The sequence below is a fragment of the Dama dama genome, chromosome 29 (genome assembly GCF_033118175.1).
Source record: "Dama dama isolate Ldn47 chromosome 29, ASM3311817v1, whole genome shotgun sequence".
NCBI lineage: Eukaryota > Metazoa > Chordata > Mammalia > Artiodactyla > Cervidae > Dama > Dama dama.
The window spans coordinates 32,014,923-32,134,182 of record NC_083709.1 but is presented as its reverse complement, the minus strand read 5'-3'; the positions used below and the strand labels follow the sequence as shown (position 1 = coordinate 32,134,182).

Genomic DNA, 119,260 nt, shown 5'->3' with positions numbered 1-119,260 from the left:
ATGTAGAGTGGAGGCTGATTATTGTCAGTCCATGTACTCCTCCCACACTTCTCTTCCTTCTAGAACACATTGCTGCAGATCCCTGCCCTTCAGGGAACCACGAGGGCAAGTCTATTACAGACATCACCCTTTCTTTCCACCATTTTCTCACTGGGGAACAGTCGTCCTCCACAGACTGGGCCAGCACCCCCACCAGAATCCTGGTTCTTCTCAGGGAACATGGGAGAGGAGACTCTCATTCCAGGATAATTGTATTTCCCCAGCAGCACCTCACTCACAAGGGAGAGATCACATGGAGCCACAGCCTGTCCTCGGGAGTGACAGAGTCCCTTGATCACATGCTGGGCTCTTTCCCTGAGGGCAGGCTCACGACATCCTGTGGACAAGAATCTCCTTTCTGTGGAGGGCTTATTTATTTGTTGGGAAAATAAATTGTCTTCCTAAAAGCCCACCCTCTCCCCTGGAGTGGTTGTGTGAAGGACCCTAGTTCTCCGTGGTGACCTTCGTTTCTCCTGACCTGTTTCCCCAGGTGTCCAAAGTGTCAGCAGTGCTCAGAAGCTGAGAGCAAAAGTGTGCTTGTGCAAGTGATGGAGGAGTTTCCAACTGCAATTATTTTACTTGTAGTAGATAAATAATATTTACTTTGCCAGGTATAGTTGTTATTATTCAGCTCTTACTTAAACTCTTCAACACTTGTTCTTCTCAGAGTTTCTGAGCTGGAGGAAAGAGATTCAGTGATGCTGTTGTCTCTCACTGGAAGCTTCTGTCACAGAACCTAACGAGTTTCAGCCATTTCTTCGGACAGTTGATTCTACCGGGCATCTCTGTTCCTCTGTTTCCTTCTCCTCTGAGATTGCAGGGCAGTGAGACCCAGGTTACTAGATCAGGAGAAATAGCCTTCTTTCCTTTACTTGCGTGTAATTTTTCATTTAAACTTTTTCTATACACTTAGTGACTAATTGGACAATGTTGGCATTCCTGCTCCTGCTCTGGTTCTATTTCATGATGAGACAAGAACAATAAAGGGAAGTAAAGAAAGCCAGAGGGACCGCATCTCTATCACTTTCAAGGCGTTAGATTTTTTTGTTTCTCTTTGCAACTTTCCTCGAAAGTAAAATTCCACAGTTGTTTTTGTGGGCAACTAGAAAACAAGGGTCCGTCTCAATGTCGTGAATATGGAAGAAGGGAAGTGGTTTTCCCCTGGCGTAATGAGGTATTCTGAGTTAGCAAACTGCAGTGCGGCACGCCTGGGGAGTAGGCTGTGGCAGAGGGGGAGGATGAGGCCAATATGAACAACAGAAAGCCTGGGACAGGGCTGCTTCTTACAGAAGCTCAATGAAGGCCAAGTCCTGAGTCAGTTGACTGCTTTGGAAGACCAGCTAGCTGATTTTCCTTTCCTTTAATCCACATGTGATCAGTATAAGGGGAGAAGGAAGAGAGACGGGCAATCAGAACCCCACTTGCTAAAACACAAACCCTCTCTGGCAGGGTTTAGGAGACCAGTCTTGCCTAGCTTCTGTGTAGTTGATAAATCCACCTGGGCAATGAGAAGATGCTTTGAAAAAACTAGAATGAAAGGGAATGAAATGATTCCAAAAGATACTGATCTTAATGTGGGTGACAGTAAACTTATGATATTAAAAGTAAGAGCTGCATTTTATTGATTGCTAACCCTAATGATCTCCCTAATATTCCAGTTTGGGATATGATGACATTGATGGGTTGGGTTTCTGCAGGTGTTTTAAGAATTTTAAAAATATTTATTTTATGTGTTAATTTGGCTGGGCCAGGTCGTAGTTGAAGCATGCTGGGTCTTGCATCTTCCTTGCTTCATGCAGGATCTTTACTTGGGCCATGGGAAGTCTTGCTTGCCATATGCAGGATCTAGTTTCCTGACCAGAGATTCAACTCAGGCTCCCTGCTTTGGGAGCATGGGTCCTGGCCACTGGAGCATCAGGGAAGTCTCGAGGGGTAGGGTTTCAATATATGAATTTGGGGAACACACACACATTCAGTCTGTAACATGGTAATGAGGAGATACCAAGGTATTGTGTTTATGGCAAGGATTCGTTAGGATATATTTCATTCTTGGTATTTATTTGAGGAGAAAGAACACATTCCTTGATGCTGCCCTCACTTTTTATGGCACATCCATCCCAAATTGATTACTAATTAAATGTTCCAAGACTACTGTGACCCTGATTACCAAGGACCTACCAGGCTTCCCTGGTGGCTCAGACGGTAAAGAATCTGCCTTCAATGCAGGAGACCAAGGTTCAATCCCTGAGTCGGGAAGATCCGCTGGAGAAGGAAATGGTAACCCACTGCAGGATTCTTGCTTGGAGAATTCCATGGGCAGAGGAGCCTGATGAGCTACAGTTCATGGGGTTGCAAAGAGTTGGACATGACTGAGCAACTGACACTTCCGCCAGACAAATCCCACAGACTCTCAGTGTTCATCATAAATGACAGTGACAACAACTCCAAATTACTTAGCCTCTGTAAGGGACTCACTTAGTCCCTCCGACATAGTTGAAACTGAGTTAATATTCTCCTTCCCAAGAGCCCCCTGCTAAGACTTTATTTGAAGAAAATAATCTAAGAATGAATTCGCACATCTGGATTTCAAAACCTAATATGTCAGGTTCCAAACTCCCTATCCACATCATAAACACCTGAGCACACTGCATGTACTAACTCTCACTTATTCCCTCCTTTAATTCTAGCACAAGATGTTCCTCTGTTGTTTCATATCTCGATGTTACAAATCTCTTATTTCCATTAGTTAACTTCTATCTCCAAATTCTAGATAAGCTGAGCGATTTACAAAGTATCCTGATTATTTTGTACAGTAAACAAAATTAAATGATCAAGTGGTAGTTATTACTGAGAGTCTAAATGTGATTGACAAAACTAATAATTATAAAACAATCATATTTAACTGCAAGATGACTCATATAGATTGTTAAGTGATCCTCACCATAAAATTGAGATACGTGATGGACAAGATCCTTGAGAGTTCTGAACCCCTGCATGAGATTGGATTAGAAACATTTCAGTGAATCCTGTATAGAAAACCCCAAGCTGACGGTACTTGTGGATATAGGTAAAGCATACTTAATGCTACCAAATTACATGAATGAGGGAAACGACTGGAAGAATACAAGACGACGCATGCTAACGGGTGAATCGTGAGGGATGGAGCAGAGCATCCCCATGGCCATCAGCAGGGAAACCAGGACCCAGAAAGTCAGCACTTGCCCTGGGCCTCAGGGAAACAGCTCAGGTCCTGCCCTGAGCTAAGCCGCCCTCCAAGCTCCTTTCGCTGCGCCCCAACGGCCGGGAGGGGGCGCCCGATCTCTCAGGAACTGACACACCGGCGCCGCAAACCCAGCTGGACCCGCCTCCAGGTACAGAGCGGCCAACTCGGGCGGCGGATCCACGGGGAGAACTCGGGGGTCGCCCTCGGAGGGAGCCGCCGGAGCCCAGGGAGCGCCTGGGGCCGCGCGAGCAGAGAGGAAAGTTCTTTTTCGGGCCCGACTGCCCAGGGCAGCTTTGCCGCTGCTTCTGTCAGAGCCTTTGATGTCTGCACCTGCCCTTGTATCCACCCTCCCCTTCCTGGGAGGAGATTTTACCCAGAGCGATTTACACCGGTGACCGTTTATGCTGCGATTGATGGCTGGAAATCAGAGCATGTTGTGGTATGTTTTCAGATTTAGGACTGTTTCTGAGGGAAAGGACTAATTCGGGGATAATGGGAAAGGCATCTCCAGTCCGGACAGAAATCTACTGGATATTGGGACCCTCCAGTGGGAAGACCTGGGGACAAGATTGAAAATTAAAGGAGCCCCAGGGAAAAGAGAAAATTATTTCATTCAATATTAATATAAATGTGAATATAAAAGGTTAATTTCTGCTGTACTGTTGTTTGAAAACTCTTTTAAAATGTATGTCTTAAAGTCACATCAAGTTGAAATATTTTCCTTATGCCACAACAGTAGTTTTCAGTTCCTGCATTTAAGGGAAGCAAAATCATCAGTAATCTTTGCAAATTGCTACTTTGTATATATCTTCTCTCTCTTCAACTGAGCAAATGCCATATTTGACAAACTTCAGTTCAGTCCAGTTCAGTTGCTCAGTCCCGTCTGACTCTTTGTGACCCCATGGACTGCGGCAAACCAGGCCTCCCTGTCTATCACCAGCTCCCAGAGTTTACTCAAACTCATGCCCATTGAGTCAGTGATGCCATCCAACCATCTCATGCTCTGTCGTATCCTTCTCCTCCTGCCTTTAATCTTTCCCAGCATCAGGGTCTTTTCAAATGAGTCAGTTCTTCGTATCAGGTGGCCAAAGTATTGTGCTTTCAGCTTCAGCATCAGTCCTTCCAGGGAATATTCAGGACTGATTTCCTTTAGGATGGACTGGTTGGATCTCCTTGCAGTCCAAGAGAATCTTGAGAGTCTTCTCTAACAACACAGTTCAAAAGCATCAATTCTTTGGCGCTCAGCTTTCCTTGTAGTCCAACTCTCGCATGCATACATGACCACTGGAAAAAGCATAGCCTTGACTAGATGGACCTTCGTTGGCAAAGTAATGTCTCTGCTTCTTAATATGCTGTCTAGGTTGGTCATAACTTTTCATCCAAGGAGTAAGCATCTTTTAATTTCATGGCTGCACTCACCGTCTGCAGTGATTTGGGAGCCCCAAAAATAAAGTCTGACACTGTTTCCACTGTTTCTCCATCTATTTGCCATGAAGTGATGGGACTGGATGCCATGATCTTTGTTTTCTGAATGTTGAGTTTTAAGCCAACTTTTTCACTCTCCTCTTTCACTTTCATGCAGAGGCTCTTTAGTTCTTCTTCACTTTCTGCCACAAGGGTGGTATCATCTGCATATCCGAGGTTAGATCTGCTGGATATATCTCCCAGCAATCTGGATTCCAGCTTGTGCTTCATCCAGCCCAGCATTTCTTAGGATGTACTCTGCATATAAGTTAAATAAGCAGTGAGAGTATATAGCCTTGACTTACTCCTTTTCTATTTGGAACCAGTCTGTTGTTCCAGGTCCACTTCTAACTGTTGCTTCCTGACCTGCATACAGATTTCTCAGGAGGCAGGTCAGGTGGTCTGGTATTCCCATCTCTTTCAGAATTTTCCACAGTTTATTGTGATCCACACAGTCAAAGGCTTTGGCACAGTCAATAAAGCAGAAATAGATGTTTCTCTGGAACTCTCTTGCTTTTTCGATGATCCAGCAGATGTTGGCAATTTGACAAACTTATGACCCAGTAACTACCTTACATAACCAATCTCAATTTTTAAAATCCTTTTTTCCTCTCATTTCTTTGAACCAACGGTCATCTATTAAACATTCATGTTTTTGTGTAGTCAGTTTTTCATTGGAGAATTTCATCAACTTTTTCAAAACGTCAGGTCATGTGGATAAGTTGCTTAGAAACCTGCAATCTAAATGCTTTTGATTTCAGCATCATGTGTGCTCAGCAGGTACCAACTGTGAAATAGGCAGTTGGGTATATGATTCCAGCATGCATCTTTGGAAGATCTCAGCATCAAGACATAGTTTTAAAGCCCTGATAATTAGAGTAGGTCATGGCCTACTTTATGAGTTTGAATGGAAAACAGTTCTGAGCCTTGAACACAGGGAAACCACAAGTGGCTTTGTCACAAGTGAAACTCAGACTGGATACCAGCCAGATGGCAGGAGGGCAGTGTGAGTGTGGAGCCTGGGATCCAGTGGAGGACCTTGAAATCTGTGTGTCTTCTAGCTGGAGATCACGGAGTTTGCACAGAAATGAATAATGAACTTCTTTACATGAGTCAAGTGACAATGGAAGAGCAATGGGTGCATTGTGTATGGATCAGAAATTCACAGAAGAAACCTGCATTTCCCGTGAATATGATGGGGAAAGGCTGTCACCTATTCTAGCGTACTGGTCTTAAAACTAAAGTCTCAACTCCACAGCTCTTCTCAACTCTACACTGCGATGCTGGGGCTCCAGTTCCTACCAGCACATTTCTCCTTTGCCTGCAGATTGTTTTTCTTTCAGAGTTCTCCCGAACCAATTGCAAGAGGTGGACCAGAAGGCTGGAGTATGACTGATGACAACCACCATCAATTAGGAAAAGGAGAATTAATGGTTGCTGCTAGATGCTCTGTGTCACCAGTCAGATTGGCAAAACCTAAAAAGGATGATAAGATCCCGTTTTGGTCAATGTGTGAGCACATAGAAGGACTTAAATGGTCTTGAATATAGATTAATGTAGCCATTATTCTCATGAACAGTTGGCAATATGCATGTGCAAGGTTTATGTATTTTGACCAATCAAATTGACTTCATGGCCCCTTGTTCAGAGAAAGACTCCCACTTGCGTATAAGACACCTGCATACACTTCTAGCAGTCTCTCCTCTAAAGGCATAATTTCTGAGAAGGACTGACTCTCGGGGGTGACACTGCCAGCACTTAGAGACTGAAGTTTTGATGGAACATTGAGCACAGGAGAGTTCACACACTGAATATACTGTGAAACTAGCACCCAAGTTGAATATTTTTACCGAAGACCTAGCGTCTTTCTAGTGTTGCCTTTCAGTCACTGCCTCAGGCCAGCTGTCCTGTCTCGTCCCCGTGGGCAGCTACTCTGGGACTCTCACTGTCCTGATTATTTCTGCCAGGCACACTTTTATCCTTCTTGGAATATGGACTCATTGATCCAAACAGTAGTCCTCTGAAAAACTACTGTTATTTTCCCCATACTTGAGAAGAAGATCAAGACAGCATGCATGCCTGCGTGCATGCTAAGTTGGTTCAGTCGTGACTGACTCTCGTGACCCACGGACTGTAGCCCACGAAGCTCCTCTGTCCATGGGATTTTCAAGAAAGAATACTGGAGTGGGTTGCCATGTCCTTCTCCTTAGTGTTTGTGATATTTTTCAGGGTCACCCTGCTGTGAAATAGCAGAGCTGCAATTCCAAGGTTTTGAAACTTGGAGAACTCTCCCTTCACTTGTGCTGTCTTCCAGTGATTTCCACTGAGAGAAACGTTGAAGGTAGAAAGCATCACAGAACACAGGTCCTGTGTTGGAGGCAGTGAAGATATTGCGTAAGGGAGTGGATTGTCCAGTAAAGCAGGGCTGAGGAGGAGGTGGGAGGAAGAGTAACAGGTGTCAGGATCAGCCTCTCGGCACCTCATGTTGGCAACTTCCCTGGAGGGGATGAGTCCTCCCCCCACATACTGACACCAACCGTTCTTTGCTGACTGGGTATAAACTAGTTATACTTGTGACTTCAGGACTAATCATTTACCACAGTTTCAGAGACTCCTTTCTACCTGTTTTTTTTTGGGGGGTGGAGGCCGGGCTGCACTCCACAGCTTGCAGAATCTTAGTTCCCTGACCAGGTATCCATGGTACCTGAGCTTCTCACAGTGGAAGCACGGAGTCCTAACCACTGCACTGCCAGGGAATTCCAGGAATTTCATCTTTTGAGAATCATTTCCTGAAAAGTGGTAGGACTATTCTGTAGTATAAATGGACAAATGCTATTCCACAAGAGGTATAGACGAAATAAGTATTTAGGTTTTCATTATGAAAAAATAGACAAAATAAGTATGTAGGTTTTCAGAATGAAAAAACAAATTTACGTTCATAAGAATTTAATAAATAAAAGAAATTACAATATTAAGGAAATGAACATATTTTCTAAATTTCATTACAATGTAGACAACCATTTTTATATGAAAATGTAAATATGATCAGATAAAAGAATAAATAAAATAAATACATAAATAAAGACAAATAACATCAGGGCAGTCATGACTTATGGACTGATTCCCATGCAGCTGAATACTTTTTATATCTACTTGCTTATTGCTACTAGACAGTACTATTGATTGAATTCGAGAAACACTGTGGCTAAAGCAGAAATCAGAGTCTTCTGAAATGAACACAGGTGAGTGTGCAAGGCGGATGTGGCATCTTAGTCAGTGAGAGTCATGTCAAGGTGAGTTCTGGTCTCCATCCATCACTCTTAACCTTTCTTGCAAGCTGGTTGATGAAGAGAAGGATCTCATGATTTCCAGTCTGACGATTTCCCAGGCACAGGCGCTGTATTCCTTCTCTCGCAGGTAGACATGGATGCCCTGGAAGTACCTCTTCACGGCCAGCGTGGGGCCCGTCCTTCCCAGGGCAGAGTCTTCCTCTCCCATCACCTGCCCCAGGCAGGCATCCAGGTCGTCCAGCTGCTGATGGAGTCCTGTGCGGAGCTGCTCCAGGAGGGTGGTGTCCCAGGCAGCAGAGGAGCGCTCTGTGTGGAAGAGGTTGAAGCTCTGCTGGAGCATCTCGTGGAGCACAGAGATGGCCTGGGCCTCCTGCAGCTGGCCGCCCTCCACCATCTCCTGGGGGAAAGCGAAGTCCACTCTGTCCTGCAGACAGAAGCGAGGGGAGAGTCTCCTCATTTGGCCCAGGAGCCAGAGGGTCTTCCTGCCAACCAGCGCGTGGTTCTGAGACAGGTCACAGCCCAGGGATCCTCCTGGGCCGTAGCTGACCAGCACCAGGGCCATCAGTAGAGAGAGCACGAAGGCCATGGGGAAGATGAGGCTGCTGCTGCTGGCCTGACTGCGATGGTGTCTGGTGGAACCTTGAGGTAGGTTCTCTGATGCCATGCTTTCTAAGCAAGGCCATTAAATAGGGAACATGGTAGTTTTCATTTTCTAATTGTTTCTGTACACTTTTACTTCCTTTTTTGGTTTTCTGTTATGTATTTTCAATACAGTCAAAGGAATGTTTTCTATCTAGACTATTAATTTTGTCTTCTCCTAGTAACTTCAGATGTGCCCATCCAAATGGATATTTCTCAATCAAATTAGAAAGGTCTTTGTCTTAAGTGAGAATCGATGTGCATTTGAATTTACACATGTTATTGCCTTGTCTCTCATGCATAAATGTTGCTCTCCTGTCTTCCATGAACATATTTTTGGCTTGATCTTAGGCTCCATTTTTTCTGTCCTACTTTACATAGGAAGCCAGGCTCTGTCAGCTCTATGGTTTTCACATTTATAAGGGATTCTACCAGATCGCTCTGGTAGTTAAGCTCTTTAAAACAAAGGATGGGTTTTCTTTAGTGTTTGATGTAGAGTGGAGGCTGATTATTGTCAGTCCATGTACTCCTCCCACACTTCTCTTCCTTCTAGAACACATTGCTGCAGATCCCTGCCCTTCAGGGAACCACGAGGGCAGGTCTATTACAGACATCATCCTTTCTTTTCACCATTTTCTCACTGGAGAACAGTCGTCCTCCACAGACTGGGCCAGCACCCCCACCAGAATCCTGGTTCTTCTCAGGGAACATGGGAGAGGAGACTCTCATTCCAGGATAATTGTATTTCCCCAGCAGCACCTCACTCACAAGGGAGAGATCACATGGAGCCACAGCCTGTCCTCGGGAGTGACAGAGTCCCTTGATCACATGCTGGGCTCTTTCCCTGAGGGCAGGCTCACGACATCCTGTGGACAAGAATCTCCTTTCTGTGGAGGGCTTATTTATTTGTTGGGAAAATAAATTGTCTTCCTAAAAGCCCACCCTCTCCCCTGGAGTGGTTGTGTGAAGGACCCTAGTTCTCCGTGGTGACCTTCGTTTCTCCTGACCTGTTTCCCCAGGTGTCCAAAGTGTCAGCAGTGCTCAGAAGCTGAGAGCAAAAGTGTGATTGTGCAAGTGATGGAGGAGTTTCCAACTGCAATTATTTTACTTGTAGTAGATAAATAATATTTACTTTGCCAGGTATAGTTGCTATTATTCAGCTCTTACTTAAACTCTTCAACACTTGTTCTTCTCAGGGTTTCTGAGCTGGAGGAAAGAGATTCAGTGATGCTGTTGTCTCTCACTGGAAGCTTCTGTCACAGAACCTAACGAGTTTCAGCCATTTCTTCGGGCAGTTGATTCTACCGGGCATCTCTGTTCCTCTGTTTCCTTCTCCTCTGAGATTGCAGGGCAGTGAGACCCAGGTTACTAGATCAGGAGAAATAGCCTTCTTTCCTTTACTTGCGTGTAATTTTTCATTTAAACTTTTTCTATACACTTAGTGACTAATTGGACAATGTTGGTATTCCTGCTCCTGCTCTGGTTCTATTTCATGATGAGACAAGAACAATAAAGGGAAGTAAAGAAAGCCAGAGGGACCGCATCTCTATCACTTTCAAGGCGTTAGATTTTTTTGTTTCTCTTTGCAACTTTCCTCGAAAGTAAAATTCCACAGTTGTTTTTGTGGGCAACTAGAAAACAAGGGTCCGTCTCAATGTCGTGAATATGGAAGAAGGGAAGTGGTTTTCCCCTGGCGTAATGAGGTATTCTGAGTTAGCAAACTGCAGTGCGGCACGCCTGGGGAGTAGGCTGTGGCAGAGGGGGAGGATGAGGCCAATATGAACAACAGAAAGCCTGGGACAGGGCTGCTTCTTACAGAAGCTCAATGAAGGCCAAGTCCTGAGTCAGTTGACTGCTTTGGAAGACCAGCTAGCTGATTTTCCTTTCCTTTAATCCACATGTGATCAGTATAAGGGGAGAAGGAAGAGAGACGGGCAATCAGAACCCCACTTGCTAAAACACAAACCCTCTCTGGCAGGGTTTAGGAGACCAGTCTTGCCTAGCTTCTGTGTAGTTGATAAATCCACCTGGGCAATGAGAAGATGCTTTGAAAAAACTAGAATGAAAGGGAATGAAATGATTCCAAAAGATACTGATCTTAATGTGGGTGACAGTAAACTTATGATATTAAAAGTAAGAGCTGCATTTTATTGATTGCTAACCCTAATGATCTCCCTAATATTCCAGTTTGGGATACGATGACATTGATGGGTTGGGTTTCTGCAGGTGTTTTAAGAATTTTAAAAATATTTATTTTATGTGTTAATTTGGCTGGGCCAGGTCGTAGTTGAAGCATGCTGGGTCTTGCATCTTCCTTGCTTCATGCAGGATCTTTACTTGGGCCATGGGAAGTCTTGCTTGCCATATGCAGGATCTAGTTTCCTGATCAGAGATTCAACTCAGGCTCCCTGCTTTGGGAGCATGGGTCCTGGCCACTGGAGCATCAGGGAAGTCTCGAGGGGTAGGGTTTCAATATATGAATTTGGGGAACACACACACATTCAGTCTGTAACATGGTAATGAGGAGATACCAAGGTATTGTGTTTATGGCAAGGATTCGTTAGGATATATTTCATTCTTGGTATTTATTTGAGGAGAAAGAACACATTCCTTGATGCTGCCCTCACTTCTTATGGCACATCCATCCCAAATTGATTACTAATTAAATGTTCCAAGACTACTGTGACCCTAATTACCAAGGACCTACCAGGCTTCCCTGGTGGCTCAGACGGTAAAGAATCTGCCTTCAATGCAGGAGACCAAGGTTCAATCCCTGAGTCGGGAAGATCCGCTGGAGAAGGAAATGGTAACCCACTGCAGGATTCTTGCTTGGAGAATTCCATGGGCAGAGGAGCCTGATGAGCTACAGTTCATGGGGTTGCAAAGAGTTGGACATGACTGAGCAACTGACACTTCCGCCAGACAAATCCCACAGACTCTCAGTGTTCATCAAAAATGACAGTGACAACAACTCCAAATTACTTAGCCTCTGTAAGGGACTCACTTAGTCCCTCCGACATAGTTGAAACTGAGTTAATATTCTCCTTCCCAAGAGCCCCCTGCTAAGACTTTATTTGAAGAAAATAATCTAAGAATGAATTCGCACATCTGGATTTCAAAACCTAATATGTCAGGTTCCAAACTCCCTATCCACATCATAAACACCTGAGCACACTGCATGTACTAACTCTCACTTATTTCCCTACTTTACTTCTAACACAAGATGTTCCTCTGTTGTTTCATATCTCGATGTTACAAATCTCTTATTTCCATTAGTTAACTTCTATCTCCAAATTCTAGATAAGCTGAGCGATTTACAAAGTATCCTGATTATTTTGTACAGTAAACAAAATTAAATGATCAAGTGGTAGTTATTACTGAGAGTCTAAATGTGATTGACAAAACTAATAATTATAAAACAATCATATTTAACTGCAAGATGACTCATATAGATTGTTAAGTGATCCTCACCATAAAATTGAGATACGTGATGGACAAGATCCTTGAGAGTTATGACCCCCTGCATGAGATTGGATTAGAAACATTTCAGATAATCCTGTATAGAAAACCCCAAGCTGACGGTACTTGTGGATATAGGTAAAGCATACTTAATGCTACCAAATTACATGAATGAGGGAAACGACTGGAAGAATACAAGACGACGCATGCTAACGGGTGAATCGTGAGGGATGGAGCAGAGCATCCCCATGGCCATCAGCAGGGAAACCAGGACCCAGAAAGTCAGCACTTGCCCTGGGCCTCAGGGAAACAGCTCAGGTCCTGCCCTGAGCTAAGCCGCCCTCCAAGCTCCTTTCGCTGCGCCCCAACGGCCGGGAGGGGGCGCCCGATCTCTCAGGAACTGACACACCGGCGCCGCAAACCCAGCTGGACCCGCCTCCAGGTACAGAGCGGCGGATCCACGGGGAGAACTCGGGGGTCGCCCTCGGAGGGAGCCGCCGGAGCCCAGGGAGCGCCTGGGGCCGCGCGAGCAGAGAGGAAAGTTCTTTTTCGGGCCCGACTGCCCAGGGCAGCTTTGCCGCTGCTTCTGTCAGAGCCTTTGATGTCTGCACCTGCCCCTGTATCCACCCTCCCCTTCCTGGGAGAAGATTTTACCCAGAGCGATTTACACCGGTGACCGTTTATGCTGCGATTGATGGCTGGAAATCAGAGCATGTTGTGGTATGTTTTCAGATTTAGGACTGTTTCTGAGGGAAAGGACTAATTCGGGGATAATGGGAAAGGCATCTCCAGTCCGGACAGAAATCTACTGGATATTGGGACCCTCCAGTGGGAAGACCTGGGGACAAGATTGAAAATTAAAGGAGCCCCAGGGAAAAGAGAAAATTATTTCATTCAATATTAATATAAATGTGAATATAAAAGGTTAATTTCTGCTGTACTGTTGTTTGAAAACTCTTTTAAAATGTATGTCTTAAAGTCACATCAAGTTGAAATATTTTCCTTATGCCACAACAGTACTTTTCAGTTCCTGCATTTAAGGGAAGCAAAATCATCAGTAATCTTTGCAAATTGCTACTTTGTATATATCTTCTCTCTCTTCAACTGAGCAAATGCCATATTTGACAAACCTCAGTTCAGTCCAGTTCAGTTGCTCAGTCCCGTCTGACTCTTTGCGACCCCATGGACTGCGGCAAACCAGGCCTCCCTGTCTATCACCAGCTCCCAGAGTTTACTCAAACTCATGCCCATTGAGTCAGTGATGCCATCCAACCATCTCATGCTCTGTCGTATCCTTCTCCTCCTGCCTTTAATCTTTCCCAGCATCAGGGTCTTTTCAAATGAGTCAGTTCTTCGTATCAGGTGGCCAAAGTATTGTGCTTTCAGCTTCAGCATCAGTCCTTCCAGGGAATATTCAGGACTGATTTCCTTTAGGATGGACTGGTTGGATCTCCTTGCAGTCCAAGAGAATCTTGAGAGTCTTCTCCAACAACACAGTTCAAAAGCATCAATTCTTTGGCGCTCAGCTTTCCTTGTAGTCCAACTCTCGCATGCATACATGACCACTGGAAAAAGCATAGCCTTGACTAGATGGACCTTCGTTGGCAAAGTAATGTCTCTGCTTCTTAATATGCTGTCTAGGTTGGTCATAACTTTTCATCCAAGGAGTAAGCATCTTTTAATTTCATGGCTGCACTCACCGTCTGCAGTGATTTGGGAGCCCCAAAAATAAAGTCTGACACTGTTTCCACTGTTTCTCCATCTATTTGCCATGAAGTGATGGGACTGGATGCCATGATCTTTGTTTTCTGAATGTTGAGTTTTAAGCCAACTTTTTCACTCTCCTCTTTCACTTTCATGCAGAGGCTCTTTAGTTCTTCTTCACTTTCTGCCACAAGGGTGGTATCATCTGCATATCCGAGGTTAGATCTGCTGGATATATCTCCCAGCAATCTGGATTCCAGCTTGTGCTTCATCCAGCCCAGCATTTCTTAGGATGTACTCTGCATATAAGTTAAATAAGCAGTGAGAGTATATAGCCTTGACTTACTCCTTTTCTATTTGGAACCAGTCTGTTGTTCCAGGTCCACTTCTAACTGTTGCTTCCTGACCTGCATACAGATTTCTCAGGAGGCAGGTCAGGTGGTCTGGTATTCCCATCTCTTTCAGAATTTTCCACAGTTTATTGTGATCCACACAGTCAAAGGCTTTGGCACAGTCAATAAAGCAGAAATAGATGTTTCTCTGGAACTCTCTTGCTTTTTCGATGATCCAGCAGATGTTGGCAATTTGACAAACTTATGACCCAGTAACTACCTTACATAACCAATCTCAATTTTTAAAATCCTTTTTTCCTCTCATTTCTTTGAACCAACGGTCATCTATTAAACATTCATGTTTTTGTGTAGTCAGTTTTTCATTGGAGAATTTCATCAACTTTTTCAAAACGTCAGGTCATGTGGATAAGTTGCTTAGAAACCTGCAATCTAAATGCTTTTGATTTCAGCATCATGTGTGCTCAGCAGGTACCAACTGTGAAATAGGCAGTTGGGTATATGATTCCAGCATGCATCTTTGGAAGATCTCAGCATCAAGACATAGTTTTAAAGCCCTGATAATTAGAGTAGGTCATGGCCTACTTTATGAGTTTGAATGGAAAACAGTTCTGAGCCTTGAACACAGGGAAACCACAAGTGGCTTTGTCACAAGTGAAACTCAGACTGGATACCAGCCAGATGGCAGGAGGGCAGTGTGAGTGTGGAGCCTGGGATCCAGTGGAGGACCTTGAAATCTGTGTGTCTTCTAGCTGGAGATCACGGAGTTTGCACACAAATGAATAATGAACTTCTTTACATGAGTCAAGTGACAATGGAAGAGCAATGGGTGCATTGTGTATGGATCAGAAATTCACAGAAGAAACCTGCATTTCCCGTGAATATGATGGGGAAAGGCTGTCACCTATTCTAGCGTACTGGTCTTAAAACTAAAGTCTCAACTCCACAGCTCTTCTCAACTCTACACTGCGATGCTGGGGCTCCAGTTCCTACCAGCACATTTCTCCTTTGCCTGCAGATTGTTTTTCTTTCAGAGTTCTCCCGAACCAATTGCAAGAGGTGGACCAGAAGGCTGGAGTATGACTGATGACAACCACCATCAATTAGGAAAAGGAGAATTAATGGTTGCTGCTAGATGCTCTGTGTCACCAGTCAGATTGGCAAAACCTAAAAAGGATGATAAGATCCCGTTTTGGTCAATGTGTGAGCACATAGAAGGACTTAAATGGTCTTGAATATAGATTAATGTAGCCATTATTCTCGTGAACAGTTGGCAATATGCATGTGCAAGGTTTATGTATTTTGACCAATCAAATTGACTTCATGGCCCCTTGTTCAGAGAAAGACTCTCACTTGCGTATAAGACACCTGCATACACTTCTAGCAGTCTCTCCTCTAAAGGCATAATTTCTGAGAAGGACTGACTCTCGGGGGTGACACTGCCAGCACTTAGAGACTGAAGTTTTGATGGAACATTGAGCACAGGAGAGTTCACACACTGAATATACTGTGAAACTAGCACCCAAGTTAAATATTTTTACCGAAGACCTAGCGTCTTTCTAGTGTTGCCTTTCAGTCACTGCCTCAGGCCAGCTGTCCTGTCTCGTCCCCGTGGGCAGCTACTCTGGGACTCTCACTGTCCTGATTATTTCTGCCAGGCACACTTTTACCCTTCTTGGAATATGGACTCATTGATCCAAACAGTAGTCCTCTGAAAAACTACTGTTATTTTCCCCATACTTGAGAAGAAGATCAAGACAGCATGCATGCCTGCGTGCATGCTAAGTTGGTTCAGTCGTGACTGACTCTCGTGACCCACGGACTGTAGCCCACGAAGCTCCTCTGTCCATGGGATTTTCAAGAAAGAATACTGGAGTGGGTTGCCATGTCCTTCTCCTTAGTGTTTGTGATATTTTTCAGGGTCACCCTGCTATGAAATAGCAGAGCTGCAATTCCAAGGTTTTGAAACTTGGAGAACTCTCCCTTCACTTGTGCTGTCTTCCAGTGATTTCCACTGAGAGAAACGTTGAAGCTAGAAAGCATCACAGAACACAGGTCCTGTGTTGGAGGCAGTGAAGATATTGTGTAAGGGAGTGGATTGTCCAGTAAAGCAGGGCTGAGGAGGAGGTGGGAGGAAGAGTAACAGGTGTCAGGATCAGCCTCTCGGCACCTCATGTTGGCAACTTCCCTGGAGGGGATGAGTCCTCCCCCCACATACTGACACCAACCGTTCTTTGCTGACTGGGTATAAACTAGTTATACTTGTGACTTCAGGACTAATCATTTACCACAGTTTCAGAGACTCCTTTCTACCTGTTTTTTTTTGGGGGGTGGAGGCCGGGCTGCACTCCACAGCTTGCAGAATCTTAGTTCCCTGACCAGGTATCCATGGTACCTGAGCTTCTCACAGTGGAAGCACGGAGTCCTAACCACTGCACTGCCAGGGAATTCCAGGAATTTCATCTTTTGAGAATCATTTCCTGAAAAGTGGTAGGACTATTCTGTAGTATAAATGGACAAATGCTATTCCACAAGAGGTATAGACGAAATAAGTATTTAGGTTTTCATTATGAAAAAATAGACAAAATAAGTATGTAGGTTTTCAGAATGAAAAAACAAATTTACGTTCATAAGAATTTAATAAATAAAAGAAATTACAATATTAAGGAAATGAACATATTTTCTAAATTTCATTACAATGTAGACAACCATTTTTATATGAAAATGTAAATATGATCAGATAAAAGAATAAATAAAATAAATACATAAATAAAGACAAATAACATCAGGGCAGTCATGACTTATGGACTGATTCCCATGCAGCTGAATACTTTTTATATCTACTTGCTTATTGCTACTAGACAGTACTATTGATTGAATTCGAGAAACACTGTGGCTAAAGCAGAAATCAGAGTCTTCTGAAATGAACACAGGTGAGTGTGCAAGGCGGATGTGGCATCTTAGTCAGTGAGAGTCATGTCAAGGTGAGTTCTGGTCTCCATCCATCACTCTTAACCTTTCTTGCAAGCTGGTTGATGAAGAGAAGGATCTCATGATTTCCAGTCTGACGATTTCCCAGGCACAGGCGCTGTATTCCTTCTCTCGCAGGTAGACATGGATGCCCTGGAAGTACCTCTTCACGGCCAGCGTGGGGCCCGTCCTTCCCAGGGCAGAGTCTTCCTCTCCCATCACCTGCCCCAGGCAGGCATCCAGGTCGTCCAGCTGCTGATGGAGTCCCGTGCGGAGCTGCTCCAGGAGGGTGGTGTCCCAGGCAGCAGAGGAGCGCTCTGTGTGGAAGAGGCTGAAGCTCTGCTGGAGCATCTCGTGGAGCACAGAGATGGCCTGGGCCTCCTGCAGCTGGCCGCCCTCCACCATCTCCTGGGGGAAAGCGAAGTCCATTCTGTCCTGCAGACAGAAGCGAGGGGAGAGTCTCCTCATTTGGCCCAGGAGCCAGAGGGTCTTCCTGCCAACCAGCGCGTGGTTCTGAGACAGGTCACAGCCCAGGGATCCTCCTGGGCCGTAGCTGACCAGCACCAGGGCCATCAGTAGAGAGAGCACGAAGGCCATGGGGAAGATGAGGCTGCTGCTGCTGGCCTGACTGCGATGGTTTCTGGTGGAACCTTGAGGTAGGTTCTCTGATGCCATGCTTTCTAAGCAAGGCCATTAAATAGGGAACATGGTAGTTTTCATTTTCTAATTGTTTCTGTACACTTTTACTTCCTTTTTTGGTTTTCTGTTATGTATTTTCAATACAGTCAAAGGAATGTTTTCTATCTAGACTATTAATTTTGTCTTCTCCTAGTAACTTCAGATGTGCCCATCCAAATGGATATTTCTCAATCAAATTAGAAAGGTCTTTGTCTTAAGTGAGAATCGATGTGCATTTGAATTTACACATGTTATTGCCTTGTCTCTCATGCATAAATGTTGCTCTCCTGTCTTCCATGAACATATTTTTGGCTTGATCTTAGGCTCCATTTTTTCTGTCCTACTTTACATAGGAAGCCAGGCTCTGTCAGCTCTATGGTTTTCACATTTATAAGGGATTCTACCAGATCGCTCTGGTAGTTAAGCTCTTTAAAAGAAAGGATGGGTTTTCTTTAGTGTTTGATGTAGAGAGGAGGCTGATTATTGTCAGTCCATGTACTCCTCCCACACTTCTCTTCCTTCTAGAACACATTGCTGCAGATCCCTGCCCTTCAGGGAACCACGAGGGCAGGTCTATTACAGACGTCACCCTTTCTTTCCACCATTTTCTCACTGGAGAACAGTCGTCCTCCACAGACTGGGCCAGCACCCCCACCAGAATCCTGGTTCTTCTCAGGGAACATGGGAGAGGAGACTCTCATTCCAGGATAATTGTATTTCCCCAGCAGCACCTCACTCACAAGGGAGAGATCACATGGAGCCACAGCCTGTCCTCGGGAGTGACAGAGTCCCTTGATCACATGCTGGGCTCTTTCCCTGAGGGCAGGCTCATGACATCCTGTGGACAAGAATCTCCTTTCTGTGGAGGGCTTATTTATTTGTTGGGAAAATAAATTGTCTTCCTAAAAGCCCACCCTCTCCCCTGGAGTGGTTGTGTGAAGGACCCTAGTTCTCCGTGGTGACCTTCGTTTCTCCTGACCTGTTTCCCCAGGTGTCCAAAGTGTCAGCAGTGCTCAGAAGCTGAGAGCAAAAGTGTGCTTGTGCAAGTGATGGAGGAGTTTCCAACTGCAATTATTTTACTTGTAGTAGATAAATAATATTTACTTTGCCAGGTATAGTTGCTATTATTCAGCTCTTACTTAAACTCTTCAACACTTGTTCTTCTCAGAGTTTCTGAGCTGGAGGAAAGAGATTCAGTGATGCTGTTGTCTCTCACTGGAAGCTTCTGTCACAGAACCTAAGGAGTTTCAGCCATTTCTTCGGGCAGTTGATTCTACCAGGCATCTCTGTTCCTCTGTTTCCTTCTCCTCTGAGATTGCAGGGCAGTGAGACCCAGGTTACTAGATCAGGAGAAATAGCCTTCTTTCCTTTACTTGCGTGTAATTTTTCATTTAAACTTTTTCTATACACTTAGTGACTAATTGGACAATGTTGGTATTCCTGCTCCTGCTCTGGTTCTATTTCATGATGAGACAAGAACAATAAAGGGAAGTAAAGAAAGCCAGAGGGACCGCATCTCTATCACTTTCAAGGCGTTAGATTACTTTGTTTCTCTTTGCAACTTTCCTCGAAAGTAAAATTCCACAGTTGTTTTTGTGGGCAACTAGAAAACAAGGGTCCGTCTCAATGTCGTGAATATGGAAGAAGGGAAGTGGTTTTCCCCTGGCGTAATGAGGTATTCTGAGTTAGCAAACTGCAGTGCGGCACGCCTGGGGAGTAGGCTGTGGCAGAGGGGGAGGATGAGGCCAATATGAACAACAGAAAGCCTGGGACAGGGCTGCTTCTTACAGAAGCTCACTGAAGGCCAAGTCCTGAGTCAGTTGACTGCCTTCAGCTTTGGAAGACCAGCTAGCTGATTTTCCTTTCCTTTAATCCACATGTGATCAGTATAAGGGGAGAAGGAAGAGAGACGGGCAATCAGAACCCCACTTGCTAAAACACAAACCCTCTCTGGCAGGGTTTAGGAGACCAGTCTTGCCTAGCTTCTGTGTAGTTGATAAATCCACCTGGGCAATGAGAAGATGCTTTGAAAAAACTAGAATGAAAGGGAATGAAATGATTCCAAAAGATACTGATCTTAATGTGGGTGACAGTAAACTTATGATATTAAAAGTAAGAGCTGCATTTTATTGATTGCTAACCCTAATGATCTCCCTAATATTCCAGTTTGGGATACGATGACATTGATGGGTTGGGTTTCTGCAGGTGTTTTAAGAATTTTAAAAATATTTATTTTATGTGTTAATTTGGCTGGGCCAGGTCGTAGTTGAAGCATGCTGGGTCTTGCATCTTCCTTGCTTCATGCAGGATCTTTACTTGGGCCATGGGAAGTCTTGCTTGCCATATGCAGGATCTAGTTTCCTGACCAGAGATTCAACTCAGGCTCCCTGCTTTGGGAGCATGGGTCCTGGCCACTGGAGCATCAGGGAAGTCTCGAGGGGTAGGGTTTCAATATATGAATTTGGGGAACACACACACATTCAGTCTGTAACATGGTAATGAGGAGATACCAAGGTATTGTGTTTATGGCAAGGATTCATTAGGATATATTTCATTCTTGGTATTTATTTGAGGAGAAAGAACACATTCCTTGATGCTGCCCTCACTTTTTATGGCACATCCATCCCAAATTGATTACTAATTAAATGTTCCAAGACTACTGTGACCCTAATTACCAAGGACCTACCAGGCTTCCCTGGTGGCTCAGATGGTAAAGAATCTGCCTTCAATGCAGGAGACCAAGGTTCAATCCCTGAGTCGGGAAGATCCGCTGGAGAAGGAAATGGTAACCCACTGCAGGATTCTTGCTTGGAGAATTCCATGGGCAGAGGAGCCTGATGAGCTACAGTTCATGGGGTTGCAAAGAGTTGGACATGACTGAGCAACTGACACTTCCGCCAGACAAATCCCACAGACTCTCAGTGTTCATCAAAAATGACAGTGACAACAACTCCAAATTACTTAGCCTCTGTAAGGGACTCACTTAGTCCCTCCGACATAGTTGAAACTGAGTTAATATTCTCCTTCCCAAGAGCCCCTGCTAAGACTTTATTTGAAGAAAATAATCTAAGAATGAATTCGCACATCTGGATTTCAAAACCTAATATGTCAGGTTCCAAACTCCCTATCCACATCATAAACACCTGAGCACACTGCATGTACTAACTCTCACTTATTTCCCTACTTTACTTCTAACACAAGATGTTCCTCTGTTGTTTCATATCTCGATGTTACAAATCTCTTATTTCCATTAGTTAACTTCTATCTCCAAATTCTAGATAAGCTGAGCGATTTACAAAGTATCCTGATTATTTTGTACAGTAAACAAAATTAAATGTTCAAGTGGTAGTTATTACTGAGAGTCTAAATGTGATTGACAAAACTAATAATTATAAAACAATCATATTTAACTGCAAGATGACTCATATAGATTGTTAAGTGATCCTCACCATAAAATTGAGATACGTGATGGACAAGATCCTTGAGAGTTATGACCCCCTGCATGAGATTGGATTAGAAACATTTCAGTGAATCCTGTATAGAAAACCCCAAGCTGACGGTACTTGTGGATATAGGTAAAGCATACTTAATGCTACCAAATTACATGAATGAGGGAAACGACTGGAAGAATACAAGACGACGCATGCTAACGGGTGAATTGTGAGGGATGGAGCAGAGCATCCCCTTGGCCATCAGCAGGGAAACCAGGAGTCCAGAAAGTCAGCACTTGCCCTGGGCCTCAGGGAAACAGCTCAGGTCCTGCCCTGAGCTAAGCCGCCCTCCAAGCTCCTTTCGCTGCGCCCCAACGGCCGCGAGGGGGCGCCCGATCTCTCAGGAACTGACAGACCGGCGCCGCAAACCCAGCTGGACCCGCCTCCAGGTACAGAGCGGCCAACTCGGGCGGCGGATCCACGGGGAGAACTCGGGGGTCGCCCTCGGAGGGAGCCGCCGGAGCCCAGGGAGCGCCTGGGGCCGCGCGAGCAGAGAGGAAAGTTCTTTTTCGGGCCCGACTGCCCAGGGCAGCTTTGCCGCTGCTTCTGTCAGAGCCTTTGATGTCTGCACCTGCCCTTGTATCCACCCTCCCCTTCCTGGGAGAAGATTTTACCCAGAGCGATTTACACCGGTGACCGTTTATGCTGCGATTGATGGCTGGAAATCAGAGCATGTTGTGGTATGTTTTCAGATTTAGGACTGTTTCTGAGGGAAAGGACTAATTCGGGGATAATGGGAAAGGCATCTCCAGTCCGGACAGAAATCTACTGGATATTGGGACCCTCCAGTGGGAAGACCTGGGGACAAGATTGAAAATTAAAGGAGCCCCAGGGAAAAGAGAAAATTATTTCATTCAATATTAATATAAATGTGAATATAAAAGGTTAATTTCTGCTGTACTGTTGTTTGAAAACTCTTTTAAAATGTATGTCTTAAAGTCCCATCAAGTTGAAATATTTTCCTTATGCCACAACAGTACTTTTCAGTTCCTGCATTTAAGGGAAGCAAAATCATCAGTAATCTTTGCAAATTGCTACTTTGTATATATCTTCTCTCTCTTCAACTGAGCAAATGCCATATTTGACAAACTTCAGTTCAGTCCAGTTCAGTTGCTCAGTCCCGTCTGACTCTTTGCGACCCCATGGACTGCGGCAAACCAGGCCTCCCTGTCTATCACCAGCTCCCAGAGTTTACTCAAACTCATGCCCATTGAGTCAGTGATGCCATCCAACCATCTCATGCTCTGTCGTATCCTTCTCCTCCTGCCTTTCATCTTTCCCAGCATCAGGGTCTTTTCAAATGAGTCAGTTCTTCGTATCAGGTGGCCAAAGTATTGTGCTTTCAGCTTCAGCATCAGTCCTTCCAGGGAATATTCAGGACTGATTTCCTTTAGGATGGACTGATTGGATCTCCTTGCAGTCCAAGAGAATCTTGAGAGTCTTCTCCAACAACACAGTTCAAAAGCATCAATTCTTTGGCGCTCAGCTTTCCTTGTAGTCCAACTCTCGCATGCATACATGACCACTGGAAAAAGCATAGCCTTGACTAGATGGACCTTCGTTGGCAAAGGAATGTCTCTGCTTCTTAATATGCTGTCTAGGTTGGTCATAACTTTTCATCCAAGGAGTAAGCATCTTTTAATTTCATGGCTGCACTCACCGTCTGCAGTGATTTTGGAGCCCCAAAAATAAAGTCTGACACTGTTTCCACTGTTTCTCCATCTATTTGCCATGAAGTGATGGGACTGGATGCCATGATCTTTGTTTTCTGAATGTTGAGTTTTAAGCCAACTTTTTCACTCTCCTCTTTCACTTTCATGCAGAGGCTCTTTAGTTCTTCTTCACTTTCTGCCACAAGGGTGGTATCATCTGCATATCCGAGGTTAGATCTGCTGGATATATCTCCCAGCAATCTGGATTCCAGCTTGTGCTTCATCCAGCCCAGCATTTCTTAGGATGTACTCTGCATATAAGTTAAATAAGCAGTGAGAGTATATAGCCTTGACTTACTCCTTTTCTATTTGGAACCAGTCTGTTGTTCCAGGTCCACTTCTAACTGTTGCTTCCTGACCTGCATACAGATTTCTCAGGAGGCAGGTCAGGTGGTCTGGTATTCCCATCTCTTTCAGAATTTTCCACAGTTTATTGTGATCCACACAGTCAAAGGCTTTGGCACAGTCAATAAAGCAGAAATAGATGTTTCTCTGGAACTCTCTTGCTTTTTCGATGATCCAGCAGATGTTGGCAATTTGACAAACTTATGACCCAGTAACTACCTTACATAACCAATCTCAATTTATAAAATCCTTTTTTCTTCTCATTTCTTTGAACCAACGGTTATCTATTAAACATTCACGTTTTTGTGTAGTCAGTTTTTCATTGGAGAATTTCATCAACTTTTTCAAAACGTCAGGTCATGTGGATAAGTTGCTTAGAAACCTGCAATCTAAATGCTTTTGATTTCAGCATCATGTGTGCTCAGTAGGTACCAACTGTGAAATAGGCAGTTGGGTATATGATTCCAGCATGCATCTTTGGAAGATCTCAGCATCAAGACATATTTTTAAAGCCCTGATAATTAGAGTAGGTCATGGCCTACTTTATGAGTTTGAATGGAAAACAGTTCTGAGCCTTGAACACAGGGAAACCACAAGTGGCTTTGTCACAAGTGAAACTCAGACTGGATACCAGCCAGATGGCAGGAGGGCAGTGTGAGTGTGGAGCCTGGGATCCAGTGGAGGACCTTGAAATCTGTGTGTCTTCTAGCTGGAGATCACGGAGTTTGCACAGAAATGAATAATGAACTTCTTTACATGAGTCAAGTGACAATGGAAGAGCAATGGGTGCATTGTGTATGGATCAGAAATTCACAGAAGAAACCTGCATTTCCCATGAATATGATGGGGAAAGGCTGTCACCTATTCTAGCGTACTGGTCTTAAAACTAAAGTCTCAACTCCACAGCTCTTCTCAACTCTACACTGTGATGCTGGGGCTCCAGTTCCTTCCAGCACATTTCTCCTTTGCCTGCAGATTGTTTTTCTTTCAGAGTTCTCCCGAACCAATTGCAAGAGGTGGACCAGAAGGCTGGAGTATGACTGATGACAACCACCATCAATTAGGAAAAGGAAAATTAATGGTTGCTTCTAGATGCTCTGTGTCACCAGTCAGATTGGCAAAACCTAAAAAGGATGATAAGATCCCGTTTTGGTCAATGTGTGAGCACATAGAAGGACTTAAATGGTCTTGAATATAGATTAATGTAGCCATTATTCTCGTGAACAGTTGGCAATATGCATGTGCAAGGTTTATGTATTTTGACCAATCAAATTGACTTCATGGCCCCTTGTTCAGAGAAAGACTCTCACTTGCGTATAAGACACCTGCATACACTTCTAGCAGTCTCTCCTCTAAAGGCATATTTTCTGAGAAGGACTGACTCTCGGGGGTGACACTGCCAGCACTTAGAGACTGAAGTTTTGATGGAACATTGAGCACAGGAGAGTTCACACACTAAATATACTGTGAAACTAGCACCCAAGTTAAATATTTTTACCGAAGACCTAGCGTCTTTCTAGTGTTGCCTTTCAGTCACTGCCTCAGGCCAGCTGTCCTGTCTCGTCCCCGTGGGCAGCTACTCTGGACTCTCACTGTCCTGATTATTTCTGCCAGGCACACTTTTATCCTTCTTGGAATATGGACTCATTGATCCAAACAGTAGTCCTCTGAAAAACTACTGTTATTTTCCCCATACTTGAGAAGAAGATCAAGACAGCATGCATGCCTGCGTGCATGCTAAGTTGGTTCAGTCGTGACTGACTCTTGTGACCCATGGACTGTAGCCCACGAAGCTCCTCTGTCCATGGGATTTTCAAGAAAGAATACTGGAGTTGATTGCCATGTCCTTCTCCTTGGTGTTTGTGATATTTTTCAGGGTCACCCTGCTGTGAAATAGCAGAGCTGCAATTCCAAGGTTTTGAAACTTGGAGAACTCTCCCTTCACTTGTGCTATATTCCAGTGATTTCCACTGAGAGAAACGTTGAAGCTAGAAAGCATCACAGAACACAGGTTCTGTGTTGGAGGCAGTGAAGATATTGTGTAAGGGAGTGGATTGTCCAGTAAAGCAGGGCTGAGGAGGAGGTGGGAGGGAGAGTAACAGGTGTCAGGATCAGCCTCTCGGCACCTCATGTTGGCAACTTCCCTGGAGGGGAGGAGTCCTCCCCCCACATACTGACACCAACCTTTCTTTGCTGACTGGGTATAAACTAGTTATACTTGTGACTTCAGGACTAATCATTTACCACAGTTTCAGAGACTCCTTTCTACCTGTTTTCTTTGGGGGATGGAGGCGGGGCTGCACTCCACAGCTTGCAGAATCTTAGTTCCCTGACCAGGTATCCATGGTACCTGAGCTTCTCACAGTGGAAGCACGGAGTCCTAACCACTGCACTGCCAGGGAATTCCAGGAATTCCATCTTTTGAGAATCATTTCCTGAAAAGTGGTAGGACTATTCTGTAGTATAAATGGACAAATGCTATTCCACAAGAGGTATAGACGAAAGAAGTATTTAGGTTTTCATCATGAAACAATAGACAAAATAAGTATGTAGGTTTTCAGAATGAAAAAACAAATTTACGTTCATAAGAATTTAATAAATAAAAGAAATTACAATATTAAGGAAATGAACATATTTTCTAAATTTCATTACAATGTAGACAACCATTTTTATATGAAAATGTAAATATGATCAGATAAAAGAATAAATAAAATAAATACATAAATAAAGACAAATAACATCAGGGCAGTCATGACTTATGGACTGATTCCCATGCAGCTGAATACTTTTTATATCTACTTGCTTATTGCTACTAGACAGTACTATTGATTGAATTCAAGAAACACTGTGGCTAAAGCAGAAATCAGAGTCTTCTGAAATGAACACAGGTGAGCGTGCAAGGCGGATGTGGCATCTTAGTCAGTGAGAGTCATGTCAAGGTGAGTTCTGGTCTCCATCCATCACTCTTAACCTTTCTTGCAAGCTGGTTGATGAAGAGAAGGCTCTCATGATTTCCAGTCTGACGATTTCCCAGGCACAGGCGCTGTATTCCTTCTCTTGCAGGTAGACATGGATGCCCTGGAAGTACCTCTTCACGGCCAGCGTGGGGCCCGTCCTTCCCAGGGCAGAGTCTTCCTCTCCCATCACCTGCCCCAGGCAGGCATCCAGGTCGTCCAGCTGCTGATGGAGTCCCGTGCGGAGCTGCTCCAGGAGGGTGGTGTCCCAGGCAGCAGAGGAGCGCTCTGTGTGGAAGAGGTTGAAGCTCTGCTGGAGCATCTCGTGGAGCACAGAGATGGCCTGGGCCTCCTGCAGCTGGCCGCCCTCCACCATCTCCTGGGGGAAAGTGAAGTCCATTCTGTCCTGCAGACAGAAGCGAGGGGAGAGTCTCCTCATTTGGCCCAGGAGCCTGAGGGTCTTCCTGCCAACCAGCGCGTGGTTCTGAGACAGGTCACAGCCCAGGGATCCTCCTGGGCCGTAGCTGACCAGCACCAGGGCCATCAGTAGAGAGAGCACGAAGGCCATGGCGAGGATGAGGCTGCTGCTGCTGGCCTGACTGCGATGGTGTCTGGTGGAACCTTGAGGTAGGTTCTCTGATGCCATGCTTTCTAAGCAAGGCCATTAAATAGGGAACATGGTAGTTTTCATTTTCTAGTCATTTCTATACACTTTTACTTCCTTTTTTGATTTTCATTTATGTATTCACAGTATGATCAAAGAAAATGTCATCGATTTAAACTATTAATTTTATCTATTTTCCAATAGGTTCAAATGTACCCGTCAAATGGATATTCGTCAATAAAATGAGAATGTTTTTATTATTAAGCACTCTTGCTTAAGCTGTTCAACACTTTTTTCCTCAGAGTTTCTGAGCTGGATGAAGGAGATTTAGTGATGGTGTTGTCTCTCACTGGAAGTTTATGTCACACAGTCTAGTGAATTTCAGTCATTCATTCGGGCAGTTGATTCCACTGGGCATTGCTGTTCCTCTGTGTATTCTTCCCTCTGAGAATTCAGATGCTGGGAGCCAGCCCACTCGATCAGGGGGAAATAGCATTCTTTCCTTTACTTGAGTGTAGTTTTTCACTTAGAGTTTCTGCAGTCATTTAGGGACTTGTTGGTCAGGATTCGTCTTGCTGCCCCTGCCCCGGTTCTAATTCAAGCTGAGGTAAGAACAATAAAGCGAAGTAAAGAAGGCAGAGGGGCTGTCTCTCTATCATTTTTAAGACTTTAGTTTTTTTGTTGTTGTTTCCCTTTGCCACTTTCCTGCAAAGTAAATTTCCTGGAAAGTAAAACAGTTGTTTTGTGGCCAAAAGCAAACTAATCTAAGTCTGAACGTCTAAACATGAACGAAGGGAAGTGGTTTTCCCCGACACAATGATGTATTCTGAGTTAGCAAACTTCAGTGCAGCACAGTTGGGGATGAGGCTGTGGCAGATGGGAAGCATGAGGCCAGTGTGAACAGCAGAAAGGCTGGGACATTGCTGCTTCTGACACAAGCTCAACGAAGGTTAAGTCCCGGGTCAAGCGACTGTCCTTTACTTTGCAAGATCAGCTACTTCATTTTTCTTTCAATTAATCCATGTAGGATTAGTTTCAAGAGAGAAGGAAGAAATCAAATCCACCACCTAACAAGAGATGGACAACTAGAATGCCAATTGCTGAAATACTAACCCTCTCTGGCAGTGTCTTGGAGACCAGCCTTGCTGAGCATCTGTCTAGGCAATAAATCCACTCATGCAATGAGAAGTTGCTTTGAAAAAAAACTGGATAGAAATGGAATTAAATGATTCCAAAACATCTTGATCTTAATCTAGGTAATAGTAATGATGATATTAAAAACGATACCTGAATTTTATTTCCTGCTACTAATGGACTAGCCGCTTTTCAAGTTCTTTAGAATTTTAACTGAATCCTCTCGTTAACTCTTAGGGTCACAGTTACTTATACTCCTGGAGAAAAATATAAATCTAGACAAATGAACTATTCCAATCATAGCAAAGATCAAGAACAAACCTTGGGGGCTTTGATATATCTGAACGATCCCACTGAAAAAAAAAAAAGAAGAGTGCAAATGAACATGACATTAAGGAGCCAATGAAATAAGTGATAGGATGAGAATGAGATGACAAAGACCCCTTGAATGAAGTCGCTCAGTCATGTCCGACTCTTTGCAATACTATGGACTGTAGCCTATCAGGCTCCTCTGTCCATGGGATTTTCCAGGCAAGAGTGCTGGAGTGGATTGCCATTTCCTTCTCCAGGGGATCGTCCCGACCCAGGGATCGAACCTGGGTCTTCTGCATTGCAGGCAGACACTTTACCATCTGAGCCAGCAGCAAAGCCCCAAAGACCCCTTGACCCATTTCAAATGCCAAAGGGTCACTATCTATTGTTTTGTAGGGCCAGAGGGTGTGGTCTGAAGTCAGCAGAACTAAGATCTAATCATAAATAGATAAAAATCACTATTAAGTAGTTGGAAGGGAATAGATTGTTCTGCCAGCTAAAAGAAAAGCAGGAGTTTGCTATTGTCTAGTGGTTAGGATCCAGCACTTTCACTGCTATGACCTGATTTCAACCCCCATTTGTGGAAGTCTGATCACACAAACCTCGCAGAAGGAAGTCTAATTTTTTATGAGTGGTTTCTTTAATGAAATATAGTAAAATAGTTATATTAACCCTATGAGAGGTGAGCCCTACTTTCTATGTATTTAACCTCTTGACCTTTCTTGTGAGCTTAAGAACAAAGAAAAAGCATCCAACAGTTTCTCGCCACATGAGCTCTGATGTTCCTCCTTCAGAATGACAATGAAAACATCTTTCAGGATCAGGTTCTGCAGAATGAAGTCACTACCCACTGCAGTCCCTGACCTCCAACACGCCCTGATAGGAGTTCAGGATGGAGATCAGGAACGAGGCACTCTGTGCTCTGGGGAAACTGACACAGCAGGTCAGCAGAGTTAGATAATTTCCAGAGGAAATTTATTTACCAAATTTTTACAACATCTCATGGGTAGAAATGCTCTGAAATCTTTCAGAGAGACATCTGTTCCTCCTGATTCTCAGCCACTTTCTCCCAAGATGTGAGTTTATCTGCACGTCACCCCTTCACCACAATCACATGCATACTGACCTTCCCTACATCAGTGGGGCAGTTTCTCAGAGCTGAGGAGAGGCTGTCCTCCAGCTTGTAGTCCTCAGCAAGTCCTCCCAATAAAATGAACTCTTGGGAGTCATGTTTTGGGGTTTCTGGGGTTTGTTTGTTTTATTTTTGGTTGACAAGGACCCCTTCCAGGAGACCTCCTCAGGTAACCCGCTGTTCTCACCTGCATTTCTCACCTCCAGTCCAGACGGCTCATCCTGCTGTCTCCTGATGGAGTCCACTGAGGAACCTCTACTCTATTTTCCAAATTCTGGTCAAGATGTGGGTGTTGAGGAGGCCTGTGTGAGACCAAGATGGAGGAACACGTGTGCTTCCTAGACAGAAACAGTGAAAAATGTTTTCCTTAGCAGGGAGAGACTGGCTTGAATTGTGAAATAAGCCCCAAAGTCTTGTAGAGTTATCTTTTTTTAAAAATTTCTAGCTCAACCTATCAAACATTATTAAGTAATACTATAGAATTGACATGAAAAGGTTATTTAGAAAATAATTTGTCAATGAAATGATATTTTTAGCAGTAATATCAGCATGTTTTTTACTTGTTTAGCACCCTAATCCTCAAGAAGGTTTCCAAACCTCTCAATGTACTTTACATGTTCTCTGAGGGGCTTCCATGGGGGCTCAGTGGTAGGTAGTCCACCTGCCAATCGGACCACATGTGGTCCTAGAGGAAGCCACGGGCTGCAGACCAGCTGAGCCCGGGTGCCGCAACTACTGAGCCTGGGCTCTAGACCCCGGACCACCAGTGCCAAAGCCAAGTGCACGAGAGCCTGTGCTCCCCAACTAGAGAAGCTACCAGAGTGAGGAGCCTGTGCACCCCAACTAGAGAGGACCCAGCTTTGCCACAACTAGAGAAAAGGCCGTGCGGCAATGAAGACCCAGCACAGAGAATAATGAATAAATAAATAAAATTATTTTAAAAATCCCTGTGACTTTACATATAGCTACTGACTGCTATATGTCCCAACTGGAAAGAAGAGAAAGATGATTGATCCATCAATGTCCTGAAGATTGCCTACATTAAATACATGAATTTCCACAAAGATCTTTGTTTCTTTGAGAAATTGTATTCTTCCAGTGTGCACGTTACTAACATATGTCCTGCGAAGAAAGCTCTGTCCCACTGTTGCTAAATGTATTAAAAGTCCTGCCTGTGTTCCTTCTATTCAGTCTTGTTTGATTTTGTCTCTCAAAGATGCAAAGACACCATGATGGAATTTAAGAACTTCCTTGGATTGCACTGTCCCCAGGCAACTCTTGCCCTGCTCTGTGATAACTTGCTGGGTCCTAGGGAAGAAGCAATCTGCATGAGGGAGTGACCCTCGTGCCTTCCAGGACTCTGCAGGCTGCTGTGGTGTGAACCTCACCCGTGCTGGGGACACAGCTAGAGGCCAGGCATTCGTGCTCTGTCTCCGTGCCCTCAGCATCCACTTCAGTCTTCTCATTCTCTGAAAAGGAGTGTTGTGGAGAAACACTTGCCTCAGTGTGTTTCATCTGTGTTGTTCCGTGTCCTGAGGACCCGCTGCTGCTCCAGCGAACAATTAAACATCTTTGTTCTCCTTCCAAGTTCTCAAGCTGCTGCTGACTTTCAACTCCAAGTTTCCGGTGCTTTGGGCTTTTTGAGCAACTGAGATTCCTGAACGAGGTGAGTTCCTCCTAGTGCAATCAGCAAGGGCGAGAGCCCAGGTAGACGCCCAGAGGAGCCCCTGGAGTCTCCACCATTGTTCACTGGGGGGCGGGGTTCCCTCTATGTACTGTGTTTCTCTGGGAGCCTGGACAGTCTGGACCTGCAGTGCTTGGCAGGCAGAGCAGGTGAAGTCATAGGAGAGTCTCTGACAGATCTAGAACTTTCTCTCAGGTTCTGCGTTTAGTTGGTGGTTTGCAGTCTTAAGAGGAAATTGACACCCAGAAACCGTAATGGAGAAGGACACAGCTGTCTGAATGGAGAGGACACCTTCATGCAGAGTGAATGAGGAGAGAAATAGGGATTTCTACACTGGGAGGAAGTGAATGATTGTGATATTTGAGTGTGAGGATAAGATATTCACCTGACCTCTCGCCAACTGAATACCACGTCTTCAAGCATCTTTACAACTTTTTCCAGGGACAGAATACCAGAACCAACAAGAGGCAGAAAACCCTTCCCAAGAATTCATCAAATTCTGAAGAAAGAAATTTTTTTTTTTTTAGATCGTTAGTTTTAGGTTACTTTTTTTGAAAAAAATCAGAGTTATAAAAAGTATTGGAGTAGTTATGTTCCCTTCAAGGTCCTCAGAGCAACAAACAACATAGCTAGATCTAGAATATTTTTACGTCTAAAGTCCAAATCCTAAAGAGGGCTCAAGGAATTGTAAAATGCATTTTTTAATCAAGTTGTCATTCAGGATTGGTGTTTCTGTTTTAACAAAAAAAACAAAGGACGTTTTTCACAGTAAGAATTTAATAAAGGAAGAAAACTCATAAGCTGACTAAATACAAAATATCCATTTTCCCATAAGTATACTTACATAATATTATATCAACAAAATAATGTAAATATTTATAAATAGTTAAATAAATATTAAAATAAATAAATGTACAGGTAGTTAAATATGTAGATAGATCAGCTTCCGCATCTGTGAGGAACCAGTGTCTATAGAGTAGAATATGATGTTACTTAATGTTTCAGAAAACATTTGACAAATTGATTCATTTCAGGGCTCAATGACAATAGAAATAAGAGCCCTTGACGCCGCCGCGCAGGAGGCATGTGGTCTTGTTGGTCTGTGAGAATCATTTCCGTGTTGAACCAGGTGTGTGTCAGTCCTTCCTCCGGAATCTCTCCTGCAAGTTTGTTGAGGAAGAGAAGGCTCTCATGACTTCTGCTCTGACAACCTCCCAGGCACAAGGGCTGTGTCCCTTCTCTTGCAGATAGAGAGTGACTCTGTGGAAGTATTTCCTCAGAGCCAGGCTGGAGTCCCCCTTGAGCAGGGGAGCCCCTTGCAGCCCCTGCTCCTGCCTCAGACAGGCTTGCAGGTCAGTGAGCCGCTGATCCAGTGCAGTGCGGAGCTTGTCCAGGAGGCTCTGGTCCCACGCAGCGGCCGAGCCCTCAGTGCTGAAGAGCTGGAAGGTGTGCTGGGTCACCTCGTGGAGCACAGAGATGGCTTGAGCCCTCTGCAGCTGGCTGCCACCCAGCGCCTCCTGGGGGAACGCGAAGTCATTCCTGTCCTGCAGGCAGGAGGAAGGGGAGACCCTCCTCAGTTGTCGCAGGAGCGTCAGGACCCTCCTGTTGGCCAGGCTGTGGGTGTGAGGCAGGTGGCAGCCCAGAGAGCAGATGGAGTTGCCGCTGAGCAGCAGCAGGGCCAGGAGTAAGGACCAGGCTGGGGCCATCGGGGACCTTGCAGATGCTGCTGGCCTGGGGAGGTGGGTGATTCTGTGAACCTGCTCTCTAGGTTCGCTGAAGACCTTCCTTCAGGCCTGTGTCTGCAATAGGAGCCCATGGTTTCCATTTTCTGAAAGTTCCCTCTTTCTACTCTTGTTTTTGCTTTTCAATTTGCACTCTCCAGTGTGTTAGGGCAGCACTTCTCAATCTTTTTTGTTTTTTTTTCATGTTGCCCTTCTTTCTTTTGCCCACAGAGCCTTTTTAGATATTTTTTCTTAGTTGCCCCGCACTGTGAAATTTTGATAACACAGATATACTGTGTATGTATTTATGTACTCTACAGGTATCTTTTCTCTGTATATAGAAAAAGAAAGTGTAAATATTACTCTTTGTATTCAGTGTAGAATTAAGAATTACATAAAATTTTAAGCTATAATTTAAGTGTGAAAGCTAATGAATTTTATTTTAACTTTATTAACTAAGTTTTCAGAGTGACTTTTAATGTCATATATTTACTTATATAAGTGGGTATGTATCCAATTACATATTGAAATAAAATTTACATAAATAACTTTATAATAATACCAAGGTATAGGCATACTTAAAAGTCATTCAAAGTTGCTCAAATCATTGAATAACTTAAAAATATTTCTTTAATATTTAAGTATTTATCATTGAATTTTTTTCATATCAGAAAGTAATTTTTAGTTTTAGTGCCAGCTAGATATTCATCTGGATATTATCAACATTTTTTCTCTCTAATACTTGGATATGTTGAACAACTGTAGTAGTATTATGTAAGAAAATATAATATTTTTTTATTTTATTTACAAATATAATTTTCCACGTTTATTTAATTTCTGTAGCCCAAATCACATTGAGATTCAAACATAAACAACATGCACGAAAACAGACATTTCTCCAAAGAAGACATACAGATGGCTAACAAACACATGAAAAGATGCTCCACATCACTCATTATCAGAGAAATGCAAATCAAAACCACAATGAGGTACCATTACACGCCAGTCAGGATGGCTGCTATCCAAAAGTCTACAAGCAATAAATGCTGGAGAGGGTGTGGAGAAAAGGGAACCCTCTTACACTGTTGGTGGGAATGCAAACTAGTACAGCCGCCATGGAAAACAGTGTGGAGATTTCTTAAAAAACTGGAAATAGAACTGCCATATGACCCAGCAACCCCACTTCTGGGCATACACACTGAGGAAACCAGATCTGAAAGAGACACGTGCACCCCAATGTTCATCGCAGCACTGTTTATAATAGCCAGGACATGGAAGCAACCTAGATGTCCATCAGCAGATGAATGGATAAGGAAGCTGTGGTACATATACACCATGGAATATTACTCAGCCGTTAAAAAGAATTCATTTGAACCAGTCCTAATGAGATGGATGAAACTGGAGCCCCTTATACAGAGTGAAGTAAGCCAGAAAGATAAAGAACATTACAGCATACTAACACATATATATGGAATTTAGAAAGATGGTAACGATAACCCCATATGCAAAACAGAAAAAGAGGCACAGAAATACAGAACAGACTTTTGAACTCTGTGGGAGAATGTGAGGGTGGGATATTTCAAAAGAACAGCATGTATACTATCTATGGTGAAACAGATCACCAGCCCAGGTGGGATGCATGAGACAAGTGCTCCGGCCTGGTGCACTGGGAAGACCCAGAGGAATCGGGTGGAGAGGGAGGTGGGAGGGGGGATCGGGATTGGGAATACATGTAAATCCATGGCTGATTCATATCAATGTATGACAAAACCCACTGGGAAAAAAAAAAAAAAAAAAACATGCACGAGACAGACAATGTTTGCTCATTAGTACATAAAGGCCACTTCTCACCATATGACTTTGAGATCAAGCAAATGTTGGAGAGAAAGTCCTCCAGTGAACCATCTAGTCACCTTAGGTTGTACCACTGATCCTGTATACAGTTTGTTTATATTCCATAAACTCAATCTCAGTGCTTCTCCAAATCTCTTCTTCATGCATTTTTCTAAAATGCATGAAAACCTGAACTTTGTAAGAATCATTTTGCCACTGTTTTGTGAAAGCTTAGTTCCTTTCTTTTTTTCCCCTTAATTTTACAAGTTTGTTAATGAAGATGAAGTATCTGTTGATTTCCACTGCATTAATTTCTTAAAAATGGAGGCCTGTATCCTTCATTCCTTGAAAGTAGATCTTCACAACCAGTTTTAAATCCTCACTTCTAGCAAATTCTCTTCTAAATTGCTCTCTTGTCTCAAACACATCTCCAGCTGTTCCAGCTACTAATGATGTCCAATGTGGAATTTCTCCAAGAAGGTCTCATCCCAAACATCCTGGGCCCTCTGTATTGAAGATGCTGTGGAGACATCTCAGGAAAGACAGCAGTGTGTGGGCTTTCCTGAAACTGCCCAGCATCCCTGGATCCCAGACATCAGCCAGGCCTGTTTTCCAGAAATTACAGATGCAAAGCACTTGTTTTTTTGTTGGAGAAACTTTAAGATGTGCCTCCTGTCTTTAATATGATGTGTGACACCTCACAACTCAGGCAAAATTGGGGGCTGTTTTTGTGTAGACTTGTGGGCTGTGTTGGTGTTGCACCTGCCTGTATTTACTGCATTTCCATGTGTTGCAGGATTTCAGGAGCATCTTGGTCTCTGCAGAAGGGGGCATGGCATATGGGGAGGGTTGAGTTGTGTCCATGTTCCTAATCTCACACCTGCAGCCAACTGCCTCTCCCTGACAGTGCCCCGTGATCCCCCACAAAAGCTCATGGTCACCCTAGCTGCGACCCTGTCTTCCTTCATCCTTTCCGCGTTTGACCACGTGTGTCTTGAGCTGCTGAAGTCCTGAGCCCGGGCAGGACCTGTGCACAGCTGGCTGGCAGCTCAGCACAGGCAGCAGCTCAGTCACCCCTAGTTCTGCTTTAACAACCCAGCTTCTGGCTTCTCCAATAATTTGGAACCTATGAGTTAATAACATCTGACCATTAAACAGAGGTTTTAGGGCAAGGTGACAGTACTAAACTAACTGGGAGAAGTTTTTCACATTAAATAGAATTTAAAATTTAAATTTAAAAAAGAGAAATATATGTATATATATGTGCATACCAACCAGCCAAATGGGTGGGTCATTTGTGAGGTATGTATGACTCTTTTAAATCTAAGACTGAATTTCTGCCATCATTTCTTAAATTTGAATTTATGGGATCACTAAACTCTCTTGCTCTCTGTTCTTTTTTTTTCTGGCTAATATTATAACTTTCTCGTATATTACTTAATAAAAGTTCTTAGCCTTAGGTTTTGGGAGAAAGATTCTTTGATTCCATTTCTTTCTTTCACTTTTATTGAATGTCTCTTCTTTGTTATAACTAGCCATTTCAGTTCAGTTCAGTCGGTCAGTCATGTCCTGACTCTTTGTGACCCCATGGACGCCAGGTTTCCCTGTCCATCACCAACTCCCAGAGCTTACTCAAACTCATGTCCATTGAGTCGGTGATGCCATCCAACCAGCTCATCCTCTGTTGTTCTCTTCTCCTCCTGCCTTCAATCTTCCCCAGCATTAGGGTCTTTTCAAATGAGTCAGTTCTTCACATCAGGTGGCCAAAGTATTGGAGTTTCAGCTCCAGCATCAGTCCTTCCAATGAATATTCAGGACTGATTTCCTTTAGTATGGACTGGTTGGATCTTCTTGCAGTCCAAGGGACTCTCAAGAACCTTCTCCAACATCACAGTTCAAAAGCATCGATTCTTTGGCGCTCAGCTTTCTTCTGGCACTCAGCTTTCAGCACTCAATTAGCCGTTTGGGTATCCACAGATGTTTGTGATTCTCATTAAGCCAATGTCCTTAACCTTAGAACAATTCTAAAACTAATCAGGAAATAATGCAAGCCATAATATTTAAAAACAGAAAGGAATATTTGACTTTGACTTCCTCAGTCAGAAACATTAAATGAGTTTTAAAGTAGCTGTAGTAAAATAGTGTAGCAATGAGTAAAGTTCAGTAACCATATTAATAAAGCAAAAAAAAAAATCTCAAAAATTGCCATATTATCAGAATTAATTAGATGTTAATTAGTTAGCTAAAGATTTATGCAAAAGATATACCTCTTTTTAATGAGGAAAGAAATGATATTTCAATAAAATATTTTAGGAAACTTGCCTGGCACTTGAACAGAAAGCAATTTAGATTCTCATATCATAGATCAAAAAAGGAAAAAAAATGCTAATAAAATACTGAATTTAATGTAAAAACAGATGAACAAGAAAGGACACCAAATACATACCAATTCAAAAGAGGAATGAATGTGACTAGGGAGAGGCTTGATTCTACGTCCTAAACAGCGCTTGGCAAAATATACAAGAGACTGCCTAGCTCTGTGTACACAGGAGAAATGAAAAACACATATCCATCAAAAGAATGTGGCTATAACATAGAGAAAATGTATATGTCAATGATTAGAGATTATAAAATGATAAATAATGTAATTTACCAATTTACTAAAGTAAAGGAAGTAGCAGATAAAATGAAGCTTGGTTGTAAACTTGACTGAGCAAAGAACTTAAATTAGCAAGCAAATAGGTTACTGTTGAAATTCACACAAAGTGATTAATTAGAACAATGCTAAATTAATTTTTAGCCAAAAAACAATGTGTCAATTCAAGTATCTAAATAAGCAATTAGTTAAATGAAATAAGTCATACATTTAAAATGTTTTCTGGCAATTCATCCATCCTTTGAAAATTATCCTTAGAAAACATGGGAGAAATGTACACAGGTGTATTAACCCATAATCTCCTCAATGTGCCGTCTTGTTTCACTGCTCCACTTCACAAACAAAATTTAATTTTCTATACAGTGTCCCTAATTCTCATTCTTGTGTTTCCTTTTCAACCTACTCCCGTCTGGTTTCTGCCCTGTTAATTCTACTAAACCAGATCCTGCTAAGGTCACCAGTGGCATATATGTCAGGTTCGCTGGGACAGTTCAGCCCTCACCCACCCTGCAGACACCACTGCGTCTTTGAAACACACTCCTTCCCTTCAGTAGTCTCTCCCCTGATCATCCTTATGTCCTTCTCACTGCACTGCCCCCTGCCTCAGTGCCTGTTGCAGACTCTCCTCTGCCTGGCCCTTAGTACTGAGGGTATGAAGGATTAGGTTTAGGTCCTCTTCTCATTGTCCATTCTATTTATAAGTGACCACATCCATCCCCATGCCCTCATTACCAGACACACAGTAAACAATTTAAAACTAATACCTCCTCTTCGCCACTTAAAAAAAATTTCCAACTGCCAATGACTCTGAATATTATATGTCTTCCAGGCAACTTAGAAAGAATATATAATATTATTTTTCCTTTCCAGCATCATTTGTACCTAAAACTTTCAGTGTGAGAACATTCTTTTCCTTCACTTCTCTTTGCAGTCTTTAATATAATTGAAATGAAATAAACAGTAATACCGTTGTAATGTCCTCTTTGTAAGACTGAGAGTTTCAATGCAATAGGGACTGCATTTGCTTTATTCACTTGTATTTCTTGGTGGCAATTACACAGTCGGTCACTAGGGTACTCAATTTATATGTATAATCTGAAAGGAATGAATGAATAAATAAGTGTTACCACCCATTCTTTAATAAAATTTTTACAATGAGTGTTTGGATTTTAATTTTTGAGTAAAGAAACTCAAATTTTCTTTGATAAGAATTGAATAAATAGAACAAAGTGCAAATTTAATAACATGAAATGGTAAACATGTTTTAGAAATTTTAATATGTACAGATGAAATGTAATTTTATTAATAATTTCTGAATATTATAAATATGATAGATGCAAGAAGGAAACATAAATAAATAATACATAACTTCAGGGCAGGCATCACTTATGGACTGATGCCCCTGCAGATGAATGATTTTATATCTACTTCCTTATTACTACTGACAAAATATTGGCTGAAGTATATCAATAAATTTGATGGCTAAAGCAGAAATGAGTCTAATGAAATGAACACAGGTGAGTGTACAAGGGTGATGTGGCATCTTAGGCACTAGAGTCATCTCAAGGTGACTTCTGGTCTCCATCCATCACTCTTAACCTTTCTTGCAAGCTGGTTGATGAAGACAAGGCTCTCATGATTTCCAGTCTGACGATTTCCCAGGCACAGGCGCTGTATCCCTTCTCTTGCAGGTAGACATGGATGCCCTGGAAGTACCTCTTCACGGCCAGTGTGGGGCCCATCCTTCCCAGGGCAGAGTCTTCCTCTCCCATCACCTGCCCCAGGCAGGCATCCAGGTCGTCCAGCTGCTGATGGAGTCCCGTGCGGAGCTGCTCCAGGAGGGTGGTGTCCCAGGCAGCAGAGGAGCGCTCTGTGTGGAAGAGGTTGAAGCTCTGCTGGAGCATCTCGTGGAGCACAGAGAAGGCCTGGGCCTCCTGGAGCTGGCTGCCCTCCACCATCTCCTAGGGGAAAGCAAAGTCTTTTCTGTCCTGCAGACAGAAGCGAGGGGAGAGTCTCCTCATTTGGCCCAGAAGGACAGACAGAAGCGAGGGGACAGCCTCCTCATTTGGCCCAGGAGCCTGAAGTTTTTCCTGCCAACCAGCATGTGGTTCTGAGACAGGTCACAGCCCAGGGATCCTCCAGGGCCGTAGCTGACCAGCACCAGGGCCATCAGTAGACAGCACGAAGGCCTTGGGGAAGATGAGGCTGCTGCTGGGCTGGCGGAGATGGTGTCTGGTGGAACCTTGAGGTAGGTTCTCTGATGCCATGCTTTCTAAGCCAGGCTTTTAAATAGGGAAGACAGTACTCACTGTCTGAAAATTTCTCTCCCACTTCCACTTTGTGTTTTCATACAGAGATAATCTACTTGACCTAGAAAATGTAATCAATCTGTACTTTTAATTTTTACAATAGAATTTTAATTTTCCCAATAAACTTTGGATTTGTCAATCCAAATGGATATCACATGAGAAACTATTTAAAGGCTGAAGTTATATAGGCATATAAAACTTATAGACATTTACATACTTATGTACATATTTTAAGATATATATGAACATTCCTTTTCTTTGTGTCAGGACCAAAATTTTTCCCTGATTCTGAACTACATTTTTTCTCTTTACCTTATACATAGGAAGTCAGTGTCCCTCAGGCCCTATAGGTTTCTTTCTTTCTTTATTTATTTTCTGTTTTAATCAGAGCAGAGGCTTGTAAGTATTAGTGCATGAGCTACTCAGGTGTTTCTGTTCTTTTGAGGACATTCATTCAGGTTCCTGAGGTTACGTTTCACTGGGACCACAATGTCATGAGGAATGGAGTGTTTCCTGTCATATCAGTAAACCAGGATGACACAGTCATTAGAGTTTCCAGCCCTCCAGGGTGCTCAAGAAGGAGATATATACCTGTGGTCTAAGAGCTGTCAGATTCTAGCCACTCCCTAAGGTGAGCCCAAGGGAACTCAAGATATGAAAAAATGCAAGATGCATGGCCCCAAGATAGCTGAGATGCATGAAAGGAATGATCTGAGTGAACCCAGTCTGAGCCTGCCTCTACCTAGACATAGAAAAATGCTAAATTCCTTACCTTGAGATAGCTGGTTTTCTTTAATTCATAAAATTACTTTTGATGTTCAGACTACCTGCCCTTTCTAGCAAACTTCTATATAACCTGACTACTCCCCTCATCTCCTTGGAGCAGTTCTCTCAGGGTGACTTTCTCCTGAATTCCCATCAAATAAAACATAACTCAACTTTTAGGTTGTGACTGTTTCTTTAAGCTGACACTCAGGAATAATATATATTATGAAAATATATTATGAGATATATATTATATATATATATCTAATATATTATGAGAATAATATATCACTGTTTCTTTCCACCAATTTTTTTTAATGGTAGATCTATATTCATCTACAGGTTGTACCAATATCCCCACCAGGAATCCTGATTCTTTTCTGGTGCATGTAGGTGTGAAGATTCTAATTCCAACATAATTATGTTTCCAGCACCACCTCACTCACAAGATAGTTATCACCTCTAGTGGCACTTTTTCTCAGAAATTAGAGAGTGTCCTCAACCCAAACTCTCTGGGGCTCACTTGTGAGGGCAGGCTTACCCCATCCTGAGAACTTCAGAATTCTACTGTGGAGGGGCTTGTCTCTTTCGTTTGCAAAACCATTCCATCTTCCAGAATCCCCACACTCTCCCTGGAGTGTTTCTGTGAAGGACCAGAGTTCTAAGTGATGACCTCCTGCTCTCCTCACCTGTGGCCCCAGGTATCAAGGGTCAGCAGCCCTCAGATGCTGACAGCTAAAGTGTGGAGAGCTAAGTAGGTGGAGGCATTATCCAACTGCAATTGTTACACCTTTGGTAGACAATTTTTATTTTTCCACTACAGCTTTTGTCGCTCAACTCTTTTACTTAAAGTGTTGAACATTTATTTTGCTCAGAATTTCTGAGTTGGCCATAGGGAATTCCGTGATGGTGTTATGTATTAGTAAAAGCTATGTCACAGAAGTCGGTGACCCTCAGTTGTTCATTCAGTCTACATCCTTCTGTTGGGCTGACCTGTCGCTCCATTTCTGTCTCCCGCTCGGAATGCAGAGCAGTGAGGCCCAAGCTCTGTCAGGGAGAAAGAGCCTTGTCTCTTTACTTACCCATGATGTTTTCTTTTAAATATAAATAACAACAACAAAGAAAACTTAGGAACTTATTTTTTCATAGTGAAATACCGACTGAAGTTTGTCTCTCTCCCTTTGCTTTACTTTCCGTTTCATTTTAGGGTAAATACAAAAGGAAGTAAAAGAATGGCAGAGGGGCTTCACCTTATTTTCTCTCATTTCCAAGACTTCGGGTTTTTTGTTTTTCATTTCAGCTTTCCTGGAAAGCAAATCTTCATAGTTGTTTGTGGACAAAAATAAAACAAATGTAATTTTGAACATCATAAAAATGAAAAAAGAGAAGTGTCTTTTCTCCTGACAAAATGGCAAAGTGCAAGTTATTCTAAAAAAGTGCACTCAAACAATGGAAGAAATTATAATATTTGAAATACCTTAAACAGTCACAAAGACAGCCATATATGCATGTTAAGTCGCTTCAGGCGTGTCCAACTCTCAGCGATCCTAAGGACACGCTCCTTTACCCGCATGATTCTCCAGGCAAGAATGCTGGAGTGGGTTGCCATTTCCTCCTCCAAAGGATCTTCCCAACCCAGGATGGAGCCCTGGTCTCTTATGTCTCCTTCCATTGGCAGGCAGGTTCTTTACCACTAATGCCACCCTAGAAGCCCCCACAAAGACAGCCAGATGACTCAAAAAATTGTCCATGTTGTCTAGTCCCCAGAATAGGCCCCACAGTGATGAAGAAAGAAGAAAAGGAACAAAACTTATTTAACATACGAATTAGACAGCCCTCTCATCTGTCAGTTGGAGAGAAGCAATCTAAAGATGAAGACTGTAACCTGAGGCAGAGATTTGATAGATCTAGGTTAAATTGAAGCCCTTCCCCACTCTCTGAGCAAACACACACACACACACATGCACATACACATCCTGGTTAATTCCTGAATTACAACTGGCTACTTTAATAGATCTGAATTCTACCCAAATAGACACACCCCAGGCTATTGGTTGGCAACAGTTGTGTTCTCTGAAATCCCTTTATGTGTGGCTGTGTTCTGTGTTACTACTGAGTCAAAGTGGAAAGGATGCAAGTGCAGTTATTATTCAGAAGGAATAATAAGTCTAAAGCAAAGCTTTAAATAGGGAAGACAGTACTCATTGTCAGAAATTTTCTCTCTCACATCCATTTTGTGTTTTCATTTAGACATTTTCTATTTGACCCAGAAAATGTAATCAATCTATACTTATAGTTTTAACAATAAGTGCTTTGTTTTCCCAATAAATTTTGGATTTGTCACTCTAAGTGGACATCAAATTAATGAGAAACTAATTAAAGGCTGATGTAATGCAAGGATATAAAGACTTATAGACATGTACATACTTATGTACACATTTTAATATACATATAAAGATTCATTTTCTTTGTGTCAGGAACAAAATTTTTCCTTGACTCTGAACTGCATTTTTTCTCTCCTTACCTTATACATAGGAGGTCAGAGTCCCTCAGACCCTATAGGTTTCCATGTTTTGTTTTCTGTTTTAATCAGAGCAGAGGCTTGTAATTATTAGTGCATGAGCTAATCAGTTGTTTCTGCTCTTTTGAGAACATTCATTCAAGTTCCTGAGGTTACATTTCACTGGGACCGCAGGTCATGAGGAATGGAGTATTTGGTACCATATCAGTAAACCAGGATAACACAGTCATCAGAGTTTCCAGCCCTCCAGGCTGCTCAGGAAGGAAGAATATAGCCCTGGTTTGACAGCTATCAGATTGCAGCCACTCCCTAAGGTGAGCCCAAGGGAATTCAGGATGTGAAAAAATGCAAGGCACATGGCCCCAGGATAGCTGAGATGCTTGAAAAGAATGATTTCAGTGAGCCCATACTCTTGCATCTTCCCATACATAGCAAAGTGCTAAATTCCTTAACTTGAGATATCTGGTTTTCTCTACTTCACAAAAATCCTTTGAGGTTCAGACTACCTGCCCGTACTTGCAAACTTCTATATAACCTGGCTCCTCCCCCAACCTCCTTGGAGCACTTCTCTCAGGGTGACTTGAAATACTATCTCCTGAATTTCCACCAAATAAAACATAGCTCTCAACTTTTAGGTTGTGACTTTTTTCTTGAAGTCCACAGTCAGGAATGATAGACATTACCGTTTCTTTCCACCGTTTTTTTTACAGTAGATCTATAGTCCTCTACAGGCTGTGCCAATACCCCCACCAGGAATCCAGGATCTTTCTGGTGCACTTAAGTTTGAAAATTCTAAACCAAGATAATTAATTGTATTTCCAACATTGCCTCACTCACAAGGTAGTTTTCACCTCTAACAGCACTTTTCCTCTGGAATGACAGTGTCCTCAGCCCAAACTCTCTGGTATTCACTCGTGAGGGCAGGCTTAGTACATCCTGAGGACTTCAGAATTCCACTGTGGGGGGCGGGGGGGTTGTCTCTTTGTTTGCAAAATCATTGATCTTCTAGGACCCCCCCCCCCCCTTTCCCTGGAGTCTTTCTGTGAAGGACCGGAGTTCTCAGTGATGACCTCCTCTTCTAACCTGTGTCCCGGGGTATTAAGGGTCAGCAACCCTAAGATGCTGAGAGCTAAAGTCTGTTTTTGTATGTAGGCAGCGGCATTATCCATTTGCAACTGTTACAACTTTAGTAGTAACTTTTATTTTGCCACTACTGCTTTTAATGTTCAAATCTTTTACTTAATCTGTTGAACGTTTGTTTTGCTCAGAATTTCTGAGTTGGGTATAGGAAATTCAGTGGTGCTGTTATATATTACTAGAAGCTTATATCACAGAAATCAGTGACCTTTAGTTGTTCATGCAGTACATCCTTCTTTTGGGCTGACTTGTCTATCCATCTCTGTCTCGAGCTCAGAATGCAGAGCCATGAGGCCAGGCTGTGTCAGAGAGAAATAACCTTGTTTCTTTACTTATGTATGGTGTTTCATTTTAAATTTAAATAACAATAAAAGATTTAGGAACTTATATTTTACATAGTCATTTGCTGGTCAAAGTTTGTCTCTATCCTCCTGGATTATGTTCCATTTCATCGTAGGGTTAATACAAAGGGAAATAAAAGAATGGAAGAGGGGTTTCACCTCATTTCTTTAATTTTCAAGACTTGAGGTATTTTGCTTCTCATTTCAACTTTCCCAGAAAAACGATAGTTGTTTGTGGGCAAAAATAAAATCTGTATATCTGAACATCATGAAAGTGAAGAAGGGTAAGTGACTTTTCTGCTGACAAAATGGCAAAGTGTAAGTTAAATATAAAAAGAGCTCAGTCAAACGGTGGAAAAATCATAATATTTGAAGGATGTTAAACAGTCACAAAGACAGGCATGAGTGCATGCTAAGTCGCTTCTATCACGTCTGACTCTTTGGGACCCAATGGACAGGCTCTCCTGTCCATGGGATTCTCCCTGCAATAACACTGGAGTGGGTTGCCATTTCCTCCTCCAGGGGATCTTCCCAACCCAGGGATCAAACCCAGGTCTCTTATGTCTCCTGCAGTGGCAGGTGGGTTCTTTAGCACCAGTGCTACCTGGGAAGCCCCCACAAAGACAGCCAGATATGTCCAAAAATTATCCATGTAGTCTTGCCCCCAAAAATGTCCCCAAAGTGTTGACGGAAGAAAGAAAAAAACCCAAAACTTACTTAACATACAGAAGAAGGAAATGACAACCCAGTCCAGTATTCTTGCCTGGAGAATTCCATGGACCGAGGAACCTGGTGGGTAGAGTACAGTTCAGTCAGTAGCTCAGTTGTGTCTGACTTTGTGACCCCATGGACCGCAGCACACCAGACCTCTCTCTCCATCACCAACTTCTGGAGTTTACTCAAACTCATGTCCATTGAGTCAGTGAATCCATCCAGCCATCTCATCCTCGGTTGTCCCCTTCTCCTCATGCTTTCAATCTTGCCCAGCTTTAGGGTCTTTTCCAAGGAGTCAGGTCTTTGCATCAGGTGGTCAAAGTATTGGAGTTTCAGCTTCAACATCAGTCTTTCCAATGAATATTCAGGACTGATTTCTTTTAGGATGGACTGATTGGATCTCCTTGCAGTCCAAGGGACTCTCAAGAGTCTTCTTTAACACCACAGTTCAAAGCATCATTCTTCGGCACTCAGCTTTCTTCATATTCCAACTCTCACATCCATACGTGACCACTGGGAAAACCATACCTTGACTAGATAGAACTTTGTTGGCAAAGTAACGCCTCTGCTTTTTAATATGCTCTCTAGGTTGGTCGTAAGTGACAAATGTGGTCCACTGAAGAGGGGAATGGCAAACCACTTCAGTATTCTTGCCTTGAGAACCCCATGAACAGTGTGAAAAGTGTACAGTCCACGGAGTTGCAAACGAGTCATACTCAACTGAGAAACTAACATGTATTTAACCTACAAATTAGAGATCTCTGAGAGTGTCAGTTTCTAGGTAGATTGATAAGAAGTCTAGGATCCCCAAGGTCTAGAGAAGGGTCTGGCACTCTCCAGGAGGATGTAGGGTTCTGGAGTTCTCAAAGAGGAGAAAAGAACAACCTTTTTTCCTACATTGCTTTGTCTTAGTCAATAGAACAATGTTTCTTGTTCGAGGACATGTTTCTCCTTAACAAGAAGCTGCTGACTTATCTTAACATGTACATTATTGTAGTGGGTTGAGTAAGATCTTTCTATTCTTAGTTCTAATCCCATTATCTTAAAATGTATATTGTAGAAGTGGGTCTAGTAAGATCTGTAAATCATAAGACATTCTTTTGATTTATTGTAATAACCAATTTAAAAAGTATATAGCTCCCTTTAAGGCTAGCAAATGGGGCACTCTCCATCCCCCTTCTGATGTCTATATCAGAAGATTTCTCTGTCCCTTTTTATACTTTAATAAAACTCTGCTATACAAAAGCTCTGAGTGATCAAGCCTGGTGCCTGGTTCCGGAGCTAAATCGTCTTCTTCCGAGATCACAAATCCAACATTATTAATCAAAAACCATCAGTCCTCTCATCCATTCATTGGAGAGAAGCAATCTAAAGATGGAGTCTGTAATGTGAAGCAGAGATTTGAGAGATCTAATCTATATGGAAGCCCTTCCCTGCTACTTAATCAGTATAGATAGACAGACACACACACACATACTTTCTCTCTCTCTCTCTCTTCCTGGTTAACTTCCTCAATTGCAGTATCCCATTACCTTACCAGTTCTCAATTCTACCCAAGTAGGTACACCCCAGATTATTGGTTGGCAACAATTGTATTCTCTGAAATCCCCTTATTTGTGTCTGTGTTCTCTCTTACTACTGAGTCAAAGAGGAAGGGATGCAACGCACTTATTATTCAAAGGGACATTGAGAATTTTCTCCTGAAGTCAAGCAACGAACAACGTACTCTTCAGGAAAAAGTTAATGCACCTTCAAACAGGAGCTATTTCCTCTGATTCCCTTTGCTTTTCCTTATCCAGAATGCCATGGTCAAGGCTCCAAGGGTGTTAAAGTATGTAAAGCAAGTGATAAATCTGTAACCTTGGCCAGAGAGCAGCCTGGAAGCGAGAAACACATCCTGACCATTCTCTCTACACAGCTACCTTAGCCCAAGACATGTCCTGCCTGAAGCTGGGAGGATTTTCCCTCTCTGAAATACAAAAGCTAAGGAGGTAGGCTTTTTCAAGTTATTGGTGTCAGTTCTTTCCAGGAAAGATCCTCCTTGAGCTCTGAAGAAAATGCTAATTGAAGAAGACAGACTTCTGCCTAGAAGAGCAAGAAGCCTGTTCTAGACTTGATCAATGTCCTAGTCCATCGTGGCCAGTAGGTGGCACACTTCCTCTGTAATTATTTTAATAGCCTCCAGAGGAAAAGGGATCCTGCTTTCTAGTTCATTTTGGCCAAGGCTGTTGTTAATAGTATTATAACAAGGACATTCTCTCATTCCCAAAAGTATTCATCACAAGAAAAACAATAACCTCTTACATAAGAGTTTCTGAAAAGCCTAGAACTTTGACTCAATCATTTAACTGGTGGCTTTGCACTCTTAGAGCTTCCCTTGTGGCTCGGACAGTAAAGAATCTGCCTCCAAAGTGGGAGACCCAGGTTTGATCCCTGGGTGGGGAAGATCCCCTGGAGAAGGAAATGGCAATCCACTCCAGTATTCTGCCTGGAGAATCCCATAGACAAAGGAGCCTGGTGAGCTATGGTTCATGGGTGGCAAAGAGTTGGCACGACTGAGTGACTACACTTTTCACTCACCGCAAAGAAACAGGAAAGAGTTGTATGAATGGCTGGAGCAGGGGAAGGAGGAGTGAATCTGGAAAGCATACTGGGAATTGCTACATTGTGAGGAAGTACAGGCATACTTTGTTTTATCCCATTTCATAGATAATTGGATTTCTTACAAATTGAAGTTCTGCAAGGACCCCGTGTCAAACAAGTCTATCAATGCCATTTTCAATAGCCCTTGCACACTCCGTGTCTTTGTGCCACACTGCAGTAATTCTCAGGATAGGTTAAACTTTCACCGGCAAAAAAATTGGAAGGTCCAGATGATCACTGGTGATTTTTAGCAATAAAGTATTTTTTAAATTAAGGTATATAAGTATGGTCAGGCCACTCAGGATGGCTGTTCTCTTACTCTCTGTACATCCCCTGCCCCACCAGTACGCCCTATACACGACTGGCTTTTCTATGTACTTGTCCGAGGCCCCAGATTTAATCTTTTTCTCAAAGGGGTGGTGAGGGGCATGTCCCTCTACCATTTTCCATGATAATTAATGAGCCCCCCTGATCTCACTCCCCCTAGGACTAGCAATCTCCTCCCCCACCCGCCTCTCCCTCCTTCCCATTCCCCACTTCCCCACCCTCTACTCCCTACCCCTCCATTGCTCTCAGAATGAAGCCTGTCACCATCTATTAACACTTCCCACCACCAGTTCACCACACATGGTGGGGTGTTTCTCCAGGACCTTGCTTCAGACACATAAGTGCCTCCCATCCATTAAACCATCCATGCCTCTGTTCTTGACGGCAGATTCTCTCTTTGGTCTCGAAGCTGGGCAAACATAGGTCTTGTAAGCCTGCAGGGTACAACCCAACAATTGGTGGCAGCCAGGAGGTGGCAGAAACTCCTGTGAGTGCCAAGATACAGGAGGGGGAATGGAAAGTTTTTGGGGGCATCCACTAGCATGTGGGGCCCAAAAGTTGCTGGGTGATCCTGAGGTGGCTGTCCGCTAACCCAAGGGGCCCAAAAGTTGCTGGCTGTAATCCCAAAACTGTAGGATATTCCTGAAGTGGCCATCCGCTACCATACGGTGCCCAAGAATTTCAGGGGGAATCCCAGAAGCAACAGGGAAATCTCTGGGTGGCTGTCCACTAGTACATGGGGCCTTTGGGTGGCTGTCCTTGATGAATGGGGGCTGCCCAGAGATCTGGAGAACAATGGCTTCTGCTAGCTCTGCTACTGTATCCAAGTGAGGATTTTGTATTTGGTTAAGCCAGCTTGCTGGAAGGAATTGGTATTTCTCTTGTGCCTTTGCCATGTAAGTGATCTACCTGGTTCTCTGGAACTTTAATGGTCTCTGATCTCTAAGAGTAAGGAGAAAAAAGTGCTTTTAGGTAAATTCTACGGAAATCATCATGTTTAGGTAATGTTTATCTAAAATAGTCTCCCCAGATTTTGGTAACTTGAAACTAAGTTAAGAGAATTCATTGACTTTCTGTGCTGTGTGATTAGTAATGTTGCACTCTTTGGGACCCAATGGGCTGCAGCCCTCCAGCCTCCTCTGTCCATGGGATTCTTTAGACAACAATACTGGAGTGGGTTGCCTAACCCTCCTCCTGGGATCTTCCCAACCCAGGTCTCCTGCATTGCAAGCAGTTTCTTTACCAACTGAACCACCAGGGAAGCCCAAGAATACTGCAGTGGGTACGTAGCCTATCCCTTCTCCAGGTGATCTTCCTGACCCAGGAATTGAACAGGGGTCTTCAGCTCTGCAGGCGCATTCTTTACCAGCTGAGCTACCAGGGAAGCCCTACAGGTAGCTTAGAAAGGATATATAATATTATTTGTCTTTCCAGCATCATTTGGACCTAAAGCTTCCCGTGTGAGGACATTCTTTTCCTTTACTTCTCTTTGCAGTCTTTGGTATAATTGAAATAAAATAATACTATTTTTATGTCCTCTTCTCTGTAAGACTGAGAGTTTCCATGCAGTAGGAACTACATTTGCTTTATTCACTTGTATTCCTTGGTGACAATTACACAGTCTGTTACGTAGGTACTCAATATATATGTATAATATGAATGGAACGAATGAATAAATAAATGTAAACACCCATTCTATAATAAAGTTTTAAAATGGGGGTGTGGATTTTCATTTTTGAGTAGAGAAACTCATTTTCTTTGACTTAATAAATAAAACAAAGTACAAATTTATTAACACAAAATTGTAAACATGTTTTAGAAATTTTAATATGATGTACAGACGACATGTAACTTTACAAATTTCCTAATATTTTATGTATGTTAGATGCAAGAAGGAATAAATAAATCAACAACAGATAACATCAGGGCAGGCATCACTTAAGGACTCATGCCCCTACAGCTGAATACTTTTATATCTACTTGCTTATTCCTGCTGACAAAGTATCGGCTAAAGTAATTCAATGCATTTGGTGGCTAAAGCAGAAATCAGAGTCTTCTGAAATGAACACAGGTGAGTGTATGAGGGTGATGTGGCATCTTAGTCAGTGAGAGTCATCTCAAGGTGAGTTCAGATTTCCACCCATCTTTCTTAACCTTTTTTGCAACCTGGATATTGAAGAGAGAGCTCTCATCATCTCCACTTGGACGATTTCCCAGGCGCAGTCGCTATATTCCTTCTCTTGCAGGTAGACATGGATTCTCTGGAAGTACTTCTTCACGGTCAGAGTGGGGCCCATCCTTCCCAGGTCAGAGTCTTCCTTTCCCATCACCTGCCCCAGGCAGGCATCCAGGTCGTCCAGCTGCTGATGGAGTCCCGTGCGGAGCTGCTCCAGGAGGGTGGTGTCCCAGGCAGCAGAGGAGCGCTCTGTGTGGAAGAGGTTGAAGCTCTGCTGGAGCATCTCGTGGAGCACAGAGACAGCCTGGTCCTTCTGAAGCTGGCCGCCCTCCACCATCTCCTGGGGAAGACCGAAGTCTTTTCTGTCCTGCAGACAGGAGTGAGGGGAGAGTCTCGTCATTTGGCCCAGGAGCTTGAGGTTCTTCCTGCCAAGCAGCACGTGGTTCTGAGACAGGTCACAGCCCAGGGACCCTCCAGGGCCGTAGCTGACCAGCACCAGGGCCATCAGTAGAGAGAGCACGAAGGCCATGGGGAAGATGAGGCTGCTGCTGGGCTGGCGGAGACAGCGTCTGGTGGGACCTTCAGGTACGGGGTCTGATGACAATCATTCTAAGCTAGGCTTTTAAATAGGGAAGTTGGTACTCGTCCGAAAATTTCTCTCCCACTTCCTCTTTGTGGTTTTATTTAGATATTTTCTATTTGACCTGGAGTATGTAGTTGATCTAAACTCTTAATTTTTACAGTAGAAGTTTAATTTTCCCAATAAAATTTGGATTTGTCAATGTAAATGTGTATCAGTTAAATGAGAAACTATATAAAGGCTGAAGTTATGTAAGTATGTAAAGACTTATAGATGTGTACATAGTTATTATGTACCAATTTAAGTGTAATATATATAAGATTGCTTTTGTTTATATTATGTCAAAAACATAATTTTCCCTTGATTCTTAACTGCATTTTTCCATCCTTATCTTACACATAGGAATTCAGAGTCACTCAGGCCATATTGGTTTCTGTATTTGTCTTCTGTTTCACAGAGCAGAGGCTTGTAATCGAGAGTGAATGAGCTACTCAGCTGTTTCTGTTCTTTAGAAAACATTCATTCAGGTTCCTGAGATTACATTTCACTGGGGCCACAAGGTCTTGAGGCGTGGAGTGTTTCCTGCCATATCAGTAAACCAGGATGATAAACAGTCAAGAGTCTCCAAGCCCTCCAGGGCCCTCAGGAAGGGGAAATACACCTGTGGGCTAACAGCTACCAAATTGCAGCTACTCCCTAAGGTTAGCCCAAGGCAACTCAGGATGTGAAAAAATGCAAGATGCAAGAAAACGCAAGGGAAAATGCCCCAGGAGAGCTGAGATGCATGAAAGGAATGTTTTCAGTGAGCCCAGACACTTGGCTCTTCACATACATAGGAAAAGTGCTAAATTCCTTAACTTGAGATAGCTGGTTTTCTTTAATTCTCAAAAATACTTTGATGTTCACACTACATACGCTTTCTTGAAAATTCCTATATAACCTGACTCTTCCCCTCAGTTCCTTGGAGCGATCTCTCAGGGTGAATTGATATACTGCCTCCCAAATTCCCACCAAATAAAGCATAACTCTCAACTTTTAGGTTGTCACTATGTCTCTCTTTTTTTTAAATTAACTTATTTATTTTAATTGGAGGCTAATTACTTTACAGTATTGTAGTGGTTTTTGCCACACATTGACATGAATCACCCATGGGTTTACATGTGTCCCCCATCCTGAACCCGCCTCGTGCCTTCTTCCCTGTCCCATCCCTCAGTATGGTCCCAGCACACCAGCCCTGAGCGCCCTGTCCCATTCAATGAACCTGGACTGGCGATCTGCTTCACATACGGTAATATACATATTTCAATGCTATTCTCTCAAATTATCCCACCCTCACCTTCTTGCATGGAATCCAAAATTCTGTTCTTTACATCTGTGTCTCTTTTGCTGTTTTTCTTTCTAACTTACTTCCCTGTGTATAATAGGCTCCAGATCAACAGTCAGGAACAATATATGAGAGATCATGGTTTCTTTCAATCAGCTTTTTATGGTAGATCTATAGTCTTCCACAGGCTGTGCCAATATCCGCACCAGAAATCCTGCTGCTTTTCAAAAGGTGCATGTATGTCTTAAGATTCTCATTCCAAGATAATTAATTGTCTTTCCAGCACCACCTCACTCACAAGGTGGTTAGCACCTCTGGTAGCACTTTCCCTCTGGAATGACAGTGTCCTCAACAAAACTCTCTGGGCCTCACCCATGAGGGCAGGCTAACCATATCCTGAGAACTTCAGAATTCTACTGTGGAGGGGCTTGTCTCATTGTTTGCAAAGCCATTCATCTTCCAACATCCCCACCCTCTCCCGGTCAGTCTTTGTGTGAAGGGGGGAGTTCTCAGTAATGACCTCCTTTCCTCCTGATCCAGGTCCCCAGGTATCAAGTGTCAGCAGCCTTCAGATGCTGAGAGCTAAAGTGTGGAGAGCTAAATAGGTGGAGGCATTATCCAATTGCAATTGTTACACCTTTGGTAGACAGTTTTTATTTTGCCACTACAGCTTTCATCGCTCAACTCTTTTACTTAAATTGTTGAAGATTGCTTTTGCTCAGAATTTCTGAGTTGGCCATAGGGAACTCCGTGATGGTGTTATGCATTAGTAAAAGCTTATGTCACAGAAATCTGTGACCCTCAGTTGTTTATTCAGCCTACAACCTTCTGTTGGGCTGACTTGTCGCTCCATCTCTGTCTTGTGATCAGAATGCAGAGCAGTGAGGCCCAGGCTGTGCCAGGGAGAAATAGCCTTGTCTCTTTACTTACTGTTGATGTTTTGTTTTAAATTTAAAGAACAGCAAAAAAACATTTAAGAACTTATTTTTTGCATATTGATTTACTGGCCAGTTTGTCTCTCCTACTGCGTTCCTTTACATTTCATCCTAGGGTTAATACAAAAGGAAGGGAAAGAATGGCAGAGGGGCATCCCCATGTTTTCTGTGATTTTCAAGATGACAGATTTTTTTGTTTCTCATGTCAACTTTCCTGAAAGGCAAAACTTGATAATTGTTTGTGAATAAAAATAGAACAAATATAATTTTGAAGGTCATGAAAGAGAATATAGACAAATATATTTTTTGCTGACAGTGTGGCAAATGGTAAGTTAAATCTAAAGAAAGGTGAACCAAAAAATGGAAGGAATCATAATATTTGAAAGTTGTCAGACAGTCTCAAAGATAGCCATGTGCACGTGCTAGGTTGCTTCAGTCATGTCTGACTCTTTGTGACCCTGTGGACAGGCTCCCCTGTCCATGGGATTCTCCAGGCAAGAATACTGGAGTGGGTTGCTGTTTGCTCCTCCAGGGAATCTTCCTGACCCAGGGATTAAACCCTGGTCTCTTATGTCTCCTGGATTGGCAGGCAGGTTCTTTTCCACGGGTGTCTCCTGGGAAGCCTCCACAAAGACGGGCAGGTGAGACCAAAAATTTTACATGTACTCTTGCTGCCAAAAGGGGCCCCAAAGTGTTGAAGGAAGCAAGAAAAGGAACAAAATTTATTTAGCATACGAATTAGAGAGTCCTCTCATTTGTCAGTTGGAGAGAAGCAATCTAAAGACAAGTCCTGTAGCAATCTAAAGACAAGTCCTGTAGCAATCTAAAGACAAGCAATCTAAAGACAAGTCCTGTAGCAATCTAAAGACAATCTGTAACCTGAGGCAGTTTGAGAAATCTCGGCTAAATTGAAGCCTTTCCCCACTATCTGAGCAGTACACACAAATACACGCACGTGCACATGCCCATACACATCCTGGTTAATTCCTGAGTTACAGTTGGATTACCTTAATAGTTCTCAATTCTACTCAAATAGATAAACCCCAGCCTAATGGTTGGCAACAGTTGTATTCTCTGAAATCTCTTTATTTGTGCCTGTGTTCTCTCTTACTATTGAGTCAAAGTGGAAGGGAAGCAAGTGCAGTTATTATTCAAAGGGACATTGAGAATTTTCTCCTAATTATAAATTCAAGCAACAGTATCTCACACTGGGAATGGAATTTAAAGACTGACAATATACTCTTAAGAAAGATTTAATGCACCTTCCATCACAATCTTTTTCCTCTGATTTATCTTGCATTTTCAGACCAGAATGCCAGGCTCTAAGCCTCCAAGGGTCTTAAAGTATGTGAAGCGAATGAGAAATCTGGTACCCTTGCCAGATGAGTAGCCTGGAAGGAAGAAGCACATCCTGATCTTTCAGGCTGCTCATCTGGCAAAGGTTCCTTAGTCCAAAGACATGTCCTGCCTGAAGCTGGGAGTATTTTCCCTCTCTAATATGAAAACCAAGGAAGCAGGTCTATTCAAATTACTGGCATCAGTTCTTTCCAGGAAAGACCCTCTTTTAGCTCTGAAGAAAATGTTAATGGAAGAAGACAGACTTCTGCCTAGAGGAGCAAGATGCCTGTTCCACAGACTTGGTCAATGTCCTAGTCCATCTTGGCCAGTAGATGGCACTCTTCCTTTATAATTATTTTAATGGCCTCCAGAGGAAAATGGATCCTGCTTTCTAGTTCTTTTTTGCCACAGGTGTTGTTACAGTATTTTAACAAGGACATTCTCTCATTCCCAAAAGTATTCATCACAAGAAAAACAGTAACCTCTTATATAAGCATTTCTGAAAAACCTAGAACTTCATTCAAACCTTTATTGATGGCTTTGCACTCTTAAGGGGAAATTATTAACCAGAACCACAAAGAAACAGGACACAGCCGTGTGAATGGCTAGGGCATGTGAAGACAGAGTGAATGAGGAGAGCTTACTGGGAATTTCTACATTAGAGGGAAAGTACAGGCATACTTTGCTTTACCTCACTTCACAAATAATTCCAATTTTAACAAATTGAAAGTTTGTGACAACCCCGTGTCAAGCAAGTCTATTGATGCCATTTTCCAACAACCCTTGCACACTCCCTGTCTCTGTATCACACTACAGTAATTCTCAGGATAGTTCAAACCTTCACAAGCAAAAAAATCTGAAGGCCCAGGTGATCATTGGTGATTTTTAGCAATAAAGTATTTTTTAAATTAAGGTTTGTATATATGGTCAGGCCACTCAAGTTGTCTGTTCTCTTACTCTCTGTACATCCCCTGCCCCACCCCACCCCCCAGCACACCTATGCATATGAATGGCCTTTCTCTGTACTTGTCTGAGGTCCCAGCTGGTGATCTTTCTTATCAAAGGAGTGGTTAGGGGCATGCCCCTCTACTGCTTTCCCTGTTAAGTAGAGCAGGGAAATGAACTCCCCTATAACTGGCAAAATCCCCCCAACCCCCACTTCCCCATCCCCTAGTCCCCAGTCCCCCCATCCCTCCCAGGATGAAGCCTGCCACCATGTACTTCCTGCCACCAGCGCACCACACATGGGGTAGTGTCACTCCAGGACCTTGCTTCAGACGTGTAAGTGCCCCCATCCATGAAGCTAGTGATGCCTCTGTTGCTGACACCAGTTTCTTTCTTTGTCTTGAAGCTGGGCAGACATCGGCCTTGAGCCTGCAGGGTCCAGCCTAACAATTGGGGGCAGCAGCCAGGAGGCCACAGAAACTCTTGTGAGCGTCAAGACATCAGGGATACAGGATGGGGGATGGAAAGTTGTGGGGGCATCCACTAGCATGTGAGACCCAAAAGTTGAAGGTATTATATAGAAGTTTACAACAAAGGCTACCTAAACAAAGGTAGCCTGAACATCAAGAGATTATTGTTAATTAAAGAACACCAGATATCCCAAATAAAGGAATTTAGCACTTTTCCATGTATGGGAAAATGGAAGAGTCTGGGCTCACTGAAATCATTCCTTTCATGTATCCCGGCTATCTCGTGGTCACTACCCTGTGTTTTTCACATCCTGAGTTCCTCAGGGCTCACCACAGGGAGTGGCTGCAGCCTGATGGCAACCAGAAAACAGATATTCTCCTTTCTGAGTGCCCTTAAGGCTCAGGAATTCACATCTCGAAGGCTGGAATTGCTGATGACTGTGATATCCTTGCTTTACTGATATGGCAGGAAATACTCCAGTTCTTAATAGCAATTTGGGAAACTACCCCTATGCTAGAATTAAAACATTTTTCATTTCTTTCTGTCTTTTCTCTCCAGAAATTGAGGACTCGAATTCCAAGCAGCCTAACCAGGTGAATGGGAAAGCCTGTCTGCTGGCATGTGCAAGAATCTCAGTATTTGGGGGACCAAGAAATCCACTGAGGAAGAGCTGCCTCACCACACCTGCCTGGTGGCTCAGACAGTAAAGAATCTGCCTGCATTGCGGGAGATGAAGGTTTGATCCCTGGTGGGGAAGATCACCTGGAGAAGGAAATGGCAACCCACTCCAGTGTTCTTGCCTGGAAAATCCCATGGATGGAGGAGCCTGGAAGGCCACTATCCATGGGGTCGCAAAGAGTTGGACATGACTGAGTGACTTCACTTTCACTTTACCATATTTAAGCTCTAACTCTGTGGAAAACAACCTATGAAGTGTTTTTAAATGTTCGTTTGTACGATAATTCTTAGAACATTTTCACCGTATTGTACATTTGTGAAACCTGAAGCTCAGAGAAGTTAGGTGAATTTCTAGGATCACATGTAATTGCTGGCAGAATCACAATTCTATACAGTACCCTATGTTGCTTGTTATAAGCAATTTAAAAAGTTTCATTTTAGAATTCTGTTAAGTTTTAAAATAAGCTTTGATCCCAAAATTAAATAAATGTCTTGTTTCCTTGTCTTCTTTTTATTGGTGCATACTATTACATATATATATATAATATATTAAATATATAATATATATTTATATATAATATATATTAATACATATTATATATATACAAATATTTATATATTGTATATATATTGCTGTTTTCGCCTATTCTTTACTTTAGGTATTGTAAAAGAGAACTTCCTTGATCCAGTTTTACTTCTCTATCTTATGAAGGAATCGTCCCAGACTATTATAATCATTGCCATTTGGTTATCTGTGCATACACAGGAGCTTGTGATTTTCATAAAATTGATGCCCCACACTAAGGATGAAATATAAACTTAATCAGGAAGAATGCAAATAATGTTAAGAATAGAAGAATTCTTGGCATACCTATCTTTTCTAGAAAATGAAATGAGATTTAGTAGTAATACTAAAAACAGTGTGATAAAGGGAAAATTAGATGAACAAATGATTAAATTTCAATTCTGAAATTGAAATATCTGTATTAATTAGATTTAAGATAAATCCAATTTAAGATAAAATATATATCTTATAATAACATGACGGAAAAAAGTTTCAGTAGATGGTTCAAGAAGAATAGTTAGTAATCCAGAAATTGAGTGTGTGTGTTAGTCACTCAGTCGTGTCTGACTTTTGCGACCCCATGGACTATAGCTCGCCAGGCTCCTCCATCCATGAAATACTCCAGGCAAGAATACTGGAGTGGGTAGCCATACCCTTCTCCAGGAGATCTTCCCAACCCAGGGATTGAATCCAGGTCTACTGCATTGCAGGCAGATTCTTGACCATCTGACCTACCCTTCTCATCTCATATATCAGTTCAGTGGCTCAGTCGTGTCCAACTCTTTGTGACTCTATGGACTGCAGCATGCCAGGCTTCCTTGTCCAGCACCAACTCCCGGAGCTTGCTCAAACTCAAGTCCATCAAGTCAGTGATGCCATCCATGTCATCCTCTGTTGTTCCCATCTCCTCCTGCCTTCAGTCTTTCCCAGTATCAGTGTCTTTTTCCTAGGAGTCAGTTCTTCACCTCTGGTGGCCAAAGTATTAGAGTTTCAGCATCAGTCCTTCCAGTGAATATTCAGGACTGATTTCCTTTAGGATAGACTGGTTTGATCTCCTTGCAGTCCAAGAGACTTTCAAGAGTCTTCTACAGCACCACAGTTCAAAAGTATCAATTCTTCGGCACTCAGGTTTCTTTATGGTCCAACTCTCACATCCTTACATGACCACTGGAAAAACCATAGTTTTGACTAGATGGACCTTTTTTGGTAAAGTCATGTCTCTGCTTTTTAATATGCTGTCTAGGTTGTCATAACTTTTTATCCAAGGAGCAAGCATGTTTTAATTTCATGGTTGCAGTCACCATCTGCAGAGATTTTGGAACCCAAGAAAATAAAGTCTGTCACTGTTTCCATTTTTTCCCATCTATTTGCCATGAAGTGATGGGACCAGATGCCATGATCGTAGTTTTCTGAATGTTGAGCCTTAAGCCAACTTTTTCACTCTCCTCTTTTACTTTCATCAAGAGGCTCTTCAGTTTCTCTTCACTTTCTGCCATAAGGGTGGTGTCACCCGCATATCTGAGTTTACTGATATTTCTCCCTGTGATCTTGATTCCAGCTTGTGCTTCATCCGGCCTGGCATTTTGCATGATGTACTCTGCATATAAGAGTACATATCATATATGATAGTAAAATCTTGATGGAATGGAGAATTGGCATTGAGATTAGGTTTAAAAATGAGAGAGGGAATAAAGGGTAACATTGTAACCATGAGAAATAGCTAACCAAAAAAATTAAAAGTTGGCTTTTTAAAATATATATATAAATTTTTAACTTCAAATGATAAAGGACATGGCTATAGAGACTTAGCTGGCAAGTTGACTGAATGAAGCCAGATCTCAGAATTTCCTCACCCAAAACCAATAAAATAAGGAAAATTAAGTAAAACATACAAAATACATAAGCATACATCAAAGAAAGGAGAGGAATAATATTTGAAAAGTATTAGGTCTTAAATTAGGGAAGAACAGTGTAATAGTTCATTTTATGTCAACTTGGCTAGGCCACAGTACCAAGACACTTAGTCAAACATTATTCTAGATGTTTCTGGAAAGTAGGTTTTACGAGATTATGGGAATTTGGCATTTAAATCAGTAGACTTTGAGTAATGCATATTACCCTCCATATTATGGGTGGGCCTCATCCAATCAGTTGAAGACCTTAATAGAAAAAGAGTGACCCTCCCAGGAACAAGAAGAAATTCCTCCAGAAATGCCTTTGGACTCAAGCAGCAGCTCTTCCCTGGGTTTCCAGCCTGCGGCCTTCCCTGCAGATTTTGAACTTGCCAGGTCCATAGTCACCTAAGCAAATTCCTTAAATTACTCTCTCTCTCTGGTCCCTGCTGGTTCTGTTTCTGGAAAACCCTGACCAAAACAGTCTGGGAAGCCAAATGTTTTCAAATCTTCTCCATCTACTAAATGTTCCCATCCTCCCTTCCTCCAGAGGGGCGAGCAAGACAGCAAAAGACAGAAGCTTGTTGAAATTTTACTCAGTGGCTGGCCAACTCCAAGCTGGACAGCAGCAAATCCAGATGCTGAGTGAGTGACCTCAGGAAAAGATTGGAGACAACCCCTCAGCTGCCCCCACGACACACACAGCCACCCAGTTACAGTCCTTGCTACCTTAGCAATTCATACACACTTCCCAGTGAAACACCTCATTGAAAACACTGATTACAGAAACTCCTCTTAGCTTATGCCATAATTGATACATTTGAATTAAGAAAATGTCACTAAGTTCCCAGGTAAAACTGATACTGTTAATTCACAAGCCTTAGCTTATATCACACTTCTGTCTTTTGCTACCTGGGCAGAATTTTTACTACTGGGTAAAACAGATGTCAAGATTGTTATTCATCTTGACTCCAAGTCAGAAAATTATGATTGTGTTTTCCTATATGTTTTCCCCTAGTTTGTCATTTGGATGGGCAAATGATGAAGCACTGATTGAATTTATAGTTTAACTATAATACCTATATTACTTCCCTGGTGGCTCAGAAGGTAAAGCATCTGCCTACAATGTGGGAAAACTGGGTTTGATGCCTGGGTCAGGAAGATCCCCTGGAGAAGGAAATGGCAACCCACTCCAGTACTCTTGCCTGGAAAATCCCATGGACAGAGGAACCTGGTAGGCTATAGTCCATGGGGTTGCAAAAAGTTGGACATGACTGAGCGTCTTCACTTTCACTTTCATGCCTATAAAAAACACTCCAAAATGCTCAGAGGAAGCAGAATTGTTGCAAGTGTGTATGCTGACTCATGGAGAGATATTAATATGATATATTCATATTTAATGGAGCTGGCTCAGGCATAAATCTGTCTTCTCATGGGAGTTTTTGTTTTTTTTTTTAAAGATTGTTATTCAAAGTAGCAATAAGAGCATTTTTCTATTTAATGATAGTTGAAGTCTGATATGAGTGATGAATTTCCAGATGTTCAAGCTGGTTTTAGGAAAGGCAGAGGAACCACAGATCAAATTGCCAACATCGAAAAAGCAAGAGAGTTCCAGAAAAACATCTATTTCCGCTTTCTTGACTAGGCCAAAGCCTTTGACTGTATGGATCACAATAAATTGTGGAAACTTCTGAAAGAGACAGGCATACCAGACCACCTGACCTGTCTCTTGAGAAACCTATATGCAGGTCAGGAAGTAGCAGTTAGAACTCTACATGGAACAATAGACTGGTTCCAAATAGGAAAAGGAGTACGTCAAGGCTGTATATTGTCACCTTGCTTATTTAACTTCTATGCAGGGTACATCATGAGAAACGCTGGGCTGAAGGAAGCAAAAGCTGGAATCAAGGTTGCTGGGAGTAATATCAATAACCTCAGATATGCAGATGACACCACCCTTATGGCAGAAAGTGAAGAGGAACTAAAAAGCCTCTTGATGAAAGTGAAAGAGGAGAGTGCAAAAGTTGGCTTAAAGCTCAACATTCAGAAAACTAAGATCATGGCATCTGGTCCCATCACTTCATGGGAAATAGATGGGGAAACAGTGGAAACAGTGTCAGACTTTATTTTTTGGGCTCCAAAATCACTGCAGAGGTGATTGCAGCCATGAAATTAGAAGTTTGCTTACTCCTTGGAAGGAAAGTTATGACCAACCTAGCATATTAAAAAGCAGAGACATTACTTTGTCAACAAAGGTCCGTCTAGTAAAGGCTATGGTTTTTCCAGTGGTCATGTATGGATATGAGAGTTGGACTGTGAAGGAAGCTGAGCATTGAAGAATTGATGCTTTTGAAGTGTGTTGTTGGAGAAGACTCTTGAGAGTCCCTTGGATTGCAAGGAGATCCAACCAGTCCATCCTAAAGGAGATCAGTCCTGGGTGTTTATTGAAAGGACTGATGCTGAAGCTGAAAGTCCAATACTTTGGCCACCTCATGCAAAGAGTTGACTCATTTGAAAAGACTCTGATGCTGAGAGGGATTGGGAGCAGGAGGAGAAGGGGACGACAGAGAATAGATGGCTGGATGGCATCACCGACTTGCTGCACATGAGTTTGGGTAGACTGGGAGTTTGTGATGGACAGGGAGGCCTGGTGTGCTGCGATTCATAGGGTCACAAAGAGTCAGACACGACTGAGTGACTGAACTGAAATGAACTGAAGTCTGACATTTGGAATAAATCTTGAAACTAAAATTTTACTGTTGAGAATTGTTTAATGCACTGTAAATCTGAGGAGTTCTTGGTTCTTATTGAACTCCATATCCTGGTTGGCAGCTCTGCCTGTTGTGCAGTACAGGGAAGGGGTGATTCAAAGGGAGCCTCTGGTCTGCAGAGTAGTTTATAGACCATGGACACATCTTTGTCCCTTTGACAGCTCCATCCCAAAGAGTCCGTTTCCTGTCTGAAGCCAGAGACTCTGGAGACGCTTTCTGGTATTAACGGACAAAGAATAAAGAAACAACTTATGACAGCATCAAAATCTATTGGTGCCAAGAAAGCCTTTTTGTACCATGAAGGGACATCCTCAGAAAGCGGTAGGATTTCTGCATAGCTCAGAAACTTGTTCTCTGGCCTTGGTCGCTGCTCTTGTTGCACTTGCCAGAGGGCTGTCTCCCCTGAAAGGACTTTCCTCTTATACCCAAAAGCTGGGTCCTACTTTGTGTGCCTTTAGCTACAGCTACAGTGTAGGAGGGGCCTTCCCAGGCAGCACTAGTGGTAAAGAATTTGCCTGCCAGTGCAAGAGATGTAGAGACATGGGTTCGATCCCTGCATCAGGAAGATTCCCCGAAGAGGGCATGGCAACCCACTCCAGTATTCCTGCCTAGAGAATCCCTTGGACAGAGGAACCTTGCAGGCTACAGTCCATGGGGTCGCAAAGAGTCAGACATGACTGAGCGACTTTCACTCATTCATCATTCACTATTATATCATACTCAACAGAAACTGAGGAAAGCCTCTCTTGCAGTTGTTTCTACAAAACCTAGACATTTTATTTAACATTTGCTTTCTACTTGTGTTCTGCTTTTCAGGGAAAACTTTAACTGTAAACCAAACAAAGCAAAAAGCAATTATGTGAACGGTGGAGAGGTAAAAAGTGAAGGAGAAGGGTCGTGTGGGGATTTCTACCTTGGAGGGGAAGGCAATGATGTAAAATGGGGATGTATCCTGGAATGCTGAGAAGAGAATGCACCAGGCGCCAGACCATTAAATAGATAACATGTTCTTTTCTGCCCTTTATCTAAATATTTGTTCCCCTATCTCTAATATTAATATAAGCCACCATTTCACCTCTGAATGTAAATGACACACTTCTTTGAAATTAGGGGAAAAAACGACATTTTTTCAGCCTTCTGTAGAATTCATTACAGAATTCTTTGTTAGGCTGACTCCTTTGGAGGCAGTTACTGAAAAGTAGGTCACGGTTCCTGAGAATTTTATAGAGACAAATAATATTTACTTATATATCTGTCTGAAGGAAAACAAGAAAATACCTACCATATTTTAATTCCTTACTCTAATATATGATGCCCAGTTCACTTCAGTCACTCAGTCGTGTCCGACTCTTTGTGACCCCATGAACTGCAGCATGCCAGGCCCCCCTGTCCATCACCAACTCCCTCAGTTTACTCAAACTCATGTCCATGGAGTCGGTGATGCCATCCAACTATCTCATCCTCTGTCGTCCCCTTCTCCCCCTGCGCTCAATCTTTCCTAGCATCAAGGTCTTTTCAAAGGAGTCAGCTCTTCGCATGAGGTGGCCAAAGTATTGGAGTTTCAGCTTCAACATCAGTCCTACCAAGGAACACCCAGGACTGATCTCCTTTAGGATGCACTGGTTGGATCTCCTTGCAGTCCAAGGGACTGTCAAGAGTCTTCTCCAACACCACAGTTCAAAAGCATCAATTCTCCGGCGCTCAGGTTTCTTTATAGTCCAACTCTCACATCCATACATGACCACTGGAAATAGCCTTTACTAGACGGGCCTTTGTTGACAAAAAATTGTCTCTGCTTTTCAACATGCTGTCTAGGTTAGTCATAACTTTCCTTCCAAGGAGTAAGCGTCTTTTAATTTCATGGCTGAAATCACCACCTGCAGTGATTTTGGATCCCAGAGAAATAAAGTCAGCCACTGTTTCCACTGTTTCCCCACATATTTGCCGTGAAGTGATGGGACCAGATGCCATGTTTGTAGTTTTCTGAATGTTGAGCCTTAAGCCAACTTTTTCACTCTCCTTTTTCATTTTCATCAAGAGGCTCTTTAGTTCTTCTTCACTTTCTGCCATAAGGGTGGTGTCATCTGCATATCTGAGGTTATTGATATTTCTCCCAGCAATCTTGATTCCAGCTTCTGCTTCCTCCAGCCCAGAGTTTCTCATGATGTACTCTGCATATAAGTTAAATAAGCAGGGTGACACTATACAGCCTTGACGTACTCCTTTTCCTATTTGGAACCAGTCTGTTGTTCCATGTAGAGTTCTACCTGTTGCTTCCTGACCTGCACACAGGTTTCTCAAGGGGCAGGTCAGGTGGTCTGGTATGCCCAGCTCTTTCAGAATTTTCCACAGTTTACTGTGATCCACACAGTCAAAGGCTTTGGCATAGTCAAGAAAGCAGAAATAGATGTTTTTCTGGAACTCTCTTGCTTTTTCAATGATCCAGCGGATGTTGACAATTTGATCTGTGGTTCCTCTGCCTTTTCTAAAACCAGCTTGAACATCTGGAAGTTCACGGTTCACCTATTGCTGAAGCCTGGCTTGGAGAATTTTGAGCATTACTTTACTAGCGTGTGAGATGAGTGCAATTGTGTGGTAGTCTGAGCATTCTTTGGGATTACCTTTTTTTGGGATTGGAATGAAAACCGACCTTTTCCAGTCCTGTGGCCACTGCTGAGTTTTCCACATTTGCTGGCATATTGAGTGCAGCACTTTCACAGCATCATCTTCCAGAATTTGAAATAGCTGAACTAGAATTCCATCACCTCCACTAGCATTATTCATAGTGATGCTTCCTAAGGCCCACTTGACTTCACATTCCAGGATGTCTGGCTCTAGGTGAGTGATCACACCATTGTGATTATCGGGGTCATGAAGATCTTTTTTGTACAGTTCTTCTGTGTATTCTTGCCATCTCTTCTTAATATTTTCTGCTTCTGTTAGGTCCATACCATTTCTGTCCTTAATTGTGCCCATCTTTGCATTAAATGCTCCATTGGTATCTCTAATTATCTTGAAGAGATCTCTAGTCTTTTCCATTCTATTGTTTTCCTCTATTTCTTTGCATTGATCACTGAGAAAGGCTTTCTTATCTCTCCTTGCTATTCTTTGGATCTCTGCATTCAAATGGGAATATCTTTCCTTTTCTCCTTTGCTTTTCACTTCCCTTCTTTTCACAGCTATTTGTAAGGCCTCCTCAGACAGCCATTTTGCTTTTTTGTATTTCTTTCTCCTGGGGGTGGTCTTGCTTCCTGTCTCCTGTACAATGTCACGAACCTCCATCCATAGTTCATCAGGCACTCTGTCTGTCAGATCTAGTCCCTTAAATCTATTTCTTACTTCCACTGTATAGTCATTAGGGAATTGATTTAGGTCATACCTGGATGGTGTAGTGGTTTTTTCCACTTTCTTCAATTTCAACCTGAATTTGGCCTAAGTTTATTTAATATTCACAAAAACTCTATAAATATTTTGAACCTGTTTTATTTATGGAAAAGCTGAGGCTTAGATTAAGTGGGTTTCTCAACATCACACATGTGTCCAAACAGAATGGAATTTCAATGAAAAATTCCTTATAGTGAGTTATGGGTGAGTCTGTGAGCTTTGTATTCTAGATTTCTGTTCCGATTGTTAAATCTGTTTTTACTCCTGAATTAAATACAACACTCTCTTGCTCTACAGATTTTGATGGTTCATGTTATTTTTGAGCTGATTTTGACCATTTTCTTTTCCTTTACCTTACGTTTTGAGAAAGAGGTTGCCTGATCCAGTTTCCCACTTTCCTTTTTGAAGAAAGTCTCAGTCTTTATATTCAGTGTAATTTTTGTTATTTCAGAATCCATCATATCCTTTTAAATTACAAACTCACACATCCAGCTTGCAAATGACATTTGTATATGAATGTCTACCAGTCAACCAGAGAGGATATCTACTGCTTATGCTTTTATTTCCTGACATTCTCCACTCTTGCTCTTAGTGAGAGAATTCATTTGTTTTTCCTTCTTCTTATTATTGCATTCATTGTTATTATTTTTGTTTAGTTGCTAAGTCATGTGAGACTTTTTTGCAACCCTGTGGACTATAGCCCACCAGGTTCCTCTGTCCATGTGATTTTCCAGGCAAGAATGCTGAAATGGGTTGTCATTTCCTACTCCAGGGCATCTTCCTGACCCAAGGATCAAGCCTGCATCTCCCGCATTACCAGGCAGATTCTTTACCACTGAGCCACCTGGGAAGCCCATTATTGCATTAAATATGATTGTTATTTTTAAATTTCCTTTTCTTCAAAAATAAAAAATATAAGTTTTCTATAATAAAAATTTAATAAACAGAAGAACAATTAGCTAATTATGGACACTTTATTATACAGTGTAAAGGTACAAAAATATATTTTAAAAGTACTTAAAATTTTTTAAATAGTCAAATAAATATTTTTTAAAGATAAATATTTAAGTAGATAAATAAATAAAAAGACTGTCTTGGGCATGTTTGAGGGACTAGTGCCTGTAGAGTAGAACATGATGTCGCTTAATATACCTGAAATCTTTTGACAAATTGAATCGATTCAGGGCTCAATGACAGCAGAAATGAGAGTCCTCCACGTGGCCGCGCAGGAGGCATGTGGTCTTGTTGGTCTGTGAGGATCATTTCCGTGTTGAACCAGGTGTGTGTCAGTCCTTCCTCCGGAATCTCTCCTGCAAGTTTGTTGAGGAAGAGAAGGCTCTCATGACTTCTGCTCTGACAACCTCCCAGGCACAAGGGCTGTGTCCCTTCTCTTGCAGATAGAGAGTGACTCTGTGGAAGTATTTCCTCAGAGCCAGGCTGGAGTCCCCCTTGAGCAGGGGAGCCCCTTGCAGCCCCTGCTCCTGCCTCAGACAGGCTTGCAGGTCAGTGAGCTGCTGATCCAGTGCAGTGCGGAGCTTGTCCAGGAGGCTCTGGTCCCACGCAGCGGCCGAGCCCTCAGTGCTGAAGAGCTGGAAGGTGTGCTGGGTCACCTTGTGGAGCACAGAGATGGCTTGAGCCTTCTGCAGCTGGCTGCCACCCAGCGCCTCCTGGGGGAATGCGAAGTCATTTCTGTCCTGCAGGCAGGAGGAAGGGGAGACCCTCCTCAGTTGTCGCAGGAGCGTCAGGACCCTCCTGTTGGCCAGGCTGTGGGTATGAGGCAGGTGGCAGCCCAGAGAGCAGATGGAGTTGCCGCTGAGCAGCAGCAGGGCCAGGAGTAAGGACCAGGCTGGGGCCATCGGGGACCTTGCGGATGCTTCTGGCCTGGGGAGGTGGGTGATTCTGTGAACCTGCTCTCTAGGTTCTCTGAAGACCTTCCTTCAGGCCTGTGTCTTAAATAGGAGCCCATGGTTTCCATTTTCTGAAAGTTCCCTCTTACTTTCCACTTCTCTTTTTGCTTTTCATTTTGTAATCTCCAAATTGGTTATAGCAATGTTTCCCAATGACTTTTTTCCATTATTACCTCTTCCCCTGCCCACAGAGCCTTTTAGATATTTTTTTTCTAATTGCCCACCTCATAAAATTTTGTTAACACAGATATACTGTGTATGTATTTATGTACTCTGTGGATATCTCTATTCTGTACATAGAAACAGAAAGTGCAAAGTTTATTCTTTTTATTCAATACAGGATTAAGAATGACTAAATTAAAATGTTAAGCAACAAGTTAAAAACTATCGACACAACTTTATAACTAAATTTGTTGAGTGATACAAATTTCTTTACTTATATAAATTGTAATATCAGTTCATTTCAGTCTCTCAGTCGTGTCCGACTCTTTGCAACCCCATGAATCACAGCACACCAGGCCTCCCTGTCCATCACCAGCTCCCAGAGTCCACCCAAACTCATGTCCATCGAGTCGGTGGTGCCATCCAACCATCTCATCCTCTGTTGTCCCCTTCTCCTCCTACCCCCAATCCCTCCCAGCATCAGGGTCTTTTCTAATGAGTCAACTCTTTGCATGAGGTGGCCAAAGTATTGGACTTTCAGCTTCAGCATCAGTCCTTCCAATGAATATTCAGGACTGATCTCCTTTAGGATGGACTGGTTGGATCTCCTTGCAGTCCAAGGGACTCTCAAGAGTCTTCTCCAAGACCACAGTTCAAAAGCATCGATTCTTCGGCACTCAGCTTTCTTCACAGTCCAACTCTCACATCCATACATGACCACTGGAAAAACCATAGCCTTGACTAGAAGGACCTTTGCTCGTAAAATAATGTCTCTGCTTTTTAATATGCTATCCAGGTTGGTCATGACTTTCCTTCCAAGGAGTAAACATCTTTTAATTTAGAAAATTATATATGCAAACTAGCAGTTTTAAAAATGCTTAATAATTTTAATGTAATACAATTATAAGTTATATATTATAAATTAAATAATTTAAATAATTATAAATTATTTAAAACTGCTAAAAGCAACTGAAAATTATATTCCTATTTATTTCAGTGCTTAACTTTTAATTTTGCCTCACATGAGAAAATAATTTTGAACTTCACCAGTTGTTAGATATTCATCAAAATATTGTCAACAATTTTTGTTTATTTAGTACTAGACATAATGATGAGTTGGATACCTTTAGTAGAATTAAATCATAAAATAGAAATGAACTGTATTTCAGCCCCAAGGCTCGCATCACACTCAGGTGTGCTGAGATTTAAACATAAGCAACGTCCACAAGACAGCCAACATCTGCAGGATACCTAACAGACGAAAGGATGGAAAAACAGTCCTCCATTCACAGCCATCTGTTACAAAATCAGGTTCGCAACCCTGATCTTGCATACATTTTGTGTGTCTCCTGTGAATTCAGTGTCAATGCTTCTCATGTGTTACACACACAAAAAAAAACCACTGAGAGAATAAATACTAAAATAAGGTGTTTTTTTTGTTGTTCTTAGACAAGATTGAACTTTGGAACTCCATGAACCATTGTAATGTCTAAGATGTGTTCATAACCCAAAGAACTTGGAAGCAGTTATTAACAAATGTACCATCTGGTGGGGAATGTTGATAATGGGGGTGACTCTGTATATATAGGAGCAGAGACTACACGGGAAATCTCTATACCTTCTCTCAACTTTGCTGTGAACTTAATTGCCTTTAAAAAAAGAAGTACATTAAAAAAATTGTCACTTACATATGGAATTTAGAAAAATGGTGTAAATGAACATATTTATAGAACAGAAATAGAGTCACAGATGTAAAAAAAAAACAACCTTATGTTTACCAAAGGGGAAAGGGTGGGGGAGAAATAAATTGGGAGATTGGGATTGACATATATACATACTACTATATATAATAAAATAGATAGTTAATAAGAACCTACTATAGCACCAGAAACTCAATATTCTGTAATGACCTATACAGGGAAAAAATATAAAAATGAGGGGATATTGTTGTTCAGTCGCTATGGCTCAATTGTTTCCAACTCTTTGTGACCCCATGGACAGCAACACGCCAGGCTTCCCTGTCCTTCACTATGTCCTGTAGCTTGCTCAAACACACGTCCATTGAGTCAATGATGCCATCCAATCATCTCATCCTCTGTTGTCCCCTTCTCCTCCTGTATGTATGTATGTATATATATGTAACTGATTTACTTTGTTGTGCAGCACAAACACAACATTGTAAATCAACTATACGCCAATAAAAATTACTTTTTAAAAAGATCCGTTATCAAAAACAATATTTAAAACCTAAGGAAGTAGCCTTCCTAAACTATTAGAGATAGTTCTTTCCAAGAAAACACCTTTTTAACTGTGAAGAAAAATCTGCTAGAGGACAAGACTTTTGCCTAGAACAGAAACCAGGTTTTCACATCCATCAATGTCATTATCCATCTTGGCCAACAGGTGGCATTCCTCCCTTATAAATATTCTAAGTGAAAGGGATGCTGCTTTCTATTTCCCTTTCGCTAAAGCTACCGTTACATCATTGTAACAGTCATTCACTCATTTCCAAAAATATTCACCAAGAGAAAAAGAAAAGAAAAATGCCTGTCATGTGAGAGTTTCTGAGAAACCTAGAACTTTCACACAATTTTTTATTTGAATTGGAGATTTTCTGCTCAAGTAAAATAGACAGCGGGCTTCCCTGATAGTTCAGTTGGTGAAGAATCCCCCTGCAATGCAGGAGTTGTTGTTAGTCACTCAGCCGTGTCTGACTCTTTGCAACTTCATGGACTGTAGCCTGCCAGGCTCTTCTGTCCATGGGTTTCTCCAGACAAGAATACTGGAGTGGGTTGCCATTTCCTTCTCCAGCAATGCAGGAGACCCCAGTTCAATTCCTGGGTTGTGGAAGATCTGCTGGAGAAGAAATAGGCTACCCACTCCAGTAGCCTTGGGCATCCCTTGTGGGTCAGCTGGTAAAGAATCCGCCTGCAATGTGGGAGACCAGGGTTCGATCCCGAGGTTGGGAAGATCCCCTGGAGAAGGAACAGGCTACCCACTCCAGTATTCTGGCCTGGAGAATTCTATGGACTGTATAGTCCATAGGATCTCCAAAGAGTTGGACATGACTGAGCGACTTTCACTTTCGAAACAGACAGCAAGAAACCACAAGGGAATAGGAAACAGCTGTGTGAATGGATATTACAGGTTACTGCAGAGTGAGTGAGGAGAGCCACACAGGGCATTTCTTCACCACGAGGAAGGAAGTGATTATGAAATGGAGGAAAGAATGGGATCCAGGAAAGCAGAGAGGAAAAGGGGAAGTAAGGCAGGTATCAGAATTATTTAATGCAAATAGATATATATTTTTAATATGTTCTATACAGTAATACATGCCATCAAACATTGTATGCTATATATATATATTTTTTCAACTTTCCTTTAGGAGGCTCGTCTCTGTACCAGTGCTTGAAGCCCAAGATAGAATCAAGATTGCCAGGAGAAATATTAAAAACCTCAGATACACAGATGACACCACCCTTATGGCAGAGATAAAGAGGAACTAAAGAGCCTCTTGATGAAAGTGAAAGAGGAGAGTGAAAAGCTGCCTTAAAACTCAACATTCAAAAAACTAAGATCATGGCATTCGGTCCCATCACTTTATGGCAAATAGATGGGGAAACAGTGGAAACAGTGACAGACTATTTTCTTGGGCTTCAAGATCACTGAAGATGGTGACTGCAGCCATGAAATTAAAAGACACTTGCTCCTTGGAAGAAAAACTATGACCAACCTAGACAGTATATTAAAAAACAGAGACATTACTTTGCTGACAAACATTCGTCTAGACAAAGCTGTGGTTTTTCCAGTAGTCATGTATGGATGTGAGAGTTGGACTATAAAGAAAGCTGAGCACTGAAGACTTGATGCTTTTGAACTGTGGTGCTGTAGAAGACTCTTGAGAGTCTCTTGGACTAGAGGAGATCAAACCAGTCAATCCTAAAGGAAATCAGTCCTGAATATTCACCAGAAGGACTGGTGCTGAAGCTGAAGCTCCAATACTTCGGTCACCTAATGCGAAGAACTAACTCCTTGGAAAAAACCCTGATGCTGAGAAAGATTGAAGGCAGGAGGAGAAGGGCATGACAGAGGATGAAATGGTTGGATGTCATCACCAACTCAATGGACATGAGTTTGAGCAAGGGTTGGTGATGGACGGGGAAGCCTGGTATGCTGTAGTCCATGGGGTCACAGAGTCAGACACGATTGAGCGACTGAACTGAACTGATAGAGAAAACTAAAATTGAGACAAAAGAGAACAACTATTAAGCCAATGGAGATAAAAGAGAAAATAGAATCATTCTTAAGGTCAATTAATTCAAGAGTGGGGGCTTCCCTGGTGGCTCAGACAGTAAAGAATCTGCCTGCGATGAGGGAGAATCAGGTTCGATCCCTGGGTTGGGAAGATGCCCTAGTGAAGGGAACAGCTATTCCAGTATCCTTGCCTGGAGAATTCCATGGACAGGGGAGCCTGGTAAGCTACAGTCCATGGGGTCACAAAGAGTTAGACACGACTGAGGAGCTAACACACACAGACACAGACACAGACACACACACACACAACACACACACAATCCCAGAGAAGGCAGGAAATTAAGAAAAAAACAAAGTCACAGTAACAATTAAACATAAAATAAATATAGGGAGAATGGCAAAGGTCAAGGAAATAGGTAATCTATAAAGAAAATAAGAAAAAGCAAAAATTTGTTTAAAGAAAATGTTTAATAAATTATAGAACTCTACCCAGACTGATCTAGCTAAAAAGAGGAAAAATTTTACCACACTACTATTATTCATCCCTCAATCTACACCAGTCTGGTTTCTGCCCTACTTTTCTGCCAAACCAGATCTTACTAAAGTCACCAAAGGCATCTGTGCTTCCAGAGCCACTGGATAGTTCAGCCCTGTGTGAAAGTGGTGGTTGCTCAGTTGTGTCTGACTCTTTACGACCCCATCTATAGCCCGTCAGGCTCCTCTATCCATGGGGATTCTCCAGGCAAGAATACGGGATTGGGTTGCCATGCCCTCCTCCAGGGGATCTTCCCAACCCAGGAATCAAACCAGGGTCTCCTGCATTGTAGGCATATTCTTTACCAGCTGGCCCACCAGGGAACCCCCTATATATATATATATATATGTGCCCCAATGTAATTTTTTAAAAAATAATAAAAAATAGAAGTTTTCTGTACCCAAAAATTTAATGAACATGGAAAATAATAAATTGACTAAATACAAAGAATGTATTTTTTCTCTGAAACCACTGTGTAAAGATTCACATATTATTATATGAACAAGGTTATTTAAATCTTTATAAATAGGTAAATAAATAAATAAATGATAGATAAATAGATCAGCTTGGGCATCTGTGAGGGCCTAGTGCCTGTAGAATAGAACATGATATAGCTTAAATTCTTGAAAATATTTGACAACCTGATTCATTTCAGGGCTCAATGACAGCAGAAATGAGAGTCCTCCACGTGGCCGGGCAGGAGGCATGTGCTCTTGTTGGTCTGTGAGGATCATTTCCGTGTTGAACCAGGTGTGTGTCAGTCCCTCCTCCGGAATCTCTCCTGCAAGTTTGTTGAGGAAGAGAAGGCTCTCATGACTTCTGCTCTGACAACCTCCCAGGCACAAAGGCTGTGTCCCTTCTCTTGCAGATAGAGAGTGACTCTGTGGAAGTAATTCCTCAGAGCCAGGCTGGAGTCCCCCTTGAGCAGGGGAGCCCCTTGCAGCCCCTGCTCCTGCCTCAGACAGGCTTGCAGGTCAGTGAGCTGCTGATCCAGTGCAGTGCGGAGCTTGTCCAGGAGGCTCTGGTCCCACGCAGTGGCCGAGCCCTTGGTGCTGAAGAGCTGGAAGGTGTGCTGGGTCACCTCGTGGAGCACAGAGATGGCTTGAGCCCTCTGCAACTGGCTGCCACCCAGCGCCTCCTGGGGGAATGCAAAGTCATTTCTGCCCTGCAGGCAGGAGGAAGGGGAGACCCTCCTCAGTTGTCGCAGGAGCGTCAGGACCCTCCTGTTGGCCAGGCTGTGGGTGTGAGGCAGGTGGCAGCCCAGAGAACAGATGGCGTTGCCGCTGAGCAGCAGCAGGGCCAGGAGTAAGGACCAGGCTGGGGCCATCGGGGACCTTGCAGATGCTGCTGGCCTGGGGAGGTGGGTGACTCTGTGAACCTGCTCTCTAGGTTCTCTGAAGACCTTCCTTCAGGCCTGTGTCTTAAATAGGAGCCCATGGTTTCCATTTTCTGAGAGTCCCCTCTTACTTTCTACTTCTCTCTTTGCTTTTCATTTTGTACTGTCCAAATGGGTACGGGCAGAATTTCTCAATCACTTTTTTTTTCATTATTGCTCTTCTTTCTTCTTCCTACAGAGCCTTTCTAGATATTTTTTTTCTAATTCCTCCCCACCTCATGAAATTTTGATAACACTGATATATTGTGTATGTATTTATGTGACCTATGGATGTCTCTACTCTGTACATAGAAAAAGAGTGCAAATCTTACTCTTTAAATTCAGTGCAGAGTTAAATTTCAGCTTTAATTTAAATCTGAGAGTTATTGAATTTTAATTTAACTTTAAAACTAAGTTTTCAGAGTGACTTTTAAAGTAACATATTTACTTATATAAGTCAATTCAGTTCAGTCACTCAGTCGTGTCTGACTCTTTGCGACCCCATGAACTGCAGCATGCCAGGCCTCCCTGTCCATCACCAACTCCCAGAGTCCACCCAAACCCATGTCCCTCAAGTCGGTGATGCCATCCAACCACCTCATGCTCTGTTGTCCCCTTCTTCTGCCCTCAATCTCTCCCAGCATCAGGGTCTTTTCCAATGAGTCAGCTCTTCGCATCAGGTGGCCAAAGTATTGGAGTTTCAGCTTCAATATCAGTCCTACAAGGAACACCCAGGACTGATCTCCTTTAGGATGGACTGGTTGGATCCTCTTACAATCCAAGGAACTCTCAAGAGTCTTCTCCAACACCACAGTTCAAAATCATCAATTCTTTAGTGCTCAGCTTTCTTTATAGTTCAACTCTCACATCCATACATGACCACTGGAAAAACCATAGCCTTTAGGAGACAAACCTTTGTTGGCAAAGTAATGTCTCTGCTTTTTAATACGCTGTCTAGGTTGGTCATAACTTTCCTTCCAAAGAATAAGCGTCTTTTAATTTCATTGCTTCAGTCACCATCTGCAGTGATTTTGCAGCCCAGGAAAATAAAGTTAGCCACTGTTTCCCCATCTATCTGCCATGAAGTGATGGGACCAGATGCCATGATCTTAGTTTTCTGAATGTTGGGCTTTAATCCAACTTTTTCACTCTCCTCTTTCACTTTCATCAAGAGGCTCTTTAGTTCTTCACTTTCTTCCATAAGGGTGGTGTCATCTGCATATATGAAGTTATCGCTATTTCTCCCAGCAATCTTGATTCCAGCTTGTGCTTCCTCCAGCCCAGTGTTTCTTATGATGTACTCTGCATATAAATTAAATAAGCAGGGTGACAATATACTCCTTTTCCCATTTGGAACCAGTCTGTTGTTCCATGTCCAGTCCTAACTGTTGCTTCCTGACCTGCATACATATAAGTAGGAATTTTCAAATACAGTATTCAAATTATCAAATTACATATTCAAGTAAAATTTAGATAAATATTTTATAATAATACCAAAGTATAGACATACATAAAAGTAATTCAAAGCTGCTCAAAATCATTGAAAAACTATTTCTTTCATATTTATTTTAGGGACATAACATTTAATTTTGCTTCATATCAAAAAACAATTGTTACTTCACTGCCTGCTAGATATTCATCTGGATATTGTTACCATTTTTTTCTGTTTACCACTCACCACAATCATGAATATGTTGAACAACTCTAGAAGAATTACATAATAAAATGTAATTTTTTATTTTATTTACAAATAAAAATTTCTATTTGTATTTAGTTTCCAGAGTCCAAATCACACTGAAACTCAAACACAAACAACCTCCACAAGATAGCCAATGGTTGCTCCTAAGTATGGGAAGGCTACCTCTCACAATATGACTTTGAGATCATGCAACTGATGGAGAGAAGGTTCTCCAATGAACCATCAAGTCACCTTAGGTTGTACCACCATTGGTGTACATCATTTGTTTTTCTTCCTTGAACTCAATCTCAATGCTTCCCTTGTGCATAATATATTAGAAAGCCCAAATACAGAAATAAATACTAAGGAGTAAGATTTTGTTATATCTGGTTTAGCTTTGAAGTACCACAAATCATTGTAATGACAGGATTTGCTCATATTCCAAAAAACAAATGTCCGCAAACATGGAAACATATCATCTCCGGTAGAAAGCATGATTTAGGAATCACCATCCATTTGAATCTTTCTCTGTATTGTTGCATTAAATTTCAGATTTCGCAAGGGACATTCAAGGTTCCAATCCAAGTCTGTTCTTTTTAGACAAAAGGAAACCACCTTTGTGATTTATTCAGAACTGGATAAATATTGATGTTTTTCATGGGAAGAATTAGCTTTCAGTTCTGCTTCAGTGAATTTTCTGTTGCCTCAGCATCTATGTTCCAAACTTCAGGCAATAGGTTGTGACCATCTTTGACTCCGTCTTATTGTCTGTGGTCTCTTTGGCACCAGTCCCAGTATAATCGAGCAACAAGTAGTTTTCACTAGAGCAGTTTCTCAGATTTCCTCCTGCCACTGGAAGGTATTTACAGATGACCAAGCTATTTTGCTTCCTTTTGAACATATGTGCTAGGATTGTAATAGACAGTGGCTAATATTTTTACTCTACTCCTACTGGTATCAGTAATGCCTACTAGGGTCTTCCGTAGTGACTCAATGGTAAAGCATCTGCCTGAAATGCGGGAGACACCAGTCGAATCCCTGACCTGAGAAGATCCCAGGTGCTGCAGAGCAACTGAGTCCATGAGCCACAACTATCGAGCATGTGCTCTAGGGCTGGGGAACTGCAACCACTGAAGCCAAAGAGCTCTAGACCTGTGCTCTGTAACAAGAGAAGACACCGCATTGAGAAGCCCGCACACTGCACCCGGAGAATAGCCCCGACTCACTGCAACTAGAGAAAAGCCCCAGCAGCAAGGAAGACCAGCACGGCCATGAATAAGTAAATCAATAAATTTATTTAAAAAAAATAATGCCTACTATGTTTATTGACAAAACCACTAGGATTCTCTTTCCTTGAAGGTGCATACAGCTTTAGGGATTCAAATGGCAAGAGCAGCACAATTTTCAGCTTTTGCCTGGGCTTTCCAGGTGGTGCTAGTTGTAATGAACCTGCCTGCCAATGCATAAAATTCATGGGTTCAATCCCTGGGTCGGGAAGATCCCCTGGAGGAGGGCATGGGAAACCACCCCAGTACTCTTGCCTGGAGAATCCCATGAAGAGAGGCGCCAGGCAGGTTACAGTCCATGGGGTCACTAAGGGTCAGACACCTCTGAAGCAACTTAACACACATACATATTAAACTCAGGAGGAGGCCTTGTCTCTAGTTTGTCCTCTACTAGGTCATGATAGAAAAGAACAGCCTGGTGTCATCTACAGAGCCATGTATCTGAACTCCAGCTCTCCGTGATTCACAGTGAACAGCAACCAGACAATTTGCCACGTTACTGTTTGGTGTATCTTTACTGATACGGCAATTACTACTTGTATCCTGATAGTCTTTGGAGATTCCTCACAAAGAATGAGGGATGGCCATTTTCATCCTGTATCTTCATTCCCCTCCATGGGATGGTGGGCTCCATTCCAGTCTGGTTTCCAAAATTTGACATATGAGAATTAAACTCTTACTTCAGGTTCAAAAGCAGAGTTTGTATTCTGAGTCCTTTGCCTGCTCCTTTGGCAGAAACTGAGAAATGAGAAACTGCTCGTTCTCCTTTATTTACTCAGCATGACTGTCCTCTCTTCCAGATGTCGAGTATGTAGCCTTCAGTGACCTTTCTGGTCTCAAAGTTTCAGTCCCCACAAAATTCTTATCTTGAAGCCCTAATCCCCAGAGTGATGGTATCAGGTGACGAACCCTTAGGGATGTGATTAGGGCATGAGTATGGAGGTCTCAAGAATGGAATTACTGCCCTTATAAAAGATGTGGCTATAAAACCCTCACTCTCCGGTCCTGTGATTATACAAGAAAGAACTCTACAGTGTGAGACCTGAAGCAGGCTCTCACCAGAACTGGGCCAAGCTGACACCCAGATCTTAGAATTCCAGACTCTAGAACTGTGAGCAATACATTTGCTGTTTACAAACTACCCAGTCTATGCTATTTTGTTGAAGAAGCCCGAATAGTGAGACCTGGCCTGATCTATTGTATCCTCAGAATACCTCTCAGGAGTCTGTAAAATAGCTAAAGGGAGAGGCACATCCAACTCAACCCCATTTCCTAGACATCTAGTCTGAGCCCTATCATTGCTTGAGCTCAATCCATATTTATGTAACATTAATTCACAATGATGGCAGTGATAGGAGAAAGGGTAACACCAACATCTATTAGATAGATAGGATGTGAGAAGATAAAAATCTAAAAATACTTTAAGATTCTTCACGGTTCTACAAGGGAAGTTATAGTGGAATATTCTGAGAGACATTTTTCTACAGATCATTTTTGGAATATTTTATTCAAGTTCATGTTTTCAATATTTGGAAGGTGTGGTGAGTGGAAGACCCACTGTCAACTTTTAGTTCAGTGATTCTCAAGTACTTGCAAGGAGCTGCCTGATCATTCTTTTGTTGTCTCCCTCAGGTAATAAGGAAACACTTTGTCTACACTTGTAGATGTTTTCCTCATTAGCCTATGTCTTTGGGAGTCAACCTGAATGCTTCTTTCAAATAGTCTATGATGCTGTGAACTCTGAGTGACAGCTCTGTCATCTTCCCAAGCTGAAACTGTGAAGAACATTGGCTTTCCCCTTGCAACCCCACCCAGAGCTCCATTAGGACAAATAGTGCAAAAATGAAAAAATGGTCTTGTGCACAGAATTTGTCTTCTCCTCTCTTAATCATCCAATTATTTCCCAACTTCCTTGCAATAAGACTCTCATGAGGATAAGTCCAGGCCGTGTAATGTGAGAAGTGCTATTACTCCATCTAGCCCTGGTCCTTGGAAGCATCCCATGTGATCCACCAGACTTTTCTCTTTGCCTTCAAGGAGAATAGACTCAAGTGCTACAGAGAAATTCGGAGTCACATGTTGATGATGGAAAAAATGCAAATCAAGTGGATCCATATCTTCAACTCACACTTTGGAGGAGAGCAAGCTAGAAAATTCACCTGATCAAGAAGGCCTGCATTGTGCTCTTCAAAAAGGAAAGAAAAGTGTCCATTAGAATAAAATTCCTGACATTTTGCTTTTACCTGTTACAGAGGCTAAGCATTAGGTTAAATGACAAATACCTTTAACAACATACTCTCTTAAAAACTTTTCCATAAAAAAAATAAATTTCATATGTTGAAAATAGCAAATACCCTCAAAACACAAAAAAATATCTTTTCCATTATGTTATATAATTGCTTATTAAAGAAAAGAGATTGTGTTATTCTGTCTAAATATTTTTGTAAAATTGTGATTTTCATTTCAGACATTTTTCAGCTTGTAAGCGAACAGATGATCACTTTAGAGGCTTAAGCAAACAACAGTCTGATTGAATGGGGAGTTGTCACAAGCATAATCTTCATTTTATCTGTTGACTTTTCTTGAAGATTCTTACATGAGGGAAAGGCACTTTTCAATTTCCACTCTGACAACCTCCCAGGCACAGGAGGTTGTCCTTCAAGTAGAGATGGATTCCTTGGAAATACTTCCGGACAGCAATTCCCAAATCGGGACAATCCAGAGTCACTTCTTCCAGCCATTCCAAGCTCTGACCCAGGCTGGAGTGGTTTTTAAGGAGGGCGCTGTTCCAAGCAGCTCAGCTGCTCTCCCTGGTGAAGAGGCTGAAGATCTGCTGGAGCATCAGTTGGTGATAACAGGTGCCTTGAGTCATCTGGATTGGGGTGATATTCTCTCTTCTCCAAGGAAACCTGAAGTCGTGTCTGTGCTCTAGGCATGACTGAGAGGGGATCGTTTTCCTCTGTCTCAAATGTATGAAGATTTCTTTGTTGTCAAGAGGACAAGCAGGGATGGAGCAGAGCATGACTCCTGCCACTAGCAAACAGATCTTCCCCATACAGAGTTTCCACAATTTATTGGAAAACTGTTTATTTATAAACTGTGGAAAATTCTGAAAGAGATGGGAATACCAGACCACCTGACCTGCCTCTTGAGAAATCTATATGCAGGTCAGGAAGCAATAGTTAAACCTGGAGATGGAACAACAGACTGGTTCCAAATAGGAAAAGGAGTATGTAAAGGCTGCAGAGTACATCATGAGAAACGCTGGGCTGGATGAAGCACAAGCTGCAATCAAGATTGCCGGGAGAAATATCAATAACCTCAGATATGCAGATGATACCATCCTTATGGCAGAAAGAGAAGAACTAAAGAGCCTTTTGATGAAAGTGAAAGAAGAGAGTGAAAAAGTTGACTCAAACCTCAACATTCAGAAAACTAAGATCATGGCATCCAATCCCATCACTTCATGGGAAATAGATGGGGAAACAGTGGGAACAGTGGCTGACTATTTTGGGGGGCTCCAAAATCACTGCAGATGGTGACTGCAAGCCATGAAATTAAAAAACACTTACTCCTTGGAAGGAAAGTTATAAGCAAACTACACAGCATATAAAAAGCAGAGACATTAAAAAAAAAAAAAGCAGAGACATTACTTCGCCAACAAAGATTCATCTAGTCAAGGCTATGGTTTTTCCAGTAGTCATGTAAGGATGTGAGTCAGACTATAAAGAAAGCTGAGTGCCAAAGAATTGATGCTTTTGAACTGTGGTGTTGGAGAAGACTCTTGAGAGTCCCTTGGATTGCAAGAAGATCCAACCAGTCCATCCTAAAGGAGATCAGTCCTGGCTGTTCACTGGAAGGACTGACGTTGAAGCTGAAACTCCAATACTTTGGCCACCTGATGGGAAGAGCTGACTCCTTTGAAAAGACCCTGATGCTGGGAAAGATTGAGGGCAGGAGGAGAAGGCGACGAGAGAATGAGATGGTTGGATGACATCACCAATTCAATGGACATGAGTTTGGGTAAACTCTGGGAGCTGGTGAAGGACAGGGAGGCCTGGCGTGCTGCGGTTCATGGAGTCGCAAAGAGTTGGACACGACTGAGGGACTGGACTGAACTGAACTGAACTGGATAGTTTCCTTGATTCACTGGAAGGCCAACAGGGGGCGCGCGGACACCACTAATCAATAAGCGAATTCTTATTCTTCGCCCGGTCCTGGGGGAGCGCCTCTCTAGGAGGCCACAAGAGGGCGGAGGATGTCGTCTTATCGGTTTTATTCGGGAGTTTGCGAGTTCTGAGACTTCGTTTCAGCGGGTTTGGCAGCCAGAGGGGAAAGGCGTCGCTGCTCAGAGACCAGGTTGGTGCTTCTTTAATAGTGCATTTAGAAATCTTCAGTCTGAGCCCTCGCCAGAGACATTTTGTGTGAAGGCCACCCCGGAACGTTGCATTTCTGGGCTTCCCCTGAGTGTTGTGCTTTCTTTTCGCACAGAAACTTGAGCGAGGCCATTTTTACAAAGAAAATGCGTGTACACTGGCGTTTGAAGCGGAGACTCAGAGCGAGTTGGGGCCGATTTTTCAGATTCGGGCTCCTTTCTGGCGCGATGAAGAGACAGCTCAGGGAATGGGGAACTTGGCGGCGGCGATGGGACGACGGGACGGTGTTGGGGACGCCATGGGGGTGAGTCGGAGCGCGGTCCCCACCCGAGGACGGGGGAGCTGTGTGCCCCTGGAGATGCTCTGGGACTTTCAGGCTGTCGTTCAAGGAATTGGCCTTGAAGTGGGGGAGTAAGTATTGAACAACTGAAAAGTAGGAATATTCAAAAACTAACAGGAATGTATGCCTTTAAATTTCTACTTAATTATATTTGTCTCATTAAATGTTTAAAATTTTTATTTTTGAAATATTTTTATGAAAACATTTTAAATATTAGATATGTGATATTAAGGTATGCATATTAAAATATGTATTAATATTTATTAGTATTTTATTAAATTCTATTTAAGCTATGGTTTATTTATACTGAAACAAGAATTTAATATGATTTTACTTTCCTGGCTTTAATGGAAGCAAACTCAATATATTCAAGATCACTTCTATATTTGTTTGACAATTTCTTGTCACTCTGTGACAGTCTTAATTTTTATTTAACCCGAGTTTCTGAAACACCGCTGCCAGCACCCCACCTTGAGTGTAGTGTAGAAAAAAGAATTAGTGCAGATGTCCCTGGTTCAATGATTAAGGCTGAGCTTTCAAGGCAAGAGGTGTGAATGTGATGTCTGGTCTGGGTACTAAGATCCACATGCAGTGCTGTGCAGTAAAAAGAAAGGAAAGAAGGATGGAACAGAGAGACAGAGAGGAACCAAAGAAAGAAGAGGCAGTGTCCTGTACAAAGCGTTGAGGGCATTTACCAGGTCTGATCTTTTCATTTTCTTTGGGAAGAATTTTATAGGTGAAATGAAAATTGCCCAGATTTTGTTGGCAATGTGAAGCCTTCCTTTGTGAGACACACATGGTCTTGCAAATGAAAGGGCATTTCTTGTCTTTCTTGAAAATTTTGATGTTTTGTTCAGCGTGTATATTTTGGCACTTTCATTTTTTAATATTGAGTTACAGTATTATTTATCTTGGTGTCTTAGACTTGGTGCCTTTTTACATGTCATACTTAAGAGAAGTCCTTTCTTACTTTGCCCCAATACTAGCCCAAGAAATAGCTTTAGAAATACTGTTGCCACCTTCCCTGGATGAAAGTATAGGAATGTCCCATTTCTTATCATCCTCTCCTGTTTCATTGTATAACCGATTTCCTGGTCTCTTTAACCATTAAAAAAAAAAAACTTTGTCTTAAAATAATATCACCAAAGGTGGTCTGAGACTAACTGAGCATGATGTAAGGGACTGTTTACCTCATTTATACTCTTCACAGAGCAGCCATTATTTTGTCAGACAATTTTTCAAGATGCTGGTTCTCTGCAAAAGGATTCAAGTGCTGTAAGATTTCTTTCCATAATGTTCTAGGACTGCCGTAAGCCTGGACTCTTGGGATCTGCTCCTTCAGAGACTTTTGGGCAGCCCCCCTCTCCTAGACTTTGATTTTGGGGGGCCTCAAAACACAGCATTTTAGCCATTTTCCTTCTCTCCAAATCTTTTTTTTTTTTAATATCTTTTTTTTTCTATTAAGAAAAATAATTACCTTTAGACTGCCTTCATCTGATTTCCTCTTCAGCCACCCCTTAGCTTTTGGTAACTACAAATCTGGTTTCTTTTTCTCTCAGTGTGATTTTGAAGTACAACATAATCTGTGTCTGAAAAAGTAGCATCAGAGGTGGTCTAACTGAAACTGAGGTTGAGGAAAGGGACTGCTTATCTCATTTATTAACAGAGCTGTTGCTGCTGCTAAGTCGCTTCAGCCGTGTCCGACTCTGTGCGACCCCATAGATGGCAGCCCACCAGGCTCCTCCATCCATGGGATTTTCCAAGCAAGAGTACTGCAGTGGGTTGCCATCGCCTTTTCTGTATTAACAGAGCTGTTGTGTTTCATTAGACAACTTTCCTAGAATCTGTTTGTCTGCAAAGAACTTCAAGTGCTGTGGGATTTCTCTCCATAATGTACCAGGCACTGATCAAAAGGGAGGAAACTTGGGCTCCTGGGCTCCTTCTGAGTCCTGCAGGCAGTCCCTCTCCTAGAATGAACTCTTGGGGCCGCAATATGCAGACCTTTGACAGAGTTAAGGGGCTTGCAGGCAGAGCTTCTCTTGGTTGGACTGAGGGTGGAGGAAACAGGTGACTCTTGGTTCTATTGATATGAAAGACTGCTGTCATTCACTAAGTTCCACATGCTCAGCCGGTAGTTTGCAAACTTTATGTTATTTGAACTATACGATGTCCTTTATGATGGTACTAAAGTTGTCTTCATCTTTTAGAAGAGGAAGTGAAAGTCTGGTGTGGCTACACTCAGGAGCCCCAGATTGTGTGAGAGTAGACCTTCCTGCTGCTCCCAGTCCTTCCTCTTCATCAGCTCTGAGAACTGGCCCTCAGCTGCTCTGAGCTCCTGCTGCCTCCTTCCTCCTCATCCTCCCTCCAGTGTCCTCTGTCCTACTCCCAGGAGGGCAGACACCATCACTGCCTGAGTCTTCTGGAATCCATATCTCCAAGCACATTGTCACATGTCTGTGCAGTCAGCACACATTGGTACAGAATGAAGAGAACTGTATGAATTAACCCATGTTCAGTATTATGCCACTATTATCTGTAGACCATCAGAAAATGAGAGCTATGGTCCTGTAAATAACTGTGGAAGGAGTAAAACCTTATGTATTAGACCTTAAAAAGAAAATGCAGAGAGTTGTGGCTAGATTTATTTTGGTACAATCTAAAAACTGTCAGAAGAGTCTGCAGAGTCACACCTCTAAGTTCTCTTTTAGACTAAAGAAGAGAGATTGAGCTTCAGGTTTTCCTTTCAAGCTGAGTTGACTCTTATAGATGAATATCTCCTTTTGGAGTGAGACTTTTCCATGAGTATATTTCATTTCCAGTGTAATAACACAAAAGAAGCATCAAAGCTGTGACATTCTCTGATGCCCAGAATAGAAGGGAAAAGTTTTTCAGTGGAAACAAAATTGAGAAAATTGCAGAAAGTGACAATACTGACCTATTTAAAGATCTTATTTGCGGGAAGGTGCTGGGAACAGCTGGATAAAGGCTGACACAGCCCGACGTCTGCAGCATCACCAAGCTCACCAGATTCCAACCCCTTCCCTGCTGACAAGGAGAGTGATGTTCTCCAGCCCTGGAGAATGGTGATCATCACCATTGCCATCCTCTGAGAGACCAGGAATCCCCCAAATTCAGCACTTCTGTGAAACTGAGTCCCAGGGCTACAGCTCAACAAGGTGCTCACAGTTGCCTTCCCTGCGCCCCAGCTGCCGGGAGGGCACCGCAGAACCCCCTGTGACAGAGCCACTGGCCCTGCCGCCCAGCGGGAACCGACTCCCGTTCCAGTGCCTCGAACTCAGGCACCCGGTCAACCGGGGAGAACCCAGGAGTCCCCGTAGGCAGGAGCCCCAGGCCGGGCCAGGTGAGGTGCCGCCAGGGCCCAGGGAACTTGTGGGGCCTCTGGAGCAGAGAGAAAACTTCCTTTTCTGGCCGACTGCCCAGGGGAGCTTTTCTGCCGCTTCGCTCAGAGCCTTTGATTTCTGCACCTGCCCTTGTATCCACCCTCCCCTTCCTGGGAGGAGATTTTAGGCAGAGCGGTTTATACTGGTGCCGTTTATGCTATCGTTGATGGCTGAAAATCAGAGCATGTTGTGCTGTGTTTTCAGATTCAGGACTGTTTCTGGGGGAAAAGTCAAATTCTGGGGAAAGGGGGAAAGCATCTACAATCTGGACAGGTATCTGCTAGATATTGGGACCCTCCAGTGGGAGGGCTTGAGGGAAAGACTGAGACTTACAGGAGCCCCAGGGTAAAGGGAAATGGTTTCATTTAATATAAATGGTTAATTTCTCCTGCAGTATTCAAGTAGTTGAAAAATATTTTAAAATGTGTGAGTAAGTCTTAAACTCACACCAAGTTTAAATAGTTTCCTTATGCCAAAACAAGACTTTAAGTTCCTGGCTTCAGTGAAATCAAAATCATCTGTAATGTTTTCAAAATTACTTCTTCGTTCATCTCAGTTCAATTTAGCGAAAGCCATATTTGACAAACTGATGACGCAGTACCTGCCTTAAATAATGAATCTCAATTTTCAAAATCTTTTTACCTTCTCATTTCTTTTAACCAAGGACCTTATGTTAAGCTTTCAAATTTATACATAGTTTTTCATTGGAAAGTTTTACTGACATTTTTAAAATGTCATTTCATACAGATAAGTTGCTTTAAAATTAATAATCAAGATGTTTTTGATTGGAACATAATGTAGGATTACACTTACTATACCATTTGCTACTTGGTAAGTATCTTATATGCCAGTGCACTGATGGCCTGTTGATGCCACGCCCACTAAATAGCTTAGTGTGCTATGACATCATTTCATTTGCTAGTAAAATTTTAAAATGTGTAGATATGCTTAGTACAATACTAGAAAAGATTAACCTATTCAAATTTGCAGAGGTAGAATTTTTGCATTAACAATTCGAGTTGAACAAGACACAGATGTGGCATAATCATCTTTAGAGCAGGCATGAAATGATGGCAAAAGCTTTGTATACATCTGGAACAGTAAGCACTCTCACAGCTGTTTAATGTGTCCCTGATGCTATGTATAATCTACTAATTTATGATAATTTTGTAAGTTGTTAAATTAACATCATATAGAGGACATCACATGAGATGGTATGGTGAGTGGAGCACAGTATCCCCATTGTCCCCATTCAGTTTTAATTGGAGAAAAATTGCTTTACACTGTTGTCCTGGTTTCTGCTGTACAGCAGCGTAAACCAGCTCTAACTGCACATCTACCCACTCCCATATCCCTGTTTGAAAGCTGAGAAACTGTAGTATAGGACAGGAAAACCAACTGGACTGAATGATGCAGGAAGCTGAAGGAAGAATAAAGAGATGCTCAAATAAATATACTGAGAAGACAGGAGTAACCCACAAAAGACAAAAAAACAGCAAGATTGTCATTTTCAGTTTAACTGGTAAAACTATTTTAAACTTATCATCCTAATTATTAGTATCATTATTACATTTACACTTTTATTGACACCCCGAGGACCAGCAGTATCCTACCATTGTGCAGGATGCTGGGTGGGAATAAGAAATGGAGACTTGCTCCAGCTCTGGGGAGTCAGTTCCTCCCCATTTAAGGGACTCTCAGCTATAAAGTCCTGATGGAGGATGTGTGTGGGGAAAGGGTGTTTAAAACTAAAAAGAAAGACCTTGATCTTGAAAAGTACAGACTATAGGAAATTCTTAAAATAATAAACATTGAAATATGGTGAATGAAATGTATTAATTGGTGGGATCTTTTTTGATCAATTTTTATAAATGAACTCTGACTTGTTACTACAGGAACTTGGATATGCCTCAGTAATGATATTTTCTGTGCAGCATATTGATATATTGATTTTTAAAATCTTTCTTAGAAAATCATACTATTTGAAGACAGACAACATACCTATTTCCAGTAATTAACCCCCTGTTCAAATCTCTTAGGTCCATGGTGCTGAATTAAAGACATGGTGGGTGTGCATGAGATGCTTCAACATATTTCAAATGATCAAATATCAAAGTTTTGCCTTAGTTTCTGGTTTAAGATGGCAGAGTAGAAGGACATGCACTCATCTCCTCCTGTGAGAACACCAAAATCACAACTAGCTATTGAAAACCATCCACAGGAGGACTCTGGAGCCCACCCAAAAAAGATTCCCCACGTCCAAAGTTCTCTTTTCAACAAGATGGTTGGAGGCACTCAAATACAAAATAAATCCCATACCCGCCAGGTGGGAAACCAACAAACTGGAAAACAATACTACCAAAAAGTTCTCCCACTGTTGTAAAGGTTCTGAGCCTCCTGTCAACCTTCCCAGCCTGCGGATCTGGCAAGGAGACTGGAAATCCCCAGGGAATCTGACTTTACTTCCACAGGACTGTGGGGGGAAAAAGACTCCGTACTCAAAGGAGACAAACAAAATCTTGCGTGCACCATGACCCAGGGGATAGGAGCAGTGACCCCACAGGAGACAGAACCAGATCTCCCTGCTAAAGTTGGAGTCTCCTGTGGAGGTATGGGTCAGCAGTGGCTTGCCTTGGGGACGGGGCACTAGCAGCAGCAGCAATCCTGGAAGGTGTCCCTCGGCGTGAGTCTCCTTAGAGGTTGCAGAAAAGCAAACACTTCATTCATTAATAATGGTTCTTACTTTTTTAGTATAAGAAGGGCAAAAATTGGCTTCTAAACACTTTGTTGGGTTTTCGTTTTTCAGTAGCAATACAGAGGCTCCAGGAGGTGACATTACCAGCAAGTATGGACAAGGGACTTTATGGAAAAGAGAACTAGGATCCAACCCGGGACAGCCCAGGACTGGAGGGCAGAACCATGCACTTCACAGCGCCTGCTTTTTGCTTCCTGCCTCTGCATGTGTTTGATTATCTGCATTGATATGAGGTCTCTATTCTGTCCCTATTATTTGTGTTTGTATTAGATCAAAGCATTTTCTACTAATCCTTCTTTCTCAAAGAGTTTCTTACGAACTCATAGGAATGCTTTTAGAAGTGTGAAACCCAGAAATTGGAATGCTCTTCAGCATACAGCAAAGGAAAGCTCTCACACTGAAAGCACTTTGGAACTAGCGCCCAAGTTGAAAAGAAAATACCTCTGCCAGGGGCCCAGCACCTTTCCCGTGTTGCCTTCCGGTCACTGTCTCAGGCCAGCTCTCCTGTCTCCTCCCTGAGGGCAGGCACTCTGTGATCCTCACAGTCCTGATGATATCTGCCAGGAGCACTTGATGCCTCTTGTGTGATATGCACTCATTGAATCCAAACAGTAATTCTGTGAAACTACTCTTATTTCCCATATTAAAGATGAAGAAACTGATCTATAGTGTTTGTGATATTTTTCAGGGTCTCACTGCTGGTAATTAGCAGATCTGGGATTCAGAGGTTTTGAAATTTCTAGAACTCTCCTTAGACTTGGGCTCTCTTCCTGTGGCTTCCACTCTGACTACACCGCGCAGCTAGAAGAAACCAGCACAGAACGGAGCTCCTGAGATGGAGGCAGTGAAGGCGCTGTGTGAGGGGGTGACCTGCTCAGTCCTGAGGAGGCAGGGCTGAGGAGAAGGTGGGAGACAGAGTAATAGGAGTCAGGAGCGGCCATCAACACCGCATGTCGTCAGCTTTCCTGCAGGAGGGGACTGCTTCCCTCAGACATTTATATCAACCATTCTTTAATGAGTAGGTATACAATAGTTACGCCTATGGCATCAAAACTAACCATTTTCTAGAATTTCAAAATCTCCTTTATATCTTTTTTCTTTTTAGCACCCTCGACAGCTTAGAGGATCTTAGTTACCCAACCAAAGCTCCCTAGAGGGAAAACTCAGAGTCCTAACAACTGCACCCATAGAAAATTCCCAGAATTCCATCTTTTGACAGACATTTGCTAGAAAGTGATAGAACTGTTCCACACTATAAAATGAACAAATACTATTTTGCCATAGGTATATATAGACAAAATAAGCATTTAGGTGTTCAAAAAAAAAAAACCTCAGGAAGTTTACCTTGATAAGTATTGAATAAATAAAACAAATTACAATATTAATAGAATATATTTTCTAAATTTTAATACAATGCAAACATATACATCTTTTATATGAAAATATAAATATGAGATAAAACATTAACTAAATAAATAATAAATAAATAAATAACACCGAGGCAGTCATCGCTTATGGACTGATACCCCTGCAGCTGAATAATTTCTATCTACTATCTTCTCACTACTGACAATGTATTGGTTGAAGTAATCCAATAAATTTTGTGGCTGAGACAGAAATCAGAGTCTTCTGAAATGACCACAGGTAACTGTACAAGGGTGATGTGGCATCTTAGTCAGTGAGAGTCCTGTCAAGGTGAGATCAGGTCTCCATCCATCATTCTTAACCTTTCTTGCAAGCTGGTTGATGAAGACAAGGCTCTCATGATTTCCAGTCTGACGATTTCCCAGGCGCAGTCGCTGTATCCCTTCTCTCGCAGGTAGACCTGGATGCCCTGGAAGTACCTCTTCACGGCCAGCGTGGGGCCCGTCCTTCCCAGGGCAGAGTCTTCCTCTCCCATCACCTGCCCCAGGCAGGCATCCAGGTCGTCCAGCTGCTGATGGAGTCCAGTGCGGAGCTGCTCCAGGAGGGTGGTGTCCCAGGCAGCAGAGGAGAGCTCTGTGTGGAAGAGGTTGAAGCTCTGCTGGAGCATCTCGTGGAGCACAGAGATGGCCTGGGCCTCCTGCAGCTGGCCGCCCTCCACCATCTCCTGGGGGAAAGCAAAGTCTTTTCTGTCCTGCAGACAGAAGCGAGGGGAGAGTCTCCTCATTTGGCCCAGGAGAGTGAGGGTCTTCCTGCCAACCAGCACGTGGTTCTGAGACAGGTCACAGCCCAGGGATCCTCCAGGGCCATAGCTGACCAGCACCAGGGCCATCAGTAGAGAGAGCATGAAGGCCATGGGGAAGATGAGGCTGCTGCTGGGCTGGTGGAGACGGCGTCTGCTGGAACCTTGAGGTAGGTTCTCTGATGCCATGCTTTCTAAGCAAGGCCATTAAATAGGGAACATGGTAGTTTTCATTTTCTAATCATTTCTATACACTTTTACTTCCTATTTTGGTTTTCTGTTATGTATTCTGAATATGGTCAAAGAACTTGTCTTCAATCTAAACTATTAATTTTACCTTTTTCCAGTAACTTCTGATGTGCTTATCCAAATGGATATTCATCATCTAATGAGAAAGGTCTTCGTTTTAAGTAAGAATTGAAGTACATTTGTAATGACACACATTATTGCCTCCTTTCTCTCATGCATAAATGTTCCTGTCCTCTTTTCCAGGAACACATTTGTAGCCCTCATCTTAGGCTCCATTTTCCCCTCTCACTTTACCTAGGAAGCCAGACTCCCTCAGCTATGGTTTCCATATTTATTTAGGGTTTTACCAGATCACTGTGGCAGTTGAGCTCTTTGAAACAAAGGGTCGGTTTTCTTTAGTGTTTGATTTAGAGAAGAAGCTGATTATTATGAGTCCATGAGCTTCTCCCACATTTCTCTTCCTTCTAGAACACATTCCTGCAGGTCCATGTGGTTGTGTTTAGGGAACCAAGAGGGCAGGACTATGACAGACATCACCCTTTCTTTCCACCATTTTCTTACTGGAGACCTCTTGTCCTCCACAGACTGGGCCAAAACACCCACCAGAATCCTGGTTCTTCTCAGGGAACATGGGTGAGGAGACTCTCATTCCAGGATAATTGTATTTCCCCAGCAGCACCTCACTCACAATGGAGAGATCACATGGAGCCACAGCCTGTCCTCGGGAGTGACAGAGTCCCTTCCTCACCTGCTGGACTCCCTCCCTGAGGACAGTCTCACCACATCCTGTGGATTTGAAAATCTCCTTTCTGTGGAGGGATTGTATATTTGTTGGGGAAATAAATCATCTTCCTAAACCCCACCCTCTCCCCTGGAGTGTTTCTGTGAAGGACCCTAGGTCTTGGTGGCGACCTCCTCTTCTCCTGACCAATTTCCCCAGGTGTCCAAAGTGTTAGCAGTGCTCAGATGCTGAGAGCAAAAGTGTGTTTGTGTAAGTTGGTAGACGAATTTCCAACTAAAATAATTTTGCTTTTAGTAGATAAATAATATCTACTTTCCCAAGTATAGTTTTTATTATTCAATTCTTTTACGTAAACTCTTCAACACTTGTTCTGCTCAGAGTTTCTGAGCTGGAGGAAGGAGATTCAGTGCTGGTGTTGTTTCTTGTTGGAAGCTTATGTCATAGAATCTAGTGAGTTACAGTCGTTTATTCAAGCAGTTGATTCCACCGGGCATCTCTGTTTCTCTCTTTCTCTCTCCTCTGAGAATGCAGGGCATTGAGACCCAGTCTATTAGATCAGGAGAAATAGCCTTTTTTCCTTTAGTGTAATTTTTCATTTAAACTTTTTATATTCACTTAGTGACGTATTGGACAAGATTTGTTTCACTGCTCCTTCTCTGGTTGTAATTCATGATGAGGTGAGAACAGTAAAGGGAAGTAAAGAAAACCCGAGGGTCTGCATCACTTTCAAGAGGTTAGGTTTTTTTTGTTTCTCTTTGCAATTTTGCTAGAAAGTAAAATTCCACAGTTGTTTTGTGGGCAACAAGAAAACAAGGGTAACTCTCATTGTCATGAATATGAAATAAGGGAAGTGGTTTTCCCCTGACACAGTGATGTATTCTGGGTTAACAAACTTCAGGGCAGCATAGCTGGGGCCTAGGCTGTGGCAGAAGGGAAGGATCAGGCCAATATGAACAACAGAAAGGCTGGGACATGGCTGCTTCTGATAAAAGCTCAAGGAAGGCCAAGTCCTGGTCTGTGGACTGCCATCAGCCTTGTAAGACCAGTCACCTGATTTTTCTTTCCTTTAATCCATATGTGGTCAGTATAAGGGGAGAAGGAAGAAGTCACATGCACCAGCTCATGGGAGAAGGGCAATCAGAAGCCCAGTTGCTCGAACACTAACCCTCTCTCACAGGGTCAAGGAGACCAGCCTTGCTGTGCATCTGTGACAAATCCACCTGGACAATGAGAAGTTGCATTGAAAAAAATTAGAATGAAAGGGAATGAAATGATTCCAAGGGATCCTGATCTTAGTCTGGGTAACAATAATTATAATATTAAAAATGAAAACTGAATTTTATTGATTGCTAACCCTAATCTCCCTAATATCCCACCTTGTGATATGATCCCATTGATGGGTTGTTTTTCTTTGGGTTTTTAAGAATTTTAAAATATTTATTTTATGCATTTATTTGGCTGTGCCAGGTCTTAGTTGCGGCATGCTGGATCTTCGATATTCCTTGCCTCCGATGGGATCTTTACTTGTGGCATGGGAAGTCTTTGTTGTGGCCTGTAGGATCTAGTTCCCTAGCCAGGAACAAAACATCAAAATTCCAGGAGAGTAGACAACTTTCCTAGAATCTCTTTCTCAGCAAAGAACTGTAGGATTTCTCTCCAGTATGTATAAGGCACTGCTCAAAAGGGAGGAAACTTGGGCTCCTGGGCTTGTCACAGTCCTGAAGGCATTCCATCTCCTAGAATGAACTAGGAATTCAACATGCAGACCCTTGACTGTGTTAAGGAACTTGCAGGCAACGCTTCTCTTGGTTGAACTGTGGGTGGAAGAAAGAGGTTACTGATTTGCAAACTGTGTATTATTTGAGGTAAATGGTGTCCTCTGTGACTGCTACTAAAGTTGTCTTGATGTTTTAGAACACAAAATGAATGTCTGGTGTCGGCTACACTCAGGAGCCCCAGATTGTGTGAGAGTAGAACTTCCTGCTGCTCCCAGTCCCTCCTCTTCATCAGCTCTGAGAACCGGCCCTCAGCTGCTCTGAGCACGTGCTGCCTCCTTCCTCCTCATCCTGCCTCCAGAGTCCTCTCCCCTGCTCCCAGGAGGGCAGTCATCATCCCCGCATGACTCTCCTGGAATCCACATCGCCAAGCACATTGTCACACGTGTGTGCAGTCAGCACACTTTGGTGACAGAATGAAGAGAGCTCTGTGAATTAACCCATGTTCACTATTATGCCACTAATATCTGTAGACCACCAGAAACAGGAGCTATGGTCCTGTAAATAACTGTGCAGATTGAAACCTTATGTATTAGACCCTTAAAAAGGAAATGGAGAGAGATGTGGCAATTTAAATGTTGGTGGATTTTATCAAAACCACAATGAGGTACCACTTCATGCCAGTCAGAATGGCTGCTATCCAAAAGTCTACAAGAAATAAATGCTGGAGAGGGTATGGAGAAAAGGGAACCCTCTTACACTGTTGGTGGGAATGCAAACTAGTACAGCCACTATGGAGAACAGTGTGGAGATTCCTTAAAAAACTGGAAATAGAACTGCCATACGACCCAGCAATCCCACTGCTGGGCATACACACTGAGGAAACCAGAATTGAAAGAGACATATGTACCCCAATGTTCATCACAGCACTGTTTATAATAGCCAGGACATGGAAGCAACCTAGATGTCCATCAGCAGATGAATGGATAAGAAAGCTGTGGTACGTATACACAGTGGAATATTACTCAGCCATTAAGAAGAATACATTTGAATCAGTTCTAATGAGGTGGATGAAACTGGAGCCTATTTTACAGAGTGAAGTAAGCCAGAAAGAAAAACACCAATACAGTATACTAACACATATATATGGAATTTAGAAAGATGGTGACAATAACCCTGTATTCGAGACAGCAAGAGAGACACAGATGTATTGAACAGTCTTTTGGACTCTGTGGGAGAGGGCGAGGGTGGGTTGATATGGGAGAATGGCATTGAAACATGTAAATTATCATATGTGAGAGGAATTGCCAGTCCAGGTTCAATGCATGAGACAGGGTGCTCAGGGCTGGTGCATGGGGATGACCCAGAGGGATGGGATGGGGGGGAGGTGGGAGGGGGGTTCAGGATGGAGAACACATGTACACCCATGGAGGATTCAAGTCAATGTACGGCAAAACCAATACAATATTGTAAAGTAAAATAATAAACAAATTAATTTTAAAAAAACCTCCAAAAATAATAAAATAAAAAATAAAAATATATATATGTGGATTTTAAAAACTGTCAAAATAGATTATGGAGTCACACCTCTTAAGTTCTCTTTTAGACTAAAGAAGAGAGATTGAGCCTCAGGTTTTTCTTTCAAGCTGAGTTGATTCATATAGATAAATATCTCCTTTTGGATTGAGACTTTTCCATGAATAAAGTTTCATTTCCAGTGTAAAAACACATAAGAAGCATCGAAGCTGTGACATTCTCTGATGCCCAGAATAGAAGGGAAAAGTTTTTCAGTGGAGACAAAATTGAGAAAAGTGCAGAAAGTGACAATTATGACCTATTTTAAAATCTTATTAGTGGCAAGGTGCTGGGAACAGCTGGATAAAGGAGGGCACAGCCCGACATCTGCAGCATCACCAAGCTCACCAGATGCCAACCCCTTCCCTGATGACAAGGAGGGTGATGTTCTCCAGCCCTGGAGAATGGTGATCATAACCATTGTCACCCACTGAGAGACCAGGAATCCCCCAAAATCAGCACTTCTGTGAAACAGAGTCCCAGGGCTCCAGCTCAACAAATGCTCAAATCTGCCTTTCCTGCGCCCCAGCAACCAGGAGGGCACCACAGAACTCCCTGTAACAGAGCAACTGGCCCTGCTCTCCCCGCAGACCTGTCTTCAGGTCCAGGACCTTGAACTCCAGCGCCAAGTCCACGGGGAGAACTGGGGAGTCCCTGTAGGCAGGAGCCTCCAGATGAGCTAGGTGCTGCTGGGGCCCAGAGAGCGCGTGGGGCCCCGGGAGCAGTGAGGAAACTTCCTTTTCAGGCCAGACTGCCCAGGGGAGCTTTGCAGGGGTTTTGCTCACAACCTGATTTCTGCACCTGCCCCTGCGTCCATCCTCCCCTTTCTGGGACGAGATTTTAGCCAGAGCGGTTTACACTGGTGCCCGTTTATGCTGCGATTGATGACTGGAAATCTGAGCATGTTGTGCTATGTTTTCAGATTCTGGGTTGTTTCTGGGGAAAAAGACTAATTTGCAGAAAGGGGAAAAGCATCCTCATTCTGGACAGTAATCTAGATATAGGGACCATCCAGTGGAAAGACTTGAGGACAAGACTGAGATTACAGGAGCCCCTGGGAAAGGGAAAATGATTTTATTTAATATAAATGGTTAATTTCTCCTGCAACATTCAAGTTGTTGAAAATATTTTAAAATCTATAAAGAAGTCTGAAATTCACACCAAGTCTAAATATTCCTTATGCCAAAACACAACTTTAAGTTCCTGGTTTCAGTGGAAGCAAAATCATCTGTAATGTTTTCAAAATTACTTCTTTGTTTATCTCAGTTCAATTGAGGGAAAGCCATATTTGAGAAACTTATGACCCAGTAGCTACCTTAAATAATTAATCTCAATTTTCAAAATCTTTTTTCTTCTCATTTCCTTTATCTAAGGATCTTATGTTAAGCTATCAAATGTATACATAGTTTTGCATTGGAGAGTTTTATTCACTTTTTTTAAATGTCATTTCATTTAGATAAGTTGCTTTAAAATTCATAATCAAGATGTTTTTTATTTCAGCATAATGTAGATTTTCACTTAATACACCATTTCCTACCTATTAAGCATCTTGTATGCCAAGTGCGCTGACTGCATGGTGACTTGATGCCCACTAAATGTCTCGGTTTGCTTGGGACAGTCATGAGATTATTGTATTTGCTAGTAAAATTTTTAAATGTGTAGATATGCTTTGTACGATACTAGAAAAGATTAACCTATTCTAATTTGCAGAAGTAGAATTTTTGCATTAAAAATTGAGTAGAGCAAGGCACAGATAAGGCATAATCATCTTTAGGGCAGACATGAAATAATGGTGAAAGCTTTGTATACACCTGTCACAGTAATAACTCTCCCAGCTGTTTAATGTGTCCCTGATGCTTATATAATCTACTCATTTAAGATAATTTTGTAAGTTTTTATATTAACATCATATAGAGTACATAACATGAGGTGGTATATTGAATGGAGTACAGTATTCTCATTTTCCCCATTTTGATTTCAATTGGAGAATAATTGCTTTACAATGTTGTGTTGGTTTCTGCTGGACAACAACATGAAATAGCTATAAGTACACATATATCCACTCCCATATCCTTATTTTAAAGCTGAGAAAACAGTAGCATAGGACAGAAAAATCAACTGGACTAAATGAGGCAGGAAATTGGGGACCAGTAAAGAGATGCCCAGATAACAAATATACTGGTCACCTGAGAAGACAAGAGTAACCCACAAAAGATAAAGACAAAAAATGTAGCAGTATTGTCGTTTTCAAACAGTTTAACTGGTAAAACTATTTTAAGCTTATCATTATGGTTATTATCACTATTACACTTACACTTTTATTGACACCCCTGAGGACCCGTAGTATCCTACCATTGTACTGGATGCTGGGTGGGAATAAGAAATGGAGACTTGCTCCTGCTCTGGGGAGTCAGTTCCTCCCCATTTAAGGGACTGTCAGTTAGGAGGTCCTGATGGAGGATGTGTGTGGGGGAGGGGAGTTTAAAATGTAAAGAAAGGCTTTGATCTTGAAAAGTACAGATTATAGGAAATTCTTAAAATAATAAAAGTTGAAATATGGTGAATGAAATGTATAAATTTGTGGGATCTTTGTTGATCAATTTTTATCAATGAACCCTGGGTTGTTACTGCAGGAACTTGGATATACCTCAATAATAATATTTTCTGTACAGCATGTTGACATATTGATTTTAAAAATCTTTCTTAGAAAATCATACTGTTTGAAGACAGACAACATACCTATTTCCAGTAATTAATGCCCTGTTCAAATCTCAGCCACACGTTATGTCTGTGATGGTGAATAAAAGATATGGTGGGTGTGCATGAGATAGTTGAGCATTTTTCAAATGGTCAAATATCAAAGTTTTGGCTTAGCTTCTGGTTCAAGATGGCAGAGTAGAAGGACATGCACTTATCTTCTCACGCAAGAGCAATGAAATCGCAACTAGCTGTTGAACAACCATCCGGAGGAGACTCTGGAGCCTGCCGAAAAAGGATGCTCTGCGTCCAGATGGAGGCAGTGAAGGTGCTGTGTAAGGGAGTGAGCTGCTCAGTAAGGCAGTACTGAGGAGAAGGTGGAGACAGAGTAATAGGAGTTAGGCGCGGCTGGTTAACACCGCATGTCATCAGCTTTCCTGCTGGAGGTGACTGCTTCCCTCAGATATGTATATCAACCATTCTTTAATGAGTGGGTATAAATCAGTTATGCCTATGACATCAAGACTCACCATTTTCTACAATTTCATAATTTCCCTTCTTTTTTCTTTTTGGCACCCTCCACAGCTTATAGGATCTTAGTTCCTCAACCAAGGCTCCCTGAAGGAAAAACTCAGAGTCCTAACAACTGCACCCAGGGAATATTCTCAGAATTCCACCTTTTGACAAACATTTCTTAGAAAATGATAGAACTGCTACACAATATAAAGTGAACAAATACTATTTTATGATAGGTCTATGTAGACAAAATAAGGATTTAGGTTTTCAAAATAAAAATTTAACAAATTTATCTTGATAACTATTTAATAAATAAAACAAATGACAATTTTAATTAAATAGGGAAAATATTTTCTAAATTTTAATACAATGTAAACATGCATATCTTTTATATGGAAATATAAATATGATGAGATAAAATATTACATTAACTAAAGAATAAATAAATAACATCAGGGCAGTCATCGCTTATTGATTGATACCCCTGCACTTGAATACTTTGATATCTACTTGCTTATTACTACTGACATGTATTGGCTGAGTTTATTCAATAAATTTGGTGGCTGAATCAGAATTAAGAGTCTTCTAAAATGACCCCAGATGAGTATACAAGGATGATGTGGCTTCTTAATCAGTGAAAGTCATGTCAATGTGAGTTCAGGTCTCCATCCATCATTCTTAACCTTTCTTGCAAGCTGGTTGATGAAGACAAGGATCTCATGATTTCCAGTCTGACGATTTCCCAGGCACAGTCACTGTATCCCTTCTCTTGAAGGTAGACATGGATGCCCTGGAAGTACCTCGTCATGGCCAGCGTGGGGCCCATCCTTCCCAGGGCAGAGTCTTCCTCTCCCATCACCTGCCCCAGGCAGTCGTCCAGGTCAGCCAGCTGCTGAAGGAGTCCAATGCGGAACTGCTCCAGGAGGGTGGTGTCCCAGGCAGCAGAGGAGCGCGTTGTGTTGAAGATGCTGAAGCTCTGCTGGAGCATCTCGTGGAGCACAGAGATGGCCTGGGCCTCCTGCAGCTGGCCGCCCTCTACCATCTCCTGGGGAAAAGCAAAGTCTTTTCTGTCCTGCAGACAGAAGCGAGGGGAGAGCCTCCTCATTTGGTCCAGGAGATTGAGGGTCTTCCTGCCAACCAGCACGTGGTTCTGAGACAGGTCACAGCCCAGGGATCCTCCTGGGCCGTAGCTGACCAGCACCAGGGCCATCAGTAGAGAGGGCATGAAGGCCATGGGGAAGATGAGGCTGCTGCTGGGCTGGTGGAGACGGCGTCTGCTGGAACCTTGAGGTAGGTTCTCTGATGCCATGCTTACTAAGCAAGGCCATTAAATAGGGAACATGGTAGTTTTCATTTTCTAATCACATCTATACACTTTTACTTCCTTTTTGGTTTTCTGTTACGTATTTTCTATATAGTCAAAGAAATTTTCTTCCTTCTAGACTTAATTTTGCCTTTTCCTAGTGACTTCAGATGTGCCCATCCAAATGGATATTTTTCAATCAAATGAGAAAGGTCTTTGTCTTAAGTCTGAATTGATACACATTTGTAATTACACATGTTATTGCCCTTTCCACTCATTCATAAGTGTTGCTATACTTTCATCCATGAACACATTGTTGGCTTGCTCTTAGGCTCCGTTTTCACTCTTAGTTTCCATAGGAAGCCAGGATCTGTCAGCTCTATGGTTTCCTTATTTATTTATTTATTTATTTTTAGTTTTCTGAATGTTAAGGGATTTAGCAGATCACTCTGCCAGTTAAGCTCTTGGAAACAAATGATGAGTTTTCTTTAATGTTTGATTTAGAGAAGAAGCTGATTATTATCAGTCCTTGAACTCTTCCCACATTTCTCTTCCTTCTGGAACACGTTCCTGCAGATCCCTGCCCTTCAGGGAACCATGAGGGCAGGACTGTTACATCACCCTTTCTTTCCACCATTTTCTTACTGGAGACCTGTCGTCCTCCACAGACTGGGCCAGTACCCCCACCAGAATCCTGGTTCTTCTCAGGGAACATGGGTGAGGAGACTCTCATTCCAGGATAATTGTAGTCTCCCATCAGCACCTCACTCACAAGGGAGAGATCACATGGAGCCACAGCCTGTCCTCGGGAGTGAGTGAGTCCCTTTCTCACCTGCAGGACTCCTTCCCTGAGGACAGGCTCACCACATCCTGTGGCCTCAAAAGCTCCTTTCTGTGGAGGGCTTGTTTATTTGTTGGGAAAATAAATTCTCTTCCTAAACCCCATCCTCTCCCCTGGAGTGTTTCTGTGAAGGACCCTAGGTCTTGGTGGCGACCTCCTCTTCTCCTGACCAGTTTCCCCAGGTGTCCAAAATATCAGCAGTGCTCAGATGCTGAGAGCAAAAGTGTGTTTGTGTAAGTTGGTGAAGGCAATTTCCAACTGCAATCATTTTACTTTTAGTAGATAAATAATATCTACTTTGCCAAGTATAGTTTTTATTATTCAATTCTTTTACTTAAACTCTTCAACACCTGTCCTGCTCAGAGTTTCTGAGCTGGAGGAAGGAGATTCAGTGCTGGTGTTGTCTCTTGTTGGAAGCTTATGTCACACAATCTAGTGAGTTACAGTCATTTACTCAGGCAGTTGATTCCACCGGGCATCTCTGTTCCTCTGTTTCTGTCTCCTCTGAGAATGTAGGGCATTGAGACCCAGTCTATTAGATCAGGAGAAATAGCCTTTTTTCCTTTAGTGTAAGTTTTCATTTAAACTTTTTATATTCACTTAGGGACGTATTGGACAAGATTTGTTTCACTGCTCCTCCTCTGGCTGTAATTCATGATGAGGTGAGAACAGTAAAGGGAAGTAAAGAAAGCCCGAGGGGCTGCATCACTTTCAAGAGGTTAGGTTTTTTTTGTTTCTCTTTGCAATTTTGCTAGAAAGTAAAATTCCACAGTTGTTTTGTGAGCAACAAGAAACAAGGGAAACTCTCACTGTCATGAATATGAAATAAGGGAAGTGGTTTTCCCCTGACACAGTGATGTATTCTGGGTTAGTAAACTTCAGGGCAGCATAGCTGGGGCCTAGGCTGTGGCAGAAGGGAAGGATCAGGCCAATATGAACAACAGAAAGGCTGGGACATGGCTGCTTCTGATAAAAGCTCAAGGAAGGCCAAGTCCTGAGTCTGTGGACTGCCATCAGCTTTGTAAGACCAGCCACCTGATTTTTCTTTCCTTTAATCCATATGTGGACAGTATAAGGGGAGAAGGAAGAAGTCACATGCACCAGCTCATGGGAGAAGGGCAATCAGAAGCCCAGTTGCTCGAAAACTAACCCTTCTCACAGGGTTGAGGAGACCAGCCTTGCTGTGCATCTGTGAAAAATCCACCTGGACAATGAGAAGTTGTATTGAAAAAATTAGAATGAAAGGGAATGAAATGATTCCAAAGGATCCTGATCTTAGTCTGGGTAACAATAATTATGATTTTAAAAGTGAAAACTGAATTTTATTGATTGCTAACCCTAATCTCCCTAATATCCCACCTTGTGATATGATCACATTGATGGGTTGGGTTTCTTCGGGTTTTTTAAGAATTTTAAATGTATTTATTTTATGTATTTATTTGGCCGTGCCCAGTCTAGTTGTAGCATGCTGGATCTTCTTCTTTGCCTCAGATGGAATCTTTACTTGTGGCATGGGAAGTCTTGGTTGTAGCCTGTAGGATATAGTTCCCCGACCTGGAACAAAACATCTAAATTCTAGGAAAGTTAGACAACTTTCCTGAACCTCTTCCTCAGCAAAGAACTTCAAGTGATATAGGATTTCTCTCCATTGCATACAAGACACTGCTCAAAAGGGAGGAAATCTGGGCTCCTGGGCTCTTCACAGTCCTGCGGACATTCCCTCTCCTAAAATGAACACTTAGGGATTCAACATGCAGACCCTTGACTGTGTTAAGGAACTTGCAGGGAAAGCTTCTCTTGGTTGGACTGAGGGTGGAGGAAAGAGGTTACTATTGGTTCTATTGATATGAAACACTGCTATCATTCACTCAGTTCCACATTCTCAGCCTAATTTGCAAACCTTGTATTATTTGAAGTAAAGGATGTCCTCTGTGGCTGCTACTAAAGCTGTCTTCATGTTTTAGAACACAAAATGAATGTCTCGTGTCGGCTACACTCAGGAGCCCCAGATTGTGTGAGAGTAGAACTTCCTGCTGCTCCCAGTCCCTCCTCTTCATCAGCTCTGAGAACCGGCCCTCAGCTGCTCTGAGCACGTGCTGCCTCCTTCCTCCTCATCCTGCCTCCAGAGTCCTCTCCCCTGCTCCCAGGAGGGCAGTCATCATCCCCTCCTGATGCTCCTGGAATCTACATCGCCAAGCACGTTGTCACATGTGTGTGTGCGTTCAGCACACTCTGGTGAGAGAATGAAGAGAACTCTATGAATTAACCCCTGTTCACTATTATGCCACTATTATCTGTAGACCACCAGAACACAGGAGCTATAGTTCTGTAAATAACTGAAGAATTCAAACCTTATGTATTAGACCCTTATGTATTATGTATTCCTTTAAAAAAGGAAATGCAGAGAGATGTGGCAGTTTAAAAATTGGTGCAATTTAAAAACTGTCAAAATAGACTATAGAGTCACACCTCTAAGTTCTCTTTTGGACTAAAGAAGAGAGATTGAGCCTTGGGTTTTTTTTTTTTCAAGCTGAGTTGACTCATATAGATGAATATCTCCTTTTGGATTGAGACTTTTCCATGAGTACATTTCATGTCCAGTGTAATAACACAGAAGAAGCATTGAAGCTGTGACATTCTCTGATGCCCAGAATAGAAGGGAAAAGTTTTTCAGTGGAGACAAAATTGAGAAAAGTGCAGAAAGTGACAATTCTGACCTATTTAAAATCTTAGTTTCGGGAAGGTGCTGGGAACAGCTGGATAAAGGCTGACACAGCCCAACATCTGCAGCATCACCAGGCTCACCAGATGCCAACCCCTTCCCTGATGACATGGAGGGTGATGTTCTCCAGCCCTGGAGAATGGTGATCATCACCACTGCCACCCTCTAAGAGACCAGGAATCCCCCAAAATCAGCACTTCAGTGAAACTGAGTCCCAGGGCTCCAGCTCAACAAATGCTCAAATCTGCCTTTCCTGCGCCCCAGCGACCAGGAGGGCACCACAGAACTCCCTGTAACAGACCAACTGGCCCTGCTCACCCGGTAGACCTGTCTCCAGGTCTAGCGCCTCGAACTCCAGCGCCAAGTCTGGGGTGGGGGGCGGACTGGGGAGTCCCTGTAGGCAGGAGCCTCCAGCTGAGTTAGGTGCTGCTGACGCCCAGGGAGAGCCTGGGGCCTCGGGGGTTGTGAGGAAACTTCCTTTTTGGGCCAGATTGCCCAGGGGAGCTTTGCAAGGGTTTTGCTCACAACTTGATTTCTGCACCTGCCCCTGCGTCCATCCTCCCCTTCCTGGGACGAGATTTTAGCCAGAGCAGTTTATACTGGTGCCCGTTTATGCTGCGATTGATGACTGGAAATCTGAGCATGTTGTGCTATGTTTTCAGATTCTGGGTTGTTTCTGGGGAAAAAGACTAATTCGCAGAAAGGGGAAAGGCATCTACATTCTGCACAGTAATCTAGATATTGGGACCATCCAGTGGGAAGACTTGAGGACAAGACTGAGACTTACAGGAGCCCCTGGGAAAGGGAAAATGATTTTATTTAATATAAATGATTAATTTCTCCTGCAGCATTCAAGTAGTTGAAAATATTTTAAAATGTATAAATAGTCTGAAACTCACACCAAGTTGAAATATTTTCTTTATGCCAAAACAAAGCATTAAGTTCCTGGTTTCAGTGGAAGCAAAATCATCTGTAATGTTTTCAAAATTACTTCTTTGTTCATCTCAGTTCAATTGAGGGAAAGCCATATTTGAGAAACTTATGACCCAGTAGCTACCTTAAATAATTAATCTCAATTTTCAAAATCTTTTTTTCTTCTCATTTCCTTTATCTAAGGATCTTATGTTAAGCTATCAAATGTATACATACTTTTGCATTGGAGAGTTTTATTCACTTTTTTAAAATGTCATTTCATTTAGATAAATTGCTTTAAAATTCATAATCAAGATGTTTTTTATTTCAGCATAATGTAGATTTTCACTTAATACACCATTTCCTACCTAGTAAGAATCATATATGCCAAATGCACAGATTGCATGGTGACTTGATGCCCACTAAATGTCTCGATGTGCTTGGCACAGTCATGAGATTATTGTATTTGCTAGTAAAATGTTTAATTGTGCAGATATACTGGTTATAATACTAGAAAAGATTAACTTATTCTAATTTGCAAAGGTAGAATTTTTGCATTAAAAATTAGAGTTGAGCAAGGCTCAGATATGGCATAATCATTTTTAAGGTAGACATGAATTAATGGCGAAACCTTTGTATTCACCTATCCAGTAACAATGCTCACTGCTGTTTAATGTGTCCCTGATGCTTTATATAATCTACTCATTTAAGATAATTTTGTAAGTTTTTATATTAACATCATATAGAGTACATAACATGAGATGGTATATTGACTGGAGTACAGTAGTCTCATTATCCCTATTTTGATTTCAATTGGAGAATAATTGCTTTACAATGTTGTGTTGGTTTCTGCTGTACAATGTAAACCAGCTCTAAGTACACATATATCCACTCCCTTCTCCCTATTTTAAAGCTGAGAAAACTGTAGGATAGGACAGAAAAGTTGACTGGACTAAATGATGCAGTAATTTGGGGACCAGTAAAGAGATGCCCAGATAACAAATATACTGGTCACCAGAGAAGACAAGAGTAACCCACAAAAAATAAAAACAAAAAAATGTAGCAAGATTGTCATTTTCAAACAGTCTAACTGGTAAAACTGTTTTAAGCTTATCATTATGATTATTATCACTATTACACTTACACTTTTATTGGCACCCCTGAGGACCAGCAGTATCCTACCATTGTGCAGGATGCTGGGTGGGAATAAGAAATGGAGACTTGCTCCTGCTCTGGGGAGTCAATTCCTCCCCATTTAAGGGACTGTCAGTTAGAAGGTCCTGATGGAGGATGTGGTGGTGGTGGGGGGGGGGGGGGCGGTGGGGAACGGGAGGGGTGTTTAAAACTAAAAAGCAAGGCCTTGATCTTGAAAAGTACAGATTATAGGAAATCCTTAAAATAATAAAAGTTGAAATATGGTGAATGAAATGTATAAATTTGTGGGATCTTTGTTGATCAATTTTTATATATGAACCCTGGCATGTTACTGCAGAAACTTGGATATGACTTAATAATAATATTTTCTGTACAGCATGTTGACTTATTGGTTTTTAAAATCTTTCTTAGAAAATCATACTGTTTGAAGACAGAAAACATGCCTATTTCCAGTAATTAACTCTCTGTCCAAATCTCAGCCAAATGTACGTCCATGGTGGTGAACAAATATATGATGGGTGTGCATGAGATAGTTCAGCGTATTTCAAATGGTCTAATATCAAAGTTTTGGCTTAGCTTCTGGTTCAAGATGGCAGAGTAGAAGGATATGCACTCATCTCCTGCAAGAGCACCGAAATCACTACTAGCTGTTGAAAACCATCCCCAGAAGAACTCTGGAACCCACCAAAAAAAGATACCCCACATCCAAAGACAAAGAAGAAACTGCAGTGAGACGTAGGAGGCACTCAGCACAATAAAAATAAATCCTATACCTGCCAGATGGGAAACCAACAAACTGGAAAACAATAATACCAAAAAAGTCTCCCACTGGTGTGAAGGTTCTGAGCCTCATGTCAGGTTTCGATGCCTGAGAATCTGGCAAAGAGACTCGGAATCCCCAAGGAATCTGACTCTGAAGGCCAGTGGGATTTAATTACAGAACTTCCACAGAACTATGGGAAAAAGAGACTCCATTCTCAAAGGGGACAAACAAAATCTTGTGAGCACCATGAGCCAGGTGAAAGGAGCAGTGACCCCACAGGAGACTGAACCAAACCTCCCTGCTAAAGTTGGAGTCTCCTTTGGAGGTGGGTCCGCAGTGGCCTGCCGTGGGGACAAGGGCACTAGCAGTAGCAATCCTGGAAGGTGCCCCTTGGCGTGAGTCCCCTTGGAGGTTGCAGAAAATCAAACATTCATTCAGTAATAATGTTCCTCACTTTTTTAGTACAAGAAGTGGAAAAATTGACTTCTGAACTCTTTTTTGGTTTTGGTCTTTCAGTAGCAATGCAGAAGCTCAAGGAGATGACATTGCCAGCAAGTATCGACAAAGGACTTTATGGAAAAGAGAACTGGGATACAACCCGGCATGTTGGGAGCTGCCAGGACGTGCCCAGGCCGTGACAAGGTCACGGGACGAGAAGAACCTGCAAGACAGTTCTTCCCTTCGAGGTTGTCCCGGGGGCCCGGTATGTCCCTTTCCTCCTTCTGTCTTACTGTTGTAGGGCTTTCTATTAATTTTTGGAAATATATAGTAATAAGGCCTCCCTGGAAAAGTCCAAGCCTTTTTGGAAATGCTCTTGCTCAGGACACTACCATAAACATCAAGTCAAAAAAAGAGAAAAGGCCACAGGTATAGTTTGGCTGCTTGCTTAAAAGATTATACATTCTAAAATAGAAAAGAGTAGAGCCATTTAGAATTAGAAGTTGATATCCGCTTCAGTTTACTTGCTCCTTGGTTGAGAGGGTTTTCATTATTGCCATTTCCTTGCTGCTATTTGTCCATTGTTTCCCTTTCTTTAAACAACATGGGATATTATGTGTATTTTTGTAGAGTTAGGAAATGGGGTACATAGGATTTCAATAGAAGATTTATATTAACCAGCTTCACTGCCATTATCTCACTATTAATAGAAATGTTTTGCTGCTTTAGAGGTGTTTTTGCTGTTTAATAGTTAATCATTGCTTTTCGGCCGGAACCGCCATCTTCCAGTAATTCACCAAAATGACCAACACAAAGGGAAAGAGGAGGGGCACCCGCTACATGTTCTCTAGGCCTTTTAGAAAACATGGAGTTGTTCCTTTGGCCACATACATGCGAATCTACAAGAAGGGTGATATTGTAGATATCAAGGGAATGGGTACTGTTCAAAAAGGAATGCCCCACAAATGTTACCATGGCAAAACTGGGAGAGTCTACAATGTTACCCAGCATGCTGTTGGCATCATTGTAAACAAACAAGTTAAGGGCAAGATTCTTGCCAAGAGAATTAATGTGCGTATCGAGCATATGAAGCACTCTAAGAGCCGAGATAGCTTCCTAAAACGTGTGAAGGAAAATGATCAGAAAAAGAAGGAAGCCAAAGAGAAAGGGACTTGGGTTCAGCTGAAGCGCCAGCCTGCTCCACCCAGAGAAGCACACTTTGTGAGGACCAATGGAAAGGAACCTGAACTGTTGGAACCCATTCCCTATGAATTCATGGCCTGAAGGGTGTAAAAATAAAGACCTGGACTGTACAAATGTTTCTCTTAATTGAGTAGAGGTGTTGTGTCCAAATTCAGTGGGTGATGTCTTTTCAAATTTAGTGTTTTTTCTTCCTTAAAGATGTAAGATAGTTTGTTGTTCAGTATGCTCCATTTTTTAATAAATTGACAGATATTATTTAAAAAAAATAGTTAATCATTGTAAATTGAGGTTTTGTGGTTTCAGGTAAAGAAAAATATCAAGGTTTTTCTCATGGTACTATTCTCAGAAATGTCAAACATGTTACTGTGACCCTTCCCAAGTATTGTTTTATTGCCCAAAGAATTTACACTATACCTGAGATTTGTAGAACATTGTTTTGTTAGAATGAAAATGTTAAGCCATTGAGGCAAGAAGACTATGTACGGGACATTTAAGAAAAAACCCTGTAATCGGAAACATTCTAGATGAATGCATAGGGGGAAAACATGGGAAAGAAAAATATTGACAGGAGCACAAAACCAATATCTGATGTAATATTTGGTGACTTAAGGGGGAGGTAACGTTCATTCTATAAAAACTGAGCTATCCTAAAAATAAAAAAAAGCTACCTCTTCTACGCAACCTCCTGTGTGTGTCTGTCTTCTTCCTCGCCGACGCCACTCATCCCTTGGGTGTTCCTGGGCCCACTGGGCTGGACCCTGACACCGGCATGGCCCAGAACTGGAGAGCAGAACCATAGACTTCACAGCCCCTGCTCTTTGCTTCCTGCCTCTGCATGTGTTTGATTATCTGCAAGGACATGAGATCTATTCTTTCCCTATTATTCCTGTTTATATTAGATCAAAGCATTTTCTACCAATCCTGCTTTCTCAAAGAGTTTCCTTCAAACTCATAGAATGCTTTTAGAGATATGAAACCCAGAAATTGGAATGCTCTTCAGCATACAGCAAAGGAAAGTTCTCACACTGAAAGCACTTTGGAACTAGCACCCAAGGTGAAAAGAAAATACCTTTGCCGGGGGCCCAGCACCTTTCCAGTGTTGCCTTCCGGTCACTGTCTCAGGCCAGCTCTCCTGTCTCCTCCCTGCGGGCAGGCACTCTGTGATCCTCACAGTCCTGAGGATTTCTGCAGGAGCGCTTGATGCCTCTTGTGTGGTATGGACTCATTGAATCCAAACAGTAATTATATGAAAACCACTCTTATTGTCCGCATGTTAAAGATGAGGAAACTGACCTGTAGTGTTTGTGACATTTTTCAGGGTCACACTGTTGGTAAATAGCGGAGTTGGGATTCAGAGATTTTGGAATTTCTAGAACTCCTTTCCCTTGGGCTCTCTTCCTGTGGCTTCCACTCTGACTACACCGTGCAGCTAGAAGAAACCAGCACAGAACGGAGCTCCTGAGATGGAGGCAATGAAGGCGCTGTGTGAGGGGGTGAACTGCTCAGTCCTGAGGAGCAGGGCTGAGGAGAAGGTGGGAGACAGAGTAATAGGAGTCAGGAGCGGCCATCAACACCGCATGTCGTCAGCTTTCCTGCAGGAGGGGACTGCTTCCCTCAGACATTTATATCAACCATTCTGTAATGAGTGGGTATGGATTAGTTATGCCTATAACTAATGCCTATCAAGATTAACAATTTTCTACAATTTCATATTCTCCTTTCCACTTTTTTCCTTTTTGGCACACTCCACAGCTTCTAGAATCTTAGTTCCCCAACCAAGTCTCCCTGGAGGGAAAACTCAGAGTCCTAACAACTACACCCACAGAAAATTCCTAGAATGCCACCTTTTGACAGACATTTGCTAGAAAGTGATAGAACTGTTCCACAGTATAAAATGAACAAATACTATTTTGCCATGGGTATATATAGACAAAATAAGGATTTAGGTTTTCAAAAAAAAAAAAAACTCAAGAAGTTTACCTTGATAAGTATTTAATAAATAAAACAAGTTACAATTTTTTTTTCAAGTTACAATTTTAATAAAATAGGGGAATATATATTTTCTAAATTTTAATACAATGTAAACATACACATCTTTTATATGAAAATGTAAATATGATGAGATTAAATATTACATTAACTAAATAAATAAAGAATAAATAAATAATATCAAGGCAGTCATCAGGTATGGACTGATACCCCTACAGCTGGGTACTTTTATATCTACTTGCTTATTACTACTGACATGTATTGGCTGAGTTAATTCAGAAAATTTGGTGGCTAAAGCAGAAACCAGAGTCTTCTGAAATGACAACACCTGAGTGTACAAGGGTGAATTGACATCTTAGTCAGTGAGAGTCATGTCAAGGTGAGATCTGGTCTCCATCCATCACTCTTAACCTTTCTTGTAAGCTGGTTGATGAAGACAAGGCTCTCATGATTTCCACTCTGACGACTTCCCAGGCACAGTCGCTGTATTCCTTCTCTCGCAGGTAGACTTGGATGCCCTGGAAGTACCTCTTCACGGCCAGCGTGGGGCCCGTCCTTCCCAGGGCAGAATCTTCCTCTCCCATCACCTGCCCCAGGCAGGCATCCAGGTCGTCCAGCTGTTGATGGAGTCCATTGCGGAGCTGCTCCAGGAGGGTGGTGTCCCAGGCAGCAGAGGAGCGCTCTGTGTGGAAGAGGTTGAAGCTCTGCTGGAGCATCTCGTGGAGCACAGAGATTGCCTGGGCCTCCTGCAGCTGGCCACCCTCCACCATCTCCTGGGGGAAAGCGAAGTCCATTCTGTCCTGCAGACAGAAGCGAGGGGAGAGTCTCCTCATTTGGCCCAGGAGCCTGAGGGTCTTCCTGCCAACCAGCACATAGTTCTGAGACAGGTTACAGCCCAGGGATCCTCCTGGGCCGTAGCTGACCAGCACCAGGGCCATCAGTAGAGAGAGCACGAAGGCCATGGGGAAGATGGGGCTGCTGCTGCTGGCCTGACTGCGATGGTGTCTGGTGGATCCTTGAGGTAGGTTCTCTGATGCCATGCTTTCTAAGCAAGGCCATTAAATAGGGAACACAGTAGTTTTCATTTTCTAATCATTTCTATACACTTTTACTTCCCTTTTTTGATTTTCATTTATGTATTCACAATATGATCAAAGAAAACAATCTAAACTATTAATTTTATCTATTTCCCAATAACTTCAAATGTTCCCAGCCAAATGGATATTTATCAATAAATGAGTAAGGTCTTTGTCTTAAGTCAGGAGTGATGTACTTTTGTAATTACACACATTATTTCTTCCCATCTCTCATGCATAAATGTTCCTGTCCTCTTTTCCAGGAACACATCAGTAGCCCTCATCTTAGGCTCCATTTTCCCCTCTTACTTTACATGGGAATCCAGTCTCTCTCAGCTCTATGCTTTCTGTATTTATTAAGAAATTACCAGATCATTCTGGCAATTAAGCTCTTTAAAACAAATGATGGGTGTTCTTCAGCGTTTGATTTACAGAAGAGGCTGATTATTACAAGTCCAAGCTCTTCTCCCATGTTTCTGTTCCTTCTAGAACAATTTCCTTCAGGTCCCTGTGGTTGTGCTTCAGGGGACCATGAGGTCAGGACTATTACAGACATCACCGTTTCTTTCCGCCGTTTTCTTACTGGAGACCTGTTGTCGTCCACAGACTGAGCCAATAATTCCACCAGAATCCTGATTCTTCTCTGGGAACATGGGTGAGGAGACTCTAAATGCAGGACAATTGTATTTTCCCAGCAGCACCTCATAAGGGAGAGATGATGTGTAGCCTCACCCTGTCCTCTAGAATGACAGGGTCCACTTCCAAACCTGCTGGATACCCTCCCTGAGAGCAGGGTCAATCCTCAGAATCCTGAGGACTTGAAAATCTCCTTTCTATGGAAGGCCTGTTTACTTGTTGGGAAAAAACTTTATCTTCCAGAACTCCTTCCCTGTCCCCTGAGGTGTTTGTGTGAAGGACCCTGTTACTCTGTGGTGACTTCCTCTTCTCCTGATCCATGTCCTCAGGTGTCCATAGTGTCAGCAGCCCTCAGACACTAAGAGCAAATGTGTATTTGTGCAAGTAAGTGGAGGAATTAATCCAACGGCACTCCCTTAACCTTAATAAAAGTTAAAAGGACCCAGGTATTGAAGCCGGGTGTCCTGCATCACAGAACAAGTCTTGACCATCTGAGCTACCAGGCAAGCCCTAGCCTTAGTAGAAAAATAATTTTTATTTGACCAAGTATAGATTTAATTATTCAACCCTTTTACTATTGAGCACTTGTTTTACTGAAATTTTCTGAGCTTGAAGTAGGAGATTTAATGATGATGTTGTTTCTGTTTAGAAGCTATTTCACAGAACCAAGGGTTGAGCTCCATTTGGTCATTCAGTTCAGTTCAGTTGCTCAGTTGTGTCTGACTCTTTGCAACCCCATGGACTGCAGCATGCCAGGGTTCCCTGCCCATCACCAACTCCCAGAACTTACTCAAACTCATGTCCATTGAGTTGGTGATGCCATCCAACCGTCTCATCCTCTGTCATTCCCCTTTCCCCCTGCCTTCAATCTTTCCCAGCATCAGGGTCTCTTCCAACGAGTCAGTTCTTCACATCAGGTGGCCAAAATATTGAAGTTTCAGCTTCAGCATCAGTCCTTCCAATGAATATTCAGGACTGATTTCCTTTAGGATGGACTGGCTGGATCTCCTTGCAACCCAAGGGACTCTCAAGAGTCTTCTCCAGCACCACAGTTCAAGAGCATCAGTTCTTTGGTGCTCAACTGCCAGAGTCCAGCCCCAGCAGGATCCAGGGGAACCCTCAGGATGAACGGCGTTGGTGAATGAGAGAGAGACAGTGAGACAAAGCTTGGGGGCTAAGTCTGAAGTTTACTTTTGCATGGCCCCTTTATACCCTTAACAACATCTTTTTTGGGGAAGTGCATATTGCTTACACACAGGTCATCTTAAAACAGCAACTTGACCTTCAACAGAAACAGGATGTCACCCACATACTTTTCGTTCACAAGAGTCTTTCTTATCATTTGGCCTCAGGCCTGCTAACATTTTATGGCTTGCACCTGGTGTGACTTAAGCAACTTCAGTAGCCGACCCTGTTTTTCTCATAATTAATCTATTTTCTTTCTAATAGGCATCATCTCTATGGGAACTAGATAGGATTACATTTTTACAGAACAGAAATGCGAAGGACTGAAAAAACAGCAGATATAGCACAAAACAGGCTCTTAGTCTAAAAGTTAACTCTAATCTCTATCTAAAGTATTTTCTATGAGGCACATTTGTGGCTATTATATTTGTGGAGCTTTTCTCACCCTGAGAAGGGGCCTATGCTTAATAGTTTCTTTTGTTAGCGTACTGTGCTTAGGATATTTAGAACAATCATGAGCATTTTTTGCAATGAGAGCACACATTTATCAAACAAGCCAGAATGCCAGCAAAAGAGTTTAAACTGAAGCATTTCTTTCATCCCTAGCCCCTTCATAGGGTACCAGCGTCTAGGAGATTTATTAATTAGGGTTTTAAGTTGGTCTTTATTCAGTGAAAGAGTAGCAGGAGAGCTCTCGGCAGGCAACACAAGAATCCGCAGCAGGGCAAACAAGGACAACAGCAGAAAAGGAGGGAGGATACAGGGTGGGGTAGAGGCCGAGGCCAACCTGGAGGGTCCCTTATCCTAGACGGCCTTGCCCGTCAGGTTTTTTTCCTCATGACCTCGTCATGGATGGGGTCCCAGACGGCCTTGCCTGTCCGGTATTTTCTTCATGACCTCGTCATGGGGCGGGATCTCCCATAATGGCTCCCAGCACTCAACTTTCTTTATAGTCCAACTCTCACATCCATACATGACTACTGGAAAAACCATAGCTTTGTTTGACTAGATGGATCTTTGTTGGTAAAGTAATGTCTCTGCTTTTTAATATGCTATCTAGGTTGGTCATAAGTTTTCTTTCAAGGAGCAAGTGTCTTTTAATTTCATGGCTGCACTCACTATCTGCAGTGATTTTGGAGCCCCAAAATAAAGTCTGCCTCTGTTTCCATTGTTTCCCCATCTATTGCCATGAAGTGGTGGGACCGGATGCCATGGTCTTAGTTTTCTGAATGTCGAGCTTTGAGCCAACTTTTTCACTCTCCTCTTTCACTTTCATCAAGAGGCTCTTTAGTTCTTCTTCACTTTCTGCCATAAGGGTGGTGTCACCTGTATGTCTGAGGTTATTGACATTTCTCCTGGCAATCTTGATTCCAGCTTATGCTTCATCCAACCCAGCATTTCTCATGATGTACTCTATATATAAGTTAAATAAGCAGAGTGACAATATACAGCTTTGACGTACTGCTTTCCCGATTTGGAACCAGTCTGTTGTTCCATGTCCATTTCTAACTGTTGCTTAAGCCAGCTGAATTCCATGGGCATCTCTGCTCCTCTGAGAATTCAGGGCAGTGAGGACCAGCCTAGTAGGTCAGGAGAAATACCCTTTTTTCCTTTACTTGAGTGTAATATTTCATTCAGTTTTTAATACCCTATATTCACTTAGTGGCTGACTGGACAAGACTTGTCTCAGTGCTCCTGATCTAGTTGTAATTCATGATGAGATAAAGAAAAGTAAAGAAAGCCATAGGGGCTGCATCTCTATCACTTTCAGGACTTTAGATTTTGTTTCTCTTTGCAAGTTTCCTAGAAAGTACAACTGGAGATGTGTTTTGTGGACAAAAAGAAAGCAAATATAAGTCTTCAACGTAATGAATATGGAAGAAGGGAAGTGGTTTTCCCTTGACACAGTGACGTATCCTGAGTTAGCAAACTTCAGTGCAGTACAGCCGGGGACGGGGCTGTGGCAGAGGGGAAGGGTGAGGCCAGTGTGAACAAGGATCAGAGAAATGCAAATCAAAACCACAGTGAGGTACCACTTCATGCCAGTCAGAATGGCTGCTATCCAAAAGTCTATAAGCAATGAATGCTGGAGAGGGTGTGGAGAAAAGGGAACTCTCTTTCACTGTTGGTGGGAATGCAAGCTAGTACAGCCACTATGGAGAACAGTGTGGAGATTCCTTAAAAAGCTCGAAATAGAACTGCCATATGACCCAGCAATCCCACTGCTGGCCATGCACACTGAGGAAACCAGAATTGGAAGAGACACGTGTACCCCAATGTTCATCGCAGCACTGTTTATAATAGCCAGGACATGGAAGCAACCTAGATGTCCATCAGCAGATGAATGGATAAGAAAGCTGTGGTACGTATACACAATGGAATATTACTCAGCCATTAAAAAGAATACATTTGAATCAGTTCTAATGAGGTGGATGAAACTGGAGCCTATTTTACAGAGTGAAGTAAGCCAGAAAGAAAAACACCAATACAGTATACTAACACATATATATGGAATTTAGAAAGATGGTAACGATAACCCTGTATGCAAGACAGCAAAAGAGACACAGATGTATTGGACAGTCTTTTGTACTCCGTGGGAGAGGGCGAGGGTGGGATGATATGGGAGGGTGGCATTGAAACATGTAAATTATCATATGTGAGAGGAATCGCCAGTCCAGGTTCAATGCATGAGACAGGGTGCTCAGGGCTGGTGCATGGGGATGACCCAGAGGGATGGGATGGGAAGGGAGGTGGGAGGGGGATTCAGGATGGAGAACACATGTACACCCATGGAGGATTCAAGTCAATGTATGGCAAAACCAATACAATATTGTAAAGTAAAATAAATTAATTAATTTTAAAAAAAGAAAGAAAAGCTGGGACACAGCTGCTTCTGACAGAAGTTCAATAAAAGCCAAGCCCTGACTCTATTGACTGCTTTCAGCTTTGTATAATAGTCATTTGATGTTTCTTTCATATAATCCACATGTGATCAGTAATAAGGAAAGAAGGAATAAGACACCCACCAGCTCACAAGAGACTAACAAGCAGAACCCAGTTGTTAGAACAATAACCTTCTCTGGCAAGATCGTGGAATCTAGGTTTGCTGAGCATTTGTGTAGGTGGTAAATACACCTGGGCACTGAGAAGGTGTATGGGAAAGCTAGAATTAAAAGGAAAGGAATTAGATGATTTAAAAGATTCTGATCTTATTCTAAATAATAGTGATTATGATATTAAAAAATAATAACTGAATTTTATTGCTTGCTACTAATGGACTAGCCACTTTTCTAAGTTCTTTCAAATTTTAACTCAGTCCTCTCATTAACACTATTAGGTTATAGTCAGTCATGCAACTAGAGAGCAACATAAATCTTGACAACTGAACTATTCCTAATGTACCAAAGATACAAGGGAACACCTTAGTGGCTCTACAATGATTTTTCTTAAAGAACCCATTAAAAAAGTCAAGAGTTCAATTGAAGATGATATTTAGGAATGAATGAGATAAGTAGATCCAGGAGAGTGAGATGACAGAGGACCCTAATCCACTACAAATGCCAAAGAGTACTGTCTATGGTTTTGTGGGGTGATTCAGGTGTGGTCTGAGTGAACAGAACTAAGTTCTAATCAAAAACACAATATCACCATTGTGTAGTTAGAACAGAATAGATATGTCCACCAAATGAAGAAGAAAAAGAAAGCATTTCCTAGAGTTTCCTAGAGGTCTAGTCATCAGGATCCTATATTTTCACTGCTGCAGGCCAGGTTCAATCCCTGATTGGGGAACTGAGATCTCACAAGCCACACAGCAAGAACTCTTAAGATTGTATGAGTTATTTCATCAATGAAATTTAGTAAAATAATGTTATTAAACCTACAGGAGCTGACTCCTGAAATCTTTGTAGTTTTAACTCTTGACTTTTCCAGTGAGTTTAATTTCTACCCATTTTAGCTCTGATGTTTCTCCTTCAGGATGACAACTAAAATGTCATTTTCCATCTTGTTCTACACGAATGAAATCGCTATACCCACTGCAGTCCCTGACCTCCAACACACCCTGATAGGAGTTCAGGGGGGAGATCAGGAACGAGGCTGGGAAAATTGACACAACAGGCCAGCAGAGAGTTAGATAATTCCCAGAGAAAATTTTTGAACCCAATTTTTGCAACTTCTCATACTTAGAAAAGCATGGAAATCATTTATAGAGACATCTGTTCCTCCTGACTCTCAGCCACCTTCTACCAAGATGTGAGCTCGATGCCATATAACCCCTTTACCACAAACACATATACACTGACCTCCCGCTAAGTCCTTGAGCAGTTCCTCAGAGCTGAGGAGAGGCTGTCTTCCAGCCTGCAGTCCTCAGTAAGTCTTCCCCCAAAACTGAACCCCTGGCTCTCACCCTGTTGGATATTTTTCAGTTGACAAGGACCTCTTCCAGGAGACCTCCTCAGGTCAGCCTGTTACTCTCACTCACATTCTCTTTCATTTCCCACCTCCAGTCCAGACAGCTCATCCTGTTGTCCACTGAGTCCAGTGAAGACCCTCTGCTCTTTATTTTTCCAGCTACTAGTGATGATGTGGGCACTGAAGAGGCCTTACGTGTGACCGAGATGGAAGAGCGTACATGCTTCCTGGACAGTAGTAGCACAGGTTTAGTGTATGTGCAGCCGAAGTGAGCGCAGCAGCACCGGTTTTGATGGGCTCCTTAGCAAGGAGGGTCTGAAATGAACTCCAGAGTCAGCCTTATGATCTTACATGGTTGTGTTTATTTAAATTTCTAGCCTCAATCTTTTGAAAATCAAAAATAATACTGTAGGATTGAAATAAAAATAATACTTAAGAAATCATTTGTTAATAAAATGATATTTTTAGCAGTAATATAGGAATGGTTTTTGCTTGTATTAGGGCCCTAATCCTCTGGAAGGGTTCCAAACCTAAAATGTACTTTAAATGTCCTCCATCTTTAAAAGTATCTACTCAGTGCTATATGTACCAACTGGAAAGAAGAGAGAAGCTCAATCCATCAATGTCCTCTTTACCAATTGCCCACATTAAATACATGAATTTCCACAAAAATCATTGTTACTTTTAGAAAGCGTGATCTTCCAGTGTGCACGTTACTGTCATATGTCCTGCAGGGAAAGCTCTGTCCCACTGTTGGTAAAGTATTAAAGCCCTGCCTGCGTCCCTTCTACGCAAGCTTGTTTGATCTTGTTTGTCTCTCAAAAAGGCAAAGACACCATGATGGAATTTAAGAACTTCCTTGGATTGCACTGTCCCCAGGCACATCCTGCCCTGCTCTGTGATAACTTGCTGGGTCCTAAGGAAGAAACAAGTCTGCAGCTGTGACGGGAGTGACCCTCGCCCCTTCCAGGACTCTGCAGGCTGCTGTGGTGTGAACGTCACCCGTGCTGGGGACACAGCTAGTGGCCAGTCATTCGTGCTCTGTCTCTGTACTTTCAACATCCACTTCGGTCTTCTCAGTCTCTGAAAAGGAATGTTGTGGAGAAGCACTTGCCTCAGTGCAGCCCATCTGTGTTGTTCCATATCCTGAGGACCTGCCACTGCTCCACAAACACTTTAAATGTCTGTGTTCTCCTTCCAAGTTCTCAAGCTGCTGCTGACTTTCAGCTCCATGTTTCCTGCCCTTTGGGCTTTTTGAGCAAGTGAGATTCTTGAACCAGGTGAGCTCCTCCTAGTGTAATCAGCATGTGGAAGAGCCCAGGTAGACGCTCAGAGGAGCCCCTGGAGTCTCCACCATTGTTCACTGTGGTGCATTTCCCTCTATTTGCTGTGTTTCTTTGGGAGGCTGGACAGTCTGGACCTGCAGTGCTTTTCAGGCAGAGTGGGTAAAATCATAGGAGAGTGTCTGACAGACCTAGAACATTAACTCAGGTCCTGCTTTTCGGTTGGTGGCTTTGCCGTCTTACGGGTAAATTGACAACCAGAAAGCTAAATGGAGAAGGACACAGCTGTCTGAATGGAGAGGACACCTTCATGCAGAGTGAATGAGGAGAGCATGCTGGGGATTTCTACACTGGGAGGAGTGAATGATTGTGATAGTTGAGTGTAAGAATGAGACCCAGGGGAGCAGAGATGAAGCAGAATGGTGCCATGTATCAGAATCAGCAGATGGGTATATGGTATGTTATACATGTAGCATGCTTTATTACTTTGTTTTCACACATGTGTATATTATTATTTTATCATGTATATAATTACATACAATTGATGAAACACTTTCCCCCAATACTTTTATTTAGGTTGTTATTGTTTTGCAGTCAGTGAAAGAGGGAGGGTAGGAGAATTCATTATTCCCATTTAGATTTATATGAAAGAAAAGAAAATATGCACTACCTGTTTAGCCCTCACTCAGTGTATGATACTTGGCTACGTGCTCTTTAATGTTCTGCTTTGTCTGACTCTCCAAACACTAGGAACATTTTCACTTACTTTATATTTGAGGAGACTGAGGTTCAGGGAAGTTCAGTGGTTTCCTGTGATGACCCTGACAGAGTCTAGACTCGATGCAGGATCTCAGATCACATAGAAATCATTTTTTAACTTTCAGCCCATGTGAGTCTCAACCCTTTGTTTTCTTCTCCGGTGCTTTGGGAAGATCGGTTCTCCCGGTTGGCTCCCAAGTGCACTGCATGCTCCACCTCTGGGCCCTTTGCAGACTCTTCTTTACTTTCTCAACCTTCAGAGTGGAAGGTCCTCATGAACTTTAGTTCATCTTCTCATTCTACACTCTAATCCTAAAGCACAACATCCACATAAACTTCTACCAATGGGAAATGGTAAACCTGTTTTTAGGTATTTCTTGGGCACTTTATAGGCTAATCGTCTTTATCCCCTTCTTGAGAGGCCTCAACCAGATCCTGATGGGAGAATCCCCTTTTGTCTAGCTCTCATTGTAACAGGAAACTTAAATAATTAAGCATGATTACTGCTTTTATATCTTTCTCTTCCAAACTAAACCCTCCAAAAGTAGAGGTTTCGCATTTGGTTTTTCCACCTGTGTGTTTTCAGAACTGAAAATATATCTGATATAGAAATAAACAATTTCAAATCATATATCTGATATGGAAATATGCAGTTTTAAGTTATAACCTGCTGAAAGAAGTGAGTGATGAGTAGAATTCTTCATTCAGGTTTCAGTATGCATTGTGAATTTAAGCTATTTCTTTTTACAAGAGTAACAATTCCAAGCTGTCTTCTGGGGAAGAGTTTCATAAATTAAAGGAGAAAATAATTTGAAAAACGATAAAGGTAAGTATCTTTCTTACATTTGAATACATTATAAATTTGAACATGATATTATATGAACAAAACTATTCTAAATACCATACATAGTATGACTGAGGTAAAGTACAGGGATAAGTAGGTGAATACGTTAGAGCCCTTTGCACTTTAATCACTGTTATATTGACTCCTGATCTGATCATTTCTAAACCTCTACTGTATCTGAGACTAGCTGTGATACTTGCTGTGTGTCCTCCAACTGCATTCTTCAGCTTTTAATACAGTAAATGTCTGTTAAAAGTTGATGTTGATGGACTGGATAAAAGGGACCGAGGTAAATTGGCCTTGACAGTGATCATTAGCATTCATTTTGGGAGGAGTTTGGCTGTGTTTACTTGTAGTTCTACCTTTGTTTCTGCCCTCTTGATTTTGCATGTCAACTACACTGGCTTATGGTTCTGGATTGGTCTTCTTGAAAACAGATTTATTAGACGTGTTTGACAAGTAACCACCATAGAAGAAAAGTGTATGTCTTGTTCACCATTCTGTCATGAGCACAGAGTTCATAATAATTGCACCGAATTCACAAAGAATATTCTTAGAGTTTCCATCAGACATCCCACCAGAATCTTCTGTTGACTTCACTTATTGACCTTCTTAAGAGAAGTAGTTAATAAGCATCTTTAGCTGACATTTCTACTGAGCCTCTTGAATCTTCATTTTCATCTCACAGTGGAGCTGTAGGGTCTGTGATGCTAGGTAATCAGCCCTCATGCTTTCCTGATTTCACAGTCTTTTTAATTTTATACATTCTTTTTCATTTAGTATTTTTCTGGGCAGGGCTTGTCT

The 119,260-nt window shown here is 42.4% G+C and overlaps 11 protein-coding genes and 2 pseudogenes across 11 annotated transcripts; 1 reads left to right on the top strand and 12 right to left on the bottom strand.

Moving 5' to 3' along the window:
* Positions 1–8,014: 8,014 nt before the first annotated feature.
* Positions 8,015–8,602, bottom strand: LOC133048516 (interferon omega-1-like). The gene has a single exon (XM_061132214.1). It carries the CDS (start codon positions 8,600–8,602, stop codon positions 8,015–8,017), a length of 588 nt encoding a protein of 195 aa, XP_060988197.1.
* An 8,545-nt stretch (positions 8,603–17,147) lies between these two features.
* LOC133048529 (interferon omega-1-like) lies at positions 17,148–17,735 on the bottom strand. The gene has a single exon (XM_061132227.1). It carries the CDS (start codon positions 17,733–17,735, stop codon positions 17,148–17,150), a length of 588 nt encoding a protein of 195 aa, XP_060988210.1.
* An 8,563-nt stretch (positions 17,736–26,298) lies between these two features.
* Positions 26,299–26,886, bottom strand: LOC133048522 (interferon omega-1-like). Its single transcript, XM_061132219.1, has one exon. It carries the CDS (start codon positions 26,884–26,886, stop codon positions 26,299–26,301), a length of 588 nt encoding a protein of 195 aa, XP_060988202.1.
* Positions 26,887–32,320: 5,434 nt separating this feature from the next.
* LOC133048621 (interferon alpha-1-like) lies at positions 32,321–32,890 on the bottom strand. The gene has a single exon (XM_061132368.1). The coding sequence runs from the start codon at positions 32,888–32,890 to the stop codon at positions 32,321–32,323; it is 570 nt and encodes a 189-aa protein (XP_060988351.1).
* Positions 32,891–38,956: 6,066 nt separating this feature from the next.
* On the bottom strand, positions 38,957–42,041 carry LOC133048747 (interferon omega-1-like; annotated as a pseudogene).
* Positions 42,042–50,268: 8,227 nt separating this feature from the next.
* LOC133048541 (interferon tau) lies at positions 50,269–50,856 on the bottom strand. Its single transcript, XM_061132240.1, has one exon. The coding sequence runs from the start codon at positions 50,854–50,856 to the stop codon at positions 50,269–50,271; it is 588 nt and encodes a 195-aa protein (XP_060988223.1).
* Positions 50,857–66,496: 15,640 nt separating this feature from the next.
* LOC133048623 (interferon alpha-1-like) lies at positions 66,497–67,066 on the bottom strand. Its single transcript, XM_061132370.1, has one exon. It carries the CDS (start codon positions 67,064–67,066, stop codon positions 66,497–66,499), a length of 570 nt encoding a protein of 189 aa, XP_060988353.1.
* A 5,759-nt stretch (positions 67,067–72,825) lies between these two features.
* Positions 72,826–73,395, bottom strand: LOC133048622 (interferon alpha-1-like). Its single transcript, XM_061132369.1, has one exon. The coding sequence runs from the start codon at positions 73,393–73,395 to the stop codon at positions 72,826–72,828; it is 570 nt and encodes a 189-aa protein (XP_060988352.1).
* Positions 73,396–78,999: 5,604 nt separating this feature from the next.
* On the bottom strand, positions 79,000–79,462 carry LOC133048973 (interferon omega-1-like; annotated as a pseudogene).
* Positions 79,463–88,969: 9,507 nt separating this feature from the next.
* Positions 88,970–89,557, bottom strand: LOC133048502 (interferon omega-1-like). Its single transcript, XM_061132197.1, has one exon. It carries the CDS (start codon positions 89,555–89,557, stop codon positions 88,970–88,972), a length of 588 nt encoding a protein of 195 aa, XP_060988180.1.
* Positions 89,558–97,583: 8,026 nt separating this feature from the next.
* On the bottom strand, positions 97,584–98,171 carry LOC133048746 (interferon omega-1-like). Its single transcript, XM_061132518.1, has one exon. It carries the CDS (start codon positions 98,169–98,171, stop codon positions 97,584–97,586), a length of 588 nt encoding a protein of 195 aa, XP_060988501.1.
* A 7,661-nt stretch (positions 98,172–105,832) lies between these two features.
* On the top strand, positions 105,833–106,392 carry LOC133048918 (large ribosomal subunit protein eL21-like). Its single transcript, XM_061132857.1, has one exon. The coding sequence runs from the start codon at positions 105,873–105,875 to the stop codon at positions 106,353–106,355; it is 483 nt and encodes a 160-aa protein (XP_060988840.1). The 5' UTR covers positions 105,833–105,872; the 3' UTR covers positions 106,356–106,392.
* Positions 106,393–108,637: 2,245 nt separating this feature from the next.
* Positions 108,638–109,225, bottom strand: LOC133048538 (interferon omega-1-like). The gene has a single exon (XM_061132236.1). It carries the CDS (start codon positions 109,223–109,225, stop codon positions 108,638–108,640), a length of 588 nt encoding a protein of 195 aa, XP_060988219.1.
* Positions 109,226–119,260: the final 10,035 nt, after the last annotated feature.

What these genes read in the sequence shown, in the direction of transcription:
- LOC133048516 (XM_061132214.1), bottom strand. Translation starts at nt 8,602, where the DNA reads ATGGCCTTCGTGCTCTCTCTACTGATGGCCCTGGTGCTGGTCAGCTAC.
- LOC133048529 (XM_061132227.1), bottom strand. Translation starts at nt 17,735, where the DNA reads ATGGCCTTCGTGCTCTCTCTACTGATGGCCCTGGTGCTGGTCAGCTAC.
- LOC133048522 (XM_061132219.1), bottom strand. Translation starts at nt 26,886, where the DNA reads ATGGCCTTCGTGCTCTCTCTACTGATGGCCCTGGTGCTGGTCAGCTAC.
- LOC133048621 (XM_061132368.1), bottom strand. Translation starts at nt 32,890, where the DNA reads ATGGCCCCAGCCTGGTCCTTACTCCTGGCCCTGCTGCTGCTCAGCGGC.
- LOC133048541 (XM_061132240.1), bottom strand. Translation starts at nt 50,856, where the DNA reads ATGGCCTTCGTGCTCTCTCTACTGATGGCCCTGGTGCTGGTCAGCTAC.
- LOC133048623 (XM_061132370.1), bottom strand. Translation starts at nt 67,066, where the DNA reads ATGGCCCCAGCCTGGTCCTTACTCCTGGCCCTGCTGCTGCTCAGCGGC.
- LOC133048622 (XM_061132369.1), bottom strand. Translation starts at nt 73,395, where the DNA reads ATGGCCCCAGCCTGGTCCTTACTCCTGGCCCTGCTGCTGCTCAGCGGC.
- LOC133048502 (XM_061132197.1), bottom strand. Translation starts at nt 89,557, where the DNA reads ATGGCCTTCATGCTCTCTCTACTGATGGCCCTGGTGCTGGTCAGCTAT.
- LOC133048746 (XM_061132518.1), bottom strand. Translation starts at nt 98,171, where the DNA reads ATGGCCTTCATGCCCTCTCTACTGATGGCCCTGGTGCTGGTCAGCTAC.
- LOC133048918 (XM_061132857.1), top strand. Translation starts at nt 105,873, where the DNA reads ATGACCAACACAAAGGGAAAGAGGAGGGGCACCCGCTACATGTTCTCT.
- LOC133048538 (XM_061132236.1), bottom strand. Translation starts at nt 109,225, where the DNA reads ATGGCCTTCGTGCTCTCTCTACTGATGGCCCTGGTGCTGGTCAGCTAC.